This window comes from Cherax quadricarinatus, chromosome 8, assembly GCF_038502225.1.
Source record: "Cherax quadricarinatus isolate ZL_2023a chromosome 8, ASM3850222v1, whole genome shotgun sequence".
NCBI classification, from domain to species: Eukaryota; Metazoa; Arthropoda; class Malacostraca; order Decapoda; family Parastacidae; genus Cherax; species Cherax quadricarinatus.
The window spans coordinates 6,359,527-6,485,089 of record NC_091299.1 but is presented as its reverse complement, the minus strand read 5'-3'; the positions used below and the strand labels follow the sequence as shown (position 1 = coordinate 6,485,089).

Genomic DNA, 125,563 nt, shown 5'->3' with positions numbered 1-125,563 from the left:
GACTTGATAAAGCCCACTGTGTGGGCGAAATGTTGTTAATAAAGGATCACATTATACTGCTTATGAGTTTATTTTTCCACTGTGTCGGCATTTTATACCATTTATTCACAAATTATTTTGAAAAGCAGCCCTGAACTATTTCAGGGAAGTCGCTAGGCTCTGTTTATCCTGTCAAATTATTTCGATCAGTTTGAGACTTAAATTTTCTCCCATTAAGCCTACTTCTTGTTTCTAGATGCTTTAGCAATTTCGTCCCAAAGAAGTTCACGATGGTCACTCTCCAGGTCAGGGGGAGGGGGGGGTCAGATTACCTTGTCATGCTCTTCGAGTAACTTCAGCTAAAACAATTGGGTGTTTGTTCCACCTTCATAACATTCCTGGTACAGCAGTTCAATTTTTCCCTAAGCTAGCTTTTGTTCCCAATGTGTAACACATACAATAGGTGAGCAGTACATTGCTGATGTATACAATTTCGTAAAATAAATCATAATAATAAAATCCACACTGCCCCCTTTCTCACCTCACGCGTCAACACCCATGTCATCAACGCCCACACCCACGTTGTCAATGCACACACCCATATTATCAACGCCCACACCTCCATAACTTTACTACCATCACAGTTCTCACTACTTACAATTCATCGGGTTGCTCACGTTCTTTGCAAGTTGCGCCTCCTGCTGTGTCTGCTGTGTGGGAGTCCAGCAGAGGTCCGCGTCTGCTGGTTGCTATGCAACAGACGCCACGCAGACGCACTCCATGCAGTAACCACGCTTACAGATTTACATTAACACAATTGGATACATCAGCAGTGTGCTGCTACCTGTTCTAAATGAGTTACACAGTGGGAAGGAAACAAAAATAATGTTTGGATGATATATTCCGTCACGCGGGACGAGGCTTATACAAGGTGTGGAAAATCTATCAACCTGAGACGTCTATAAGGTGATGAGGTTATTGTCAAGTATCCCATTATAGGTTCATCAGCTATGAAGGTTATACACCCTTATAATAATAGCAATAATAATAATAATAATAATAATAATAATAATAATAATAATAATAATAATAATAAATATAATAATAATTTTTCTTTACAAATTTATAAGTATTATTCAGAGAGTATTATAAATTTGTGCAGTTCTTCTGAAAGGTACATACGTTTCTGAGGAAGAGTTATGGTACATTAACAGAGATAGGGAGCCAAGGCCGGGGCATCACTATTGGAAAAGACCCGGGCCAGGAGAATACCGGCGAATAAAAAAACAAAAAAAAACACGAAAACCCAACAAAGCCAGTGTGACTTATTGTCAGTCTTTAAAAACTGTGCTCTACATGACCTGCAAAAAAAAAAAAGAGAGAAGTTCCCCGTTAAAAATACATGTTAATTAGTATATTACAAAACTTTTTGAATGAGCTGGCCATTGAAGTTTTGATAAATGTATATACTACGAATCATCCTAGTGAGCTAATGTTTTGACGTTTCTTCAATATGAGGCTTATTTAAATACACAATGTTCTTTAAACAATAATGAACGTTAATTTTGGCCTCGTAATGTGAACATCTTCCTTGTAGAGTTATCACTGAGGTAGAAATCAAAATAATGGTTTACGGTCAGAAATTCTATGCTTTTAAGGTTGTTTACCTTAGTGACACCGTGAATAACTTTACCTGGAAGAAGAGAAATATGCTGTGTTGCTTGGTTAAAGAGATATGAAGCCTATCAACTACACGAGAGCTATTAAGAAAGTATGTTCTGGGCGTTAAGAATACTATTGTGAAAATTATTATTATTATTATCATGTGAGCAAATCACCTGCAGGAGGTTTACAGGGTATTACCTGAATTATTACCTGCAAGTAATTTGGATGAGGTAAGTAGGATTTAAGTCACAGCAGGTCACTGAACTGTAACTCCCTCGATGCCCACTCTCTACCACTCTCACAAAAAGCTAGACCTGACATTAAATTAATAATTATAATATTAACACCAGCGAATCTGGTAAATTAAAGTTGTGAACTATATACAATTAAGTTTGCTGGGTACACAAAATATAATTTGTATTAACAGTTACCATTTAATTACTGTAGGTGGATCACACCACAACACCTGCCTAACAAATAGATCCTACACTGGCCAATTAGAGATCTAAATGCAATGACTAATGGCTCGCTTCCATGTGAGTGATGGTAGCATCCCATATCTTCCGCCATCCACACATATTCTTGAGGTCTAGCAAATTTCTTGCTCCAATTATTCAATAGGGCGAAAAAACCCAAGTGACCTTCGAGAACGCCCGATCATATTGCACAACTCGGTTCAGTGTTCACACATTAAATTCAATATGGCGTCTCTCCCCCCCCCATCACTCCTCAGCTCTTCTACACCCCCCTCACTCGAAATTTCTTGAAAGGGTCAAATCACCATTATATTTTATTACTCAATTATTATCTTATTCATTTATATGTTCTACATTTAGGAAATTATGTAAAAAAATCCACAACATTATTTCTTATAATAATGATTAGAATATATTCTTGGTGTATATACAATGAGAGACATACATCTCTCTCTGTGTCTATACATTTTTGAGGACTCACGAAATCGTGATAAAACGATTGCAAACCAACTTTGGGTTCTAATACCATCCAGCCCGTGGTTTTTATAATGAGGATTTTTGTACGCGAATATAATCTCATTTTTGTTGAGTAGCTGCATGTGTGTCTTACCAGGACGGTGAGATAACTTGTGAAGATGCTGAGGTTCACAACCACAGCTGAGGGACGTGCAGTGTGTGGAAGACTGGAGAAAGCGAGTGATGGTGGTGACTTTTTTGATGGTGATCGTTTTGGTGGTGGTGGTGGTGGTGGTGGTGGTGGTGGTGGTGGCGGTGGTGGTGGTGGTGGTGGCGGTGGTGGTGGTGGTGGTGGTGGTGGTGGTGGTGGTGGTGGTGGTGGTGGTGGTGGTGGTGGTGGTTGTTGTAGTTTTGGTAGTGGTGGTGGTGGTGGTGGTGGTAGTGGTGGTGGTGGTGGTTCTGGTAGTGGTGGTGGTGGTGGTGGTGGTGGTGGTGGTGGTGGTGGTGGTGGTGGTGGTAGTGGTGGTGGTGGTGGTGGTGGTGGTGGTGGTAGTGGTGGTGGTGGTGGTGGTGGTAGTGGTGGTGGTGGTGGTGGTGGTGGTGGTGGTGGTGGTGGTGGTGGTGGTGGTGGTAGTGGTGGTGGTGGTGGTAGTGGTGGTGGTGGTGGTAGTGGTGGTGGTGGTGGTAGTGGTGGTGGTGGTGGTGGTGGTGGTGGTGGTAGTGGTGGTGGTGGTGGTGGTGGTGGTGGTGGTGGTGGTGGTAGTGGTGGTGAGGGTGGTGGTGATAGTTGTGATGATGGTGATAGTGATGATAGTGGTGGTGATGGTGGTAGTTGTGGAAAATAATTTCCCAAAATTATGCTGTATATTTTTTATAATGTAAATATACCTGATTAATACATTACTATTGCTCTAAAGTGTATTTTAAAGAAGAGAACCGACAAGGAAGCTCTGCGCCTGCGCTGACGAGCAGGGGAGGGGACGCCGTTGTTTTTGAATGTGATACAGGCACGTTAGTGTAATGTGCATAAATTTTCGTCGCTCTAGGGGTTATATTGGGCTTAAAACCTCTCAAATGGGAGCCAAAATTGTTGGATTTGCAGTCCTGCATAACGTGAGCATTAAGCAGATGGACAGGACAGCTCCAAGAACCCCAGCTAAGTCATGTCTATTTATGTTGGAATTCTGGCCAGTATTTTCTTCATAAATTTAGGCAAGGGGGTTGGTAAGATACACAGTAATCTCCAGACAAATTGGTGAGTGTTATGATTATAAATTCTCCTTCTGTTATATAAATGTGTATATGTAATCATTTATTAATTTTAACATACAGTCCACATATTTATATTAATGTTTACCATAATTCCTGGTAATGTATATTTCATTTGAAATTAATATAGGTCCAGAGTGACTTGTGGAGAGATATATTATGGTAGGTATCGAAGGGGGACATTTTTTGCGACCTAGGTGCCCTAAAATTCCTACTTGTCTCTGTAACTTTGACAAAAAATAATTATCTTTGTTACCATTTACTGGTATGTATCTTATAAGTTACATCCAAGTAAATTTAATTTTCCACAGTAGTGATGGTCGTGGTGATAGTGGTGACGATGGTGATGGTGGTGATGATGGTGGTGGTGCTAGTGGTGGTGCTGGTGGTGGTGCTAGTGGTGGTGCTGGTGGTGGTGCTAGTGGTGGTGATGGTGGTAATGATGGTGGTGTTGCTGGTGGGTGTACAAAACAGTGGATACAACAAGGTCATCCATAACAATGCTGGTCTCACAGCAACATAAACATCTTAATTGCTCGACCCTCGATAACTATATAATCTTATCTTAACGAAGCACCTCAGACACTACCTCGCTAAGACACTGTGCAAGGTGCGCCTCTCAGGCCGCTTGTGTTTAGTGAAAGTTATTTGCATGTTCCATCATCACTGTAGTCAACACCACAGTGTGCCCGATACTCAGTGTCTAGCAGCGGGTTAGCAAGTGTATCCTTAACAGAGACGATGCTTAGAAATATGTAACGTTGTGCTTTGCAAGAATTGGGCCGCATATGGCTGGGAGGAAAAGACGAGACCTGACATTAATGTATCCTCTCCCGAGCCTCCCTTACCTCAACATTAATTCCGATGCAGTTTGTATCATCTAGTGGTGTGGCTGCTGTGGCTGGTGTGGCTGCTGCTGCTGCCTCCAACCCCTCACGATCTGAACTTTTAAATGAAGACATTTTTTGGCCAGAAATTGACCGTATTAACTGTTCATTTCCGTGGTTCTTGTGTTGCTGTTGCAAATAACGATCCTCTACCGTGATCCTGCCTCACCTGGCCTCACCTGACCTGGTTTGGCCTGGCCTGACCTGGCTCTACCTTGACACACCAAACTCGGCTGTTGGTTCTTCTAACTTGGGTAAGTACACACAATACCTAAAATCCCTGTTCTCTTTTTCCACTTTTAAACATCACTTTTCATTTAGCTGAAAACAACATGAGGATACTATTTCCATATTCCAATATATATATATTTATATATATATATATATATATATATATATATATATATATATATATATATATATATATATATATATATATATATATATATATATATATATATATATATATATATATATATATATATATTGGAATCCCTTTCTTCTTTTTCCATTGCGGGTATATGGGGGGAAAATCACATTTTCTGTCATCTCTAAAGGAGTAATATGTAACATGTCAACTCAAATATGTTGTTGCAATGTTCGTGTAAAACGTAGTCACGAGCCTAAAATACAACCAGAAGGGTCATAAACTGCCTGAAACCTCCCCGCCCCCCAAGTCTGTATTCCCCGAAGCAGGCGAGAAATTTTTATCATAATTTACACCTGGAAAATACAGGAAAAAAAAAATTCCAAATCTGCATTTTGAAATCATCAGTTAATGTGTCCGTTTATGTACGTGTTGCGTCCATGTGTGAATGTACTGCATCCATTTACTTATATGTTCTGTCCGTCTACGTACGTCTTTCACATTCCATTCATTCCTATAAATCACAAAACGGGTGGGGATCAAACACAAGGCAGGTGAGTCCTGAAAATGCAGGCCAGTGTGCATAACCACTACTAATTTTACGACTCACCTGCCCCACCCAGTTCTGTGATTTATTTGCGTTTGTGTTATTACGATTTCGTGAGTCATTCCTTCCTCTTCCTGACTACTGAGCGTTTGTAACAAGCACTTCCCATCACTCCTGTATCTCACTCGCGTCCAGCTTCCATCTGTGTCCCCTTGCATCTTGTCATCTTCAAAAACTGGGTACAAAAAAAAAAACTCAATTTTCCAATCACATTTTTTAAAAATGATAAAATTAGTATCCCCAGGTTGATATTATATTGGCCAGAACAAAATCCCGGCACAAAACGGACTTAATATTCGTCAGGAGACAGGTCAAGAGTCTCCTGACCCGCAGAATATATTTAATAGATTTGCTCGAGATAAGGTTTGTTTGATGCGGATCTTAGTCGTATGATAACCCGCAGCAGAAGCTTTTGGTCATCTGACCGAGACTTTTAGCTGGCTTACCGGCTCACCCCTTTAATTAAAAATAGTCATTGTAAGTTTGCTAGACTTTGATGTATTTAATATAAATGTAATCAGTGCACATTCAAAATTAATTTGTGAAAAAGAGAGAGACAGAAACTGGGACAGAACAAGAGAGAGAGAGAGACAGACAGACAGACAGAAAAAGAGAAAGAGTAGCAGATGGTATTTATTATTTTTTATCTCATTTCTAACATTGAGAAAAATTTACAGTTTCATGACTAACGTAAAGTGGCAACATTCTTTAGGCTTTTAACAAAAGCCCCTAAACCAAGTGAAACTAAACCCAGGTAGCTAAATCATAGGTAAATTTGATGGGCTGTGATTAACCCTCAGCCTCAAAATCAAAATAATTCATTATTTTTGCAAGACAAAAATAATATATAACGGAACCATTGTGAAATATCTTAACGTTTATTTACAAATTTTGGCTACAAATTTGACCGCTGGAGTGCTAAGTAGGTACTGATACCTTTTGTTGGGTGCTAGGTAGGTAATGATACCATATGCTGGAGTGCTAGGTAGGTACTTATGCCATATGGTGGTATACTAGTTAGGTAGTGACGCCATGTTCTGGTATGTATGATAGGTAGGTACTGACGCCATGTGCTGGTATGATAGGTAGGTACTGATGTTTTTTTGCTGGGTGTTAGGTCGGTACTACTGTTTGCTAAATTCTAGGCAGGTACTCGTATCGCTTGCTTGGGGTTAGTTAGGTGCCGGTATCATTTGGGTCGTTAAATGAATGTACCCAATAGTATGTACTCATGTATATGTAGTTGCAGGTGTCGAGGCTTAGCTCCTGGCCTCGCTTCTTAGCTTGCCGCTTGCCGGATTTTCTCCTATTCTCCAGGGCCCTATCGTACCTACCTAGGAGTGTTCAGGGTCAATGCCCCCGCGGTCCGGTCCTCGACCAGGCCTCCCGGTGGATCAGGGCCTGATCAACCAGGCTTCCCGGTGGATCAGGGCCTGATCAACCAGGCCTCCCAGTGGATAAGGGCCTAATCAACCAGGCTGTTACTGCTGGCCGTACGCAATCCAACGTACAAACCACTTCCGGCTGATCGGGCACTGACTTTAGGTGTCTGTATAATTACCGTTCGAAGGCAGCCAGGAGTCCATTGGTAATTCCCTTTATGTATGATGGGAGGCTGCTGAATAATCTTGGACCCCGGACACTTGTGTTTTCTTTTAGAGTACTCAAAGCACTCCTGCCATTCATTGAAGATATATTGCACCGCCTACCGAATCTTTTGCTTTCGTAGAGAGTAGTTTCTGTGTGTAGATTTGGGACTAGTCCCTCTGAGGTTTTCCATGTGTAAATTATGGTATATATTTATCGTCCCCATTCCAAGGAATACAAGTCGAGGGACTTCAAATGTTCTCAGTAATTAAGTTGCTGGACTGAACTAATATGTGTAGTAAAGGTTCTCTGTATATTCTTTAGATCTGCAATTTCGCCAGTATTGAAAGATGCTGTTCGTTTGCAGTATCTTGCAATACAGTATTCCAGTCTATAGAGAGAACAAGTGACTTCTGTTCTTAAAACTCTGACTTTATCTTCCCTCTACCACTGACACATCAAGGTTATTCCACTTCCTGACCTTGAGACTGAAGAAATTCATTCTAACATCCCTGTGGCTCATCATTGTCTTTAACTTTCACCTGTGCCGCCAAGTACCTGTTTCACTCCTTGAACAGCTTATCCCTGTCTATCAATTCATTTAGGTATTTTGTATGCTGTTATCATGTCACTCCTAGCTCTTGTCCTAATCATTGCTCATATCTCGTAACTCTAGAACATGTTCCGTTGCATACCTCTACACTTTCTCCAGTTTTTTAAAAAAAAATTCTGGTGTAGGTTTCATACTGGTGCTACATACTCCAAGATGGTCCTGACACATGTTGCAAGAAGGACCCGGAATGACTCTTTGGAATGATAGACAAATAAAGTTAGGAATCCATAATACTAGGGATTCCCACAGCTAGCGAGATCTTCGACTCACGACCGAAGGACCAAGCTCGATCCTGAGGCAGGTGGAGACCTTAGGCATGTTTCCTTTATACCTGCTACCCCTCCCCCCCTTTGCTCACTGCTATCCTTGATTATATTGCACCAGTTAACGGAGAACTGAACCCTGGATAACTGCTGAGATATTAGATAATGTCAAATTCAGGGATCAGTTAGGGAAAACAGAGAGGATATTGCAGCGCTAAATGAATTTCAATGAGTAAGGAACAGCGTGCAGGGGCTTATAAAAGGAGCAAAGGCAAGGCAATATTGCTAAAAAATTGAAGAATACAAGAATAATACCAGAAAGCTCTGGCAACATCTAAAACACTTGGGTATAGCCATAAACCAGTAGATAGATCTAACATAGTGCTAAATATCGACAACGAGGTATGCCATAAAACAACTAAAGTGGCAAATTGTTTTAATTCCTACTACACATCTGTCGCATCAACACTAGTAAGTAAACTACTGGTTGCATCTAATGCCTTCAACACATCTTCAATAAGTTTAAAACATACTACGTTAATAAAGGAGTCACCCCCCAAACAGCCACCAACTAGTAGGCGTATCTTATGATTTCGTGCGAACACAACTAAGCAAGTTAAACCCAGCTAAAAGCACTAGTCCAGATAACATCCCGGCTAAGTTCCTAAAAGATGGTGCTTTTGAATTGCCAGTCCCCACTGTGCACATAAATTTGTCCATCACCACTAATACCGTTCCTGAGGGGTTCAAGGAGGCCAGAGTTACTCCTATCTTCAAGAAAAGTAATAGGTCTGATGTTAGCAACTATAGGCCTGTTAGTTTACTTAGTGTGATGTCCAAAATTGTAGAGAGGGCGGTGTACTGTCAAGTAGTTAAAAGCATTCTTCACATTTACCAATCAGGTTCAGGAGATCTTACTCGACCGACACATCCCCAGTTAATCTAATGGACTACCTGAGAACTCAAATATCGCTAGGGACTCTCATAGGTATGGTGACCTTAGACTTGCAAAAGGTCTTCGATACGGTCAACCATAATATATTATGAAACCATAATATATTATAGGTCAACCATAATATATTATAGGTTCTGTCCAGCTGTCTCGTGCAACACCTGCCTAGGAGAGGGGTACAACACCTGCCCAGCTGCCAAGACCCGTTGCTTCCTACACAAGACCTTGTCTGTCTCTCTGTCTCTCTGTCTGTCTGTCTGTCTCTCTCTCTCTCTCTCTCTCTCTCTCTCTCTCTCTCTCTCTCTCTCTCTCTCTCTCTCTCTCTCTCTCTCTCTCTCTCTTTCTCTCTCTCTCCCTCGCCTTCCCTGAAGACTAGTTAAAGTCCTACCTGAACAACAGGAAACAAATTGACAAGATTAACAACAGAGACTCAGAACCCCTGCCGATAGCATGTGGGGTTCCTCAAGGTAGTATTCTGGGTCCCTTATTGTTCCTATATTACGTGAATGACATGCCCATCAGTGTGAAGTGTAAGTAAACTTCTGTTGTATGCAGATGACAGTGCTTTGTTAGTGCCAGAAAAAGACTCATATGATATAGCTAATGTGCTGTCTCTAGTTCTAGTGACAGTACATTAATTAATAGACATATAGTTAGTAGACATCAAATTATCATTACACTTCGGGAAAACGGAAGCCATACTCTTTGGCACGAAAAATAAACTGAAAAGCGTAAATAATTTTAATATCCAGTGTAATACCGAACCCATCACCTCAGCATGTCAGGAGACCCAAGCATGTCAGGAGAATTGACAGGGAACAGTTTAGTAAAGAAAGCAAATGCTAGACTGAAGTTCCTCTACAGACAAGCACAGTGTCTACCTACTGAGGCTCGCAGGAGCCTATGTCTAGCCTTTGTACAGTGCTCTTCATGGTATTCTGCCTTAAAAAAAAAAAAACTGAAAGATGGACTACAAATCACCCAGAACAAAATGGTGAGATTCATCCTGGACCTGGGTCCAGGAGAGCATGTAGACCAGGATGAATTACAACAACTGGAGTTTACCTGGAGTTTACCTGGAGAGAGTTCCGGGGGTCAAGGCCCCCGCGGCCCGGTCTGTGACCAGGCCTCCTGGTGGATCAGAGCCTGATCAACCAGGCTGTTACTGCTGGCTGCACGCAAACCAACGTACGAGCCACAGCCCGGCTGATCAGGAACCGACTTTAGGTGCTTGTCGGTAAGGTGAATGTAGAAGAAAGAGTAAAATAACTGAAGTTTAATCACGTTTACAAATTGCTCACAAGCAGAGCCCAGAACATCTTGCTGCCAAGTTTGTCAGGGCTGGGAACCAAAACAAATATAGTACTAGGGAAAGGGAACGCAACTCTGTAATACTCACTGTACGTGGGCAGGCTTCAGGCACCTCTCATTGTGCAGCAATAAATGAGTGGAATGGATTGCCTGCACATGTCAAAGCCTGTCATATCATGAGCCACTTCAGGAAGAGAGATAAAAGATCCCTAGTAAATGAAGCTACAGAATGGGAGGAAAATGATTTATTGTATAGCTAACATACCTGTACCTATTACTGTGATTTGATCCTCTCTTTAGTGTCAATGTAAGTAACTCAGTTTAACTTATATATTCTTTCACTGTAACTGAGTTACTTAGCTATTATAACTTTTAAGGTTAAAATAATAAGATATTACAAGGACCCCCATGGAAATAAGTTAGTTGGTCTGACTTGGTCTACACATATGCTGCTACGTATGATCTATGTAACTGTACTTATGTGTACCTGTACCTGACTATACTTATTTACTGTTCATTTAGCAGCAATTAGGCATCTAGGTGTCAGTGGACTGTAGTGAGTCGCATATCAGGAGGATGGTAGTATACCATAGGTAGGACTGGACTTTGGTATAAGCTGAAAGAAGCTCAAAGAAGTTTGGTCCAGGGTATGTTTCCTCACACCTGCTGTTCCTGTTCACCTAGCAATTAGTAGATATCTGGGTGTTAGTCGATTGTTGTGGGTGGCATCCTGGTGAACAAGATTACAGGACCCAAATAGAAATAAGACAAATAGTCCTCGATGACGAACTGACAATATCTCTTCTCACTTCAAAAAAATTACACCGTGAGGTACATATTACTGAAGTTTGTCCTTTTATAGTCTCAACGTTGATCGTTTTCTCTTAAAACATCATCAAAGAAACTTCAGTATATTTATTTATTTATTTATTTATTTATTTATTTATTTATTTATTTATTTATTTATTTATTTATTTATTTTATAATTTGAACATGCATACAGAGGTACAAAAAAATACAGGTAAGAGCAGCATGCCAAAGCCACTTATATGCATAGCATTACGGGCTGGCTTAAAATTAACTTAAGATTAACTAAGCAATGATGAAATCAGTGATAAAACATTGTTGTAAACTGATAACAATAAAGCACAGATGAGTATTACAAAGACAGGTCATATGGTTGCATGCATTGTTGTACATTCAGTAGAATGGAGTATTCTGTTAGGTAGTGTATTTAAAGGATAACAAAGTTAGATTGAGTCTTAGGTTTAACATTTATGTGATATAATTGTGAGAAACATTTAAGATATACAATTTATAAGGTTCAGTTATTCAGTATTTATTTGGTTTTGGGTGAGTAAGTGATCTTTGAGAAGAGACTTGAATTTATAAACAGGTAGTGTTTCTTTTATATTTACAGGTAATGAATTCCAGATTTTAGGGCCTTTTATGTGCATTGAGTTTTTGCATAGTGTGAGATGGACACGAGGAACATCAAAGAGTGATCTGTGCCTTGTGTTATGGTCATGTGTTCTGTTGAGGTTGGCAAGGAGATGTTTGAGGGGAGGGTTAATGTCAGTGTTAAGTGTTCTATGTATGTAGTAGGTACAATAATAAGTATGGATGTTTTGTATGGTGAGTAGCCTTAGAGTTTTGAATATTGGTGGAGTGTGCTGTCTGTAGTGGGAATTTGTTATCATTCTAACTGCAGCCTCTTGTTGGGTAATTAGTGGTCTGAGATGGTTAATTGTTGTTGAGCCCCATGCACAAATTCCGTAGGTGAGATAGGGGTAAATAAGAGAGTGATATAGGGCCAGGAGGGCTGACTGTGGAACATAATACCGTATCTTCGATAGTATGCCTACGGTCTTGGAAATTTTCTTAGAAATTTGTTGTATATGTGTATGAAATTTGAGTCTTTTATCAAGGTGGATTGCTATTCAATTCAATTCAAAGTTTATTCTCTATAAGGATTACAATGTTGAATTTACAGAATTTGGTTATTGTGTGGTTTACATGTAGTTAAATAATGATTACAGAGTGTACCACTAGAACGCCTAGCATGGCTAGGCATTTCGGGCAGACTTAGTTTAATTCTTTATTTTAAAATATTACAAATTATGAGGTAAGTTGGTATTATGGCAAAGTGACTAAATACTAGTTTGTGAGTTTAGCAATGTGAATGCTTTTGTTTTGGCACAGTACATAGTTTCAGTATTGGAGTATCACAGGATTTATTATTTTAAGATTGAGATTAATATTTCTGTTTATGGTCAAATGGGTGAGTGAGTGTAAGTGTGAACCACCAGGTGGTATTCGTGTAGTTAGTTGACGGGGTGTATCAGGGAGATAAGATGTTTTCTAATGGTAGTTTTGAAGGTGATGAATGTGTCTGCAGTTCTAGAGTTCTCAGGTAGGGTGGTCCAGATTTTAGGGCCTTTGACATACATTGAGTTTTTGTAAAGGTTTAGTCGGACACGGGGAATGTCGTAGAGATGTTTGTGTCTGGTGTTATGCCTGTGGGTTCTGTCACAACTATCAAGAAAGCATTTTAGGTCAAGGTTGATATTAGAGTTTAAGGTCCTGTAGATGTAAATTGCACAGTAGTAAGTGTGGATGTACTGAACAGGGAGTAAGCTTAGATCTTTGAAGAGTGGGGGGGGGGTGTTGCCAGGGATGGGATTTAGTGATTATTCTTACTGCAGCTTTTTGTTGGGTTATTATTGGCTTTAGGTGTGCTGCTGCAGTTGATCCCCAAGCACAAATAGCATAGGTGAGGTATGGATAAATAAGTGAGTGGTATAGTGTGAGAAGGGCATTTTGCGGCACGTAGTATCGTATCTTGGAGAGGATCCCAACCGTTTTGGATACTTTTTTGGTTATGTGTTGGATATGGGTGCTGAAATTCAGGTTGTTGTCAAGGTATAGGCCTAGGAATTTGCCCTCATTATGTCTGGTAATTAGAGTGTTGTCGATCTTAATGTTAATTTGTGCATCTCCTGCTCTGCTACCAAACATAATATAGTAGGTTTTGTCAGTGTTAAACGTAAGTTTATTGGCTGTCATCCAAGTCGATATTTTGATCAGCTCCTCGTTAACAATGGTGTTGAGGGTGGCAAGATTAGGGTGAGAGATGACATAAGTCGTGTCATCAGCAAAGAGAATGGGTTTCAGGTGTTGGGATACGTATGGAAGATCATTGATGTATATGAGGAAGAGCAGGGGACCAAGGACACTCCCTGCGGAACTCCAGTATCAAGTGGCCGTGTTGTTGATGCTGTGTCTTTAATGGTGACATACTGATACCTATTAGTAAGGTAAGATTTGAAATAAGCAAGCGCATGGCCTCTTATACCGTAATGGTCAAGTTTGTGGAGTAGGATGTCGTGGTCTACTGTGTCAAAAGCTTTTCTTAGGTCAATAAAAATTCCTAGTGGATATTCCTTATTTTCCAATGCTGTGTAAAGCAGATCTAGCATTTTTATGATTGCATCATTAGTGCTTTTATTTTTCCTGAATCCAAATTTTCCCTCTGTTAGCTTTGTGATAAGTGATCCGTTTATCATTATGTTAAGAGGGACATTTGTAGCTCTGTTACCACACTGAATGAAGTAGGTTTTGTCAATGTTTAGAGTAAGTTTGTTAGTACTCATCAAGGTAGATATTTTCTGTAATTCGGTATTTACAGTATTGGCGAGCATGACTGGGCTCGGGTGAGAGAAGACGTATGTAGTGTCATCTGCAAATAGTGTGGGTTTGAGTAATTGCGAAGCATTTGGTAGTTATTTATGTATAGGAGAAAGAGAAGAGGGCCAAGGACACTTCCCTGTGGGACACCAAGTGTAATTGGTTGTGTGGAAGAGTTTGCCCCATTTGTGTACACATATTGGCTTCTGTTGCTGAGGTATGACTTGAGGTAGTTGAGGGAGTGCCCTCTTATACCATAGTGTGACAATTTTATATGGAGCAAGTCATGGTCAACTGTATCAAAAGCTTTACGTAAGTCAATGAAGATCCCCAGTGGGACTTCTTTTTTCTCTATTGCAGTGTATATGTGTTCTAGCATGTGTACAATAGCATCATTAGTATTTTTATTAGGCCTGAATCCAAATTGGCAGGGGTTGAGTATGTTTTGGGAGATGAGGTAGGAGTAGATTCGTTTGTGAATTAATTTTTCGAATATTTTTGAGAGAGGGTGTAAGTTGGATATTGGCCTATAGTTATTCAACTCTGTTTGGTCTCCTCCTTTATGGATCGGGGTGACCCTTGCTATTTTGAGAACTGTAGGGAAGGTAGAGGATTCAATGGATTTGTTAAAGAGTGTTGCAATGATTGGTGATAGCACTTGTGACACTTTTTTGTATATAAAGGGTGGTAAGGTATTTAAATCTCCTGTCTTGTTTTTTAGTGTGTTGATAATAAGGGAGACTTCGTATGGGTTAGTCGGAGCTAGGAACAGTGTGTTCGGGTAGTTGCCAGTGAGGTAGTCATTTTGTGGGGTATCTGAGCTTGGGATTTTATTGGCAAGGTTTTGTCCTATAGTGGAGAAGAAATCATTGAGTCTGTTTGCTGTTTCTGTTGGTAGGAGTTGAGATTCATCTGATTTTGCTAATTTTATTTCGCTATTTCGTGATATCTTTTTTGTTCCTAGAATTTCTGGCAGGGTTTTCCAGGTCTTTTTTATATCACCTCGTAAGTTGGATATGTTCTCTTAATACAATTTTTTTGCCGTTTTTATCAGGCTGGTTAGGATTGACGAGTAACGTTTTGTTTGGTCTCTGGTTATGTGACCCATTCTGTACTGTTTTTCATATCGGTGTTTTGTATTTATGGATTTGAGAATGCTGGGTGTTAGCCAGGGACTGTTCAGTCTCTTAGCTGTCATCTGTTTAGTTTTTTTTAGGGCAGTGCTTGTTATAAAGGTATTGGGTCATTTTTAGAAAATTATTAAAACATTCGTCAATATCTGTATAGGTTTCTAGCTCAGTGTGCCAATCAATGTTTGCTATTGCTGTTGTGAAGTTATTAATGGCTGCCTCATTGTGAAGTCTGAAGGTGACTTTAGTAGTGTCTTGGGGTATTTTACCAAGAGTTGTTATGAGGAAAGTATGGTAGTGGTCTGTGGTATTATCTGTAATTATGCCTGATTTTAAAGGGGATATGGTGTTGGTCCAGATGTGGTCAAGTAGGGAAACACTAGTCTCTGTAACTCTTGTAGGTTTTGTTACTGTTGGTAGCAACATGCAGTTACTCATTGTGTTTGTGAATTCAGTAACGTGTGGGTCCTGGTCTTGCAGGAGATTTATATTGAAGTCACCTGAGAGTAGTAAGTGATCTTTGTTCATGCGTGCATCAGTTATCATACTTCCTAGGTTTTGACTAAATTGGCTAATGTTTGATTGTGGAACTCTGTAGATGTTTATCACTGTGAGAGGTTTTTGTAGGCATTTGGATTTGAATTTAGCTATTATATATTCCCCATGTTCATCCCTTGTGCAAGTATTAGTGATACATTCTAGTTGGTCTGAGTAGTATATAGCAGTGCCACCCCCTTGTTGGTCTGGCCTACAGTTGTGTATGGCTGTGTAACCAGGAATGGCATAGACATCTGTAGTATCAGGCTTTAGCCAGGTTTCAGTTAGTGTAATGATGGACATACTGGCATGCAAGGAATTTAGTAATGCTATGAGGTCATTGTACTTAAAGACAGTTATGTTGTTGTTGGCACTGAGAAGTGCCTTTGATTGTTCTGCTGTGTAGTAATTACAGTAAATGTTTGATTCATTTAAGTCATTAAATAAGAGGTTGGTATCAGGATCAATGCTTGTAATCATAAAATTTGTATTGAATCTATAGTTAGAATTAAGTATAAAACAAAGTAAATAGTCTAAAGCTAAAAAATATCACCTGAGTTATTTAACAAATGTAAAAATAATGAGCTAAGGTAGTTTTTCTATTTTTTTAAAGCAAAAATAAAGGAGACAATATAAAAGGGACTAAAATAATTTATGGTGAACAAATAAAGTGATGATCAAATAATGGAGCTTGGGAATATGATAGTAGGTAGGACTTTAAAGGTAATTCTTTAAAGTTAGAATTAGGGAAAACAATATAAAAGGGACTAATATAAGTTGTGGTGAACAATAAAGTGGTAATCAAATAAATGAGTTTTGGAATATAATGGCAAAATTGTGAACTTATTACACTTTAGCACCTGAGAATAGCACCTTGATTATTTTAACAATTGTGAATATATGAACTAGGGTAGTTATATAAAGCTAAAATAAAGGAAAAAATATATAAGGGACTAAATTTAAGTAATGGTAAACAAAGTTAAATGGACAGGTGGTCACTATGAAATAATATTGGTTTAGGAGTAAGATCTGATTTGTAATATTAAATAAGTTGAGCAGTTTATTGCACAATAAAAAGTAAAAAAAAAATATGAGGTAGTTGGTGCTAGCTAGCAAAAGATAGTTTTGGTACTTGCAAAAAAGTAATTGGAATATACACTAATTGCACACACAATAAAAAGTGACTAAAGAACAAGTAGTGATAAACAAAATTAAATGGACAGGTAAGAACAATGAATAATATTAATTTGGAGTAAGATTTGACTTGTAACATAAAATTATGAGCAATTAATAGCAGTAAGAAAGAAGTATAAAGTATTGGAGGTAGTTAGCATTAGCTAGTGATGAAAAATAAAAAAAAATAATAATGCACAATATAATAGTAACGTACACTATATGCACCACACGTATATATGTATTAAGGACACTTATCTAATCTGTTACAGAAATGTCAGCTTTTCTAAGGAAGGTAGAGAAATCGTGTTCATTTGAGATGGTATATTGTTGTCCTGTTGATGTTTTCCTTACTAGTATTTTCCCATCTCGCGTGAAACACTGATGTATTTTGTTTTCCTGTTTGAGTTTTCTCAGCCTGAACAGAAGGTTTTGACGTTTTTTTGTTAGACACTCATTTATGTACACTCCATTTTTCATTGTAATTGCTGATTTAATTAGGTCCTTTCTTTTATCGTATGAATGAAGTCGGATCATTATACTGTGTTTACTTCCTGGTTTTCCTAGCAAACATTAAATATTTTTGTTCTTGCTAATTTTATTATCTGTAGAAAAGTTTATTCTAATTCTGAACCTCGTAAGATTATCATAAGCAGGTAGTGTTCTTCATTACTGCTGCAGCCTTACAGTATCTCCCTGGTAATATATTCACGCAACTAAGTATTAAGTTATCTTTAACTTTTTTGAGTTATCATGGGATAATTTATTCTAATTTATATTACTGTGTACGACAATTGTAAAAATCTAAACTTTAATAAAGAAGCTTAATAAAAACTTAATAACCACTTACCAACCCTCAGTTGCACAGGATATATACAAGTCTCTCAGTGTATATATGCTGGTTGTCAGCTGCCTGTTGTGAGTCGCATCCTGGGGAAAAGGATCATAGAAACATAATGGACATCACCCACAGTTTTTTCTTGCTGACTCCCCGGGTTGATAATCTCAATGAAGTCTTCTTATCTTTGAACAAAACCCTTTGTGTAATATGTAATATTCTGGGTTAAGTTAGGTCTATGATATAGTATTAGTCTCTTGTACAGTATCTGGGGAATTTTTTGATAATTTTCCTGTGGAATATAAGTGTTAATTTAATGTAGTATTGTCCTGACTTTTAGAAAAATGTCAGATGACCAAAGAACCAACACACCAGGAGGTGTATGGTGGTGTATGGTGGTGTATGGTGGTGTATGGTGGTGTATGGTGGTGTATGGTGGTGTATGGTGGTGTATGGTGGTGTATGGTGGTGGTGTATGGTGGTGTATGGTGGTGTATGGTGGTGGTGTATGGTGGTGTATGGTGGTGTATGGTGGTGTATGGTGGTGTATGGTGGTGGTGTATGGTGGTGTATGGTGGTGGTGTATGGTGGTGTATGGTGGTGTATGGTGGTGGTGTATAGTGGTGTATGGTGGTGTATGGTGGTGGTGGATGGTGGTGGTGTATGGTGGTGTATGGTGGTGGTGTATGGTGGTGTATGGTGGTGTATGGTGGTGTATGGTGGTGTATGGTGGTGGTGGATGGTGGTGGTGTATGGTGGTGTATGGTGGTGGTGTATGGTGGTGTATGGTGGTGTATGGTGGTGTATGGTGGTGGTGTATGGTGGTGGTGTATGGTGGTGGTGTATGGTGGTGGTGTATGGTGGTGTATGGTGGTGTATGGTGGTGGTGGATGGTGGTGTATGGTGGTGTATGGTGGTGTATGGTGGTGTATGGTGGTGGTGTATGGTGGTGGTGTATGGTGGTGGTGTATGGTGGTGGTGTATGGTGGTGGTGTATGGTGGTGGTGTATGGTGGTGTATGGTGGTGGTGGATGGTGGTGTATGGTGGTGTATGGTGGTGTATGGTGGTGTATGGTGGTGTATGGTGGTGGTGTATGGTGGTGGTGTATGGTGGTGGTGTATGGTGGTGGTGTATGGTGGTGGTGTATGGTGGTGGTGTATGGTGGTGTATGGTGGTGGTGGATGGTGGTGTATGGTGGTGTATGGTGGTGTATGGTGGTGGTGTATGGTGGTGGTGTATGGTGGTGTATGGTGGTGTATGGTGGTGTATGGTGGTGGTGTATGGTGGTGGTGTATGGTGGTGTATGGTGGTGTATGGTGGTGGTGTATGGTGGTGGTGTATGGTGGTGTATGGTGGTGTATGGTGGTGGTGTATGGTGGTGTATGGTGGTGGTGTATGGTGGTGGTGTATGGTGGTGTATGGTGGTGTATGGTGGTGGTGTATGGTGGTGTATGGTGGTGGTGTATGGTGGTGTATGGTGGTGTATGGTGGTGGTGTATGGTGGTGGTGTATGGTGGTGTATGGTGGTGTATGGTGGTGTATGGTGGTGTATGGTGGTGTATGGTGGTGGTGTATGGTGGTGCATGGTAGTGGTGTATGGTGGTGTATGGTGGTGGTGTATGGTGGTGGTGTATGGTGGTGTATGGTGGTGGTGTATGGTGGTGTATGGTGGTGTATGGTGGTGGTGTATGGTGGTGGTGTATGGTGGTGCATGGTGGTGTATGGTGGTGGTGTATGGTGGTGGTGTATGGTGGTGGTGTATGGTGGTGTATGGTGGTGGTGTATGGTGGTGGTGTATGGTGGTGTATGGTGGTGGTGTATGGTGGTCGTGTATGGTGGTGTATGGTGGTGGTGTATGTTGGAGGTGTATGGTGGTGGTGTATGGTGGTGGTGTATGGTGGTGTATGGTGGTGGTGTATGGTGGTGTATGGTGGTGTATGGTGGTGTATGGTGGTGGTGGATGGTGGTGTATGGTGGTGTATGGTGGTGGTGTATGGTGGTGTATGGTGGTGGTGGATGGTGGTGTATGGTGGTGGTGTATGGTGGTGTATGGTGGTGTATGGTGGTGGTGGATGGTGGTGTATGGTGGTGTATGGTGGTGGTGTATGGTGGTGTATGGTGGTGGTGTATGGTGGTGTATGGTGGTGTATGGTGGTGGTGGATGGTGGTGTATGGTGGTGTATGGTGGTGGTGTATGGTGGTGTATGGTGGTGTATGGTGGTGGTGGATGGTGGTGTATGGTGGTGTATGGTGGTGGTGTATGGTGGTGTATGGTGGTGTATGGTGGTGGTGGATGGTGGTGTATGGTGGTGTATGGTGGTGGTGTATGGTGGTGTATGGTGGTGGTGGACGGTGGTGTATGGTGGTGTATGGTGGTGGTGTATGGTGGTGTATGGTGGTGTATGGTGGTGTATGGTGGTGGTGTATGGTGGTGGTGTATGGTGGTGTATGGTGGTGTATGGTGGTGGTGTATGGTGGTGGTGTATGGTGGTGTATGGTGGTGGTGTATGGTGGTGGTGTATGGTGGTGTATGGTGGTGGTGTATGGTGGTCGTGTATGGTGGTGTATGGTGGTGGTGTATGTTGGAGGTGTATGGTGGTGGTGTATGGTGGTGGTGTATGATGGTGGTGTATGGTGGTGGTGTATGGTGGTGTATGGTGGTGTATGGTGGTAGTTTACCTGGAGTTTACCTGGAGAGAGTTCCGGGGGTCAATGCCCCCGCGGCCCGGTCTGTGACCAGGCCTCCTGGTGGATCAGAGCCTGATCAACCAGGCTGTTGCTGCTGGCTGCACGCAAACCAACGTACGAGCCACAGCCCGGCTGATCAGGAACTGACTTTAGGTGCTTGTCCAGTGCCAGCTTGAAGACTGCCAGGGGTCTGTTGGTAATCCCCCTTATGTGTGCTGGGAGGCAGTTGAACAGTCTCGGGCCCCTGACACTTATTGTATGGTCTCTTAACATGCTAGTGACACCCCTGATTTTCATTGGGGGGATGGTGCATCGTCTGCCAAGTCTTTTGCTTTCGTAGTGAGTGATTTTCGTGTGCAAGTTCGGTACTAGTCCCTCTAGGATTTTCCAGGTGTATATAATCATGTATCTCTCCCTCCTGCGTTCCAGGGAATACAGGTTTAGGAACCTCAAGCACTCCCAGTAACTGAGGTGTTTTATCTCCGTTATGCGCGCCGTGAAAGTTATCTGTACATTTTCTAGGTCGGTAATTTCACCTGCCTTGAAAGGTGCTGTTAGTGTGCAGCAATATTCCAGCCTAGATAGAACAAGTGACCTGAAGAGTGTCATCATGGGCTTGGCCTCCCTAGTTTTGAAGGTTCTCATTATCCATCCTGTCATTTTTCTAGCAGATGCGATTGATACAATGTTATGGTCCTTGAAGGTGAGATCCTCCGACATAATCACTCCCAGGTCTTTGACGTTGGTGTTTCGCTCTATTTTGTGGCCAGAATTTGTTTTGTACTCTGATGAAGATTTAATTTCCTCATGTTTACCATATCTGAGTAATTAAAATTTCTCATGGTTGAACTTCATATTGTTTTCTGCAGCCCACTGAAAGATTTGGTTGATGTCTGCCTGGAGCCTTGCAGTGTCTGCAATGGAAGACACTGTCATGCAGATTCGGGTGTCATCTGCAAAGGAAGGCACGGTGCTGTGGCTGACATCCTTGTCTATGTCGGATATGAGGATGAGGAACAAGATGGGAGCGAGTACTGTGCCTTGTGGAACAGAGCTTTTCACCGTAGCTGCCTCGGACTTTACTCTGTTGACGACTACTCTCTGTGTTCTGTTAGTGAGGAAATTATAGATCCATCGACCGACTTTTCCTGTTATTCCTTTAGCACGCATTTTGTGCGCTATTACGCCATGGTCACACTTGCCGAAGGCTTTTGCAAAGTCTGTATATATTACATCTGCATTCTTTTTGTCTTCTAGTGCATTTAGGACCTTGTCCTAGTGATTCAATAGTTGAGAAAGACAGGAGCGACCTGTTCTAAACCCATGTTGCCCTGGGTTGTGTAACTGATGGGTTTCTAGATGGGTGGTGATCTTGCTTCTTAGGACCCTTTCAAAGCTTTTTATGATATAGGATGTTAGTGCTATTGGTCTGTAGTTCTTTGCTGTTGCTTTACTGCCCAATTTGTGGTGGTGTATGGTGGTGGTGTATGGTGATGGTGTATGGTGGTGTATGGTGGTGTATGGTGGTGTATGGTGGTGCATGGTGGTGGTGGATGGTGGTGTATGGTGGTGGTGTATGGTGGTGGTGTATGGTGGTGTATGGTGGTGGTGTATGGTGATGTATGGTGGTGTATGATGGTGGTGTATGGTGGTGGTGTATGGTGGTGTATGGTGGTGGTGTATGGTGGTGTATGGTGGTGGTGTATGGTGGTGTATGGTAGTGGTGTATGTTGGAGGTGTATGGTGGTGGTGTATGGTGGTGGTGCATGGTGGTGTATGGTGGTGTATGGTGGTGGTGTATGGTGGTGGTGTATGGTGGTGGTGTATGGTTGTGGTGTATGTTGGAGGTGTATGGTGGTGGTGTATGGTGGTGGTGTATGGTGGTGTATGGTGGTGGTGTATGATCGTGGTGTATGGTGGTGGTGTATGGTGGTGGTGCTTGGTGGTGTATGGTGGTGGTGTACGATGGTGGTGTATGGTGGTGGTGTATGGTGGTGGTGTATGATGGTGGTGTATGGTGGTGTATGGTGGTGGTGTATGGTGGTGGTGTATGTTGCAGGTGTATGGTGGTGTATGGTGGTGGTGTATGGTGGTGGTGTATGATGGTGTATGGTGGTGGTGTATGGTGGTGGTGTATGATGGTGATGTATGGTGGTTTATGGTGGTGGTGTATGGTGGTGGTGTATGGTGGTGGTGTATGGTGGTGTATGGTGGTGGTGTATGGTTGTGTATGGTGGTGGTGTATGAAGGTGGTGTATGGTGGTGGTGTATGGTGGTTGTGTATGGAGGTGGTGTATGGTGGTGTATGGTGGTGGTGTATGGTGGTGGTGTATGATGGTGGTGTATGGTGGTTTATGGTGGTGGTGTATGGTGGTGGTGTATGTTGCAGGTGTATGGTGGTGGTGTATGGTGGTGGTGTATGGTGGTGTATGGTGGTGGTGTATGATGGTGGTGTATGGTGGTTTATGGTGGTGGTGTATGGTGGTGGTGTATGGTGGTGGTGTATGGTGGTGGTGCATGTTGCAGGTGTATGGTGGTGGTGTATGGTGGTGTATGGTGGTGTATGGTGGTGGTGTATGGTGGTGGTGTATGGTTGTGTATGGTGGTGGTGTATGAAGGTGGTGTATGGTGGTGGTGTATGGTGGTTGTGTATGGAGGTGGTGTATGGTGGTGTATGGTGGTGGTGTATGATGGTGGTGTATGGTGGTGGTGTATGGTGGTGTATGGTGGTGGTGTATGGTGGTGTATGGCGGTAGTGTATGGTGGTGGTGTATGGTGGTGTATGGTGGTGTATTGTGGTGGTGTATGGTGGTGTATGGTGGTGGTGTATGGTGGTGGTGTATGATGGTGATGTATGGTGGTGGTGTATGATGGTGGTGTATGGTGGTGGTGTATGGTGGTGGTGTATGGTGGTGGTGTATGTTGCAGGTGTATGGTGGTGTATGGTGGTGGTGTATGGTGGTGTATGGTGGTGGTGTATGGTGGTGGTGTATGGTGGTGTATGGTGGTGGTGTATGGTGGTGGTGTATGGTGGTGGTGTATGCTGGTGTATGGTGGTGGTGTATGGTGGTGGTGTATGGTGGTGGTGTATGGTGGAGATGTATGGGGGTGGTGGTTCTATTCAAGATTGATGGACTGACCACATCGACTCAAGGTTGAGGGACTGATTACCTCATTCTCCTCCAGTTCTTCAAGATTCTCCTCTGTATGGACTGATGAAGCCACTGTGTGGCGAAACGTTTCCTCAAGAAAGATACCCACGAGTTGCACATGTGTCTAATTTATCAACGTGTCGGTTCTGTGAACCATTAATCTACAATCCTGTCAGACACTGCAACTTCTTGGGATCTTAATACTTGGGAATTCTTCACTTGTCTAACCCTTGGACACGACCTACTTCCACATTGAACAAATGTGACACCACCTACGACTGCTGCACCTCTCCTGCCTACGGTTCATAAGCTGCTTCTCCGCACATATGCTGTATTCTATTCAAGATTGATGGACTGACCACATCGACTCAAGGTTGAGGGACTGATTACCTCATTCTCCTCCTGTTCTTCAAGATTCTCCTCTGTATGGACTGATGAAGCCACTGTGTGGCGAAACGTTTCCTAAATAAAGATACCGAAAAGTTGCACATGTGTCTAATTTATCATGGTGGAGGTGTATGGTGGTGGTGTATGGTCGTGGTGTATGGTGATGGTGTATGGTGGTGGTTTATGGTGGTGGTGTATGGTGGAGGTGTATGGTGGTGGTGTATGGTGGTGGTGTATGGTGGTGGTGTATAGTGGAAGTGTATGGTGGTGGTGTATGGTGGTGGTGTATGGTGGTGGTGTATGGTGATGGTGTATGGTGGTGGTTTATGGTGGAGGTGTATGGTGGTGGTGTATGGTGGTGGTGTATGGTGGTGGTGTATGGTGGTGGTTTATGGTGGAAGCGTATGGTGGAGATGAATGGTAGAGATGTATGGTGGGGGTGTATGGTGGTGGTGTATGGTTTTGGTGTATGGTGGTGGTGTATGGTGGTGGTGTATGGTGGAGGTGTATGGTGGAGATGTATGGTGGTAGTGTATGGTGGTGGTGTATGGCGGAGGTGTATGGTGGTGGTGTTTCGAGGTGTATGGTGGTGGTGCATGGTGGTGGTGTATGGTGGTGGTGTATGGTGGTGGTGTATGGTGGTAGTGTATGGTGGTGATGTATGGTGGAGGTGTATGATGGTGGTGTATGGTGGTGGTGTATGGTGGTGGTGTATGGTGGTGTATGGTGGTGTATGGTGGTGGTGTATGGTGGTGTATGGTGGTGGTGTATGGTGGTGGTGTTTAATGGTGGTGTATGGTGGTGGTGTATGATGGTGGTGCATGGTGGTGGTGTATGGTGGTGGTGTATGGTGGTGGTGTATGTTGCAGGTGTATGGTGGTCTATGGTGGTGGTGTATGGTGGTGGTGTATCGTGGTGGTGTATGCTGGTGTATGCTGGTGTATGGTGGTGGTGTATGGTGGTGGTGTATGGTGTATGGTGGTGGTGTACGGTGGTGGTGTATGGTGGTGGTGTATGGTGGTGTATGGGGGTTGTGGTTCTATTCAAGATTGATGGACTGACCACATCGACTCAAGGTTGAGGGACTGATTACCTCATTCTCCTCCAGTTCTTCAAGATTCTCCTCTGTATGGACTGATGAAGCCACTGTGTGGCGAAACGTTTCCTCAAGAAAGATACCCACGAGTTGCACATGTGTCTAATTTATCAACGTGTCGGTTCTGTGAACCATTAATCTACAATCCTGTCAGACACTGCAACTTCTTGGGATCTTAATACTTGGGAATTCTTCACTTGTCTAACCCTTGGGCACGACCTACTTCCACATTGAACAAATGTGACACCACCTACGACTGCTGCACCTCTCCTGCCTACGGTTCATAAGCTGCTTCTCCGCACATATGCTGTATTCTATTCAAGATTGATGGACTGACCACATCGACTCAAGGTTGAGGGACTGATTACCTCATTCTCCTCCTGTTCTTCAAGATTCTTCTCTGTATGGACTGATGAAGCCACTGTGTGGCGAAACGTTTCCTAAATAAAGATACCCAAGAGTTGCACATGTGTCTAATTTATCATGGTGGAGGTGTATGGTGGTGGTGTATGGTGGTGGTGTATGGTGATGGTGTATGGTGGTGGTTTATGGTGGTGGTGTATGGTGGAGGTGTATGGTGGAGGTGTATGGTGGTAGTGTATGGTGGTGGTGTATGGTGGTGGTGTATGGTGGTGGTGTATGGTGGTGGTGTATGGTGGTGGTGTATGGTGGTGTGTAGACAGCCTGTACTGTCAGAACACACAGCCTAGCCGTCTGCTCTGACTAGTTCATATTTCGCGGCATTTTAGGTGCTGCCCTCTGTAGGCTCACCCACGTCAGTGGGAGGCTGAGCCCATCGGCCCTCACTCCAAGGCCGACCGACTTGATAGACACAAGTGCTCCTCCTCCACGGACTGGCTTGCGGTCACTCCCTCACACTGCCAGTTGTGTACTCACTCCTACCCAATTAATGCCAAACTAGTCCACGGCCGTATCATTGCTACCTACGCTACCTTCATCGGCACTAAACCGCTGTTCAGCAGTAAGAACAGCAATAACACGTGGTGTATGGTGGTGTATGGTGGTGGTGTATGGTGGTGGTGTATGGTGGTGGTGTATGGTGGCGGTATATGGTGGTGGTGTATGGTGGTGGTGTATGGTGGTGGTGTATGGTGGTGTATGGTGGTGGTGTATGGTGGTGGTGTATGGTGGTGGTGCATGGTGGTGGTGTATGGTGGTGATGTATGGTGGTGATGTATGGTGGTGGTGTATGGTGGTGGTGTATTGTGGTGGTTTATGGTGGTGGTGTATGGTGGTGGTGTATGGTGGTGTATGGTGGTGGTGTATGGTGGAGGTGTATGGTGGTGGTGTATGGTGGTGGTGTATGGTAGTGGTGTATGGTGGTGGTGTATGGTGGTGTATGGTGGTGGTGTATGGTGGAGGTGTATGGGGTGATGTATGGTGGTGGTGTATGGTGGAGGTGTATGGTGGTAGTGTATGGTGGTGGTGTATGGTGGTGTATGGTGGTGGTGTATGGTGGTAGTGTATGGTGATGGTGTATGGTGGAAGTGTATGGTGGAGATGTATGGTAGAGAAGTATGTTGGAGGTGTATGGTGGAGATGTATGGTGGAGGTGTATGGTGGAGGTGTATGGTGGTGGTGTATGGTGATGGTGTATGGTGGTGGTGTATGGTGGTGGTGTATGGTGGTTGTGTATGGTGATGGTGTATGATGGTGGTGTACGGTGGAGGTGTATGGGGGTGGTGTATGGTGGTGGTGTATGGTGGAGGTGTATGGTGGTGGTGTATGGTGGTGGTGTATGGTGGTGGTGTATGGTAGTGGTGTATGGTGGTGGTGTATATTGGTGGTGTATGGTGGAGGTGTATGGTGGAGGTGTATGGTGGTGGTGTATGGTGGTGTATGGTGGTGGTGTATGGTGGAGGTGTATGGGGTGATGTATGGTGGTGGTGTATGGTGGAGGTGTATGGTGGTAGTGTATGGTGGTGGTGTATGGTGGAAGTGTATGGTGGAGATGTATGGTAGAGAAGTATGTTGGAGGTGTATGGTGGAGGTGTATGGTGGAGGTGTATGGTGGAGGTGTATGGTGGTGGTGTATGGTGATGGTGTATGGTGGTGGTGTATGGTGGTGGTGTATGGTGGTTGTGTATGGTGATGGTGTATGGTGGTCGTGTATGGTGGTGTATGGGGGTGGTGTATGGTGGTGGTGTATGGTGGATGTGTATGGTGGATGTGTATGGTGGAGGTGTATGGTGGTGGTTTATGGTGGTGGTGTATGGTGGAGACGTATGGTGGTCGTGTATGGTGGTGGTGTATGGTGGTGGTTTATGGTGGTGGTGTATGGTGGTGGTGTATGGTGGAGGTGTATGGTGGTGGTGTATGGTGGATGTGCATGATGGTGGTATATGGCGGTTGTGTATATTGGTGGTGTATGGTGGAGGTGTATGGTGGAGGTGTATGGTGGTGGTGTATGGTGGTGTATGGTGGTGGTGTATTGTGGTGGTGTATGGTGGTGTATGGTGGTGGTGTATGGTGGATGTGTATGATGGTGGTATATGGTGGTTGTGTATGGTGGTGGTGTATGGTGGAGGTTTATGGTGGTGTATGGTGGTGGTGTATGGTGGTGGTGTATGGTGGAGGTGTATGGTGGTGGTGTATGGTTGTTACGTAAGACACATATGCAACAGTTAGGTATCTTTATTTCGAAACGTTTCGCCTACACAGTAGGCTTCTTCAGTCGAGTACAGAAAAGTTGATAGAAGCAGAAGAGACTTGAAGACGATGTAATCAGTCCATCACCCTTAAAGTTTTGAGGTGGTCAGTCCCTCAGTCTGGAGAAGAGCATTGTTCCATAGTATGAAACAATATGGAGATGAAGTGACAGGATGGAGCCTTATATAGCGCTAAGAGGTGAGACGTAGGTCACTAGAAGAGGTAAGAACTCAGATGTTGGGAGGTCAGGTCCCTCTCAAATCCAGCCGTTCTCACTAGTGGAAGTTGTCGAAGTTGATTGTAGGTCTGTACCAAGATACCCTTGTGTTGCAGTGTCTGACAGATTGAACATTAAAATGGTTTAAAATACCGACAGGTTGTTAGGTAAGACACATATGCAACACTTAGGTATCTTTATTTCGAAACGTTTCGCCTACACAGTAGGCTTCTTCAGTCGAATATTGTTTCATACTATGGAACAATGCTCTTCTCCAGACTGAGGGACTGACCACCTCAAAACTTTAAGGGTGATGGACTGATTACATCGTCTTCAAGTCTCTTCTGCTTCTATCAACTTTTCTGTACTCGACTGAAGAAGCCTACTGTGTAGGCGAAACGTTTCGAAATAAAGATACCTAACTGTTGCATATGTGTCTTACCTAACAACCTGTCGGTATTTTATACCATTTTAAGGTGGTGTATGGTGGTGGTGTATGGTGGTGGTGTATGGTGGTGGTGTATGGTGGTGTATGGTAGTGGTGTATGATGGAGGTGTATGGTTGTGGTGTATGGTGGTGGTGTATGGTGGTGGTGTATGGTGGTGGTGTATGGTGGTGGTGTATGGTGGTGGAATATGATGGTGGTGTATAGTGGAGGTGTATGGTGCAGGTGTATAGTGGAGGTGTATGGTGGTGGTGTATGGGTTTGGTGTATGGTGGTGGTGTATGGTGGTGTATGGTGGTGGTGTATGGTGGAGGTGTATGGTGGTGGTGTATGGTGGTGTATGGTGGTGATGTATGGTGGAGGTATATGGTGGTGGTGTATGGTGGAGGTGTATGTTGGTGGTGTATGGTGGAGGTGTAAAGTGGTGGTGTATAGTATTGTTGTATGGTGGTGGTGTATGGTGGTGGTGTATGGTGGTGGTGTATGGTGGTGTATGGTGGTGGTATGTGGTGGAGGTGTATGGTGGTGGTGTATGGTGGTGTATGGTGGTGATGTATGGTGGAGGTATATGGTGGTGGTGTATGGTGGAGGTGTATGTTGGTGGTGTATGGTGGAGGTGTATGGTGGTGGTGTATAGTATTGTTGTATGGTGGTGGTGTATGGTGGTGGTGTATGGTGGTGGTGTATGGTGGTGGTGTATCGTGGAGGTGTATTGTGGTGGTGTTTGGAGGTGTATGGTGGTGGTGTATGGTGATGTATGGTGGTGGTGTATGGTGGTGGTGTATGGTGGTGGTGTATGGTGGTGGTGTATGGTTGTGGTGTATTGTGGTGGTGTATGGAGGTGGTGTAGGGTGGCGGTGTATGGTGGTGGTGTAGGGTGGCGGTGTATGGTGGTGGTGTATGGTGGTGGTGTATGGTGGTGGTGTATGATGGTGGTGTATGGTGGTGGTGTATGGTGGAGGTGTATGGTGGTGGTGTATGGTGGTGGTGTGTGGTGGTGGCGTATGGTGGTGGTGTATGGTGGTGGTGTACGGTGGTGGTGTATGGTGGTGGTGTATGGTGGTGGTGTATGGTGATGGTGTATGGTGGTGGTGTATGGTGGTGGTGTATGGTGGCGGTATATGGTGGTGGTGTATGGTGGTGGTGTATGGTGGTGGTGTATGGTGGCGGTATATGGTGGTGGTGTTTGGTGGTGGTGTATGGATGTGGTGTATGGTGGTGGTGTATGGTGGTGGTGTATGGTGGTGGTGCATGGTGGTGGTGTATGGTGGTGATGTATGGTGGTGATGTATGGTGGTGGTGTATGGTGGTGGTGTATTGTGGTGGTTTATGGTGGTGGTGTATGGTGGTGGTGTATGGTGGTGGTGTATGGTGGTGGTGTATGGTGGAGGTGTATGGTGGTGGTGTATGGTGGTGGTGTATGGTGGTGGTGTATGGTAGTGGTGTATGGTGGTGGTGTATATTGGTGGTGTATGGTGGAGGTGTATGGTGGAGGTGTATGGTGGTGGTGTATGGTGGTGTATGGTAGTGGTGTATGGTGGAGGTGTATGGGGTGATGTATGGTGGTGGTGTATGGTGGTAGTGTATGGTGATGGTGTATGGTGGAAGTGTATGGTGGAGATGTATGGTAGAGAAGTATGTTGGAGGTGTATGGTGGAGATGTATGGTGGAGGTGTATGGTGGAGGTGTATGGTGGTGGTGTATGGTGATGGTGTATGGTGGTGGTGTATGGTGGTGGTGTATGGTGGTTGTGTATGGTGATGGTGTATGGTGGTCGTGTATGGTGGAGGTGTATGGGGGTGGTGTATGGTGGTGGTGTATGGTGGTGGTGTATGGTGGAGGTGTATGGTGGTGGTGTATGGTGGTGGTGTATGGTGGTGGTGTATGGTAGTGGTGTATGGTGGTGGTGTATATTGGTGGTGTATGGTGGAGGTGTATGGTGGAGGTGTATGGTGGTGGTGTATGGTGGTGTATGGTGGTGGTGTATGGTGGAGGTGTATGGGGTGATGTATGGTGGTGGTGTATGGTGGAGGTGTATGGTGGTAGTGTATGGTGGTGGTGTATGGTGGAAGTGTATGGTGGAGATGTATGGTAGAGAAGTATGTTGGAGGTGTATGGTGGAGGTGTATGGTGGAGGTGTATGGTGGAGGTGTATGGTGGTGGTGTATGGTGATGGTGTATGGTGGTGGTGTATGGTGGTGGTGTATGGTGGTTGTGTATGGTGATGGTGTATGGTGGTCGTGTATGGTGGTGTATGGGGGTGGTGTATGGTGGTGGTGTATGGTGGATGTGTATTGTGGATGTGTATGGTGGAGGTGTATGGTGGTGGTTTATGGTGGTGGTGTATGGTGGAGACGTATGGTGGTCGTGTATGGTGGTGGTGTATGGTGGTGGTTTATGGTGGTGGTGTATGGTGGTGGTGTATGGTGGAGGTGTATGGTGGTGGTGTATGATGGATGTGCATGATGGTGGTATATGGCGGTTGTGTATATTGGTGGTGTATGGTGGAGGTGTATGGTGGAGGTGTATGGTGGTGGTGTATGGTGGTGTATGGTGGTGGTGTATTGTGGTGGTGTATGGTGGTGTATGGTGGTGGTGTATGGTGGATGTGTATGATGGTGGTATATGGTGGTTGTGTATGGTGGTGGTGTATGGTGGAGGTTTATGGTGGTGTATGGTGGTGGTGTATGGTGGTGGTGTATGGTGGAGGTGTATGGTGGTGGTGTATGGTTGTTACGTAAGACACATATGCAACAGTTAGGTATCTTTATTTCGAAACGTTTCGCCTACACAGTAGGCTTCTTCAGTCGAGTACAGAAAAGTTGATAGAAGCAGAAGAGACTTGAAGACGATGTAATCAGTCCATCACCCTTAAAGTTTTGAGGTGGTCAGTCCCTCAGTCTGGAGAAGAGCATTGTTCCATAGTATGAAACAATATGGAGATGAAGTGACAGGATGGAGCCTTATATAGCGCTAAGAGGTGAGACGTAGGTCACTAGAAGAGGTAAGAACTCAGATGTTGGGAGGTCAGGTCCCTCTCAAATCCAGCCGTTCTCACTAGTGGAAGTTGTCGAAGTTGATTGTAGGTCTGTACCAAGATACCCTTGTGTTGCAGTGTCTGACAGATTGAACATTAAAATGGTATAAAATACCGACAGGTTGTTAGGTAAGACACATATGCAACACTTAGGTATCTTTATTTCGAAACGTTTCGCCTACACAGTAGGCTTCTTCAGTCGAATATTGTTTCATACTATGGAACAATGCTCTTCTCCAGACTGAGGGACTGACCACCTCAAAACTTTAAGGGTGATGGACTGATTACATCGTCTTCAAGTCTCTTCTGCTTCTATCAACTTTTCTGTACTCGACTGAAGAAGCCTACTGTGTAGGCGAAACGTTTCGAAATAAAGATACCTAACTGTTGCATATGTGTCTTACCTAACAACCTGTCGGTATTTTATACCATTTTAAGGTGGTGTATGGTGGTGGTGTATGGTGGTGGTGTATGGTGGTGTATGGTAGTGGTGTATGATGGAGGTGTATGGTTGTGGTGTATGGTGGTGGTGTATGGTGGTGGTGTATGGTGGTGGTGTATGGTGGTGGTGTATGGTGGTGGAATATGATGGTGGTGTATAGTGGAGGTGTATGGTGCAGGTGTATAGTGGAGGTGTATGGTGGTGGTGTATGGGTTTGGTGTATGGTGGTGGTGTATGGTGGTGTATGGTGGTGGTGTATGGTGGAGGTGTATGGTGGTGGTGTATGGTGGTGTATGGTGGTGATGTATGGTGGAGGTATATGGTGGTGGTGTATGGTGGAGGTGTATGTTGGTGGTGTATGGTGGAGGTGTATGGTGGTGGTGTATAGTATTGTTGTATGGTGGTGGTGTATGGTGGTGGTGTATGGTGGTGGTGTATGGTGGTGTATGGTGGTGGTATGTGGTGGAGGTGTATGGTGGTGGTGTATGGTGGTGTATGGTGGTGATGTATGGTGGAGGTATATGGTGGTGGTGTATGGTGGAGGTGTATGTTGGTGGTGTATGGTGGAGGTGTATGGTGGTGGTGTATAGTATTGTTGTATGGTGGTGGTGTATGGTGGTGGTGTATGGTGGTGGTGTATGGTGGTGGTGTATCGTGGAGGTGTATTGTGGTGGTGTTTGGAGGTGTATGGTGGTGGTGTATGGTGGAGGTGTATGGTGGTGGTGTATGGTGGTGGTGTATGGTGGTGGTGTATGGTGGTGGTGTATGGTTGTGGTGTATTGTGGTGGTGTATGGAGGTGGTGTAGGGTGGCGGTGTATGGTGGTGGTGTAGGGTGGCGGTGTATGGTGGTGGTGTATGGTGGTGGTGTATGGTGGTGGTGTATGATGGTGGTGTATGGTGGTGGTGTATGGTGGAGGTGTGTGGTGGTGGTGTATGGTGGTGGTGTGTGGTGGTGGCGTATGGTGGTGGTGTATGGTGGTGGTGTACGGTGGTGGTGTATGGTGGTGGTGTATGGTGGTGGTGTATGGTGATGGTGTATGGTGGTGGTGTATGGTGGTGGCGTATGATGGTGGTGTATGGTGGTGGTGTATTATGGTGGTGTATGGTGGAGGTGTATGGTGGTTGTTTATGGTGGTGGTGTATGATGGTTGTGTATGGTGGTGGTGTATGGTGGTGGTGTATTGTGGTGTATGGTGGTGGTGTATGGTGGCGGTGTATATTGGCGGTGTATGGTGGTGTATGGTGGTGGTGTATAGTGGTGGTTTATAGTGGTGGTGTATGGTGGTGGTGTATGGTGGTGGCGTATGGTGGTAGTGTATGGTGGTGGTGTATGGTGGTGGTGTATGGTGGTGGTGTATGGTGGTGGTGTATGGTGGTGGTGTATGGTTGTGGTGTATGGTGGTAGTGTATGGTGGTGGTGTATGGTGGTAGTGTATGGTGGTGGTGTATGGTGGTAGTGTATGGTGGTGGTGTATGGTGGTGGTGTATGGTGGTAGTGTATGGTGGTGGTGTATGGTGGTGGTGTATGGTGGTAGTGTATGGTGGTGGTGTATGGTGGTGGTGTATGGTGGTGGTGTATGGTGGTGGTGTATGGTGGTGGTGTATGGTGGTAGTGTATGGTGGTGGTGTATGGTGGTGGTGTATGGTGGTGGTGTATTGTGGTGGTGTATGGTGGTGGTGTATGGTGGTAGTGTATGGTGGTGGTGTATGGTGGTGGTGCATGGTGGTAGTGTATGGTGGTGGTGTATGGTGGTGGGGTATGGTGGTGGTGTATGGTGGTGGTGTATGGTGGTGGTGTATGGTGGTGGTGTATGGTGGTAGTGTATGGTGGTGGTGTATGGTGGTGGTGTATGGTGGTGGTGTATGGTGGTGGTGTATGGTGGTGGTGTATGGTGGCGGTGTATGGTAGTGGTGTATGGTGGTAGTGTATGGTGGTGGTGTTACACCCTTTTGTTCATTTTAAGTACTATCACAATGGTATACTTTTACCTGTTATTTTTGCTATTTCATTTAATATTATATTCAGGAGTAATTCCATTAGTAGCTAAAATGGATTTACTCGACTTTATAATATTATCTGGTCGTATTACTTAGCTTTGTATTTAGGTAGGTCGTTTAGTGTCAACTGCTGGTGACCTGGCCAAGCACCAGTAGGTGTTTCGAGCTGCTCAACCCCTGTTCCGACCGAGACAAAGTGGGCTGGTAAAGCCTCACAGAGTTCAGTTCATACCTTCCTTTGGACCAGGAAGGGTCGAGGGAATTATCCACCTCTAAACCACCATTTGCCTCCCTAGAAAATCCCAGGAATTTTCGGGAGCTTACTGCTAAGACTTATCTCGTTTGGAGAAGGCGGTTGAGAAGCTCTTAGAGAAAGTGAAGCCAAGTGAGCAAGCCTCTGTAGTGTATGAGGACTTATTGTAAAGTGAACCCTATCATAAGAAATCTATTAATGTGTTAGAGTTTTTACGCAACGCCTGTGCATGTGCCTATACTAATATTTCGTGACTCACTCAGAACCATTTGTAAATACTAAACCCAGTACTGTGTTGTTTTAATGAGGAATGGTAAAAGTATTCTACTCATAGTGCAAAATATGAGAAGGTGAATATAAGTGATTATTATGATTATTAATAAATTAAATAGAAACTAAGAAAATTCCTTTTCCTCTGAAGTGAGTACCTAGACGTACTAAGTTTTTGTTACGAAAAGCACTATAACTCAGGGACCAACTGACTATGTTCGTAACAGGTGGTGTATGGTGGTGGTGTATGGTGGTGGTGTATGGTGGTAGTGTATGGTGGCGCATCGTCATCGTAGAATTTACACAAAATGTATTTTCTCCCATCATCATCAATAACTTACTGATCCATCATCATCAATAACTTACTGATCCATCATCATCAATAACTTACTGATCCATCATCATCAATAACTTACTGATCCATCATCATCAATAACTTACTGATCCATCATCATCAATAACTTACTGATCCATCATCATCAATAACTTACTGATCCATCATCATCAATAACTTACTGATCCATCATCATCAATAACTTACTGATCCATCATCATCAATAACTTACTGATCCATCATCATCAATAACTTACTGATCCATCATCATCAATAACTTACTGATCCATCATCATCAATAACTTACTGATCCATCATCATCAATAACTTACTGATCCATCATCATCAATAACTTACTGATCCATCATCATCAATAACTTACTGATCCATCATCATCAATAACTTACTGATCCATCATCATCAATAACTTACTGATCCATCATCATCAATAACTTACTGATCTTTCAAACATCATATTGCGACACCTGTCTGACACAATGACATTATTTTTGCACACGTCATCTGGTTAACACTAACATTGTTTAAGAACGAGTCAACGAAATATTTATAATTTACTTTACTGTTTTTATATTATTGATTTTTTCCCCCAAAATTCTTAAAAAAAGACAGACTTCTACAATTTTTATAATGCAGTCACAATACTCATACAGCTGGAAAGTTTGCTGCAATGTTCCTATTTTGACTTTTATCATTCATCTGATGTCAACTAGAACACTGTACCTCTTACCATTTTTTATGATTTTTGCATTATACCCTATTCAATAGTGCTTTATTTTTTTCTCTCTGTCTTATGAGGCACAAGTCACTACACACACGGTGTCCATGTCTCAAATTACACTAAAAATTTCATTGAAATATGATAATTAGAAAAAAAATGTATTTTAGTCCTTCCCCCCTAAAGTGCCACCTGTCTCCGAGGTGCACATAGTATCCATAAGGGTAATAACTGTTTTAGATGTGCTGAGAGTTCTTCCCGATCATGTGGGTGTAATAATTCAGGAGTACCTGTGAACCTCACATACATTATTACTCACAGTATTGGTCTGTTTACAGTACTGGTCTCTGGTATAGTACTGATTTCTGATATAATGTTGGTCTGTGGTATATTATTGGTCTAGTACAGATATTGGTCTGTGGTTTAATAAGAAAGTGAGTGATACTGACAACATGTTTTTTTTTTTTTTTTTTTTTTTTTTTTTTTTGCACGGTAGTTTATAACAAATTTTCTCTTGCACGGACCTTAAATTTAAAGTTGGCCCACCTATTGGGAACTTAAGCTTAAAGCTGGCCCATCTTGATGAACAAATATGTGCTATGTCCATGATACATGCTTACACGTATCCACCCCTCATTTAATATTGTGCGGGGTGTTGTGTGTTGTGGTGTGTCAGATATGAGTCAGGGAGGAGAGGGTTAAGGAAGTATAGAGAGAGGACTAGGTACTGAAGGAAGACAGGAGTAAGAGTCATTATGGAAAAGGTTAGCGAAGAATGGTGGTAGAGGCAGGTACAGCCAGAAGGGAACACGGTACACAGAATGGTGATCGTAGACAAAGAGTTGCTCATAAGTGATGAATACATATCGAGAGTGATTGTTGCATTACGATAGCCGAGGCTGTTCAACATACTTCCGCCTGACATGACCCTACATACATACCAGCAATTTCCGCTAATTAGTCTATCTCAGAAATACATACCATCCACAACCTATTCCTCACTACTCACATTTGTGGAATAAGATACTTGTGATACTCTGGCAGGATTTCACATGTAAAGGTCTGCTTTATTTATGGCAGTATGGGGGATAGTGAAACAAGGTAACACACACAACATTCATTGGGAGAAAATAGTTAAACTGCAACAAATAGTATGAATATTTCATTACACAGGTTAATATGGGGTACAATACACGTCTTCGAAATACTTAGTTCTCTCTGGTTGTCTCTGCCTGCACCGAAGCCAGAGATTTGAGCTCTAAAACTTTCAGCTTTCTTGTCTGTCCTTGCTGTCATCCCTCCCGTTTCCTCTCTGTCTTATGACCACACGAGATATCTCAAGCCACGACCAGACAAACAAAACAAGCCAGAATTTGCAGTTCTGAGAAAGCCCCAGTAGGATGAATCACATCCCTTGACAGCGGTTAAATATGTAAGCCTCTCTTCTTACTTTAATTTTATATTTTACAGGACTCCACGTTGAGTTATTATCGGAGTCTTATAGGTCACATCACCAGTACCTTGGTGAGACATGCTAGTCACACCACAGGTACATAACCTGGTGGTGCTGAGGGGTGTTGTGTGGTGCTGAGGGGTGTTGTGTGGTGCTGAGGGGTGTTGTGTGGTGCTGAGGGGTGTTGTGTGGTGCTGAGGGGTGTTGTGTGGTGCTGAGGGGTGTTGTGTGGTGCTGAGGGGTGTTGTGTAGTGCTGAGGGGTGTTGTGTGGTGCTGACGGGGTGCTGTGTTTCTCTTGTGGTGACTTGCGTTATTGCGCGTGCAGCGGTGACCTTCACCACTAGCCAAGGGTACCAGGAATCTTGTCCATGATTTCTTGTTACACAGCTTAGTTCGTCGTCTCGACTGGGAAAGAGTTGACACACAATCAAATTCTTTATATCTTATATATTTTTCTTCAGCTCATTTACAAGCTAAGATTTCTTATTTTACCTCATCATTTACAAAGCTCAACCTTACTTAAGATATATAAAGCAAATACCTATGGTATATATATAGAATATATCTAAGGTGTATACAGTATATACCTAAGGTGTATAAAGTGTATACCTAAGTTTACACAACCCAGGACAACATGGGTTTAGAGTAGGCCGCTCCTCCCTATCCCGACTACTGGACCACTATCACGAGGTCTTAGATGCAGTGGAGGACAAACAAAATGTACGTAGAGTATACACAGATTTTGCGAAAGCCTTCGACAAATACGACCAAGGTGATAAAGGAATAACCGGAAAAGTTAGTAGATGGATCTATAACTTCCTAACAAACAGAACACAAACGGTAATAGTAAACAGGGTAAAGTCTGAGCAGCCATAGTGAAATATTCTGTTCCACAAGGCAGAGTACTCTCCCTCATCCTGTTCCTTATCCTCATATCTGACACAGACAGAGATGTAAGCCACAGCACCGTGTCTTCCATTGCGGATGACACCCGAATTTGCATGACGGTATCATCCATCGAAGACACTGCAAGACTCCAAACTGACATCAACTAAAGTTTTAAATGTGCCGCGGAAAACAATGTGAAGTTCACTGAAGAGAAATTTCAGTTACTCCGATTTGGAAAACTCGAGGAAATTAGAAGTGCATCGGAATATAAATCAAATTTCAATCACACAATAGAGCGAAAACTAATTTGAAGGACCAAGGAGTTATAATGTCAGAGGATCTCACTATCAAAAATCACAACAATGTATTTACCACAACTGCTAGGAAAATGATAGGATGGATAATGAGAACCTTCAAAACCAGGGATGCCAAGCCCATGATGATTCTCTTCAAATCGCTTGTTCTCTCTAAGCCGGAATATTGCTGCACACTAACGGCCCCTTTCAAAGCAGGCGAAATTGCAGACCTGGAGAATGTACAGAGAACTTTCACTGCACCTATAAGTACGACAGAGCACCTAAATTACTGGGAACGGTTGAAGTTCCTTGATTTGTACTCCCTGGAACGCAGGCGAGAAAGATACATGATAATATACACTTGGAAAATCCTAGAGGTACTAGTCCCAAATTTGCACAGGAAAATCACTCCCTACGAAAGCAAAAGACTGGGCAGGAGATGCAACATTCTCTCAATGAAAAGCAGGGGTGTTGCGTGTACACTAAGAGACGACACAGTAAGTGTCAGGGGCCCAAGACTGTTCAACTGCCTCACAGCATGCGTAAGGGGGATTACCAATAGACCCCTGGCTGTCTTCAAGAAGGCGCTGGACAGTCACCTAAAGTCAGTATCTGACCAACCGGGCTGTGATTCGTACGTCGGTTTAGGCGCGGCCAACAGTAACAGTAGCTTCCCTTCCTCCAGGATGTCAACCACGCCAGTAGACCTGGGTATCTATTTACTGCTTGGTAAACAGAAGTGGGAGGAGGTGTAAGAACAATTTTTCTTAGGTCTTGCCCCGTCCAGGACTTAAACTTGTTTACTTTTTATTTTGAGCCAAGATCTGTTACAATGTGTTACCAGTCAGTTCTAACAGTCCCCTCCAAGATTATTATTATTATTATTATTGGATGAACAATACACATGTGCAACACTTGAGTCTACCTGGAGGGTATTCCTGGGGTCCACGACCAGGCCTCCCAGGGTGTTACTGCTGCCCCCACATAGTCCAACATATGAACCACAGCCCGGCTGATCCGGCCTCTTGAAGACAACCAGGGGTTCATTGGTAATTCCCCTTATGCATGGTGGGAGGCTGTTGAACAGTCTTGGACCCCGGACAGTTACTGTGTTTTAGTGTACCAATGGCGCATCTATATTATGGAGATGTTTCGCTAGCCAGTGGCTATATCACTCCAATACTTGCTACAGACTAATGAAGGCATGAAGAAGTAATTTGAGGCGATCAGTCCCTCAGCCTATAGAGATGTTCCATCTAACAGTGTTTGTTCATCAAGACCGTTAAATGCTTCCTAACTTAAGAATGCTGAACTTAGACCCGAACTTTATCTTCACTTTTTTTTTTTTTTTTTTTTTTTTTGCACAGACCAGTGTTAGAGTTGTTATCTTATCTCAGCGCTTTTTAAAGACTAGCCCTGTCTAAGGTATACTGTCAAAAATTCTGGTGTAATTTTCCCATAATTATATTGTATAATTTTTATAATGTAAACAGGAAATTAATGTGTTGCTGTTGGTCTAAAATATATTTAAAAGTGGAAGAGGCCTGGTCACAGACCGGGCCGCGGGGGCGTTGACCCCCGGAACTCTCTCCAGGTAAACTCCAGGTAAGAACCATAGAGAAGCCCTGCGCATGCGCTGGGGTCCGAGAGGGGAGGCCTGGGCATGCCTGGGCAGTCTCGTGGAACATAATAATATCTTTATTTACTACAAGTACATGTTATACAGTCCTAGCTGACAACAATGACATACTACTACATAGAAAGTCCCTTGTTATGCTCCGCATGTCGGGCAAATTAGGTCAGTGTCCCAGGATGCGACCCACACCAGTCGATTAACACCCAGGTACCCATTTTACTGATGGGGAACATAGACAACAGGTGGAAAGAAACGCGCCCAATGTTTCTACTCTGGCTGGGAATAGAACCCAGGCCCTCGCCGTGTGAAGCGAGAGCGTTAACCACCAGGCCACCAGAGCCCCTTGACACGGAATTCCCGTTAACATGGAACCTGGAAATTGGTGGTTCCGACGGCCGAAACGTGATTAGCGGTCTCACTTCATAATAGGAAGTGTTGTAACTGTTCCCAGCGCATATTCTGGGACAGTAAGTTGTCAAAATCGCCATAATAGGATGGAAACAACAGAAAATAGTGAACGACGCGACGACGCCATGACGAACGAGTTCACTGGGGAGAATACCCAACTATTCGATCGACACTCATTGGCCTCAGATCTTAACGTGTGTAAATTAATGACACATCAAGTCATCTTGTGAATTGTAGTGAAATCAGTGATAATAACACTAAGTTAAGGGAATGTGTGAAGTGATACTAGTCACCATTCCCCGAATGACCACATGTTAACCTCGTGTTTCCTGTCCCGAGGATCGTGGAGGTTTTACGGAGTCACGGCTCCTAAATCAGGACAAACCAACTGATACCATCGTCCTGCTGGAAGAAGAACCGTATCGGGTTAGCAGGACATTGGGATTGGAGTAGAAAATAAGATAGACAAGGAATGCGACCCCCTCACCCACAGTTAAGTAACCTTTCTAGTTATAGCAGACTGATACTGGCTAGTTAGGCGTGTTATAATGGGACAGGTGTTGTGGGTGCTACAACGACCTCCAGTGACCACCAATGAAATTGGGTAAGTGGTGGTCTCGTTAACACGTGTAACCCCTTCCTCCCTTTTCTAATCGGTCCAATTTATACATACAGTCCACAACTAATTTGTAACGCCATGCCTATTGGTGTTATCGAAACCTTAATCTATAATACTGGTCTAGGACAAATGTGTGAGGTCTAAGGGGTGGCTTGCAGCGACCAGGAGTCACTTAAGTTTTCTCACACGTCTACGCGGAATAACTACTCTAAACAATATATGGTTGTCACCTCCCAATGAGATAATTTGTATGAATGTAAGGACGAAGTTCATTCTGGTAACCCCTCAAAATTTCCCACACTAACACTCCCAGGATGTAACTCACAACAGATGATTATTATCCATGTACTTGCTGCTAGGGGAGCAGGGATAGCAGGTGAAAGAAAACGTGCTCTGCTCCACATTTCCACCCATGTCGGGGATCTAACCACAGATCCTTAGTATGTGAACTGAGTGCGCTACCAACCGAGCTACGAGCGGTATTCTTGTTTCTCCCCTAAATGACCGTTCTTATTGAATATTAAGCAACATTAATTAACTGATATAATGTAACAGTTTTATCGTTCACACTGGTTCACCATTCTGAAGGTACAGTGTATCCACTGGTGTTATAACTCTCGTCAGGAGACAAGTGTCTCCTGACGCGGCTCTTAATCCTATAGATGACTCGGTTAAGATTCGTATTACTGAATCCAATAGAGACATCATCCTGTCTCCCGGGACTGGGAACCAAGTTACAGAGGTCCTCAGTTGTTTACCTGGAGTATATCTGGAGAGGGTTTCGGGGGTGCCTCAACGCCCCTGCGGCCCGGTCTGTGACCAGGCCTCATGGTGGATCAGGGTCTGATCAACCAGGCTGTTACTGATGGCCGCACACAACCCGAAGTACGAGCATTAACTTGTTAAAACATAAATGGTCATAACCGTGATTTTTAAAGGGGTGGACCGGTAAGCCAGTGGAAGGCCTCGGTCAGATGACCAAAAGCTCCATCTATGGGTCATCATATGACTAAGACGCGCGTCAGGAAACACTTGTCCTGTTTCCTGACAAACCTAACACCTACCTGAACTTGTTAAAAGTTTTCTGTATAACAAATCTGAATATTCCAGAAAGTACAAAGAGTTGCCTTGATAATAATTACATTAATGTACTCTTAAGACGAATCAATAATTAGATGAAATTGTGGCACTAACTCAAGCGAGCTCCTCTGTGAGTTAAGGTAGATGACATTCACTAACCTGCAAATTCAATTTTGTAAAAAAAAAAAAAAAGTAACTAAAACGGTTTTCTCAACAGTGTTTCCGGTTTTAAATAACCTTAAAAAAATGTTGCAATTCCCTGTTATGAAATTCTGAACGTAACTTTGTAAGCTATACAAACAATACCACGGGGGGGGGGATAGAACCCGCGATCAGAGAGTCTCAAAACTCCAGACCGTCGCGTTAGCGATCGCGGGTTCTAACCCCGCCCGTGGTATGGTTTGTTTGCAATCGTGTCATTACGATTTCGTGAGTTAAGCTATACAAGCGCGAGGGTAATCTGACCTCTGCTCTTCCTGGGTAATTTGTGCTGACTCTGAACTACTGTGTCAGTCAACACCTCCACTAAACAGACTGACAAAAAAAGTGCTTATGGTCAGATGCTCCAGAATTTGACCAGAGATGCAAATTTTTTTCCAAGGCTGTGATGCTCTCCACGTGGGTGAAGGTAACAACATGACCAGACTTCCACTGCACTGATTGATCCAACACTGTCAAGTAATTGATCCACCACTATCAAGTATTTGATCCACAACTGTCAAGCAATTGATCCACCACTGGCAAGTAATTGATCCTCTACCGTCAAGCAATTGATCCACCACTGTCAATTAGCTAATCCACAACCGTCAACTTCTTAAAGTTCTGTCAGTTGTATCCATGGTTGTTGCAACATTCACGAAGGACTAACAACTTAATCATTATTAAGTTGAGACTCCCTCTTAGTCTTGAGTACTAGAAGTCTTGCTTGGCGCTTGTCTACTTAATTCATCAATATTAATGGTATCAATTCTCTATTCTTGTACTTTGCTGTATTTCATTAGTAGTAGTAGTAGTAGTAATAATAATAATAATAATAATAATAATAATAATAATAATAATAATAATAATAACAGTAATTTATCTAGAAAGTAAATTTTGTATAAATGTTTTAAAGAGAAGTTTTTCTCCTCTCCATATACATTATATATATTCGTCCTGAAACATAACGTCATCATCACAGAGGGACTGTTCTGTTGACGTCGTCCCTGGCAGGACACACACACGCTCTGACACCCAACTTTGTAGTCTTCCTACCATCACCGTTATGGATGGTAGTCTCCAAGTGACTACTCTTCCACGATGTCTAATCGTCTGAAGCTCTGTGGTGAACGATGCCTCGAAAACTGCACTTGCGGCTGCCTTACAAAGCTGCTTACAGGTCAAGTTCTCGGGCGTCGCATCGTTGACCTAATTATAACTGCGCCACTTTCATTGTTCTGTTTCAGTTTTCCAACTATAAATACACACTACATCTATATCTAACACATTGTAATAATGTACAAAAATAATATACCTGTGCTGATTCTATCCCCACCCCCATTTTTACATACATTTTCCTTGAAATTAACCTCAGTATTTCACCAAATATTTAGTTTTTATTTCATCCCATGATTGTTTTTTTTCTGCCATTTCGTCAGCTCTCACATTCCCAGCAATTTTGATGTAATATGGCGCTATAATATTCGTATTACAATTTTTATGTCTTCTAAGATACCGTTTGTGATGTCTGGAATATAAAGTGAATAAGACTCATGTTGAATCTGACAAAACTAAGCTCATTAAAATATACCGCATTGCCTCAGCACGTAACTTAGTGGCATCTAACTTAGTTTGGTATGATGATAAATTCTGAAACTTTGCTAGCTTTAAGATGCTTGATGACTCTATTGTTACTAACTACTGTCAGCGCTAAAGCAAATTTCTTTCAGGATCTAATAGTCCATCAATGAATGACTGATTCAGACGTCCACCAGCCACAGCGCTGACAAGTCTCAAACTTTCTCATTCCAGTAAGTTATATTTCTACCCTATACGGAGAGTAGTCACTTTTATCTTTATTTCTGCAGCCTCCGCAAAAATTCCTCCTCAAGCCCATCATAACTGTTATCAAGAGGCTAGATAACAACACTCTCGATTATCATTTGAATGCAGTGATTGTCTCGTGATTACCGGCTGGAGAAGCGGGACTTTAGCCTAACTTGAACGCCATGATTTACCTCCTTCCCTCGTAAGCCTCCTCAGATTGGCTTCAGATATTTCACGTTAATGCATCTAACCCGAAGAAAGGTTCGCATTGCTTTTGGTCTTTTTAGGTATCATTTTTTGTTACTTTTTTATTAAAATCTAAACGTGTTTCGGTCGCTGCCCGATCCGAGATAGGTATATAATAATCCCAGCCCCCTTCTATCCCTAGTAGGCCTAGTAGCGGCACTACACAGTCCTCATGAGACAGCAGATGCGTCTCAACTTACTCAATAGATCCCGGAGCTACAGCTCAACTATCGGAACTGGAAATCAATACTGCAGCTCCAAGAGCTGGATGTCAACCCCCTAAGAGGTCCATATGGATATCAATAATTTCGAAAGGACCAGGAGCTGGATATCAAACCCAAAGACTTACTTAAGAAGTCCACGAGGTAGATATCAATCCCCAAGGGGCCCAAGAGCTGGGGATCAACCCCCTTTAAAAGGCCCAGAACTGATGATAATACTGTGTAGTGAAGCCCTTCAGACGAAACTAAGGCTCGACAAACAGATCGCCATAATTTTATGTCAAGAATTCCCAACGTATTGGTTTTCGTGGCTGATATTTATGAGAGTCGCGTTGCTGTTGTTTCTCCGCAAGTTGCAACTCGCGGTACTTGGTTACTTACGCAAGTTGTAACTCGCGGTACTTGGTTACCTACGCAAGTTTTAACTCGCGGTACTTGGTTACTTACGCAAGTTGTAACTTGCGGTACTTGGTTACTTACGCAAGTTGTAACACGCGGTACTAGGTTACTTACGCAAGTTGTAACTCGCGGTACTTGGTTACCTACGCAAGTTTTAACTCGCGGTACTTGGTCACTTACGCAAGTTGTAACTCGCGGTACTTGGTTACTTACGCAAGTTGTAACTCGCGGTACTTGGTTACTTACGCAAGTTGTAACTCGCCGTACTTGGTTACTTACGCAAGTTGTAACTCGCCGTACTTGGTTACTTACGCAAGTTGTAACTCGCGGTACTTGGCTACCTACGCAAGTTGTAACTCTCGGTACTTGGCTACCTACGCAAGTTGTAACTCGCGGTACTGGGTAACCTACGCAAGTTGTAACTCGCGGTACTTGGCTACCTATGCAAGTTGTAACTCTCGGTACTTGACTACCTACGCAAGTTGTAACTCGCGGTACTTGGTCACCTACGCAAGTTGTAACTCGCGGTACTTGGCTACCTACGCAAGTTGTAACTCGCGGTACTTGGTCACTTACGCAAGTTGTAACTCGCGGTACTTGGTCACTTACGCAAGTTGTAACTCGCGGTACTTGGTTACTTACGCAAGTTGTAACTCGCCGTACTTGGCTACCTACGCAAGTTGTAACTAGCGATACTTGGTTACCTACGCAAGTTGTAACTAGCGGTACTTGGCTACCTACGCAAGTTGTAACTCGCAGTACTTGGTTACCTACGCAAGTTTTAACTCGCGGTACTTGGCTACCTACGCAAGTTGTAACTCGCAGTACTTGGTTACCTACGCAAGTTGTAACTCGCGGTACTTGGCTACCTACGCAAGTTGTAACTAGCGATACTTGGTTACCTACGCAAGTTGTAACTCTCGGTACTTGGCTACCTACGCAAGTTGTAACTCGCAGTACTTGGTTACCTACGCAAGTTTTAACTCGCGGTACTTGGCTACCTACGCAAGTTGCAACTCTCGGTACTTGGCTACCTACGCAAGTTGTAACTCGCGGTACTTTGTCACCTACGCAAGTTGTAACTCGCGGTACTTGGCTACCTACGCAAGTTGTAACTCGCGGTACTTGGTCACCTACGCAAGTTGTAACTCGCGGTACTTGGCTACCTACGCAAGTTGTAACTAGCGATACTTGGTTACCTACGCAAGTTGTAACTAGCGGTACTTGGTTATTTACGCAAGTTGTAACTCTCGGTACTTGGTTACCTACGCAAGTTGTAATTAGCGGTACTTGGTTACCTACGCAAGTTGTAACTCGCGGTACTTGGTTACCTACGCAAGTTGTAACTCGCGGTACTTGGTTACCTACGCAAGTTGTAACTCGCGGTACTTGGTCACCTACGCAAGTTGTAACTCGCGGTACTTGGTTACCTACGCAAGTTGTAACTCTCGGTACTTGGTTACCTACGCAAGTTGTAACTCGCGGTACTTGGTTACCTACGCAAGTTGTAACTCTCGGTACTTGGTTACCTACGCAAGTTGTAACTCGCGGTACTTGGTTACCTACGCAAGTTGTAACTCTCGGTACTTGGTTACCTACGCAAGTTGTAACTCGCGGTACTTGGTTACCTACGCAAGTTGTAACTCGCGGTACTTGGTCACCTACGCAAGTTGTAACTCGCGGTACTTGGTCACCTACGCAAGTTGTAACTCGCGGTACTTGGTTACCTACGCAAGTTGTAACTCGCGGTACTTGGTTACCTACGCAAGTTGTAACTCTCGGTACTTGGTTACCTACGCAAGTTGTAACTCGCGGTACTTGGTTACCTACGCAAGTTGTAACTCGCGGTACTTGGTCACCTACGCAAGTTGTAACTCGCGGTACTTGGTCACCTACGCAAGTTGTAACTCGCGGTACTTGGTCACCTACGCAAGTTGTAACTCGCGGTACTTGGTTACCTACGCAAGTTGTAACTCGCGGTACTTGGTCACCTACGCAAGTTGTAACTCGCGGTACTTGGTCACCTACGCAAGTCGTAACTCGCGGTACTTGGTCACCTACGCAAGTTGTAACTCGCGGTACTTGGTTACCTACGCAAGTTGTAACTCGCGGTACTTGGTTACCTACGCAAGTCGTAACTCGCGGTACTTGGTCACCTACGCAAGTTGTAACACGCGGTACTTGGTTACCTACGCAAGTCGTAACTCGCGGTACTTGGTCACCTACGCAAGTTGTAACTCGCGGTACTTGGTTACCTACGCAAGTCGTAACTCGCGGTACTTGGTCACCTACGCAAGTTGTAACTCGCGGTACTTGGTCACCTACGCAAGTTGTAACTCGCGGTACTTGGTCACCTACGCAAGTTGTAACTCGCGGTACTTGGTCACCTACGCAAGTTGTAACTCGCGGTACTTGGTCACCTACGCAAGTTGTAACTCGCGGTACTTGGTCACCTACGCAAGTTGTAACTCGCGGTACTTGGTCACCTACGCAAGTTGTAACTCGCGGTACTTGGTTACCTACGCAAGTTGTAACTCGCGGTACTTGGTCACCTACGCAAGTTGTAACTCGCGGTACTTGGTTACCTACGCAAGTTGTAACTCGCGGTACTTGGTCACCTACGCAAGTTGTAACTCGCGGTACTTGGTCACCTACGCAAGTCGTAACTCGCGGTACTTGGTCACCTACGCAAGTTGTAACTCGCGGTACTTGGTCACCTACGCAAGTCGTAACTCGCGGTACTTGGTCACCTACGCAAGTTGTAACTCGCGGTACTTGGTCACCTACGCAAGTTGTAACTCGCGGTACTTGGTTACCTACGCAAGTTGTAACTCGCGGTACTTGGTCACCTACGCAAGTCGTAACTCGCGGTACTTGGTCACCTACGCAAATCGTAACTCGCGGTACTTGGTTACCTACGCAAGTTGTAACTCGCGGTACTTGGTTACCTACGCAAGTTGTAACTCGCGGTACTTGGTTACCTACGCAAGTTGTAACTCGCGGTACTTGGTTACCTACGCAATCAAGAGAGCAACTACCCAGGTAGTTGTTCTCTCGTGCAAGAAAGACGTAAATACACTGAGAGAGTGTTTCTCAGTGTATATAAACAGAGACGTACCTCTCGTTGTATATACATTGAAAGATGCCCACCTCTCGGTGTATGTACACTGAAAGATGCCCACCTCTCGGTGTATATACACTGAAAGATGCCCACCTCTCGGTGTATATACACTGAAAGATGCCCACCTCTCGGTGTATATACACTGAAAGATGCCCACCTCTCGGTGTATATACACTGAAAGATGCACACCTCTCAGTGTATGTACACTGAAAGATGCCCACCTCTCGGTGTATGTACACTGAAAGATGCCCACCTCTCGGTGTATATACACTGAAAGATGCCCACCTCTCGGTGTATATACACTGAAAGATGCCCACCTCTCGGTGTATATACACTGAAAGATGCCCACCTCTCGGTGTATATACACTGAAAGAGGCCCACCTCTCGGTGTATATACACTGAAAGATGCCCACCTCTCGGTGTATATACACTGAAAGATGCCCACCTCTCGGTGTATATACACTGAAAGATGCCCACCTCTCGGTGTATATACACTGAAAGATGCCCACCTCTCGGTGTATATACACTGAAAGATGCCCACCTCTCGGTGTATATACACTGAAAGATGCCCACCTCTCGGTGTATATACACCGAAAGATGCCCATCTCTCGGTGTATATACACCGAAAGATGCCCACCTCTCGGTGTATATACACCGAAAGATGCCCACCTCTCGGTGTATATACACCGAAAGATGCCCACCTCTCGGTGTATATACACTGAAAGATGCCCACCTCTCGGTGTATATACACCGAAAGATGCCCACCTCTCGGTGTATATACACTGAAAGATGCCCACCTCTCGGTGTATATACACTGAAAGATGCCCACCTCTCGGTGTATATACACTGAAAGATGCCCACCTCTCGGTGTATATACACCGAAAGATGCCCACCTCTCGGTGTATATACACTGAAAGAGGCCCACCTCTCGGTGTATATACTCGAAGAGAAACATTTTTGATGCACATATCACCGGACAACTAAAAGCCAACCCCTCCCCTCCCCCCCCCACACACACACACTATCTTAATCTCTAAAAATCCATCTTTCAATCACACAAGCAGGAAATACCACGCCACTTCATTTGCCAAGATTATAAATCGGAAATCTTACGTTTGTATTCATATTTCGCTAAATAAACTAACATTTGATAACATCGTAATCAAAGAAATTATTGAACTCCGTAATACCTAGTGTACAAAAATAGCAAGTACCTGAATGGTTAAAACTATGACTATGATTTTTAAAGGGGTGGACCAGGAAACACTTCTTCTGTTTCCTAACAAACCTTACTTAACCTGGTCCCTTCCTGATGGTGGTGGTTGCTCTGGTGTTGGTGAAGGGCTCTTGATCTCAGGAACCTGACCAATTTTCATCCACTTCCTCGTATCGAATTTGATTGCCCACCATTATTCGGACGTTGTATGGCATTTGCGGGTTCAGTGCTTTTCCATGAATATTTCCTTTTGTCACTAAAGATTCTAGATTATTACGCAGCCCATATCCGTCCTGTGGAGAGTAGCGCGAGGAAATGTGGGTACACACAAGGCCTAGGAACTAGGCCCCAAGAGGGTTAACAGGAGCACACACAAGGCCTAGGAACTAGACCCCAAGAGGGTTAACAGGAGCACACACAAGGCCTAGGAACTAGGCCCCAAGAGGGTTAACAGGAGCACACACAAGACCTAGGAACTAGACCCCAAGAGGGTTAACAGGAGCACACACAAGACCTAGGAACTATGTCCCAAGAGGGTTAACAGGAGCACACACAAGACCTAGGAACTATGTCCCAAGAGGGTTAACAGGAGCACACACAAGACCTAGGAACTATGTCCCAAGAGGGTTAACAGGAGCACACACAAGACCTAAGAACTATGTCCCAAGAGGGTTAACAGGAGCACACACAAGACCTAGGAACTATGTCCCAAGAGGGTTAACAGGAGCACACACAAGACCTAGGAACTATGTCCCAAGAGGGTTAACAGGAGCACACACAAGACCTAGGAACTATGTCCCAAGAGGGTTAACAGGAGCACACACAAGACCTAAGAACTATGTCCCAAGAGGGTTAACAGGAGCACACACAAGACCTAGGAACTATGTCCCAAGAGGGTTAACAGGAGCACACACAAGACCTAGGAACTATGTCCCAAGAGGGTTAACAGGAGCACACACAAGACCTAGGAACTATGTCCCAAGAGGGTTAACAGGAGCACACACAAGACCTAGGAACTATGTCCCAAGAGGGTTAACAGGAGCACACACAAGACCTAGGAACTATGTCCCAAGAGGGTTAACAGGAGCACACACAAGACCTAGGAACTATGTCCCAAGAGGGTTAACAGGAGCACACACAAGACCTAGGAACTATGTCCCAAGAGGGTTAACAGGAGCACACACAAGACCTAGGAACTATGTCCCAAGAGGGTTAACAGGAGCACACACAAGACCTAGGAACTATGTCCCAAGAGGGTTAACAGGAGCACACACAAGACCTAGGAACTATGTCCCAAGAGGGTTAACAGGAGCACACACAAGACCTAGGAACTATGTCCCAAGAGGGTTAACAGGAGCACACACAAGACCTAGGAACTATGTCCCAAGAGGGTTAACAGGAGCACACACAAGACCTAGGAACTATGTCCCAAGAGGGTTAACAGGAACACACACAAGACCTAGGAACTATGTCCCAAGAGGGTTAACAGGAGCACACACAAGACCTAGGAACTATGTCCCAAGAGGGTTAACAGGAGCACACACAAGACCTAGGAACTATGTCCCAAGAGGGTTAACAGGAGCACACACAAGACCTAGGAACTATGTCCCAAGAGGGTTAACAGGAGCACACACAAGACCTAGGAACTATGTCCCAAGAGGGTTAACAGGAGCACACACAAGACCTAGGAACTATGTCCCAAGAGGGTTAACAGGAGCACACACAAGACCTAGGAACTATGTCCCAAGAGGGTTAACAGGAGCACACACAAGACCTAGGAACTATGTCCCAAGAGGGTTAACAGGAGCACACACAAGACCTAGGAACTATGTCCCAAGAGGGTTAACAGGAGCACACACAAGACCTAGGAACTATGTCCCAAGAGGGTTAACAGGAGCACACACAAGACCTAGGAACTATGTCCGAAGAGGGTTAACAGGAGCACACACAAGACCTAGGAACTATGTCCCAAGAGGGTTAACAGGAGCACACACAAGACCTAGGAACTATGTCCCAAGAGGGTTAACAGGAGCACATCTGGATTAATATCTACAATTGACTTATCTGTTGCAAGCAAATCTAGTATATTTGCTTAAAATGTTTTACTCTCATTAATAAGATACTTTGACGTATCACACAGGTTATTATACTGTCTCTCGCAGTATTCCTCAATACTTGGTCAATCAAGCACAAAGTGTTCAAGAACATGACTATGTAAGACTGACCATGTACTTATTAGTATAATTATGGGGAGCGCTAAACCCGTAGGATTATACAGCGCCTGTGGGGGGGGGATGGAAGGTATTGAAGCTTAATTCAGGAAACTGGAGCACAGATCTAATCCCCCAGATCAAGAGCCCCTCACCAGCGTCAAGGAACCTCCTTTGAGGGTTGACCATGTACTGCACATTTAGTTTGATCATGTGTGTTTCTGCCAGACTGCCAGAAGTACTTAAGGTACAAGTCAGTCTTCTCACACTGCAAGTTGTTAGTCTACGTTCTAACTCTATTCCAGTGACTCGGATGTACTATTTACTTCTTTCCTAATATTATTTATAGTGTTTGGTGTAGATATACCAAAGATATATTCATCTTTCTCTATCAGAGTAGGTTTTTTGACTGATTTATTGACTTGATCACGAAGGAGCAATCCAGTGTGTGATGGAATACCTGGAGTATACCTGGACGAGGTTCCGGGGGTCGACGCCCCCGCGGCCTGGTCTGTGACCAGGCCTCGTGGTAGATCAGGGCCTGATCAACCAGGCTGTTACTGCTGGCCGCACGTAAACCGACGTACGAACCACAGCCCCGCTGATCCATAAGAATTGTAAATCAATTAATTCCCTTTCCTCTGATTTTCGAACTTGTGTTCACGACTTTACATGTTGCCAGTCATTATATGAATCATGTGCCTTCCCAGTGAATATAATAATAATAATAATAATAATAATAATAATAATAATAATAATAATAATAAGAAGAAGAAGAAGAAGAAGAAGAAGAAGAAAAAAAGAAAAAAAAGAAGAAGAAATGAAGAGAGAAGGAAGGAAATTGACGTTTGGGTTTTGCAAGAAGAATTTTGAAATCAGAAGCTGTGATCTATTTATTATCTTAGTTGATTACAAAGCCCAGCTGGGATAAACAGGACACAATCGTAACAGCAACGTTGCCTTCAACATTCTGTTCAGCATCACTCTTGGTATTTGTGTACCATCTTCAACATTCATGTTAAGTATGAACAGCTGTGTTATATTTCAACATTAATCGTCATAGTCATGTGTTAGTCACACATGTTCCTGGCAGAATGTGAGCCAGAGGGAGCACAGAGCCTTGTGATTTTCTGCTGTCACTCATTTACCAAGACAGAACCTGTTTTAGCATCACTGAGCGTAGTTTAGTGGTGCAAGCAACAGCCAGTGTTCTAACAGGACCGCCTGAAGCACCAGTGAGCGTAGTTTAGTGGTGCAAGCAACAGCCAGTGTTCTAACAGAACCCTCTGAAACACCAGTGAGCGTAGTTTAGTGGTGCAAGCAACAGCCAGTGTTCTAACAGAACCGTCTGAAGCATCAGTGAGCGTAGTTTAGTGGTGCAAGCAACAACAAGTGTTCTAACAGAACCCTCTGAAACACCAGTGAGCGTAGTTTAGTGGTGCAAGCAACAGCCAGTGTTCTAACAGAACCGTCTGAAGCACCAGTGAGCGTAATTTAGTGGTGCAAGCAACAACCAGTGTTCTAACAGAACCGCCTGAAGCACCAGTGAGCGTAGTTTAGTGGTGCAAGCAACAACCAGTGTTCTAACAGGACCGCCTGAAGCACCAGTGAGCGTAGTTTAGTGGTGCAAGCAACAACCAGTGTTCTAACAGAACCGTCTGAAGCAATAGTGAGCGTAGTTTAGTGGTGCAAGCAACAACCAGTGTTCTAACAGGACCGCCTGAAGCACCAGTGAGCGTAGTTTAGTGGTGCAAGCAACAACCAGTGTTCTAACAGGACCGCCTGAAGCACCAGTGAGCGTAGTTTAGTGGTGCAAGCAACAACCAGTGTTCTAACAGAACCGCCTGAAGCACCAGTGAGCGTAGTTTAGTGGTGCAAGCAACAACCAGTGTTCTAACAGGACCGCCTGAAGCACCAGTGAGCGTAGTTTAGTGGTGCAAGCAACAACCAGTGTTCTAACAGAACCGTCTGAAGCAATAGTGAGCGTAGTTTAGTGGTGCAAGCAACAACCAGTGTTCTAACAGGACCTCCTGAAGCACCAGTGAGCGTAGTTTAGTGGTGCAAGCAACAACCAGTGTTCTAACAGGACCGCCTGAAGCACCAGTGAGCGTAGTTTAGTGGTGCAAGCAACAACCAGTGTTCTAACAGAACCGTCTAAAGCACCAGTGAGCGTAATTTAGTGGTGCAAGCAACAACCAGTGTTCTAACAGAACCGTCTGAAGCACCAGTGAGCGTAATTTAGTGGTGCAAATAACAACCAGTGTTCTAACAGAACCGTCTGAAGCACAAGTGAGCGTAATTTAGTGGTGTAAGCAACAACCAGTGTTCTAACAGAACCGTCTGAAGCACCAGTGAGCGTAGTTTAGTGGTGCAAGCAACAACCAGTGTTCTAACAGAACCGTCTGAAGCACCAGTGAGCGTAGTTTAGTGGTGCAAGCAACAACAAGTGTTCTAACAGAACCGTCTGAAGCATCAGTGAGCGTAGTTTAGTGGTGCAAGCAACAACCAGTGTTCTAACAGAACCGTCTGAAGCACCAGTGAGCGTAGTTTAGTGGTGCAAGCAACAACAAGTGTTCTAACAGAACCCTCTGAAACACCAGTGAGCGTAGTTTAGTGGTGCAAGCAACAACAAGTGTTCCAACAGAACCCTCTGAAACACCAGTGAGCGTAGTTTAGTGGTGCAAGCAACAACCAGTGTTCTAACAGAACCGTCTGAAGCACCAGTGAGCGTAGTTTAGTGGTGCAAGCAACAACCAGTGTTCTAACAGAACCGTCTGAAGCACCAGTGAGCGTAGTTTAGTGATGCAAGCAACTTGAACCTTCTGAAGCACCAGCCGAATCATGCGAGTATATATAACACGAAATGTAATGTAACAAAGGCAACAATTTGCCAATTACTGTGGTAGTGGATGATTGTTAGAGGGGGGGAAGGGAGGTGGATTGAGTTAGGGGGAGGGGGACTAACATGGGTGGGCAGGGCTGGACGAGTCTTGTACGTGTACCACCTTCTCCGTATTGATCCTGGGCTGGGCGACGCTCAGTCTGTTCTTAATAAGAAGTAAAATTAACACAATCTTTTCTTCTCCTTTCCCTTGCGTGATGCTGATATATATATATATATATATATATATATATATATATATATATATATATATATATATATATATATATATATATATATATATATATATATATATATATCTAACTATAGATTCACTATAAATCTTATGATAACAAGCATTGATCCTGATACCAACCTCTTATTGAATGAGTTAAATGAATCAAACAGTTACTGTAATTACTACACAGCAGAACAATCAAAGGCACTTCTCTGAGCCAACAAAAACATAACTGTTTTTAACTACAATATCAGATCTTTAAGTAAACATTACAATGATCTCATAGCATTACTAAATTTCCTGCATGCCAGTATATCCATCATTACTCCCACCGAAACCTGGCTAAAGCCTGATACTACAGATGTCTATGCCATTCCTGGTTACACAGCCATACACAACTGTAGGCCAGACCAGCAAGGGGGTGGCACAGCTATATACTACTCAGACCAACTAGAATGTATCACTAATACTTGCACAAGGGATGAACATGGGGAATTTATAATAGCTAAATTCAAATCCAAATACCTACAAAAACCTCTCACAGTGATAAACATCTACAGAGTTCCACAGTTAAACATTAGCCAATTTAGTCAAAACCTAGGAAGTATGATAACTGATGCACGCATGAACAAAGATCACTTACTACTCTCAGGTGACTTCAATATAAATCTCCTGCAAGACCAGGATCCACACGTTACTGAATTCACAAACACTATGAGTAACTGCATGTTGCTACCAACAGTAACAAAACCTACAAGAGTTACAGAGACTAGTGTTTCCCTACTTGACCACATCTGGACCAACACCATATCCCCTTTAAAATAAGGCATAATCACAGATAGTACCACAGATCACTACCCTACCTTCCTCACCACAAATCTTGGCAAATTACCCCAAGACACTACTAAAGTCACTTTCAGACTTCACAATGAGACAGCCATTAATAACTTCACAGCAGCAGTGACAAACATTGACTGGCACACTGAGCTAGAAATCTATTCAGATATTGACGAATGTATTAATAATTTTCTAAAAAAGACCCAATACCTCTATAACAAGCACTACCCCCAAAAAACTAAACAGATGACAGCTAAGAGACTGAACAGTCCCTGGCTAACACCCGGCATCCTCAAATCCATAAATGCAAAGCACCTATACGAAAAACAATACAGAATGGGTCACATAACCAGAAACCAAACAAAACGTTACTCGTCAGTCCTAACCAGCCTGATAAGAAGGGCTAAAAAACTGTATTATGAGAACAGATCATCCAACTTACGAGGTGATACAAAAAAGACCTGGAAAACTCTATCAGAAATACTAGGAACAAAAAAGATATCACGAAATAGCGAAATTGAATTAACAAAACCAGATGAACCCAAGCTCCCACCAACTGAAACAGCAGACTCAATAATTTCTTCTCCATTATAGGAAAAAACCTTGCCAATAAAATCCCAAGCTCAGATACCCCACCCAAACAACTACCCGAACACACTGTTCCTAGCTCCGACTAACCCTACTGAAGTCTCCCTTATTATCAACACACTAAAAAACAAGACAGGAGATTTAAATACCTTACCACCCTTTATATACAAAAAAAGCGTCACAAGTACTATCATCAATCATTGCAACACTCTTTAACAAATCCATAGAATCCTCTTCCTTCCCTACAGTTCTCAAAATAGCAAGGGTCACCCCGATCCATAAAGGAGGAGACCAAACAGAGTTGAATAACTATAGGCCAATATCCAACTTACATCCTCTCTCTAAAATCTTCGAAAAATTAATTCATAAGCGAATCTATTCCTACCTCATCTCCTACAACATACTCAACCCCTGTCAATTTGGGTTCAGACCTAATAAAAATACTAATGATGCTATTATACACATGCTAGAACACATATACACTGCAATAGAGAAAAAAGAAATCCCACTGGGGATCATCATTGACTTACGTAAAGCTTTTGATACAGTTGACCATGACTTGCTCCATATAAAATTGTCGCACTATGGTATAAGAGGGCACTCCCTCAACTACCTCAAGTCTTACCTCAGCAACAGAAGCCAATATGTGTACACAACCGGGGCAAACTCTTCAGCACAGTCAATTACAGTTGGTGTCCCACAGGGAAGTGTCCTAGGCCCTCTTCTCTTTCTCATATACATAAACACCCTACCAAATGCATCGCAACTACTCAAACCCACACTATTTGCAGCTGACACTACATACGTTTTCTCTCACCTGAGCCCAGTCACACTAGCAAATACTGCAAATACCGAATTACAGAAAATATCTACCTGGATGAGTACTAACAAACTTACTCTAAACATTGACAAAACCTACTTCATTCAGTTTGGTAACAGAGCTACAGACGTCCCTCTTAACATAATGATAAACGGATCACCTATCACAAAATTCACAGAGGGAAAATTTTTAGGAATCCACCTTGATAATAGACTCAAATTTAGAACACATATACAACAAATTTCCCAAAAAATTTCCGAGACCGTAGGCATACTATCGAAGATACGGTACTATGTTCCACAGTCAGCCCTCCTGGCCCTATAGCATTCACTTATTTACCCCTATCTCACCTATGGAATTTGTGCATGGGGCTCAACAACAATAGATCATCTCAGACCATTAATTACCCAACAAAAGACTGCAGTCAGAATGATAACAAATTCCCACTGCAGGCAGCACACTCCACCAATATTCAAAACTCTAAACCTACTCACCATACAAAATATCCATACTTATTACTGCACCTACTACATTCATAGAACACTTAACTCTGATATAAACCCTCCCCTCAAACGTCTCCTTACAAACCTCAACAGAACATATGATCATAATGCAAGGCACAGATCACTCTTTGATGTTCCTCGTGTCCATCTCATGCTATGCAAAAACTCAATGCACATAAAAGGCCCTAAAATCTGGAATTCATTACCTGTGAATATAAAAGAAACACTGTTTATAAATTCCAGTCTCTTCTCAAAAATCACTTACTCACCCACAAGTAAATAAATTCTGAATAACTGTATCTCATAAATTGTATCTCATAAATGTTTCTCATTATTGTATCTCATAAATGTCTAACCTGTGACCCAATCAAACTTTATTTTTTAATTACATTACCTAACAGAATACTCCATTATACTGAATGTTCAGCAACACAGTAATGACCATATGACCTGTCTTTGTAATACTCATTTGTGCTAAATTGTTATCTGTTTACAATAATGTTTTTACCACTGAATATATCATTGATTAGTTAATCTTAAGTTAATTTTAAGCCTGCCCGTAATGCTCTGCATACAAGGGGCTTTGGATGTTGCGCTGTAGTAACTGTATTCCTTTGTACTTCACTGTATCATGTTCAAATTAATTAATAAATAAATAAATAAATAAATAAATAAATAAATGGAATTTGTGCATGGGGCTCAACAACAATAAACCATTTCAGACCATTAATTACCCAGCAAAAGGCTGCAGTCAGAATGATAACAAATTCCCACTACAGACAGCACACTCCACCAATATTCAAAACTCTAAACCTACTCACCATACAAAACATCCATACTTATTATTGTACCTACTACATACATAGAACACTTAACTCGGATATAAACCCTCCCCTCAAACGAACACATGACCATAACACAAGGCACAGATCACTCTTTGATGTTCCTCGTGTCCATCTTACACTATGCAAAGACTCAATGCACATAAAAGGCCCAAAAATCTGGAATTCATTACCTGTGAATATAAAAGAAACACTGATTATAAATTCAAGTCTCTTCTTAAAAATCACTTACTCACCCTCAACTAAATAAATACTGAATAATTGTATCTCATAAATGTTTAACCTGTGACCCTATCAAACTTTGTTATTTTTAATTACATTACCTAACAGAATACTCCATTCTACTGAATACACAGCAACATAGTAGATGACCATATGACCTGTCTTTGAAATACTCATTTGTGCTTAATTGTTATTTGTTTACAATAATGTTTACCACTGAATATATCATTAATTAGTTAATCTTAAGTTAATTTTAAGCCTGCCCATAATACTCTGCATACAAGGGGCTTTGGCATGTTACACTTAACCACTGTATTTCTTTGTACTTCTATGTATCATGTTCAAATAAATAAATAAATAAATAAATAAATAAATAAATAAATATATAGTTAGTTATTTATATATTCAAATGTGTGTGTGTGTGTGTGTGTGTGTGTGTGTGTGTGTGTGCACTCGTTGAGATATTTGGGTTGTATGATACTTCCTGAGGCGCGATAGACCCGTGTGGGTGTTTGAGGAAAACGCTATTGCAGGCTTGATCCCCGTTCTCTAACCAGGCAGGCTGTTAGTGATACAATCCATATCATCAGCCATATAAAAAACCTATAGAATACAAAGATTTGAAGTGAAACTAGTCCCGAAAGGAGCTAAAAATTAAACTGACGACTATTAAATGACCATGGAAGACATGATAAGGATTTCCAAAATACTTATAGAACCTGAGAGACACTGGAAAGAATGTCTAGAAACGGGAAACGGGTGCATGGGGACACTGTTGGAAATTAATACCCTCAACTGCACTACATGGATGTCAAGAAATATTTCTTCAGCCGAAAGATGGTCGGAACTTACAGTAACCCAGTGCGCAAGAGGAGGCAGCAAACATCATACACAGCTTTAAGAATAAGTATGATAGGGTCCACGAGACTAAGGCTGGACGAACCCGGTTATTTGTAAATAAAATACGGGACGAACAGGACAAGTGTTTCCTGACGCAGGTCTTAGTGAGATGATGATCCACCGTTGGAGCTTTTGGTTATCTGACCGAGGCCTTCCACTGGCATACCCCTCCATTCCTTTAAAAATTATGGTCAGTTATAACCATTTAATTCTGATTACCCCATAACTAGGAGAGTACAACCTGAGCGTTTTCATGTGCTTACTGCTTTTATATAATTGCAGTCACGCATTTTGTGATTTCTTTTACACACACACACACACACACACACACACACACACACACACACACACACACACACACACACACATGGAGCTGTTGACTTGCAGCAGTGTTCCAGCCTGGAGAGAGCAAGTGATTTGAAGGAGGTCGTCAATGGCTTGCCATTCCTTATTTTGAAGGATCTCACTGTCCATCCTATCATTTTCCTCGCAGATGTGATGGTGACACTGTCGTGATCCTTGAAGGCTGGATCCTCTGACACTAACAATCCCAAGTCCTTCACACTACTTTTCTGCTCTATTGTATGATTAGAGTTTGTAGTATACTCATTTCTAGCTGCTGTTTACTCCAGTTTTCCGTAACAGAGTGGTTGAAGTTTGTCCTCATTAAATATAATATTGTTTTCCTTTGCCCATTGGAAAACTCGGTTTATATCTGGAGAATGACCGTGTCCTCGGTGGATGACAGTCTCATGCATATTCTTGTATCGTCTACAAAGGATGACACTGATTGTGCAAATTAACCTATACTTCACCGTCAAAAACGAAACAAATGGGCGAATTGTGAGTGGATGTACTGAATATAATCACTAAAGAGCTAAAGAACCTTGGTATCCTCCTCTCTCTCTCTCTCTCTCTCTCTCTCTCTCTCTCTCTCTCTCTCTCTCTCTCTCTCTATCTATCTATCTATCTATCTATCTATCTATCTATCTCTCACACACACAATCCATACTTCTAAACATCGTTATTGAGCTGAAACTCATTTTCTGTGAACGTCCATGTACGTATTAAATTGCATAATGTGTGTTATAGTGCCGTAGTTTTAAGGTTAGATATAACTATGTCTCCAAAGGTTACCAACAAATTACAATTTGGTATCAACATATCACAGTTAGGCACCATGATAACCCAGTCGTGTATTAACCCAGTCGTGTATCTTCATATCCCAGTCAGGTACTATCCCATTTTCTTGCACTATATTATCAGCAAGAGTACGAGTGGAAACTTTGGGACTTGTTTCCTTAAGTTGTTCATGTTTACCTAACAGTAAATAGGTACCTGAGCGTTAGTTGACCGGTATGGGCTGCATCATGGGGACAAAAGTAACCTAATTTGCCCGAAATGCTCTACATAATAAGGGGCTTTCTATATATATTATGTCATTTATATCAGGTCTGTATAAGTTGTATCATGTACATATAGAAATAAAGATTATTATTATTATTATTATTATTATTATTATTATTATTATTACTACTACTACTACTACTACTACTACTACTAGTAAGAGGTAAACTCAACACCCAAGAGAACCAGGAGCTGCAGATCCTAGCCAGGTACCATTATATCCCAGTCTTTGTAGGTTAGGTTAGGTAAGGTTCGTCAGGAAACAGGACAAATGTTTCCTGACGCGGGTCTTAGTCAGATGATGACCCGCCTTTGGAGCTTTTGGTCATCTGACCGAGGCCTTCCGCTGGCTTACCGGTCCACCCCTTTAAAATTATGGTCATTTATAACCAGTCTGTCTATATACCTTAATAATAATCCCAGTCTTTGTAAACTGCCACATTTAAGTCACGCACAGGGAAGTGCTGATACTTTCCTTCCTCTATTAAAAAAAATTTATTATGCTGCTATGTATGATAATCTATGTAACTGTATTTATGTATACCTGAATAAACTTACTTACTTACTGGGGCGCCTGCTGCTGCTTCTGCTGCCGTTTCGTGGAAAAAAAAAAAAACACATAGACACAGACCGGTTCAGAATGCTATGTCCCGCCCCTTAAAACGTATCGTGTCCCGTACGTGAACGTTCCGGCAGCGACCTGGGCTGGTCGCTTGTATATATATTCAAGGTGTCGAGCTCAAAGGAACAGCGCGACCACAAGTTGCTTAGACACAGCGTACAGAGTTCTCTTCTGCTTAATAACAGCCGCTCGTGGAAGCAAGTTCCTGTAAACATGGATACTGAAGCGGGTGCTAATGTAAGTGTGAAAACGTTGGCCATTTGTGTTCTTTTCATTGTAGATTTTTTTTTGTATGTGTGGTGGGGCTGTATTAGTGATGTGATTGTGATATTGGTAAATGCTTGTAACGATAGCAAGAATTTTGATGTTTCTGATTATCCATGCGCCCGCACACATGCGTGTAACTCCCACACATAAGTTTATTCAGGTATACACAAATACAGTTACATAGGTTATCATACATAGCAGCATATGTGTAGAGAATCTAGGATAACCCAAAAAAGTCAGAGTGACTTATTTCCAGTGATATAATTTATTGAATAATAGATGATAAAGGTAAGATATGCAGAATAAAAGATATAACCTGAGTTACTGTTGCAGTGAATAGTTAGTGTGGTTTTAGTGACGTATCGAGTCTTAATCGGGATTAATAATGTGTATGTAAATGAATCAACCAAATATTTATTGAGGAATTATAAAAATTTATTTTTTATTCCGGTTAACTAGTGTCCAAGCTCAGTGAAGATGCAACGGTATGCCTGTATATTTGGAAAAATCCTCAAATGTATGAGTGTTTCCAGTGGATGTTTGGTGGACGATTTTAAATTCGAAATTAAATTATCATAGAAAAGAGAACCCTTTTTTCACCTGCTATTTATGCTTGTTTTATATTCTGGTCAGAACTACGTTTCATTGTTTTGTTTTGAGATGTGTAGGTTAAATAATAAGTGCTGCTTATAGGTTGTGTCTGGCAGGCAGAGACATGTCACAAGCCAGTGATCTCCAGTCCGCATTATTTGTCATCTCGGAGGTTGAAGACAGCATGTTATTCCAGCTATAAAAGATAATTTATGCATTCTTTGTAAAAGCTGGTCAATGACGTCGCCCTTACGCGTGTAGTAGGGCGGGTCACCACCATTCCTCTCTTGTCAAGTGACATAATCGACCGGGCTGTCTATGGCAGAGAAAATTGTTATGATTTTAATATCAGACCTGACCAAACTCGAGCCTTTGATAATTTTAGATTTACAAAGATTTTAGATTTACAAAGATATAATAGTAACTGCTCAGTTTAAGAGAAAGAGCTCAGGGAGGGCGTCTCCCTCGCCCCTTAGTACAGGAATTGTTTACATCAGTACAGTATTGACATACCTCTCATACATTTTTTATATACTTTGTGTATATCCTGTAAGGGTCAGATAGATCCATTCAAGAAAAATGCAGAAAAAAGCGAACTGCAAAGAAAACATATACTACTCATTTAACATGATTATGAGTGAAGTGTTGCATCATCATGCGGCAAACCCAAAGATGTAGAGCTGTGTTTAATCTGGCGGAGTTATCCCAAAGTTGCGCCACGTTTTCTGTAGATTTCTAAAGTTTTCCGATGTCTACGTTTACCAACATAGTTTTTATTTATTAGTAATTTATTTATTTAGTAATTTATTTAGTAATAGTAAGTTTATTAAGGTATAGGTACCTTAATAAACATACATAAATTTAGGTGACTAAAGTTACCATACATAGTAACATGTGTAATGTACTTTGGATAATCCCAAAAAAGTCAGACGAATTGACTTACTTCCTTTCATGTTCCTTTTTTTATTATACAGCAGTAAGTTTATTTAGGTACAGGTACACATAAATACAGTTACATATATTATTATACATAGCAGCATATGTGTAGATTACCTACGATAACCCAGAAAAGTCAGTGACTTATTTCCATTGGGATCCTTGAACTTATTTCCACTGGTGTCCTGATTACAGTAATAAGAGTGGAACGGATTGCCTGCCAGGAGCCTGTTCTAGCATGAGCCAGTTTAGGAAGAGAGATAAAAGATACATAATGAATGAAGCTATAGAAAGGGAATGATTTCTTGTATACCTAACATTCGTGTACCTGCTACTGTAAGCTGATCCTCTCCATTTGAAATTCATGGCAGTAACTCAGTTCACTTTATTCCTATCGCACCTTCTTTTACTATACACACATTTTCACACTGTTACGCTACTTAGCTATTTTAATGTTTAAAGTTATAATCATGGCTGATTTCTACCGTAACTTACAGGCAGTCTTTAAATAACAAGATATTGCAAGAGGAGGGGGGGTTATCCTAGGTAATTTACACACATGTTACTATGTATGATAATTGTACTTTTGAGTATCTGTACCTAAATAAACTTATTTACACCCATAGTGTGGGCGGAGGTCAAAAGATTACCGAGGCACATAATGGGTCCAGGTTAGCAAACAGAATTGTAATGAAGTGTTGACATGTTCTCATCTGATTAGTCATAAAGAGGTGTTAATGTATACGTTATTTCAGGTACAGAAACTTCATGGTGATGGACATTACTTGTGACTGTTCCCTGTGCCATGATTTCCTTGTTTCGTGACATTGTTCCCTGTATCATGACTGTTCGCCATGATTGTTCCCTGCATCTTGGTTGACTTCTCGGCACCATGATTGGTTCTTGCAACATGACTGGTTCTTGCAACATGACTGGTTCTTGCATCATGATCCTTTCTTGTGCATTGACTCTTTTATGTACCATAACTGTTCCCTACACTATGATTGGCAGTTCCCTGCACTTCTGATTTTTTCCTATACCATGACTGTTCGCTGCACCACGGTTGACAGTTCCATGCACCGATATTGTTTCCTGTATCATGACTGTTCCCTGCACCTTGACTGGCAATTCACTGAACCTTGACTGACTGTTCCCTGCACCATGACTAACAGTTCCCTCCATCCTGATTATTATTATAATCAAAAAGAAGCGCTAAGCCACAAGGACTATACAGCCCCTCCATCCTGAATGTTTCCTATACCATGATTGTTCCCTGCACCATGACTGACAGCTCCCTGTACCTGCTCCCTCCACCATGACTCAGTTCCCTGTTTCTTGACCATTTCCTGCACCATTACTTTGAACCATGGCTGACTGTTCCCTGCACCATGGATGCCTGCTCCGTGCACCATGGCTGCCTGCTCCCTGCACCATGGCTGACTGCTCCCTGCACCATGGCTGACTGCTCCCTGCACCATGGCTGACTGCTCCCTGCACCATAGCTGACTGCTCCCTGCACCATAGCTGTTCCCTGCACCATGACTGACTGCTCCCTGCACCATGACTGATTATTCCCTGCACCGAAAATTTCCTTGCACCATGACTGCTGTTCCCTGCACCATGACTGCTGTTCCCTGCACCATGACTGTTCCCTGCACCATGACTGCTATTCCCTGCACCATGGCTGACTGCTCCCTGCACCATGGCTGCTGTTCCCAGCACCATGACTGCTGTTCCCTGCTCCTGGGTAACTATAAACTGCTGCAGTAACAGCTTGCATTGCCTCAGTTCACCTCGTCCCCAGCCACTCTACCTCACACTCGTGCAAGAACAAAAATAAAATCACATAGCTAATATATATATATATATAATATATATATATATATATATATATATATATATATATATATATATATATATATATATATTATATCGTACACATAGCTAATATATATATTATATCTTCGTGTGCTCGAAAATAATGATTAATAATGACGCTGACTAATATTCTCTGGATTTTTTTTTCTGAAAGCACACTAAAGATTCCAGATTTAGATAATGCCGAAATGTAATATTTTTAGAATACACATTGTGGAAAACAGATTTATGTAGGAAAATACTATTTGTTATATGTTAGCGAGTAAAATAATGAAAATTGCTAGACTAGAGGGAGACGGGAGCCTCGTCCCTGTGAAAATTCAGTTCACATTTCCTGTTCGGTGGTGTCGTGTCTCCGTATATTTTTCCTGCATTTTCGGCGGGGATTTCTGCGACATTTGGATCCGTTATCAGTTGAGAATGTGGCGAAGGTGATAACGATAACAAGGTAGTGTGTTAGCTGTCAGTGGTGCAGCTGAGAGATGTGTTGCCACGTCAGTGTTGTGTGTTTATTGTGAGGAGGGAGGAGGGGGGTCGAGGCCGCGGGAGTTACAAAAGTGAAGGTTGCAGTATGAAGAGGACGACTATGGCAGCTTATGGCGATGATGAGGTGAATACTGTTGCTCTTTGTTTTGATTCGATGTGCAGTTGGTGCTTTATTAGTGTTTTCTCAAATTACACGCATACAACGCACCGTCTGCCTTTCTCCTTCACTTGTTCTTCCATCTTTCTTTATCATATCCTACCATTGTTATGTCCTCCACCTTCCTTTGTCATTACCTCCACCTTCACCTCCATCCATTCTGTTCCACCACAAACTAAATCATCCTAGTCGTAAAAGCCACTTCAGTACCATACATGTTCACTTTCCTACAGTACCATACATGTTCATTTTCCTACAGTACCATACATGTTCACTTTCCTACATTACCATACATGTTCACTTTCCTACATTACCATACATGTTCACTTTCCTACATTATCATACATGTTCACTTTCCTGCAGTACCATACATGTTCACTTTCCTGCAGTACCATACATGTTCAGTTGACTTGCTCGAGCAACACATTCTGTCACCACCAGTAACAATGGAAGGAAAGTGAACTAAACAACACTTAAAGTTTCATTAAGTATAAAGAATATATTTATTTTGGGTCAGATTCAGAGAACTTAGCCACATGTTTTACCGTGTTCCTGATATATATATATATATATATATATATATATATATATATATATATATATATATATATATATATATATATATATATATATATATATATATATATATATATATATATATAAAAATTTATATATATATATATATATATATATATATATATATATATATTTATATATATATATATATATATAATATATATATATATATATATATATATATATATATATAAATATATATATAAATATATAGAAATATATAGAAATATATATAGAAATATATATATATATATATATATATATATATATATATATATATATATATATATATATATATTGTTATAATAAAGTTAGGTAAGTTTTCTAAGATTCTTTTGGCGCAAAATTAAAATTTTTTACATTAACATTAATGAAAAAACTATATCTTTAAACGTATAAGAGAAAATTTTAGAAAGGACTTAATAAATTTTAAATGAGTTCTTGCTAATTGACCGGTTTTACATATTCGGCACGACATATATATATATATATATATATATATATATATATATATATATATATATATATATATATATATATATATATATATATATATATATATATATATATATATATGTGTGTGTGTGTGTGTGTGTGTGTGTATGTATGTATATGTATATAATGGAACTAATGTCTTTAAATTGCACTTAATATTTCATACAAATACAGTTTTTACTTAATAATGCTTAATAATAATACTTAATACTTAATAATTAATGAGTTTATCTTCAAACATAAGAATTTGAAATGTTTTTCACCTTATTATTATTAAGGCTGACAGATTTCATTACATTTGCTGAAAATACATCCTGGCCTTAGGGATTCCATCAACCCCCTGAGGAGGTATACTCTTATAATGCAAGAGGGCAAAAAAAAAAAAAAAAAAAAAAAAAAAAAAACAGGGGTAGGTTCTGCTGTACACTTTCAATCCTAACTGACATTTGCAAGGGTTAATTAAGGCATTCATCGTGATGAGCTATGAACTAGCTCCAGTTCTAAACCTAATATATACAATATTTGATGACAAAAACACAAACGTATGTGAATTGCCAAAGCAGTCAATATATAAGAAAAAATTGCAAGTGAAGAAGTAATTCTGTGCTAGTAGTTAGCCTGATGACATTCTTAGGAGAGTTCACCCCTCGAATGAAGTTCCTTGTGCTGGTAAGGGGCTCTTGATCCGTGTAACTGAACCTGGCTTCCCTTTCCGTGGATCAAACCTTAATACCTCCCAACCCCCCCAGGCACTGTATGACCCTAAGGGTTTATCACTTCCCCATAAATGTAGTAATCTAGCCAAATAAGGACAGTGTAAAAGGCCTCACCATAAATTTTGTGAAATGTGTTACCTGCAAAATTAACAAGAGCATCAGGATGTATCAAATTTTTGACTGCTACCGTGAGTACAGTATAAAAAATGGTACTAGATGAGATCGTGCAACTCATATTTCTAAAGAGCATTTGAATTCTCTTTTGTCCATCTCAACAGGTTGTGCCAACTCCCACAAAAAACAAGACAGTTGATTAATATGTCATGTGATGAAATACTGACAACAATGGAACAGTCAAACAACCCTAGCAGTCTACTGCTTATTGTGAGATCATCTATAAAGATTTTCAGTGAATTAGTGTATTTATCCAAAAGTATGGCTTCAAGAACATACATGAAGAGAGCTAATAAATGGAGAGTTAGAGGTATTGGGAAGATGGAGAGAATATTTTGAGGAATTGTTAAATGATAATGAAGATAGGGAAGCTGTGATTTCGTGTATAGGGCAAGGAGGAATAGCATCTTTAGGAGTAAGCCGGTTGTGAGTGTGGGGGAAGTTCGTGAGGCAGTGGGAAGAATGAAAGAGAGTAAAGCAGCTGGGATTGATGGGATAAAGAAAGAAATGTTGAAAGCAGGTGGGGATATAGTTTTGGAGTGGTTGGTGCTATTATTTAATAAATGTATGTAAGAAGGCAAAGTACCTAGGGATTGACAGAGAGCATGCATAGTCCCTTTGTATAAAGGCAAAGGGGATAAAAGAGAGTGCAAAAATTATAGGGGAATAAGTCTGTTGAGTATATCTGGTAAAGTATGATAGAGTTGTTATTGAAAGAATTAAGAGTAAGACAGAGAGTAGGATAGCAGATGAACACGGAGACTTTAGAAAAGGTAGGGGGTGTGTAGACCAAGTGTTTACAGTGAAACATATAGGTGAACAGTATTTAGATAAGGCTAAAGAGGTTTTTGTGGCATTTATGGATTTGGAAAAGGCATATGACAGGGTGGATAGGGGGATCAATGTGGCAGATGCTTCAGGTGTATGGTGTAGGAGGTAGGCTACTGAAAGCAGTGAAGAGTTTTTAAGAGGATAGTAAGGCTCAAGTTAGAATATGTAGGAGAAAGGGAGATTATTTCCCAGTAAAAGTAGGCCTTAGACAAGGATGTGTAATGTCACCGTGGCTGTTCAATATATTTATAGATGGGGTTGTAAGAGAAGTGAATGCGAGGGTCTTGGCAAGAGGTGTGGAGTTAAAAGATAAAGAATCAAACATAAAGTGGAAGTTGTCACAGTTGCTCTTTGATGATGACACTGCTTTTCGGAGATTCTGAAGAGAAATTGTAGAGGTTGGTAAATGAATTTGGTAGGGTATGTAAAAGAAGAAAATTAAAAGTGAATATAGGAAAGAGTAAAGTGATGAGGATAACAAAAAGATTAGATTGTATATCAGATTGGAGGGAGAGAGTATGGAGGAACTGAATGTATTCAGATATTTAGGAGTGGTCTTGTCAGCAGATGGGTCTGTGAAAGATGAGGTGAATCATAGAATTGATGAGGGAAAAAGGGCGAGTGGTGCACTTAGGAGTCTGTGGAGACAAAAGAACTTTGTCCATGGAAGCAAAGAGGGGAATGTATGAGAGTATAGTTATACCATATACCAACACTCTTTTATGGGTGTGAAGCATGGGTGATGAATGTTGCAGGGAGGAGAAGGCTGGAGGCAGCGAAGATGTCGTGTCTGAGGGCAGTGTGTGGTGTGAATATAATGCAGAGAATTCGTAGTTTGGAAATTAGGAGAAGGTGCAGGATTACCAAAACTATTATCTAGAAGGCAGAGGAGGGGTTGTTGAGGTGGTTCGGACATGTAGAGGGAATGAAACAAAACAGAATGACTTCGAGAGTGTATAAATCTGTAGTGGAGGGACCCCTCATGGAAGGTTCCTTGATGTTGGTGAGGGGCTCTTGATTTAAGGAATTGGATCTGTGCTCCAGTTCCCCGAATTAAGCCTGAATGCCTTCCACATCCCCCCTCCCCTGGGCGCTGTATAATCCTACGGGTTTAGCGCTTCCCCCTTGATTATAATAATAATAATGTAGTGGAGGGAAGGCGGGGTAGGGGTCGGCCTAGGAAAGGTTGGAGTGAGGGGGTAAAGGAGGTTTTGTGTGCGAGGGGCTTGGACTTCCAGCAAGCATGTGTGAGCATATTTGATAGGAATGAATGGAGGCAAATGGTTTTTAATACTTGACGTGCTGTTGGAGTGTGAACAAAGTAATATTTATGAAGGGATTCAGGGAAACCGGCAGGCCGGACTTGAGCCCTGGAGATGGGAAGTACAGTGTCTGCACTCTGAAGGAGGGGTGTTAATGTTGCAGTTTCATAATTGTAGTGTAAAGCACCCCTCTGGCAAGACAGTGATGGAGTGAATGATGTAAGTTTTTCTTTTTCAGGCCACCCTGCCTTGGTGGGAATCGGCCGATGTGTTAATATAATAAAATGAAGAAGCTTATGTATTTAAGTTATCACTGATGTCTGTGTTGTTAGTGCTCTACGAAGCAGGTAGGGGAACAGTACCTTGTAAGAATGAATAACACTTGATCCAAAAAATTGGATCTAAATTCCCCTTCCTCTGAATTTGATTGCCCCCAGTGCCAGAAGGGCTTGTATAACTCCAACGGGTTTAGTGCTTTCTCATGAATTTATTCTAATACCTCATTGTACCACTCTGCAGACGTCGCCGCTGCTGGGCACCAGGGAAGCCATGTCCAAGGAAGGAGAGGAGGGGGGCAGGAGCAGCCCCCGTCACCCCTCAACCCATAAACCATCGCCCCTCAGGTCGTTCACTACATTCGTAAAGCAGGTATAGAACCCATACCCATGTGTGACCTTTCATTTGAGTGTGATCCCCTTGCTTATTAATTTTGACCCTTAATGATAAAAGTCAGTGCTGTAGCTGGAACAATTCACAGCTAACGTACAAATTCAAAATGAAAACCAGACAATGGTTTAGTTCTACCTGGACCATTCTCAAGTTGCAGGAGACTTGATAATGTCCAAAGTACTGTAGCCCAATTTTTTTTTTTGTTTACATCCCTTAATTTGGGGTTTAATTGTGAATGTGAATTTATTCATGTGTGACTTAAATTATATGAACCTTGACTCTAATTGTGACCCTTAACTAAGAATGCCTTCATTCAGGTTCTTGGGTTTCAGGTCTTCACGGCCAACAAAGAACTGAATATCGAATGTAATAGTGCAAGTATCCTTAAATACAATACAAATGCACAAAAGATACCGTCATACCTGGTTGGCTGTATACTAAAATGAGATTTTCATTCTTCAGTTATGACATTGTGTCATCAAGGTTAAAACGACCTTTCTTTCAGTAGTGAATGACCTATACAAGTTTAATGTTTTTTGTGAATATTCTACTACTACTACTAATAATAATGCTAATAATGTTAATGCTACTACTATTACTGCTATTACGACTGCTACTATTACTATTACAACTACTACTACTACCACCACCACCACCAGTACTACTACTACTATTACTACCACTACCTACTACTATTACCACTACCTACTACTATTACCACTACCTACTACTGTTACCACTACCTGCTACTATTACCACTACCTACTACTGTTGTTACCACTACCTACTACTGTTGTTACCACTACCTACTACTGTTGTTACCACTACCTACTACTGTTGCTACCACTACCTACTACTACCACTACCTACTACTACCACTACCTACTACTACCACTACCTACTACTACCACTACCTACTACTACCACTACCTACTACTACCACTACCTACTACTACTACTACCCACTACTACTACTACCACTACCTACTACTACTACTACTACTACTACCACTACCTACTACTACTACTGCTACTATACTACTGCTACTGCTACTATACTACTACTACTGAATATTAAAATGGTATAAAATGCCGACAGGTTGTTAGTTAAGACACCTATGCAACAGTTAGCTTTATTTCGAAACGTTTCGCCTACACAGTAGGCTTCTTCAGTCGAGTACAGAAAAGTTGATAGAAGCAGAAGAGACGTGAAGACGATGTAATCAGTCCATCACCCTTGAAGTTTTGAGGTGGTTAGTCCCTCGTTCCATAGTCTGACTATGGAACAATACTCTTCAGTACTCTTCTCCAGACTGAGGGACTAACCACCTCAAAACTTCAAGGGTGGTGGACTGATTACATCGTCTTCACGTCTCTTCTGCTGCTATCAACTTTTCTGTACTCGACTGAAGAAGCCTACTGTGTAGGCAAAACGTTTCGAAATAAAGCTACCTAACTGTTGCATTTGTGTCTTACCTAACAACACTACTACTACTCCCGACTACTACTACTACTACTACTACTACTACTACTACTACTACTACTACTACTACTACTACTACTACTACTACTACTACTGCTACTACTACTACTACTACTACTACTACTACTACTACTACTACTACTACTACTATACTACTATACTACTACTACTACTTTGTATTATTACAACTACCTACTACTACTATTACTATACTACCAGTGCTACCACCGGTACTACCACTTGGTAAAGAGACATCTCTTTTGCACCACTGAATGAGACATGTTTAGTTCTTTTGCATGTACAGTATATAATAATAATAATAATCACTCTTCTATAAAGCCCATTGAAAACAGCTAAAAATGTACTCTTGTTTATTAACATTCTTTAGTATGTAGATTGCTAAGTAATGACATCTTGCTCTACAATTATCTGATGAAGGTCAACTTATGGCATGGACAATGTTGTGAGGCTCTCCCTGCCCAGGCACTCTGATAACCACTGTCCTCAATCTCCGTTCCCACAGGTGATGAAGAATGTGACTTTGGAGCCTATGCTGTTCCTGAAGATGATGGCTGAGGGCAACTATAAGGTAGTGGCAGATACACTTGAGATCGACCGAGTGTGTCGTGTCAACCTCAACTTCACAAAGGAAGAATGTATTAACATGGACAGTGACAACTACAGTGATGTTCAGGTGGGTTCTCCACTTTCTTTGAGATAGTTTATTTAACTGAGTGACATCAGTTTACTAGACTGATTTTTATTTGCACTAGTCCCTCTAATTTGGTAACCTTTCACTGATTTCTTGAGACAAAGCCTAAATATGATATTGCAATTTAAGATATCTTTTATTAATTTAAAATGTTAATTAAACTAGTCGTGCATTCATGGGAGAAGTGCTAAACACATTGGGGTTATACAGCACCTGTGAGAATGGGAGGCAGTCAGGAAAGATAAGTTCAATTCCTTAACTCAAAAACTCCTCATCAACATTAAGGCACCTCACTTGAGGGGCAGTCTGGTTGTAGCTCCATGCAGATAAATACCTTAGATTATAGCAGGTAGTATTGAAATTTCTGCTTCTTGATTATTGCATAGACTTATAAAAATGCATACTGTAAAATGTTTAACATAAGTATATTAATATCCTCCAATTCTAAAATCATATTTTTTAGCATACCATTCAGCTATTTTAGGAGTGTTTCTTTCTTCAGATTGCTGTGCAGAAATATGAGAACACATTCAACTACTACCAGAGTTTGATGGATAGTCTGATCCCTTTAGCTGTGGTGTTATTTATGGGCTCCCTCAGTGACATCCATGGCCGTAAGCCACCAATGCTGGCTGTCTTGATGGGCTTTGTGGCTGTTGCTGCTATTTATCTTGTAACATCTTTAAATCCTTCATGGCCTGTTGAAGTGCTGTATGCAGGCCCCTTAGCAGTGGATATCACAGGCTCATGGGTTGTGTTTAATATGGCGGTCTACAGCTATGTAGCAGATATCACACCCCCTGAGAATCGTACAAAAAGACTGGGATTCTTGGATGCCTGTTGGTATCTTGGTGGACCATTGGGTCGCCTAATAGGAGGCTGGCTGTACCAATTTGCAGGCTACCCTGCAGTTTTCTTCTTGTCTGGAGTTTTATGGGGCTTTTGCTTTGTGTATGTATTACTATGGATACCTGAGAGTGTTAACAAATCCATCCAGAGGCGTAGTGAACAGGAGATGAAGGATGCTCGCTTGGGTCCTCTGCAACATGTAGTGGCCCTGCTGAGGACTGCATTCAAGGCCAGACCTGGACGTAACCGTATGTATCTTATGATATTACTGATCCTCAAACTCATGGTCTTCCTGGTCCAGGGCCATCAAGTGTACCTGTGGGCTAGGCGTGTGCTTGGATGGAAACCAGCAGTGTTTTCCACCTGGAGCAGCTTGGACTCGGTTGTGCACGAATTTGGTATGGTGGTCTGGGTGTGGGTGGCAGCAAGAATGAGTATGCACGACACTATGGTTGCTGTGGGTGGATTGGTCTCCCTCGGGATATGGTCAGCAGTACTGGCTTGCATTATTGGCCCTGAGACATGGTGGCTGGCGGTGGTTGCATCAGTGTTGGGCATGTTTGAACCTGCCATAGAACCAGCCATTCGAACTTTGCTCACAACAGTAGTTGGAGTGAGTGAGGTTGGCAGAGTCCTAGCTCTCTCTGGCCTCCTGGAGTCTGCATGGTTTACAGTTGATCAGACCATCTACACTGAACTCTATAATGCCTTCGTCAAAACATTCCCACAGGTAAGTTTTTTTTGTTTTGTTTTCTCACTTTCCCCTCCCTCTCTGCTCCATATACATACATACAAACTACAGACAGGCTATTTCTACCTTACATAACATGTCTGGTACCAGATGGAAATGCAAAGAAATAGATTAGCAAACATCTGATGGAAATTATTTTGTTTTACAAAATTCCAGATTAAGTTTGGAGTTGGCACTTCCTTCATTGTGAACCTAATCAGATTTTGTACGTGGTAATTAGAAAGGAATATAATGGTTATCAAGGCTTATGACATGATACCTTACAGAAGTTCAGTTAACGAAATGAAAAAAAATACGGGATGAAGGAAAAAAAATCTTAGACAAATACCAAAATATATGAAATGCAGAAGGCAAAATTGGCGAGTGAGGCCACAAGTTGAAGAATGTCGATAATATTTTTGTCCCATTCTCTGATGTAATGGAATAATCTAATAAAGAGATTCCTTTATTTCCATGTTCATATTACTTGGAATAAGTGCATGAATGATTCATTAGTTGTTGGATTTCAAACGTGAAAGCTTCAAAATATATTGAAGCTGGGAACTGGGAAGAAGCGGCTTGAGACATAGTGTTAATTATTAAAGATGTTAAAAGTTAAGGAAATGGACAAGGGGATAGACATCACATCAAGGCATGATGACATAATTCAAGATACCCAAGAGTATTGACAGGGCAGGCAAAGACTGAAAAAGGATGGGCCAAACAAGAGAGAGATTTAATACCAAAATGATTGGTTAAATGTAAAATACCTTCAGTGTAAAGGTAATGGCAGGCTTCTTTTTTTTTTTCAACAAGTCTACCGTCTGCCACCGAGGCAGGGTTACCTAAAAAGACAGAAAATCCCCAAAAAGAAAATACTTTCATCGTAAATCAACACCTTCACCTCACTCACACGTAATCACTGTTTTTTCAGAGGTGCCCAGAATACAACAGTTTAGAAGCATATATAAAGATATATAACATATCCCTCCAAACTGCCAATATCCCAAACCCCTCCTTAAAAGTGCAGTCATTGTACTTCCCATTTCCAGTACACAAGTCTGGCTATATAAAAATAACCGGTTGCCCTGAATCCCTTCACTAAATATTACCCTGCTCACACTTGTATGGATTTAATACTTTAGTGTATATGATAGAATCTAGGAGATTAATAATCATTTTTTTTTTCAACAAGTTGGTCGTCTCCCACCGAGGCAGGGTGACCCAAAAAAGAAAGAAAATCCCCAAAAAGAAAATACTTTCATCATCATTCAACACTTTCACCACACTCACACATTATCACTGCTTTTGCAGAGGTGCTCAGAATACAACAGTTTAGAAGCATATACGTATAAAGATACACAACATATCCCTCCAAACTGCCAATATCCCAAACCCCTCCTTTAAAGTGCAGGCATTGTACTTCCCATTTCCAGGACTCAAGTCCGACTATAAGAAAATAACTGGTTTCCCTGAATCCCTTCACTAAATATTACCCTGCTCACACTCCAACAGATCGTCAGGTCCCAAGTATCATTCGTCTCCATTCACTCCTATCTAACACGCTCATGCACGCTTGCTGGAAGTCCAAGCCCCTCGCCCACAAAACCTCCTTTACCCCCTCTTTCCAACCCTTTCGAGGACGACCCCTACCCCTCTTTCCTTCCCCTATAGATTTATATGCTTTCCATGTCATTCTACTTTGATCCATTCTCTCTAAATGACCAAACCACCTCAACAACCCCTCTTCTGCCCTCTGACTAATGCTTTTATTAACTCCACACCTTCTCCTAATTTCCACACTCCGAATTTTCTGCATAATATTTACACCACACATTGCCCTTAGACAGGACATCTCCACTGCCTCCAACCGTCTCCTCGCTGCTGCATTTACCACCCAAGCTTCACATCCATATAAGAGTGTTGGTACTACTATACTTTCATACATTCCCTTCTTTGCCTCCATAGATAACGTTTTTTGACTCCACATATACCTCAACGCACCACTCACCTTTTTTCCCTCATCAATTCTATGATTAACCTCATCCTTACCACCACCCCACCCCATCCTTCATAAATCCATCCGCCGACACGTCAACTCCCAAGTATCTGAAAACATTCACTTCTTCCATACTCCTCCTCCCCAATTTGATATCCAATTTTTCTTTATCTAAATCATTTGATACCCTCATCATCTTACTCTTTTCTATGTTCACTTTCAACTTTCTACCTTTACACACATTCTCAAACTCATCCACTAACCTTTGCAATTTTTCTTTAGAATCTCCCATAAGCACAGTATCATCAGCAAAAAGTAACTGTGTCAATTCCCATTTTGAATTTGATTCCCCATAATTTAATCCCACCCCTCTCCCGAACACCCTAGCATTTACTTCTTTTACAACCCCATCTATAAATATATTAAACAACCATGGTGACATTACACATCCCTGTCTAAGACCTACTTTTACCGGGAAGTATTCTCCCTCTCTTCTACACACCCTAACCTGAGCCTCACTATCCTCATAAAAGCTCTTTACAGCATTTAGTAACTTACCACCTATTCCATAAACTTGCAACATCTGCCACATTGCTCCTCTATCCACTCTATCATATGCCTTTTCTAAATCCATAAATGCAATAAAAACTTCCCTACCTTTATCTAAATACTGTTCACATATATGCTTCAATGTAAACACTTGATCTACACATCCCCTACCCACTCTGAAGCCTCCTTGCTCATCCGCAATTCTACATTCTGTCTTACCTCTAATTCTTTCAATTATAACTCTACCGTATACTTTTCCTGGTATACTCAGTAAACTTATTCCTCTATAATTTTTACAATCTCTTTTGTCCCCTTTCCCTTTATATAAAGGGACTATACATGCTCTCCGCCAATCCCTAGGTACCTTCCCCTCTTTCATACATTTATTAAACAAAAGTACCAACCACTCCAACACTATATCCCCCCCTGCTTTTAACATTTCTGTCATGATCCCATCAGTTCCAGCTGCTTTACCCCCTTTCATTCTACGTAATGCCTCACGTACCTCCACCACACTTACATTCTGCTCTTCTTCACTCCTAAACGATGGTAGACCTCCCTGGCCAGTGCCTGAAATTACCGCCTCCCTTTCTTCCTCAACATTTAAAAGTTCCTCAAAATATTCTCGCCATCTACCTAATACCTAATACCGAGGGATAAAAACACCAAGGGATAAAAACACAGTAATATATACCACAAAATATTTCAAAATTTCTATATACGTACGTATTTATTTATGGAAATCATGAGTGAATTTAATTCCTTGCTAACACTATCTTCTTGGTATTTTTCTCTAAACTTATTATTATAATTGACTATGTTTTATTGCCACAACAGTGGCAACTTTTATTGATAGTTGTACCTCATTTTCATTATTGTCTCATGAAATGTTTTAATATTGGAGAATTTAGCACTTTATTAGAGGAAATATATTAATCTATCAGTATGTAACGATATAGAGTCGTAACAAATTGTTTCTTATTTTTGTTGGCCAATTGTAGGTCTTCGTTATATAAATATGTACAGTTTGTGGTTTAATGAAAAGAATGTGCATTGTATGTTGTCTACAATGTATTCACAGATCAACTTTGTAGTGCAAAGCAGTTTGTGTGTCGTGCTGATTTTGGTACTGGTGTTCCTTCGTCTGGACATGGGTCGACAACCTGCAGCCACTCATACCCATGACCCAACACTCTCTACCCACACCACCTGTGACACCATCTACAGTGTGCAGGGTACTCAAGTAGACCAGGGCAACAAAGATGATGCTCACAGTCCTCCCAGTGACAGTGCCCATGCCCATCATACATAACTAGTATGTTGAACTCTGCTAGATGACCACATTTATAGCAATATTGTATATATTTATTTTTTTAATTACAGTTTTCCCATGTTTTGTGTGAAGGAAATATGTACTGTATGGAGAATGGGCAAGGGAAAGATAACCAAATGCATTTTCTTTCTTAGATTAGTACTAAATTTACACTATATACGTATTTGCACTGAAATGCGTATATGCTGTGTACACTGTGATATACAGTATATCTGCTGAACCTATTCTCTTTATACAGTATGTCTGTTAAATCAATTTTCTGTCATACATATTTATAATATATTCATAATATTCCTCCAATGAGTCTTATTTTTTCTTACATTTCATACAATTAGAGAATAATTTTCTTACAGATAGTTACATATTAAAGTACAATTTCGTGTTTTAATCTCTGGGAGAATAATGTGTACTGTATTGTACAGAGTTTGTAAATGTATACACCCAACCTGTTTGTGAAAACTATATAAATTTTTGTTTTTGTATTTGTGTGTCAAGACTTGAAGTTTAAAGATTCCTTCATTGAAGCTGGTGCCATGCTGATAAAAAGCTTGATCAAGGAATTGGAGGTAATTCTCCCTTGGGTTAGAACTGTGACCCTTATGGGTTTAGTGCCTACTAATAATAAGTCTGTTGACTTTACTATCTTTATTGCCATGAAAATGTGTCTTGGCGTGCTTTACGCTGCCAAATGTTGATAAAAAAAATTTCAGTTATGTGATGTATGAATTAAAATAAATTACTTGCACACTTTTTAGCAGTGGTATTTATTTTTATATCCTGTATAAGCCAATTATATAGGAATGATTTCAGACTGTATATAAATCTTAAGGAGTCAAAGTATTGTATTCCTGTAAAGTTAAAACCATCTTCATTAAGGTTTGCTGTTTTTTTAACACACTTGGGCAGTTTTTTATATATAAATTCATTGACCATTATTTAGTTGTAGCTACAGTTAGAGTAAGAGGTAGATGGGACAGGCGGAAGGTGGCAACAACAAGTAAGAGAGGTGAAAGTGTATAAACTAAGGGAGGAGGAAGTTCGGGCGAGATATAAGCGACTATTGGCAGAAAGGTGGGCTAGTGCAAAGATGAGTAGTGGGGGGGGGGGGTTGAAGAGGGTTGGAATAGTTTTAAAAATGCAGTATTAGAATGTGAGGCAGAAGTTTGTGGTTATAGGAGGGTGGAGGCAGGAAGAAAGTGGAGTGATTGGTGGAATGATGAAGTAAAGGGTGTGATAAAAGAGAAAAAGTTAGCTTATGAGAGGTTTTTACAAAGAAGTGTTATAAGAAGAGCAGAGTATATGGAGAGTAAAAGAAAGGTGAAGAGAGTGCAAAAGGAGAGCAGATGATAGAGTGGGAGAGGCACTGTCAAGAAATTTTAATGAAAATAAGAAAAATTTTTGGAGTGAGCTAAACAAGTTAAGAAAGCTTAGGGAACGTATGGATTTGTCACTTAAAAACAGAGTAGGGGAGTTAGTAGATGGGGAGATGGAGGTATTAGGTAGATGCCGAGAATATTTTGAGGAACTTTTAAATGTTGAGGAAGAAAGGGAGGCGGTAATTTCATGCATTGGCCAGGGAGGTATACCATCTTTTAGGAGTGAAGAAGAGCAGAATGTAAGTGTGGGGGAGGTACGTGAGGCATTACGTAGGTAAAGCAGCTAGAACTGATGGGATCATAACAGAAATGTTAAAAGCAGGGGGGGATATAGTGTTGGAGTGGTTGGTACTTTTGTTTAATAATTGTATGAAAGAGGGGAGGTACCTAGGGATTGGCGGAGAGCATGTATAGTCCCTTTATATAAAGGGAAGGGGGACAAAGATTGTAAAAATTACAGAGAAATAAGTTTACTGAATATACCAGGAAAAGTTTGTAGATGAATGGTTCAGAGAACCGACATGTTGATAAATTAGACACATGTGCAACTCTTGGGTATCTTTATTGAGAAAACGTTTCGCTACACAGTGGCTTCATCAGTCCATACGTAGGAGAAACTTGAACAGGAGGAGAATGAGGTAATCAGTCCCTCAACCTTGAGTCGATGTGTTCAGTCCATCAATCTTGAATATTCAAGATTGATGGACTGAACACATCGACTCAAGGTTGAGGGACTGATTACCTCATTCTCCTCCTGTTCTTCAAGTTTCTCCTACGTACGGACTGATGAAGCCACTGTGTGGCGAAACGTTTTCTCAATAAAGATACCCAAGAGTTGCACATGTGTCTAATTTATCACCAGGAAAAGTGTACGGTAGGGTTATAATTGAAAGAATTAGAGGTAAGACAGAATGTAGGATTGCGGATGAGCAGGGAGGTTTCAGAGTGGGTAGGGGATGTGTAGATCAAGTGTTTACATTGAAGCATATATGTGAACAGTATTTAGATAAGGGTAGGGAAGTTTTTATTGCATTTATGGATTTAGAAAAAGCATATGATAGAGTGGATAGGGGAGCAATGTGGCAGATGTTGCAAGTATATGGAATAGGTAGTAAGTTACTAAATGCTGTAAAGAGTTTTTATGAGGATAGTGAGGCTCAGGTTAGGGTGTGTAGAAGAGAGGGAGACTACTTCCCGGTAAAAGTAGGTCTTAGACAGGGATGTGTAATGTCACCATGGTTGTTTAATATATTTATAGATGGGGTTGTAAAAGAGGTAAATGCTAGGGTGTTCGGGAGAGGGGTGGGTTTAAATTATGGGGAACCAAATACAAAATGGGAATTGACACAGTTACTTTTTGCTGATGATGCTGTGCTTATGGGAAATTCTAAAGAAAAATTGCAAAGGTTAGTGGATGAGTTTGGGAGTGTGTGTAAGGTAGAAAGTTGAAAGTGAACATAGAAAAGAGTAAGGTGATGAGGGTATCAAATGATTTAGATAAAGAAAAATTGGATATCAAATTGGGAAGGAGGAGTACGGAAGAAGTGAATGTTTTCAGATACTTGGGAGTTGACGTGTCGGCGGATGGATTTATGAAGGATGAGGTTAATCATAGAATTGATGAGGGGAAAAAAGGTGAGTGGTGCGTTGAGGTATATGTGGAGTCAAAAAACCTTATCTATGGCGGCAAAGAAGGGAATGTATAAAAGTATAGTAGTACCAACACTCTTATATGGGTGTGAAGGTTGAGTTGTGAATGCAGCAGCGAGGAGACGGTTGGAGGCAGTGGAGATGTCCTGTCTAAGGACAATGTGTGGTGTAAATATTATGCAGAAAATTCGGAGTGTGGAAATTAGAAGGTTGAAGAGGGGTTGTTGAGGTGGTTTGGTCATTTAGAGAGAATGGATCAAAGTAGAATGACATGGAGAGCATTTAAATCGGTAGGAGAAGGAAGACGGGGTAGGGGTCGTCCTCGAAAAGGTTGGAAGGAAGGGGTAAGGGAGGTTTTATGGGCGAGGGGCTTGGACTTCCAGCAGGCGTGCATGAGCGTGTTCGATAGGAGTGAATGGGGACGAATGGTATTTGGGATCTGACGATCTGTTGGAGTGTGAGCAGGGTAATATTTAGTGAAGGGATTCAGGGAAACCGGCTATTTTTATATAGCCGGACTTGAGTCCTGGAAATGGGAAGTTCAATGCCTGCACTCTGAAGGAGGGGTTTCGGGATATTAGCAGTTTGGAGGGATATGCTGTGTATCTTTATAGGTATGTGCTTCTAAACTGTCGTGTTCTGAGCACCTCTGCAAAAACAGTGATTATGTGTGAGTGAGGTGAAAGTGTTGAATGATGAAAGTATTTTCTTTTTGGGGATTTTCTTTCTTTTTTGGGTCACCCTGCCTCGGTGGGAGACGGCCGACTTGTTAAAAAAAAAATTCATTGATACACTACAGATAAGCCTCCAATATCTGCTTATTTTACCTGTAATTTCAGTGAAAAAAAGTGTCTTGTTGGCATCAGGCCTGGTAGAATGAGGTACACTTGGAACTGTGAATATGTGGTTTGGTCTGGGGTGCTTAAAGATTTTTATTATTGTCAAATTAAATCAAATCAAGTTTATTCTCTATAAAGATTACAATGCTGAGTTTACAGAATTTGGATATTGTGTGGTTTACATGTTTTAAAATACTAATTACAGAGGGGGCCACTAGAACACCTAGCATGGCTAGGCATTTCGGGCAGACTTAGATTAATTCTTACCTTTAAAATATTACAAATTATGAGGCAAGTTGGTATTATGGCTAAGTGACTAAATACTAGCTTGTGAGTTTAGCAATGTGAATGCTTTTGTTCTCGCACAATACATAGTTTCAGTATTGGAGTATCACAGGCCAACTTCTGACTAGTTAGGATTCATTATTTTAAGATTAAGAATGATATTTGTGTTCATGGTCAAGTGGGTGAGTGATTGTAAGTGTGAACCACCAGGTGGTATTCATGTAATTAGTTGACGGGGTGTATCAGGTAGTTAAGATGTTTTCTAATGGTAGTTTTGAAGGTGATGAATGTGTCTGCAGTTCTAGAGTATTCAAGTAGGGTATTCCAGATTTTAGGGCCTTTGACATACATTGAATTTTCGTAAAGGTATAGTCGGACATGGGGAATGTCAGAGATGTTTGTGTCTGGTGTTATGCCTGTGGGTTCTGTCACAACTATCAAGAAAGCGTTTTAGGTCAAGGTTAATATTGGAATTTAAGGTCCTGTAGATGTAGATTGCACAGTAGTAAGTGTGGATGTACTGTACAGGGAGTAAGTTTAGATCTATGAGTCCACCCTGAATTTTAAAGCACTTGTTAGCAGCTAGTGATGCCCTAGTGGTATGTAAATACATACAATGTCATGTATACGTACATATGTATGCATGTATATGCTCATGTTTGCATATAAGCGCATGTAAAATTTATTCACCGATGTACACATGTGTGAAGGCTTACTCAGCCCTGTAATATCTTCAGACAGTATTACCAAGGCTGGCTCCTCCACAGGAAAATTAATGAATAGAAAAAGAAATAATAACAGACAAACATAAACACTTTATTATATAGAAAATATAAAACACTTAAATATGAAATATTAATCCTACATTAAAGAAAATGAAAAATGAAAAATATAAATGATAACTGAATTCAACGCTAATATATATAGGGGTGTCTGGTGTTGGTGGCACTGTGTTGTTGAAATCGTAGCCGTTGCTGATGATGTGGGGGGTTGCAGGTGTTGGTTACGACCCACTGGCTAGTTCTTCACAGTATAGCCTTGAGTATTATATCCCGATGACAGGAAAGCAGGTTCTTTACCGCTGCAATGATGAGGGGTTACGTCCTGCAATTTCATACAGGTGCACAGGTAATTAAATCCAAAAAGGGGAAGTCTCAGGACGTTAGTCCATCTCCACCAGTTCTTCTCATTGATTGACAGGTGACCCTCTCTGTCATCCAAGCTGAAAAGATAGACAGGTTACCCACTGCTTAAATAATCACTCTCCATGAAAAGTACAATACCTAAAAGATGTGGTGATTATTACAACAGTCAACATAGAGCAAGGCTGAAAAGACTTAAGTTTAATATTGGTCAAAAGTGAAGCTTTCAACCCATAAATCCACTAGAATACAAGGCAGGCATGTATTTACAGTAGTGCTGGGAGCTGTGAGTCTAGTGACTACTGTTTGGACCAGAGCCCCACACATCACCTTTCGGGGGGGGGGGAAGGAGGAGGGGAAGGGATAGTGGGAGCTAGACTGACCCTACCTTAACAAGCAGCCGGCAGTCAAACTATCACTTTCCGGGTGGGGGGAAAAAAAGCGGGAATAGCGGGAGCTTGACTTACCCTACCTTAACAAGTAGCCGGCAATGAAACTATTGTTACTATATACTCCCTCGCTACTCCTATCTATTGAACTTTTCCCTCACAACATGTAACTCAGAATTGACTCGCAATTACTTTCTCTATAATTTCAAAAGAAAAACCGAACAAGGAAAAATCGTTATGAGGCTAATGTGTTTATACATCCCTAAACTTATAATGACAATGCATTGTTATCTACTGATGTACAAATATATATAATTAGATATTTTTTTTTTTTTTATATTTTATTTAAAAGATGACATTACAAAATATAATATATAAAACTCATTTTAGGGTATAAATTAACACAATCCTACCTACAGCTAACATTACACACCACACTTACAACTCCGTGTGGGTACACCCCCCCCTTCCTGCTCCCTCATCCTATCACTTAACCCAAACCTGTTGGAGCTACCCAACAGAATTACATGATATGAACAGCACTTTTATATACACATCCCTTGAAATGGTACTGAATAATCGATTGCAGACCATGCAATTCATTGCACTGAACATATTATACAGACATATTACCCTCCCCCTAGTGGTTATCCAACCACCCCACTATTTACAACCTAACATGCTAACAATGAATGTTGCCTAATCTAATGTCACACAGCAATGATCAAAACAATATTTTATGTAATTGTCCTATTGGTTCAAGTACATAACAATATGTATTACACAACAATGATGATATAGAAAAGTCACAAACACATACAAAATGACTACAAAGCCATATGTATAAACTTAGTCTCAAAAATCCATCACATGTAAGCTTCTACACATTTAAACATGCAATTCCAATGTTAAAAACAATAACAGCTTCATCTATGACATTCAAGCTCTATACAGCTTATATGGACATAATAAATTGCTATTGACAACAGTACAATACAACATAAAATATAACCATGACATAAGTAACACATGAAGACTGTGCCTAGCACGCACCTAAACACAAAAAACCTTTAACACCACTGTTGCCCAACTTTATTTACACTATCTGACGTACATGAAACTCTTTACTCTCAAAACAAAACTGAAAATTGCAGCTCACCAGTGACGAACAATAATGCACAGACATTAAAACAAACATATCACAGCATATCTCTGGACACCGTGCATGATCACAGCGTCAACACTATGCAGTGCAAGGCACCTAGAAAACAAGTTGGAGCAAAGACATGCAATTATTATAGCAAAACTCCAAATTACAATGTCATTACCGTAAATCAATATTACCACACACAATATATATAATAAGTGTATAGTCCAGTCACACAAAAACTGGCCAGCTCCACAGGTCCTAGCACCCGTGGTCCACATATTATTCACTCACGCATCACTCATCCAACACTCACGCAAACATTTATTGTCATCCATTACCAGGGAGGCGACCCTGTTTTCATCCATGACTTCCCTACCCCAGCAACACTTTCCAATCATACCCTCCCCTCCCTCGTATATTACAAGTCCAATAAAACCTGTAACGTGAGTTGCCTACATTGTCTGCATCGCTATTGGGCCGTGCAGACCCCCTTGCCTGACGCTCCTCAGTAACCTGACAGCAGTGGTACGAGGAGGTGTCGTGCATTCGCTGCCTGGATGAGGTAGAGTGCAGACGTGCTTTGCACCCCTCTACTGTTTCCCAGACGAGCTAATCAGTCAACGACATGGCGCCAGGTGTTCGCAGGAGAGTGAATACTGTGGGCATTGAACTTATTAGTGGGGCTTTAACACCTACGTCAGTCGATGTGTTATTGCCCAAAATTATACGAGAGACATATGGCATCAGAGACGAGGATTTATATGGAGTGGCACTGAACGGTGTATATAGAATTTTCGTGAAAGTGCTAACTGCTCAAGTATACGAGGCTTTGGTTGATCGTTACCAAGATGTCAGCATTACTGTAACACCGGCAGTGAGGGTCAAGTTGATTGATGTATCACGACATTATTCGTGGGTTAAGCTCCGCAACGTGCCTTTTGAGGCTGATGAGGTAGATATTCGAAATGTTTTCGAACGTTATGGAACTGTACATCTGGCCCAACCTGGCAAATGGGTAAAAGGTGCTTACACAGGATTTCCTGAGGGTTCTTTTAATCTCAAGATGACGCTTAGGCATCCTATACCCTCGTATGTATATCTCGAAGAGTTTAGAACCCAGGTAATGGTAGCGTATGCGGGGCAGAGGCGTACGTGCCGACTGTGTGGCGAATTTGACCATATGGCGGCAGACTGTGGCAAGCGGAGTATGGCTCCTGGGCCGGCAAGGGGCGGAGCACCTGCGCATGAGCACCCGATGCCTAAGGAAGAACGGGGGCAAGGAGGAGGGCGTGGTCGCATGTGGAGTGAAGAGGTAGTGGCTCCTCCAGTGGAATCGGAAGAAGTGGTGATCCATGAATCACCTGGCCCATCAACAGTGGCTCCTGGGCCGGCAAGGGGCGGAGCACCTGCGCATGAGCACCCAATGCCTAAAGAAGAACGGGTGCAAGGAGGAGGGCGTGGTCGCATGTGGAGTGAAGTGGTGGTGGCTCCTCCTGGGGAATCGGAAGAAGTGGTGATCCATGAATCACCTGGCCCATCAACAGTACAGTTGTCAAGTGAGGAGGTACAGGAGGGCGCAGCAGTGAAGGCTATTGAGGAGGAGTTGGAGACGGTGATACAGGCTATGTTACAGTCTACGGAGGTGGAGAGTTACAGCGAACAAGACCCTGGGATCAGGGTAGAAGGTGTGTGTGGGGAAGGGGAGGATCAGGTGGCACCTGTGGTGGACAGTGCGAGTGCCATGGAGGGGCATGGAGGCGGATTAAGGGTGGTAGAGGTGGAAGTCCATTGTGCTGGCTCCCAGGACTCAGATATGGAAACTGAGGGAGCTACAAGGAAAAGGGCAGCAGCGTCAGATTCGGACGATGTTCTGACACCGGCGCAAAGGCCGGGGAAAAAGACATGGGGTTCTGGTACCCAGAGTGACTCTGCGAGAGGGCCACAACAGAAGGGGGGGGGATGGTTGGGAAGGAGGGGGGAAACTGTGGCAAAGGCACAGTCCAGGGGAACAGTCTGAAAGGGAAGAATCTTGACATGAGGCGGGGAAGGAAACCTTAAGCTGGCCTCAGGTGTGTAACAATAAATATTAATGGTCTGTGTGATGGTGTTAAACGGGAGTGCTTCAGGATGTTTTTGAATAGGTATAAGGTTGACGTAGCTTTTGTGCAGGAGCACAATTTTAAGCTTGGTCGTGAATTAGTGGTCCCTGGGTATCAGGCTTATGTGTTGCCGTCTGAGCGTTTAAAAGGAGGAGTGGGTGTGTTGATCAGGGAGGCGGGCCCGTTTGTATTGCATAGGAAAGAGGGGGGGGGAGGGGGGAGAGTATTACGTGTGGAAGGATGGTGGATGGGAGAGAGAGTGGCGTTTGTGTGTGTGTATGCCCCAGCAGAAAGTGACGTGAAAGTGAAGATGGATTTTGTGCGGGAGGAGCTCGTGTATTACCTACGCACGTTACCGTCTGTCGCGATTGTGGGGGGGGATTGGAATTGTGTAATTAAGAAGACAGACGTGGAACCCAGAGGAGCGGGATATTTTTCCTCAGTCTTGGGGGGCCTGCTTAGAGATCTTCAGTTACGTGATGCTTTCGGGGGAGGTCTGTGGGAGGTGGAACATACGTTTATAAGAAGGGGATATGCGGCTCGTTTGGACAGGTTATATTTATCTCGGAGGGTTTTGGTAGAGTCTTTTAAAACTATAGAGATGGTGTCTTCCGATCATAGGGCGGTATTAGTGGAGGTGGGATGGGATGCTTTGGCTCGTAGGCAGGGAAGTTATTGGAAACTGAACACGATGGTTTTGGGGGATAGGGAGGGAGTGGAAGCGTTTGCAATATTTTGGGAACAGCTCTGTGCCGACAGAAGAACTGAGGAAGACGTGGTAGGATGGTGGGATAGTGTGGCTAAGTTACGAATACGTCAATTTTTATGTGAGGGAGGGCAAACGCATTAATCAATTGCGGTATGGTTTGTCAAATTACTTAGAATCTAGATTACGGAATTGTTACGAGGGGGGGGGGCGGTGGCCGGGGTGTACCCGGTGGAGGATATACACATGTTGAAGGACAGAATACGGGATTTGCAAGAAGAACGTTTTGCAGCTGTACGGGTACAGGCGGGGTTAGACGAAGTACTCTGGGGCGACAAGCCATCAGCTTGTGTGCTGCGAGGACAGAAGGTACGACAGCGAACGACTACAATACCAGGTTTGCAAGTCATATCTTCTGTGGGGGGTTTTAGAGAGGGTCAGGTATTAAGGGACACCAAGGGGATGAGTGCATATGCAGATAGATGGTTTGAGGAATACGGGAAAAGTAGTGGGGTGGATGGTGAGGTTCTTGGGAAGGTATGTGAGTATGTGCCGTGCAAACTGGGGAGGAGTGATCGGGAGGCACTGGGTGGGGTCATTGAGGAGGGGGAAATATGGAGAGCCCTTATGGACATGAGGAAGGGTAAGGCACCCGGGATCGATGGTTTACCTAGCGAATTTTATGTACAGCACTGGGGTCTGCTTAGGGGTTTCCTAGTAAGGTTAATGAATGCCATGAAAGACGGAGGTAAGATGGGAGAATCTCAGGCAACGGCGGTGGTGGTGTTGGTCCCAAAGGGTAAACAGCAGAGTACCCTTCGGGATTATCGAGCCATTTCATTGCTTTGTGCTGATTATAAATTATTTGCGAAAATTCTTGGGAATCGGCTTAAATGTGTTGTGGGGAGGGTCGTGTTTGAGTCTCAGTTTGGTTTACCTGGTAGGTCAATGAGCGTGGGCCACGGGATTATCAAGGGGTTCCTGGAGGACATGGAAAGGGAAAGAGGAGCGTTGGTGGCGTTGGATTGGCAAGGGGCTTATGATAGGGTGGAAAGAAAGGCTTTGAGGGATATTCTCCTACGACAGGGGTTTGGCGAAGAAATAGTGGGGTGGGTGGATACGCTGTACTCAAATGCGAAGGTAAGGGTGCAAATCAATGGGTGTGTGGGGGGGGTGTCAACATGGAGAGGGGTCTTCGGCAGGGATGTCCTTTATCACAAATATTGTTTGCATGTGTTCAGGATCCCTTTTATAGGATGGTGGAGGATCGTCTAAGGCCGGGGGGGAGGGATGGTGAGCTGAAGCTGTGGCCTGGTTTGGTGGGCTATGTTGATGATACCACTATTTTGGCAAGTGAGGAGACACGGTTAGGACTTTTGGGGGAAGTTGTACACACTTTTGGGAGAGCTACTGGGATGAAGGTAAATCTGGAAAAGTCAATGATCATGGGGCTGGGAGAGTGGACAGAGAGATTAGAGTGGGGATGTGATGTTGTGCAGCGGAGGACCGGGAGTCTGAAAATCTGCGGTGTCATGTATGAGGCTGACCTGAGTGCTGCAAGGGTTAGCAATTCGAATAGGATGGTGGAACAGGTGCAGCGACGGTTGGGAATGCTGCGACCTCACCATTTAACCCTTAGGCAGCGTGTAATTGTCATCAATGTATTACTATATAGTAAAGTCTGGTTTGTTTCGGCTGTGATGCCGTTAACAGGAACGGCGATCACGAGTATTCTTAGAATGGTGTTCAAATTTTTGTGGGGTTCAGGGTGCAACTGGTTGCGAAGGGAGGTAGTGACATTGCCGGTATGTAGGGGAGGGTTGGGTTTGTTGGACTTGAGAAAGCGCGTGAAATGTGTGTTTATTAAGAGGGAAGTGATGAGTGCAGGTGGATGGAGGGAGGGTCAGCTAGATAAGGTACATGCTCACCTGAGGAAATGGTATGGAGGGGCGGAAATGAAGGAATGCGAGACAGTGTTACGCGCCTTAATGTTAGCCAGGGAACCAGGAAAAGTAAAGGTGGGAACTTTGTGTAAATTGTTAGAGAGACATGTAGTGGCGCCGGTTGAAGGGATCTACCCCATGTATGCATGGGATGTAATATGGCGAAGGTTTAGTAAATTAAGGATACGACCTAGGGCGCGTGAGGTTATGTACCGTTTCCTGCATGGGATTTTGCCAACGGGAGCGATGCTCCGAGACAGGAGGGTTATTGAGGGTGGGGGGTGTGGCAGATGCAGTGGGGAAGAGACTGCGTATCATGTCGTCTATTTTTGTGAAGGTTTGGAGTGCATCAGGGTATGGATGCGTAAGGTAGTGGTGAGGGTGGGGGGCCAAGGTGTGGCGGTATTGCGAGCGTTGAGTCTTGATATGAGTGGTGTGGAGGAGAGTGTGGTAAGAGGTTTAGCATATGTCATCGTGGACTACATATATGTTTTATGGGGTATGAGGGGGAAGGTGGGTGGGGATGTGCTGAGAAGGACTTTGGCGGCGACGTTTTATCGAACTTTGTGTCGCAACAGAGACATTTATGGGAAAAGGTGGGAAGAGTATTTTTCTGAAGGTTATAGAGGACTAACAATAGGGATTTTATTGGCGTTATAAGGGGCTTTAACTGCCGGGGTGAGTGGGTTGGTAAAAGGGGGGGGGGGGTTCAGGGGATTTCAACGGGCTCACCTCCTTGGGAATGCAGTGATGTGATTGGGTGTGATTGGAGGTACTAGTGTGTGACCAGATGAGAGGTTGTGCAAGATAAGTTTTGCTTAGTTCCCTTGATGGGGAAGGTGTAAGGAGCAGATTAAATATATAACATGTATTAATGTATAACCTATAAATTATATAACATGTATATTTCTTTGGTAGCGTATTATGTTCCACTTACACTGGTATTGCAATTGAATTTGAATTTTCTTGAGAGGGTTTTCCTTTCACTATTTCCTTGAAGCACTGAGTTATTTTTGTTTTATTGTAACGTGGTCCAGCATCAGTTTTGGTAGTAATTACCTATTATTATTGTTCTTATTTAAGGTATTGTAATTTTGGTAGTCCTGTACCATTCATGGTTGTAAATAATGCTTCCTCAAGTGACATGTGTCATAATAATCCTAAATTGAGGATAATTAATGTCATGATTATTCAGGTTGGTGATAGGGTTAGTTTTCAATGTGTGTGTGTGAGTGGGGGGGGGGGGATGATGGGTCACCTGTGTTGCAGCACAGGTTTCTTAATAAGGCATATTGTAGGTCTGGTGTATTTGTTGAGAGTGGTATTATGGGTGATTGTCATTAAGCTTGGAGCATTATTGTGTTGAGGTTGTAATTTTAGGAGTTTTATTAATAGCCATTTTGTGGCCTTTGTTATTATAACTTTATTCCTTCTTAAATTGTGATATGTTATAAAAACTTGTATATAGTAGACTGTCAGATGTTGCCTGGATTGTTTTGTGTTTATATATTGTTTTACTGATGTTGTCCTTGATCATTTTTTTATATATGTACCTATTAATATCTGTACATGAAGTTTTTAAATAAAATATAAAAAAAAAAAAAAAAAGCTCTGATTACACTTTCCTCCCAACCCCCCACGTCGAGACTTAATGCTCTCAATACAGAAATTCCTTTACCTCCTATCCTATTTATCACCCTATTTAACCACCCCTTGACACTCCTCATTCCATCACAAAAATATACTACATGAAAAGCCGACTCCTCCCCACCACATATCCCACACTCCCCCCCGTCAACGACTCGTCTATCCCGTAGAACCACACCCGACGGTAAAATGCCGTGCAGGAAACGATACATTACATCCCGAACACGAGGTTGCAACCGCATCCTACGCAACCTATTCCATATACTTCCCCATGCATACATGGGGAAAATTCCCTCTACAGGCGCTACAACCCTCCCGGCTAACAATCTACACAACCTACATATTTTAACCTTTGCTGGCTCTCGATCCCACGCCATAGCCCTCAAAACAGTTTCACACTCATGCAACTCAACTCCTGTATACATCCCGTTGCAATCTGTTATGGATCCTGGCCAAACCCCCCCACCCACATTTTCCCTCATCACCTCCCTTTTAATGAAGACACATTTGACCCTCCGCTTTAAGTCCAACAATCCCAGCCCCCCCTTACTTACAGGTAACATTACCACATCCCTTTTAATCCAATCACAACTCGAACCCCACAAGAATTTAAAAACCTTCCTAAGTATGTTCGTTATTGCTGGCCCAGTTAATGGGAACACGGCTGCCACGTGCCATACTTTGCTATACAGTAAGATATTAATAACAATGGCACGCTGCACAAGGGTCAAATGATATGGTCGCAATGCACCCAAGCGTCCCTGAATCCTTTCTACCATCCTAATCGAGTTTTCCATGCGTGCCACAGTTAGATCGTCTGCATAAATCAGACCGCAAATTTTTAACGAATTCACCTGCCTCCTCACAACTGCACTACCCCAATCAACCCTACCGGCCCAAGCCCCTAACCCCATAACCATGGATTTATCTGAATTTACCCTCATACCAGTTGCCCCTGCGAACATTTTTACTACCCCGTCTAATGTGTCCATTGACATCCCCTCCCTGATCAGAACAGTTGTATCATCCACATACCCAATTAAAACTGGCCAAACCCTCGCAACCTCACACCCTGGTCCCTCTACGTGACACATACGCTGCTCCACCAATCTATAAAAGGGGTCCTGTATGCACGCAAACAATAATTGTGACATAGGACACCCCTGCCTAATTCCCCTACCCATTACAATCTTCTCACCCAATCGACCATTAATCTGTACCCTCGCCATTGCACCTCCATACAACGCCTCAACCCAACCCACTATTTCTTCCCCAAACCCCTGACCCCTGAGGATGGCTTTCAATGCTTTCCGATCCACTCTATCGTATGCCCCTTGCCAATCGAGCGCCACCAAACCTCCCTCCTTCCCCCCTCCTTTTGCCTCCACGAAATCCCTAAGTAACCCATGCCCCTCCACCATGGACCTCCCTGGCAAACCAAACTGAGGTTTTGATACTACCCGCCCCACCACACACTTTACCCGATTTCCCAAAATCTTCGCAAACAATTTATAATCTGTGCATAACAACGAGATCGCCCGGTAATCCCGAAGCGTATGCTGCCCCTTACCTTTCGGTACCAATACAACGACAGCCGTTGCCTGCTTCTCACCCAGCTCACCTCTCTCCTTCATGCAATTTAATAACATAACCAAAAAACGCCTCATTAATTCCCAATGCTGCTGATAAAACTCTGCCGGGAGTCCATCAATTCCAGGTGCTTTGCCCTTTCGCATTCCACTTAAAGACCTCCATATTTCTCCCTCAGTTATTTCCCCACCCAGTGCTTCCCTATCACTGTTACACAACTGACATACCACACTCCCACACACCTGTTCTAAAACCCCATCCTCTACCCTTTCTCGTTGCCAGTACTTCTCATACCACTTGTCAGCAAACGCCCCCATTCCTTCCGTAGCTTGTATGACCTGCCCCTCCCTGTACCCTCCTATCGACTCATGAACCTCCAACCATGGAATAGTCATTGCCTGCTGTCTTTGTTTCTGCCTACGCAATACGCACGATGAAGGTCTATCGCCCCATAACACCTCTTCCACCCCCGCCTGTACCTGCACCGCTTGGAACCTCTCATCCTGTACCTCACGCAGTCTCCCTTTAATTGCCATAATATCATCCATGGGATAATTGCCCGCCACCGCCCCCCTCGCATAGCAACCCCGTAATCTATCCTCCAAATAGTTAGCAAGCCCATATTTTAAAGAATTGATACGTTTCCCTTCCTTTACGTAATATTGCTTAATTTGTTCTTTAGCTACACCATCCCACCACATCACCACATCCTCTACCCCATTTATCTCTGCACATAACCCCTCCCACAGCGTTGCAAATCCCTCTATCCCCTCCTCATCACCTAACACACTTGTATTTAATTTCCAATAACCCCTAGATATACCTGCTAGTGACTCCCACGCCACCACTGCTACTACCGCCCGATGATCCGAATAAGCTACTTCTATTGTACAGAAAAATTTCAACCCAACCCCTTGAGATATATACAGCCTATCCAACCTAGCAGCGTAACCCCGTCTTACAAAAGTGTGTTCTACCTCCCACGCCCCTCCTCCAACCGCATCCCACAACTGAATATCCCTCAAAAGATCTTGCAAGGCCGCCGACACGTGCCCTGCCCCTTTTGGTTCCACGTCAGCCCTCCTAATAACGCAGTTCCAGTCCCCACCAACGACGGCCACTGTAGGTAACCCACGTAAGAAGAAAACTAGTTCTTCACATACAAAATCCCTTTTTACCCTCACATCATTTTCTGCTGGTGCATACACACTTACAAAAGATACCCTCTGCCCCATCCACCACCCATCCACGCGCAATATTCTTCCCCCCCCTCCCCCCTCACTTCTTAGCAACACAAACGGGCTCGCCTCCCTGATCAATATCCCCACACCACCTTTCAGACGTGCAGATGGCAGAGTCATAACCTGAAACCCCTCCACCTCGAGCACTCTTCCCTCCTTGAAATTGTGTTCTTGCAGGAACACTACATCCACCCTATATTTATACAGAAACATTCGAAACCATTCCTTCTTCACACTATTACACAATCCATTTACGTTCACAGTCATACACCTAAGGCCTTTTTATAGTTTCCAACCCTTCCTCCTCTCTTCATTCATCCCAGGGCCTCCTGCCCCAGAGCCAGCACAAGGCTTCACACCATCAACCCCCCCCTTTTTTGCGATGCCTCTTATCATGACTACTTCGACAGTGCTCTTCCTTCCTCCCAGACCTCTGCGCCGGCGTCAGGACATCATCTGAGTCTGACGCCGCCGCTCTCTTCCTCGTGATGCCCTCTACATCCATGTTATCTTCTGAGGTACCCTCACGATGTACCTCAACCTCCACCACGCCTCGTTCCACAGCACACGGCGACAACTCACTCTTACTAGTTGGCCCGTCAACCCTGCTATGGTTTTTATTATTACATCCCTCTACAGGCAACGCCGTGCCTCCCACCAGCTCAGGAACAACATCCTCTGCAGGTGGCGTCAATGTCTTTAACACTTCCTGAAGCTCTTCCTCTAGAGCCTGCACCTCCTCCTGCACTTGCACTTCTGTACTTTTCCCTTGTCTAGTAACAGATCCTTTTACATCACAGCTTACCTCACACATGCCAGTCTCCTCTTTGGCATCCTCCACCTCTTCACTCCACAAGCGCCCAAGCCCTTGCTTTCGCGTGGGGCTCTCAACAGCTATCACGCTGGTAACTGGTGCTTCACCAGTTTGTGCTGGCGCCCTCCTCAGCTTCACGCACTCTGCCGCCATATGGTCGTACGCCCCACATATTCTGCACGTACGTCTCTGTCCGGCATATGATACCATAACTTGCGTCCTGAAGTCCTCCAACACGACGTAAGACGGTATGGGATGTCTCAGAGTCATCTTCAGGGAAAAGGTACCCTCCGGACGGCCCATGTAAGCACCTGCCGTCCACTTGCCCTTTTGTGCCAGATGTACGGTTCCATATGCCTCGAAAACACTCCTGATGTCAGCCTCATCTGCCTCAAATGGAACATTACGTATCTTAACCCACGTAAAGTGGCGAGATACGTCAATCAAACGCACCTTCACAGCTGGAGTAGCATCAAGACTCACGTCTTGGAATCTCGTCACCAAAGACTCGTACACGGACGTGGAATTCAGTTTGACGAAGATTCTGTAAGCCCCATTCAGGGCTACACCATACACCTTATCGTCCTGGATTCCATAGGTCTCCCTAATGATTGTTGGGAGTAATACCTGCGCTGAAGAGTGGGAAATCGCCCCACGAAGCAGTGTTATGATATCCATATTCCTCTTTCCTCTGCCTTCTATGTATAATTTCCGCCCAAGGGAGGTTCCTTGACGCTGGTGAGGGGCTCCTGATTTAGGGAATTGGAGCTGTGCTCCAGTTCCCAGAATTAAGCCTGAATAACTTCCATACCTCCCCAAAGGCGCTGTATAACCCTGTATGTATAATTTCGCTTGGCCTTACTCAAGGATGATGGAAATAGATTATCTTCAAAACTCTATTTCTCTTGTGTATTGGACTGGCTATCCTGAGAGATGGAATAAAGCCTTTGACGCTCTCGTAGCTAATGAACCTTTGCTGGAATACTTAACGATAGCCTCACTGCCCAACTGAAGTCTAGCTCAAGTTGACAGATTTCACGTTGTATGGAATCTGACATTGAAACAACTTTGTTACAAATGAATAAATTATGTAGGATAAGGCGAGTTCAGTTTCTAAGTAAAAAACAAGATATGCGAGAAAAAATAATATATATTTCATAGTATTGTTCATTAATAACTTTTATTAAAGTGTACTCAGATTGATTGATTGATATTGGTTTGCCGGTACTCTCAAACCTTCGGTGTCGCTATGGGCTCTCCTCTCTCTCCTGTCCTTGCTAATCTTTACATGGAATACTTCTTCCTACCCTCGATGTGCAACCTTCACTCTGGCTCCGCTATGTGGATGACATCTTTGTTCTGTGGCCTCATGACTCCAGTCTCTTCCAACATTTTCTTGAAGCTCTTAATAATCTTGCCCCTTCCATTAAGTTTAAAGCTGAATGGGAATCTAATTCCTTGCTTCCTTTCCTTGATGTCCATGTCCACCGCTCAGACACAGGTTTTTCCTTTTCCGTTTACCGAAAACCTATGCACAGTGGCATGTACATTCACTACTTTTCCTATCATGCTTCCCCTGTCAAGAAAAGTGTTCTTATCTCCCTCTTTCTCCGTGCCCTCCGCATCTGTGATCCTCAGTTCCTTCCAGCAGAAATTTCCACTCTTCATAATTCGTTTTCCCGTCTTGGCTACCCTTCCCATTTCAGACTCTGCCCTCTCACGTGCTAAACGTAATTTCTTCTCTCCCAAACTCTCTACTCCTGGGAACTCTTCTATCCTCTGCCTTCCCTACATTTCCGGTCTTTCTAATCTCAACAATTCTCTTCGTCCCTTAGACATCAAGCTTACCTTCCGCTAGACTAACACTCTTCGCACTAATCTCGTTCATACCTCTCCTCCCTCTACAGATGTTCCTGGTGTCTGCTCTATTTCTTGCTCCTCCTGTCCTCTTCAATACTTCGGAGAAACTGGCCGATCTCTTTCTGACAGACTTAGGGAGCACAAAAATAGTGTTAGGCTTGCCGACACTAACAATGCTCTTTTCTGTCACGTCAGAGATCATAGACATCCTATTGACTGGTCTTCTGCTAAAACTGTCTTCCCTACTTCCAACTCGAACAGTCGCCGTCTAGTTGAATCCTCTGTAATACACAACTTGCCTTGTATGAATCTTAGCTCTGGCTTCGTCTCTGTAGATGCCTTCCTCTCCCACTACATTGTAAAATGCTCCAAACTTCAGAACACCCGTGACTTAACCTGACTCCTCATTTTTTCTTTTTCTTTTTCTTCTTCTCCCTCTTCCCCTTTCCTCTTTCCTTTTTCTCCTCTAGGTTGTCTTTCTCTCTTCTGTCTCGTGTTTCTGTTTCTTCTTCATTTATTTCACCACTTCCCCTTTTACATACATCTGTGTACTTGCTCTCCCTGTGGGCACCTAGCTCCCTTGCAGTGCTCCCCTTCCTTTGTATTTGACTGGCTCGTCCTCCTTTTTCCCCACTTCTACCACTACCACTACTACTACCTCTTCTACTACTACTACTACTGATGAAATTAAGACACAAGTGCGGCATCTGGGTGTCTTTGTTGTGGACGTTTCGCCATCCAGTGGCTGGCTGGATGGCGAAACGTCTACGATGGGGATGCCCGGGTGTTGTGCATGTGTCTTAATTTCATCTTGACAGTATTATATACCTTTCTTGTACTACTACTACTACTACCACCACCTTTTCCTGCCTATATATAGCCGTCCTGCTCCACTCCTGGTTAGTGTGACTTTGTAAATGGCCCAAGTCGGACCGAAACGTCGTCATAAGTTTCTCTCTTTTATGTGCTGGTTATTTGTGTATGTTTCTTAAGTATATCTCGTCTGGTTGGGCACTTGGCAGCAAGAGTATGGTGATCATTCTTGTAGTTCAAGCATTTAGGTGGAGACCTTCTTGGCCACAGGTGGAGCAGAACTTCTTATTCTTGGCAGGGCAGTCTTTATAATAATAATAATAATAATAATAATAATAATAATAATAATAATAATAATAATAATAATAATAATATATTTATTTACTACAAGTACATGTACAAGCAGGGCCGGATTACCGCATAGGCAAACTAGGCATTTGTTAGGCAAGACACATATGCAACAGTTAGGTATCTTTATTTCGAAACGTTTCGCCTACACAGTAGGCTTCTTCAGTCGAGTACAGAAAAGTTGATAGAAGCAGAAGAGACTTGAAGACGATGTAATCAGTCCATCACCCTTAAAGTTTTAGGTGGTCAGTCCCTCAGTTTAGTAATACTATGCTATCTTGAGTTTATTCTCTTTAAAATGCATGATTTAACAAGATAGTTATATTGTTTCAAACTTTGGAACAATGCTGTTCTCCAGACTGAGGGACTGACCACCTCAAAACTTTAAGGGTGATGGACTGATTACATCGTCTTCAAGTCTCTTCTGCTTCTATCAACTTTTCTGTACTCGACTGAAGAAGCTTACTGTGTAGGCGAAACGTTTCGAAATAAAGATACCTAACTGTTGCATATGTGTCTTACCTAACAATCTGTCGGTATTTTATACCATTTTAATGTTCAAACTAGGCATTTGCCTAGGGTCCCACGCATTTGGGGGCCCCGCGATCCAAAGGGTTCAGGGGCTCATCCAAGACTGCGCACATGGTGAAAGTGCAAAGGGGTCCCTACCTAAAAAGTTCAAGTGTTTGGAGAGTAAAATTTATTTTTAAAAATTAATCAATCAAAACAAAAATAAATAATGAAATAAAATAAAATAAAAATAAATAAACCTAACCATAGATGGCAACACTCAACACGCCTTTGTTTACATCAGAACAGCTGTGTTTTCCCGCTAATGGGTGAGTATGGGAGATTCCTCTCCAATTTTCTGTAGTTTATATGATTTGATAGTCTTATGCATGATGCAATGATAACAATAATGCTCAGTGATTTATAAAGGGAATAATAGTGCTGTAGTGGTTATGCTGAATATAATAGGTACATGATGTCACTACTTTAATAGCCTAATCTAGTAATACTATGCTGTCTTGAGTTTATTCTCTTTAAAATGCATGATTTAACAAGATAGTTATAATGGCTGTTGGTAAATGGTTTTGGTTGTCTTGATGTACTTTCCCTATTAAATTTAATCTAAATAGCCAGAATGTATTTAATTAGACCTTAAACAGGCTCACACCGACCCCCCCCCCCCACCCCAAGCTGGAAGGGGTCGCTTCGCTTACCCGTAACTCAAAGGGGCCCCGCCAATCTGAATAGCCTAGGGCCCGGAGACTTCTTAATCCGGCCCTGTGTACAAGTATACAGTCCTAGCTGACAACAATGACATACTACTATATAGAAAGTCCCTTGTTATGCTCCGCATGTCGGGCAAATTAGGTCAGTGTCCCAGGATGCGACCCACACCAGTCGACTAACACCCAGGTACCCATTTTACTGATGGAGAACATAGACAATAGGTGGAAAGAAACACGTCCAATGTTTCTACTCTGGCTGGGAATCGAACCCAGGCCCTCGCCGTGTGAAGCGAGAGCGTTAACCACCAGGTATGTAGGTATGAGTAACAGTTAATAACACTGTGGGATTTGCTGGAATTTTTCTGCTTCGATGAAGGCTGGATTGATGTGGAAATAGTGAATAGCCAGTCCCTCAGCGAGAGCTCTGGATGCCATGTTGACGTCACTGAAGGTGACCTTCAGCATGGAGGAGGCATTAGATATTTTGGTAATAAATTCCACCTTGGCCCAAGGGTTCTGGACTAATGGACGACTTGATTTCTTGGGTAGCCTGGGCAGTGATGAGCTTGTCGAGTCTCTTGAGGAACACAGTTCTCCTGGCCCTCAGAGCTGGGGAAGTCAAGACAATAAATCCCTGGTTTCGTAGAGTGGTTGTAGCAGTGGTGGTGAGAGAAGCCGCCCAGCCGCCGTGGAGAGAAGACGTCGTCGTTCCTGCTCTTCAGTTATCCTGAGTAATTCTCGAGCAGAACAACTCTGAACACTGTTACTCGAGATTTTTCTTGGGTTATCCTGAGTAGTTCTTCACCAGAGCTGAGAGGAAACTTGCTTGCAGTCACTTCGAGCCCCATCCCATCAAGAGGGTAAGGCGGTGACTTGCTTGCTTGTTCACCCCTCTCATCCCCATCCCCCCATCCTTCCCCTTCCTCCCCTCACCCAAACAACTACACTGGCCCACACACTAACACACTACATACATTGCTATCCTTCTGACTTTCTTATCTTCTTCTTTTTCGACAACTTCGCTTTGGCGAGTAAACACAAGGCATTTTGACCATCCGGTAGCCCGTGTGGTTTTTTAAAATCCGGCCGATCTTTGCCTTGGGCCCTTTCCCCCTCACCACTCGAGGGTAGGCTATCTTAGGGGCTGACTTTCATAAGTCAGCTGAAATAGGATGTTAGACTAACACTAAGGAAAGACCCTTTTTGTTAAAGTAACTAATGTGCCAGATGTACCTTCCTGGACTTCATGGCGCGGATAAGAGTAAGATTACGGGTTGATGACAACCAAAAGACGAGGAAAGAAATTCTAGCATGCATTTGCTCAAATTCAACTGTTGCTCCAGTGGATGTTTTTACAACTCTCGCTGGGGTAGTACTTCTCTCTTCTGAAGAAGAGTTACTTCAACTACTTAAGCAGGACGTCCTGGACAAATTGAAGACTTTGGGTATCCATCCAATTGCACCTGAAAGCTATCAAGCACAACGAACGGTGTTTGTTGCCAGAATTAACAGCATCATAAGAGATAGCACAGTGAATGAACTTCTTCCTGACTTTAATGCAGAGAATTCAGAATTTCATGCTGTCCAAGCACATAAATTTTCTAAACCTGGCAACAAACAGGAAACATTAAAATTAATACTTGAGAACCTGAAGAAGCCAAACTATTGTGCCAAAATGGCTTCAAATGTTTTAGCACAAGATGTACACCTGACCAAATCTCTCTTGAGCGGTTTGTCAGTGTGACACAATGTTACAAATGTTACGCATTTGGGCATACCATCAACAAATGCAGTACCCAAGCACTGATTAGCAGCATATGCTCTGGGCAACATTCTTTCAAAACTTGTGACAACAAAACTAAACCCAAGTGTGTACTCTGCAATGGTAAACATCATGCTGTTTAAGAACACTCCTGAGGCACCTCTAACAATGTCCCAAACTTCCTTCCCAGCTTTACCTGGATCTAGTGGGACTCCTCAGGTCTCTTCCACTGGTTCCAATGTTTGGAATTCTGCCCCTCTTGGTGTGCCCCAATCTCTCACCTACAACATACACAAACGCAACAACAAGGTTCAGTCTCATCTCCTATGTCTCAGGTATCCACAGCCGGGGACATGACGAGAGCGCAGCTAATGTATATGATGGCCAAAGACATAGCAGGTGGTGACATTCAACTCTGCTCTAAGGTTTTAAATGATTTGTTAATGGCTAATGGGATCACTCCCATCACTATCCCAGATAATGTGAAGGTTATTATGGCCCAGCCTTCTCATAACAAGAAGTATGTACCCTACTCTACTTCTACAAACAAGCCCAAGTCATCCCTGGTCCAGGGATCACCCACCTCGCATACCCAGGTTGTCAACTCCCCTCAACCCGATGAGTCAATACCTGACCATAACGATGCCCCAGAGGTTGGTGCTTACTCTCCCGCTATTGAAGCTGATCCTGTTGAACAGGAACTTTCCCAGGGTAATTCACCTTGCCTACCAAATTTTCCCTTGGAGCCTCCACAGTCTCCCATTAACTCTCACGAGCCTCTGCTTCCTGTAACTGGAAATATCATACCTCAGCTTTCTGATGATGACTCTAATGACTCTAATGATTCTGTTAATATTACCAATTCTAGTGAAGATGATGACACTTTTAATACACAAGCAACTACGCAGAACTTCCCTCCTCCCCTTGACGAGTCCAGCAGGGATAGTGGGTATACCAAACATGACATTACTTGCAGACGTTCAGACCGCAGTACACGTGCGAAGTGCAAGAAATAATGGGGATTACAATTTTCCAACTTAATGTTCAACATTTCTTTAATAACCGTTACCTCCTTGAAGTTGAACTACATAATTACAATCCCGATGTTATAGTCTTGAATGAGACAGCTGCAAGAGTTGATCAACATATTAAATTACGTGGTTACTCTACTGTGGAGAAATCGAGAGGACCCTGTGAGTTTGTGTATGAGTGTGTGTGTGTGTACTCACCTATTTGTACTCACCTATTTGTGGTTGCAGGGGTCGAGTCACAGCTCCTGGCCCCGCCTCTTCGCTGATTGCTACTAGGTCCTCTCTCTCCCTGCCCCATGAGCTCTATCATACCTCGCCTTAAAACTATGTATGGTTCCTGCCTCCACCACATCACTTTCTAGGCTATTCCATGGCCTGACTACTCTATGACTGAAGAAATACTTCCTAACATCCCTTTGATTCATCTGAGTCTTCAACTTCCAATTGTGACCTCTTGTGTCTGTGTCCCATCTCTGGAACATCCCGTCTTTGTCCACCTCGTCTATTCCGCGCAGTATTTTATATGTCGTTATCATGTCTCCCCTGACCCTCCTGGCCTCCAGTGTCGTCAGGCCGATTTCCCTCAACCTTTCTTCATAGGACAATCCCCGTAGCTCTGGGACTAGTCTTGTTGCAAACCTTTGCACTTTCTCTAATTTCTTGACGTGCTTGACTAGGTGTGGATTCCAAACTGGTGCTGCATACTCCAGTATGGGCCTGACGTAGATGGTGTACAGAGTCTTAAACGAATCCTTACTGAGGTATCGGAACGCTATCCGTAGGTTTGCCAGGCGCCCGTATGCTGCAGCAGTTATCTGATTGATGTGCGCTTCAGGAGATATGCTCGGTGTTATACTCACCCCCAGATCTTTTTCCTTTAGTGAGGTTTGCAGTCTTTGGCCATCTAAACTATATTGTGTCTGCGGTCTTCTTTGCCCTTCCCCAATCTTCATGACTTTGCATTTGGCAGGGTTAAATTCTAGGAGCCAGTTGCTGGACCAGGCTTGTAGCCTGTCCAGATCTCTTTGTAGTCCTGCCTGATCCTCGTCCGATTCGATTCTTCTCATTAACTTCACATCGTCTGCAAACAAGGACACTTCTGAGTCTATCCCTTCCGTTATGTCATTCACGTATACCAAGAACAGCACAGGTCCTAGGACTGACCCCTGTGGAACCCCGCTTGTCACAGGCGCCCACTCTGACACCTCGTCGCGTACCATGACTCGTTGTTGTGTGTGTGTGTGTGTGTGTGTGTGTGTGTGTGTGTGTGTGTGTATGTATGTATGTATGTGTGTGTGTGTGTGTGTGAGTACGAGTTTGTGTATGTGTGTGTGTGTGTTTGTGTGTGTGTTTGTGTGTGTGTGTGTGTGTGTGTGTGTGTGTGTGTGTGTTTGTGTGTATGTTTGTGTGTGTGTGTTTGTGTGTGTGTATGAGTGTGTGTGTGTGTATGAGTGTGTGTGTGTGTGTATGAGTGTGTATGAGTGTGTGTGTGTGTGTGTGCGTGTGTGTGTATGTACTCACCTAATTGTACTCACCTAATTGTGGTTGCAGGGGTCGAGACTCAGCTCCTGGCCCCGCCTCTTCACTGATCGCTACTGGATCCTCTCTCTCTCTGCTTCCTGAGCTTTGTCATACCTCTTCTTAAAACTATGTATGGTTCCTGCCTCCACTACTTCACTTGCTAGGCTATTCCACTTGCTGACAACTCTATGACTGAAGAAATACTTCCTAACGTCCCTGTGACTCGTCTGAGTCTTCAGCTTCCAGTTGTGACCCCTTGTCCCTGTGTCCCCTCTCTGGAACATCCTATCTCTGTCCACCTTGTCTATTCCCCGCAGTATCTTGTATGTCGTTATCATGTCTCCCCTGACCCTTCTGTCCTCCAATGTCGTCAGTCCGATTTCCCTTAACCTTTCCTCGTACGACATTCCCTTGAGCTCTGGGACTAGCCTTGTTGCAAACCTTTGTACTTTCTCTAACTTCTTGACGTGCTTGACCAGGTGTGGGTTCCAGACTGGTGCTGCATACTCCAGTATGGGCCTAACATACACAGTGTACAGTGTCTTGAACGATTCCTTATTAAGGTATCGGAACGTGTGTGTGTGACTCAACAATCAACATTTGCACCAATAACACATTACAGTTGTGACCGGGTGTGGAAGTGTGAATTGCTCATTACTCTGGAATTTGTTCGTGATTGTAGAACGTAACCGTTCTTACAGGATTTATTATCTTTGTAACTTGTGTGTGGAGAAATTTTCTCCAGGAGGGGGGTATCAGCCCCCTTCAGCCCTTTCAGCCCTGAGGGGCCAAGCCTCTCAGCCCTGAGGGGCCACTCAGAAGGGGCGAGCGTCTTGTTTACTGCTAGAGTGAGTAATTGATCACAGATGCTATGCCACGTAATCAAGTGACCTCTGCTCCTTGCAGCGGTGTTGCAACGTGTATTTTTATAAGAGACAGTACATCTCTTACTTAGCAGGACAATTAAGGAAAATCCTGCTCCCACTTTATTACCATAGTAAAGATAGTGTACATTGTTGTCTATGATTAAGACAGCAAGAAACAAACATTTTGCTTTGCTTCCTCGAGGAGGTGACAGGGATGCAAGGTACTAGGTCAGCATTTTTTTTTTTGTGCTGGGGGCAGTGACAGCATGGAGCGCTGTGGCGTCTGGCAGACTATCTTTGACTCTAGTGAGAGTGACACTGACGCCAGGATAACTGTGCGTTAGTGTGGACAAAGTGTCTCACAAAACACGATAAACATAGGAGAAGTGTGATCAGCTTCTCTTGTGATACATTGTGAACAATAAAGACAAATCTTGTGGAACATAGTGTACCAGTGTGCGTTTCCTAGACAATGGAAGACTTGGACATCCAAGGACACTTCAGCTTCTATCAAGTCACCGATATCTGTCGAAGGTGTTGAGAACACCATAGCTCACGTTACAAAGAGCAAGGTATGTTACGAATTTCTTGTAGATCGGGGGATTGCGCAATTCTTGAGTCACAAGGAGTTGTAATCAACCTATAATCGGCAGTAAGGTGTGGACTTTTGAGTCCAAACAAGTAGGTATTTCGTCAGCCATCATCGAATGAAATATGCTGACATAACACCCCCTAGGGGTAATTTATACTTACAAATTGTATCTCTTGACAGCCCACTGTTGTGATGGTTTCGACAGCTTCTAGACCTCGTCTGCAGGGGCGGCTGTGTAGACGAATTGCTGTCATTTATCAGCTAAGTGTTTATTATATATAGTTATAATAAACACAGCAGGTAAGGCCAAATTTCTCAACAGAGTTTTGGTCGTGCTCGAACCGGATAAAGACCACACTGTGGTCCAAATATGTTGTACTACAGTGTACAAATAACCTATGAGCCAAGGTCCTTCGAAAAAAGCTGTAAAACTAGTGTTTTACAATATAAATCAGTATAAATGAGTCCCTCCAGACTCAATCACAGAGAATGGGCAGCCAAAAGAAAACGGGCGGTCACCCAGCGTTCACTCAACGAAAACGGGAGCTGGGTGACTCACCCAACAAGAAGACGGGGGATGGTATCCTGCACCCTCCATCAACTGCTCCAATCTGGAGAAATCGCTGATTAATACAACAGCAACCCAAGTGATGTTGTTTGTCTGAGTGTATATATACACATAGTGTTTATAATGTTTATAGACAGAAATTAAGAGACAAGATTGTGTTAGTTTGTTTCTTATAGATCTACCTGTTATATTAAAGGAACTTATATATAAAGTGTAAGCTTTCAAATACATATTAACAGTGAAATTTATATATGTGTAAGTAATATTCACGTGTGATTACAGTTATACAGTGACATTTATAGTGTATAGTGAATGAAGTGTATAACATCGTTATTTACGATTAATCATCGTGGTCATGCTGACACAGCAAACAAGCCATAAACACCAGACACATGTACCCTGTACCCTTCATGGTCATTGACCCTGAGGTTAAGCAGTGGGTCAGTAGTGTCTGACTCGATTATTGCTGACTTAAGCATAACAAAAACTCAGCTGTTTATAGCAGTACAGTGTTTTTTAAACACTCTAAGTGTGGTGCTAGAATTTTCAGTATACCATTAAAATGGCTTGTTTGAAAACTCAGTTTCAGTCTTTACAGACTAAGATTACACAATTAGAAAATCTAATTTCAGTCTGTATAGGATTAACTCAAGATACAAACATAGATTTTGATGATCTTGAGGTCAAGTTTGGATTATTTACACAACGTATGAAAATAATTAATTCAGACTATACACATTATGAAAATAAATTTCTTGAATCAGATCCATCTGAGGATGAAATTAAAAATGTTTTGGATACTTTTAGTGATCAACAATTAAGGTGGACAGGAGTACAGGCTATCTGCCGTAAAACTCTGTCACAGAGACCTACTATAGCTAGTGGGCAACCACCTGTTACACCTGTAACAACAACAAGTGTCCCATTACCAAGCTTACCTACATTGTCATTACCTATTTTCCAAGGTCATAATTATGAAGAATTCATTAGTGGTTTTCAATCCATAGTAAATTCACGAACTGACATAGATGAGATTGCTAAGTTCAATTACCTTAAATGTCTTGTGAAGGGAGAACCCTATGAACTGATTAAGTCATTTCCGGTGGTTAAAGGTAATTATCAAATAGCCTTACGTGTCTTAGCAGACAATTACTTTGATGCTGACAAGGCTAGAGTTAGACATGCAGTCTTAATATCAAGCTTGAAGCCACCCAAACATTGTTTTTCAGACTTACAGGCATTTAGAATCACATTAGACAATAGTCTCAGATCTCTAGATGCTAAATATGACCTAAGACAATGTGATTGGTTTATCAGTGGTATTGTACAAGATAAGTTGTCACCACAAACTATTGAACGATTAAATATTATGTTCAATAAACGCTATTTCACTTGTGAGGAAATTAGCAATGGTTTACAAACAATAGTTTCATGCATGCAAGCAACGAGACAAGATGAAAAATCCACAAATCCAGTGGATAATAAACCTTCAACTCAGTATAAAAAGAGTATACCTACTCCCACTAAACCACATAATGGGAAATCCCATATAGGCATTTATCAAGCTGTGAATACAATAGACAGTAAACAGACTGTCATACATAAACGTACTCCAAAATGTGTACTTTGTGATGGAACACATTGGGCACAGTATTGTAGACAATACACATCAATGGAGGCACGTAAACAACGTGTTCATCAGCTGAAAAGATGCATCAAGTGTTTAGGTGAACACAAGGGAGGAAAATGCTCACTGAAGAAGTGTTTTAAATGCAGGGGTATACATCATACAGCATTATGCCCAAATACTTTTGCTGAACAGCAGCAGACTTCCACAGAATCAGGAAGTCAACAAGCAACAGCATTAAATGTGAGAGATAAGTTTAAAGCAACTGCTCTCCCGATAGCTCGAGTTGAGTTATCTAATAAATTACACAAAACCAATGTGCTAACACTATTTGATCAAGGCTCACAAAGGTCCTTCATAAGAAGATCAGTGTTGCAGAAACTGAATAAGCAACCCTATGCCAAAATACAGTTAGATATAGCTGGTTTTCTCCATAATTCTGGTAAACAGACATATGACCTAGCCAAAATCACTGTTGGTCTAGGAAACAGGAAAAAGACAGTAGAAGCTGTGGTAGTAGATGATTTGCCTAAGTCTGTGCAGATCCAGGGATTAAAAGAAACAGTTGCAGCACTGAAAGCAGCTAAGGTCAAGTTAGCCTGTCCTGACATACAGACGGACACAATTAGTCCAATTGATTTAATCATTGGAAGTGATTATTATCACTGTTTTGTGCAAAATATAGTAAGTAAACATGATGTTCACTTGCTGAAAACAGCAGGAGGCCACATGATATGTGGTCCCATTCCCTCTCAAAGTGGGAAAGAAACTGATATTGATTCAGTGGAAAATGTACTAGTTACGAGAATAACCGCTGATCATGTACCACAGCAAAAATTATCATTACTGGAAGAAATGAATGAACCAATTGATAAGTTGTGGGATTTAGATGCGATAGGTATTGATGTAAATAAACCAAGCCCACAAGAGTCTCAGACTTATAACCAATATTTGGACACTGTCAAATATAAAGATGGACAGTATTGGGTTAGGTTACCATGGAAATTAAATCCACCACATCTACCTAGCAATTATCACATGGCTTTCGGACAGATGAAAGCACAAATACATGAGCTCAGGAAGAATCCAGAGCTACTGACTGTCTATGATAATATCATACAAGAACAGTTGGACAATAAATTCATTGAGGAAATAGTCGAAGATAAGTTGAAGACAAACGCTCATTATCTCCCGCACCATGGAGTCAGAAAAGATTCTGAAACCACTCCACTACGTGTTGTATATAATTGCAGCGCACGTGCAAATAAAGATGTAGCAAGTCTTAATGACTGTCTGATGACCGGACCCTCACTAACTGAGAAGCTTGGAGACGTGCTTATGAAATTTCGCACAAACCCATATGCCTACACGGCTGATATTTCCAAGGCTTTCTTAAGAGTAGGACTACAAGAAATAGATAGAGATTATACTCGATTCTTGTGGCCTGAAAATCCACATGATCCTCAAAGTCCTGTGAAAACTTATCGTTTCAAATCAGTATTATTTGGTGCAACATCCTCTCCATTCTTACTAGAAGCTACTCTAAATACACATTTGAAGAAATCTGAAAGTCCCTTCAAAGAAATCTTAAAGAAAAGTTTCTATGTGGACAATCTTCAAGGTACTGTGAATAAAGAGGAGGATTTGAAATCCTTATACAGAGAAGCTAACAAGGAGATGAAAGAAGCAAATATGCCTCTAAGGATGTGGAATACAAATTCAAAGCAATTAAGGGAACTTATCAAAGAAGATTTCCCTGAAACTGAAATTCCTGATTGCAACAATATGCTGGGACTTAATTGGAACACACAGGAAGATACTTTGAGTCTCAAAAGGATAAACAATAAATCATGCAGTACACTCACTAAACGTAGTTTACTGTCAGAGGTATCACAATGTTTTGATCCTCTAGGACTCGTCTCACCAATTACCATAAAGGGTAAAATGCTTATGCAAGATGCATGGAAACTCAAAATTGGATGGGATGAGAACTTGCCTCTAGAAATGAGTCAAGCATGGGATGAAATATCCAAGGAGTTTAAGCAACTTCATCAAATTACATTTCCCAGACAAATAGGTCAAGAGGGAAACAAGTACACATTACATGTGTTCTGTGATGCGTCAACCAGAGGTTATGGCGCTGTAGCTTACATGAGTAATGCTGAAGGAAGTACACTAATTACTTCAAAGGCCAGGGTAGCACCCTTGAAGGTCAGAACAGTACCACAATTGGAACTGACAGCACTCTATGTAGGTACAAAATTAGCTGTCTATCTCAACAAAGTACTTGATCATCTCACTATTGAAAAAACCGTGATCTGGAGTGATAATGAAGCAGTTCTCCAGTGGTTAAGAAATAATAAGAGTAAGCTGGTCTATGTACAGAACAGAGTAGCAGAAATAAAAGAGATGCAGAGAGATTATCTCTTTCTTCACGTCTCTACCCAAGAGAATCCAGCTGACATGTTGTCACGTGGTGTCCCACTCAAGAAATTTGTGAATAATAAATTATGGCTCCACGGACCGAACTGGCTCTCTAATGAAAATAACTGGCCTCAGCAAAAAGCTCACATTATGCCAGAAGAAACAGTCTGCTTGAACACAGCAGAAATAAGTTGTGTAAATACTGCAGCAGCCACAACAGAAATAGTCATTGATGGATCTAAATACTCATCTTTGGGTAAACTCTTAAGAGTTACAGCTCTTGTCTTTAAATTCATTAAAGGAATGAAACCTGATTATGAATGTCTTGAACCCATTAAATACTGGGTGAAACTAATACAGAAAGACGTTTTCTCTACAGAATATAAATTTCTAGAAACACAAGATAAATCCCCAAAGAAACCTGTCATGATTAATTCTTTAGGACTTTATCTCGACTCAGAAAAGATTATAAGATGTCGAGGAAGAATTCATAATTCTTCACTACCTAAAGAAGCCATACATCCAATATTGATCCCCAAGAATCATTGGCTAACAAAACTGATTGTGCAAAACGCCCACAGTAACGTGTTACATGGTGGGGTAGCTGACACACTTTGTCATATACGACAATCCTACTGGATACCTCAAGGTCGACAAAGTGTGAAAAAACAAATAAAGGACTGTATTACTTGTCGTCACTACGATATGCGAGTATGTCAGTATCCAGGTCCACCTCCATATCCCTCTGAAAGAGTTTGTCATATCACTCCATTTGAGGTGACAGGTGTAGATTATACTGGACCAATAATTTTAACCAAAACAGTTGACAAAGTTCCTATCAAGGTGTACATCTGTTTGTTCACTTGTGCTACAACTAGAGCAGTACATCTAGAAGTAGCCACTGACATGTCTGCTGAAACCTTTATCAAATTATTCAGAAGATTTGCAGCCAGAAGGGGATGTCCCAGACTGATGATTTCAGATAATGCAACGAACTTTGTTGCTGGTGCTGCTTATATAAGCAAGATCTTTGATCAGCCAGAAGTACAACAGATGCTGAATCAACGCAGATGTCGTTGGAGATACATTCCTCCTAAATCTCCATGGCACGGCGGATTTTATGAAAGAATGATCGGCATTGTAAAACGTTGTTTAAGGAAGACTCTTCATCGTCAGAGAATAGACTTAGAAGAATTCCGTACAGTTGTGACTGAAATAGAAAATAGAGTCAACAACAGACCTCTAACTTATGTTACCGATGATCTGGACAATTTAGAAGTGTTAAGTCCATCTCATTTACTCCATGGCAGAAGGCTCGAACCTGTTCCTCCCATGAATGATAAAGAAATCATAGAGGATCCTACTTATTTCGAACCTGAGCAACTCAGACGTAAATTCAAACACCTTAATAAAGTGATTGAATGTTGGGAGAAAATTTGGCGAGAAGACTATCTCACCTCATTGAGAGAACACTTCTATGGAGCTGGTGTTCCTGAAAATCATAAGTCCTTAAGACCTGGTGACATAGTGATTATCGACAATGATGGTACGAGGTCCCAATGGCCACTTGGAAAAATTGTGACCATATATCCTGATGCAAATGGAATCATCAGGACAGTTGATGTTTTGAGCAAAGGTGTAGTGAATAAGCGGACAATAAATAAACTAGTGCCGTTAGAATTACACAGTGTTGAAAACAAAATTAGTGATTCTCCAGAAACCGCACAGACTAAAGCTGTTCAGAAAAGACAAGCAGCAGTGGTGGCGAGTGAGAAAATCAAATTAATGTTAAGTGATGATGTAGTGATACTGGTCCTGTGGGGAGCAGCAGCAGGATAATACTGCACCACCTCTAGGGGCCCTTAACAACAACAACAGTTTGGTGTGTGTCATGGGCACCAACACATGGTGTGTGATTCTCTCCTACTTTATCCATTTATCAGCGATGCAGATTACATGGTGAGTTTAAATATGTGGCCTGTAGTTATAACTTTTCTCTTGACATATGCAAGACATCACCATCCCTGTAGAAGTCATTATTAGATGTACTAGTCATTATATTTTGTTGTTGCAGAAGTACTATGAAGATTCTATGTTCAATAAAGCCTAGAGATAAGGCCTGTGTTTCTATCACAACAATTTATTGAACATAGAATCCTGGGCTACCTGGTGGTGATCCTGCGCTAGACTACATCACAACATGGAGCGTTTACTGAAACCTGAGAGGCTAGACTGTGACCCCAGCTTATCAACGGCTGCGCAGGAATGGAAGCACTGGTTTAAGACTTTCGAAAACTTCTTGGGAGCCCTTCCTAAAGAAGATCTAGATAAACTAAGTCTGCTCATTAATTTTGTGTCACCTAAGATATATGAGGCTATTTCTGAGTGTAATACCTACGAAGATGCTATCAAAACCCTCAAGTCTCAGTATATTAAACCTACAAATGAAATCTTTGCACGCTATCGCCTTGCAACTCGCCGCCAGCAGATTGATGAGTCCTTAGAGGAATACTTTCAAGCACTGAAAATTTTAGGTAAGGACTGTCACTTCCAAGCAGTGACAGCTGCTCAGTATTGTGAAGAGTCCATCAGGGATGCTTTTATCAGTGGCCTGCAATCACCAATAATAAGGCAGCGTTTATTGGAGAATAAAACTCTCGACTTAGCCGCTGCCTTTGACCAGGCAAGAGCTCTAGATTCAGCCCAGAAGAATTCTGAAGTATACAGTACCACTCAGCCTTCTCGAGTGGTAAGTGCTGCAATTCCTGACCAAGACTCTTGCAATGAAGTTACTGTGGAACCTGCCTCAGTGACAGCAGCAGCAGGTACGGTGTGTTTCTTTTGTGGTTTTTCAAGACATCCACGTCCAAAGTGTCCTGCTCGTGAAGCAATGTGCCATAAATGCCACAAGAAAGGTCACTTTGCTAAAGTATGTCGTGCTAATGCATCAACAAGAGCTAGTGCCTCCACACATTCCAGTGATCATGCGACTCTAGCAACAGTGACTTCTGCGGCTACTCCAAATTCACTGTCAAAGGCAGTTGTGAAAGTATTCATCAAAGGAACAGAAGTAGATGGTCTTATTGATAGTGGCAGCTCAGAGAGTTTCATCAACCTTGACTTAGTTAAACGGCTCTCCTTGACTCTACATCACTCATCAGGTACCGTTTCCATGGCATCAACATCTCTCTCTATTCAGACCTTAGGGTTTTGTAAGGTAAATCTCAGAGTTAATGGAAAGGATTATCAAGATGTACATTTAGCTATTCTGCCACAACTGTGCTCTGATGTTATCCTTGGTCAGGACTTTCAGAAGCTGCATGGTAGTGTCACCTTAACATATGGAGGTGAACTGCCTCCTCTTGTTGTCTGTGGACTTAGCACTTTAAGGGTAGACCCACCAAAGCTGTTTGCAAATCTTACCGCGGATTGCCATCCTATATCAGCTAAGTCACGCCGCTATTCTTATGAGGATCGGATGTTCATTGAGAAAGAAACTCAGAGGCTGCTGAAGGAGGGTATTATAGAACCGAGTGATTCCCCTTGGCGTGCACAGGTTGTTGTTGTTAAAGATGGTTATAGGAAACGGAGACTGGCTATCGATTACTCTGAGACAATCAACAAATTTACACTTCTTGATGGGTACCCTCTACCTCGAATTGACGATACAGTGAACAAAATTGCTCAGTACTACGTGTTTAGCACAATTGATCTGCAGAGTGCCTATCATCAAGTCCCTATAAGGAATGAAGATAAACCATACACAGCGTTTCAGGCTAGTGATGGCCTGTATCAGTTTACCAGAGTCCCTTTTGGAGTCACCAATGGGGTAGCCTGCTTCCAACGAATTATGGATTCACTCATTCAGGAAGAGCAACTCATGGGAACCTACGCGTATTTAGATAATGTTACCATTTGTGGCAAGACCCAGGAGGAACATGATGCAAACCTTGATAAGTTTTTGGAAGCCGCCAAGAAGAAAAATATCAGTTACAATGAGGAAAAGTGCACTTTTTCAACTAAAAGGCTTAGCATCCTTGGTTATGTAGTGGAAGGAGGTTCAATATTCCCAGACCCTGAACGACTACGACCTCTACGGGAACTTCCAATGCCTCAAGACAAAAAGTCACTCCGAAGAACTCTTGGTCTCTTTGCTTATTACTCACAATGGATCTACAACTATTCAAGTAAAGTCCGCCCATTGAGTGCTACCACATTTCCTGTGACAAAGGAAGCAGAAGCCGCTTTCCATACTCTCAAACAGGACATTGAAAACTCAGTAGTTCAAGCCATTGATGAGTCCCTACCATTCGAAGTGGAAACGGATGCATCTGACATTGCCATTGCTGCAGTCTTATCTCAGGCAGGACGACCAGTAGCCTTCTTTTCGAGAACTTTTCAAGGATCAGAGAAATGTTATGCTGCTGTAGAAAAGGAAGCCCAGGCCATCATAGAAGCAGTTCGCCACTGGAGGCATTATTTAACTGGTAGACATTTCACCATAAGGACTGACCAACGGTCCGTGATGTATATGTTCGACAAGAGGCACAAAAGTAGGATAAAGAATGACAAGATATTACGCTGGAGGATGGAACTATCGTGTTATGACTTTGATATTCTGTACCGACCGGGTCAAGAGAACATCTCACCTGATGCATTCTCTAGGTCCCACTGTGGAGCAGCATGTCATGATTTGCAATCACTCTCAGCTCTCCACAAGGCTTTGTGTCACCCAGGAGTTACACGCCTGTACCATTTTGTCAAATCAAAGAACATGCCCTACTCAGTGGAAGATGTGCGACAAGTGATCAGAGCATGCAGAGTATGTGCAGAGTGCAAGCCAAACTTTCATCAGCCAGAGAAGACTCATCTCATAAAATCCACCCAGCCTTTCGAAAGATTGAATATAGATTTCAAAGGACCTCTACCAAGCACAAATCAGAATAGGTATTTCCTTAACATAGTAGATGAATATTCAAGGTTTCCCTTTGTATTCCCCTGTGCAAATATGGCTGCTTCAACTGTTATTAGTTGTCTTTCACAGTTGTTCTCTATTTTTGGTATGCCAGCTTATATCCATTCAGACAGGGGATCCTCGTTCATGAGTAACGAACTTCAGGAGTTTTTGGCTAGCAAAGGTATTGCCTGCAGCAGAACAACAAGCTACAACCCTCAAGGCAATGGTCAAGTGGAGCGGTTCAATGGTACTATATGGAAGGCAGTTACAATGACATTAAAGTCGCGCAATCTACCTGTTCAACACTGGCAAACTGTCCTACCTGATGCTCTTCACTCTATTAGATCACTGCTGTGCACAGCTACTAATGCAACTCCTCATGAAAGACTCCTCAACTATTCACGTCGTTCCTCTACGGGAGCCTCCGTGCCCACTTGGTTATGTCATCCTGGACCCGTTCTCCTGAAGAGTCACCGTAGGATGAACAAGACGGATCCTTTAGTGGAAGAGGTAGAGCTCCTGCAAGCTAATCCACATTACGCCCACATTCGCTACCAAAATGGTGAAGAGACTACAGTATCTACAAGACATTTAGCCCCAGTTGAAATCCCTATTAGTGTGGAATCTCAAGATACACCAATAGATGTGAAAGATGCTTCGTTTTCTCCTGGAAAGCCCCTTGAGACTACCCCTATGGAAATAGAGGATTCTGCTCCAGCAGTTAATCAAACCCCGCTGGAAAATATCGAACCTGGTGAAGAGGCTCAAGGGCTACGAAGGTCGGGACGTGTACGTCGCCCACCTAACAGTTTGGGAGATTACTGTCTCTGATATTTTAGAAGGGGGAGATTGTAGTGATACTGGTCCTGTGGGGAGCAGCAGCAGGATAATACTGCACCACCTCTAGGGGCCCTTAACAACAACAACAGTTTGGTGTGTGTCATGGGCACCAACACATGGTGTGTGATTCTCTCCTACTTTATCCATTTATCAGCGATGCAGATTACATGGTGAGTTTAAATATGTGGCCTGTAGTTATAACTTTTCTCTTGACATATGCAAGACATCACCATCCCTGTAGAAGTCATTATTAGATGTACTAGTCATTATATTTTGTTGTTGCAGAAGTACTATGAAGATTCTATGTTCAATAAAGCCTAGAGATAAGGCCTGTGTTTCTATCACAACAGATGAATAGTTCACCTGCAGCGAACCTCCACCGCCCCCCAGTGTGGAGAAATTTTCTCCAGGAGGGGGGTATCAGCCCCCTTCAGCCCTTTCAGCCCTGAGGGGCCAAGCCTCTCAGCCCTGAGGGGCCACTCAGAAGGGGCGAGCATCTTGTTTACTGCTAGAGTGAGTAATTGATCACAGATGCTATGCCACGTAATCAAGTGACCTCTGCTCCTTGCAGCGGTGTTGCAACGTGTATTTTTATAAGAGACAGTACATCTCTTACTTAGCAGGACAATTAAGGAAAATCCTGCTCCCACTTTATTACCATAGTAAAGATAGTGTACATTGTTGTCTATGATTAAGACAGCAAGAAACAAACATTTTGCTTTGCTTCATCGAGGAGGTGACAGGGATGCAAGGTACTAGGTCAGCGTTTTTTTTTTTGTGCTGGGGGCAGTGACAGCATGGAGCGCTGTGGCGTCTGGCAGACTATCTTTGACTCTAGTGAGAGTGACACTGACGCCAAGATAACTAGCAAAGAACACTGATCTGTGCGTTAGTGTGGACAAAGTGTCTCACAAAACACGATAAACATAGGAGAAGTGTGATCAGCTTCTCTTGTGATACATTGTGAACAATAAAGACAAATCTTGTGGAACATAGTGTACCAGTGTGCGTTTCCTAGACAATGGAAGACTTGGACATCCAAGGACACTTCAGCTTCTATCAAGTCACCGATATCTGTCGAAGGTGTTGAGAACACCATAGCTCACGTTACAAAGAGCAAGGTATGTTACGAATTTCTTGTAGATCGGGGGATTGCGCAATTCTTGAGTCACAAGGAGTTGTAATCAACCTATAATCGGCAGTAAGGTGTGGACTTTTGAGTCCAAACAAGTAGGTATTTCGTCAGCCATCATCGAATGAAATATGCTGACATAACACCCCCTAGGGGTAATTTATACTTACAAATTGTATCTCTTGACAGCCCACTGTTGTGATGGTTTCGACAGCTTCTAGACCTCGTCTGCAGGGGCGGCTGTGTAGACGAATTGCTGTCATTTATCAGCTAAGTGTTTATTATATATAGTTATAATAAACACAGCAGGTAAGGCCAAATTTCTCAACATTGTGAGTTCATTATCTTTGTACCTAGTTCAGCTATCAAAACTTTGAGGCCCAGTCCCTGGACCCATTATGTACCTCTGTAATCTGTAAATACCTTTGTAACTTGTCATAATTGTGACTAGACCTACCTGGAGTTCATTACCTTTGTAAATTGTGAGTTCATTACCTTTGTAAATTGTGAGTTCATTACCTCTGTAACTTGCTCAGCTATCAAAACTTTGGAGTCCAGTCCCTGGACCAATTATGTACCTCTGTAATCTTTTGACTACCGCCCACAGGATGGGTATGGGGTGCATAATAAACATATTAAACTAACCCTATAGTGGGGTAGCCATCTTAGTTAAATTAGGCTATGTTTTTAAAAATATTCATGTTGATGAAGATAACATTATTGCAATAGAAATGACGACGTCTCATGGCCAACTAGTGATAGGAGCTGGATATTTTCCCCCGAGACAACAAGTTAAGAAAGCCTAGAGAACAAATGGATTTGTCAGTTAAAAATAGGAGAGAGTTATTAAATGGAGAGTTAGAGGTATTGGGAAGATGGAGGGAATATTTTGAGGAATTGTTAAATGTTGATGAAGATAGGGAAGCTGTGATTTCGTGTATAGGGCAAGGAGGAACAACATCTTGTAGGAGTGAGGAAGAGCCAGTTGTGAGTGTGGGGGAAGTTCGTGAGGCAGTAGGTAAAATGAAAGGGGGTAAGGCAGCTGGGATTGATGGGATAAAGATAGAAATGTTAAAAGCAGGTGGGGATATAGTTTTGGAGTGGTTGGTGCAATTATTTAATAAATGTATGGAAGAGGGTAAGGTACCTAGGGATTGGCAGAGAGCATGCATAGTTCCTTTGTATAAAGGCAAAGGGGATAAAAGAGAGTGCAAAAATTATAGGGGGATAAGTCTGTTGAGTATACCTGGCAAAGTGTATGGTAGAGTTATTATTGAAAGAATTAAGAGTAAGACGGAGAATAGGATAGCAGATGAACAATGAGGCTTTAGGAAAGGTAGGGGGTGTGTGGACCAGGTGTTTACAGTGAAACATATAAGTGAACAGTATTTAGATAAGGCTAAAGAGGTCTTTGTGGCATTTATGGATTTGGAAAAGGCGTATGACAGGGTGGATAGGGGGGCAATGTGGCAGATGTTGCAGGTGTATGGTGTAGGAGGTAGGTTACTGAAAGCAGTGAAGAGTTTTTACGAGGATAGTGAGGCTCAAGTTAGAGTATGTAGGAAAGAGGGAAATTATTTCCCAGTAAAAGTAGGCCTTAGACAAGGATGTGTGATGTCACCGTGGTTGTTTAATATATTTATAGATGGGGTAAATGCGAGGGTCTTGGCAAGAGGCGTGGAGTTAAAAGATAAAGAATCACACATAAAGTGGGAGTTGTCACAGTTGCTCCTTGCTGATGACACTGTGCTCTTGGGAGATTCTGAAGAGAAGTTACAGAGATTGGTGGATGAATTTGGTAGGGTGTGCAAAAGAAGAAAATTGAAAGTGAATACAAGAAAGAGTAAGGTTATGAGGATAACAAAAAGATTAGGTGATGAAAGATTAGATATCAGATTGGAGGGAGAGAGTATGGAGGAGGTGAATGTATTCAGATATTTGGGAGTGGACGTGTCAGCGGATGGGTCTATGAAAGATGAGGTGAATCATAGAATTGATGAGGGGAAAAGGGTGAGTGGTGCGCTTAGGAGTCTGTGGAGACAAAGAACTTTGTCCTTGGAGGCAAAGAGGGGAATGTATGAGAGTATAGTTTTACCAACGCTCTTATATGGGTGTGAAGCATGGGTGATGAATGTTGCAGCGAGGAGAAGGCTGGAGGCAGTGGGATGTCATGTCTGAGAGCAATGTGTGGTGTGAATATAATGCAGAGAATTCGTAGTTTGGAAGTTAGGAGGAGGTGCGGGATTACCAAAACTGTTGTCCAGAGGGCTGAGGAAGGGTTGTTGAGGTGGTTCGGACATGTGGAGAGAATGGAGCGAAACAGAATAACTTCAAGAGTGTATCAGTCTGTAGTGGAAGGAAGGCGGGGTAGGGGTCGGCCTAGGAAAGGTTTTAGGGAGGGGGTAAAGGAGGTTTTGTGTGCGAGGGGCTTGGACTTCCAGCAGGCATGCGTGAGCGTGTTTGATAGGAGTGAATGGAGACAAATGGTTTTTAATACTTGACGTGCTGTTGGAGTGTGAGCAAAGTAACATTTATGAAGGGGTTCAGGGAAACCGGCAGGCCGGACTTGAGTCCTGGAGATGGGAAGTACAGTGCCTGCACTCTGAAGGAGGGGTGTTAATGTTGCAGTTTAAAAACTGTAGTGTAAAGCACCCTTCTGGCAAGACAGTGATGGAGTGAATGATGGTGAAAGTTTTTCTTTTTCGGGCCACCCTGCCTTGGTGGGAATCGGCCAGTGTGATAATAAAATAAATAACAACAATATATAGAGTCAATTCCTCTACATAGGATATTAAGCAGGAATATTCCAACAATTCTAGCAGGAGATTTTAATGCTCGTCACCCTGCCCTCTGGTAATCCACTGGGTGACTTGAAAGGAAAACAACTATTTAATATCATGACAGCCAGAAACTTGTCATTTCAAGGCCCATTCTTTAAATCGTATATTGGACCTCATCCAGGGACACCAGATATAGTCCTGACAAACAGAGACTGTTACCTCTTCCATTGTCGTATCTCTCCTGGTGGAAACGTAGGATCTGATCATATCAGTTTTAATACAACTACAAACTTTTCCATTTAGAATACCTGTACCTCCTAAACCCAATCTCAACACCCTAGGATTTGACCCCTTAAGGGCATTTCTGGGTGACGATGAAATTGTGTCATTGGAAAATCTACCTTCCACTGCAATTGACGACGCGATCAGGTCCCTTCACAATCAAATAATTGATGCTACTAATGCAACCTGTCAGTTAGCCTCCACAAAGATCTACCAACAATATAAACCTACGAGGGAAATTAGAGACGTATGAGAAATTATCAAACAGAATGTCGAAGGCATCTTCAAACGCGACAACCACCAGTAGCTACATTGCACAGATTGAGGCAAGAATTAATTAACATGATTAGTCATCACAAACGTGACTTATGGAAACTGCTAGTTCTCCAAGCTAATCAGTACAAACGTGAGCCTGCAAAATTATGGAGTAAGATCCGACAACTTTTAGGGGCAAAGCACGAGGCTCCTAACTACCTAATTCATACCTTTACTGATGAGGATGATGAAGATGTTGAGATTAAACTTGATGATCCACAGGATCAGACTAATTTGATGGGTGATATATGGGAGAAAATTCTCTCCCACAATAACAGTCGTCGATTTAACAATAATCACTATCAGTTGGTAAATGAATGGAGAGATGAGAACTTAGATGATCTACAACCACTACCTTCCATCGATACATCAACTCTTGAAGACGCCCACCTGCTTACTAGACGTATTACATTACTCGAGATGAGTCAGGTTATTGGAAGAATGCGAAATAGAGCCCCTGGTCTCTCTGGAATAACAATGAAACAAATAAAGTTCCTACCCAGAAATCGTAAACAGTCTTTGGTTAATATCTTTAATGCCATCTTGGCCTCAGGACATTTTCCAGTGGTTTTTAAGACTGCTAGGATGATCTTTCTTGCTAAGCTCAATAAAGACATCCACCAACCAGGGAAGTATAGACCTATATCTTTACTTGAAGTCACTGGAAAAGTTCTTAAGAAGATCATTTCCAACAGAATGAACTACTGTATGGAGTTTAATCACCTTTTTACTGAAAAACAATTTGGCTTTAGAACACATAGAGGTACCCATCATGCAATAAATATTATTTTCGATACTGTAGTAAGTCTAAAACATCAGGGCAATCTTGCCCTAATTACCACCAGAGATGTTCATAAAGCTTTTGATAGCTTATGGCATGATGGCCTTATATACAAACTCATTGACCTACCAGACTATAATTGGACTTTTCTCAGAGTAATTTATAATTTCTTAACTCAAAGAAAAATCATTCCCACCTTTCATGGCAAGTCGACAGAACCTTTTATACCAACAGCTGGTGTCCAATTCTATTCAACATTTATGTGAATGACCTTCCTCAACCAGAGTTTAATGATACAATTATAACGCAATTTGCAGATGATGTTATCCATGTCGTCTCATCAACTCCGGTAACAGGAAAATACAAGTATGAGAGAGTTATAGAAAAAAATGAATATTGAACTTCGTCGAACATCTAATTGGGAAAAGAAATGGAGAATTACGACTAACCCTGACAAAGTCCTTGTTAGCACGATAGGATGTTTTGCATCAATCATCGAAGATAAGGGAGGTATCTCCATCAGAGGTACACCGGTAGCCATTAGAAACCCTAGCAAGATCTTGGGATATGAAATAGACAGGCTGCTCCACTCAACATCTCATGGAAATAAAAAGATCAACATAGCCAAAGCCGGTCTTAACAGTTTCTTTAGATTTAATCAAGCCCCTCCACATGTCAAAAAACATCTGTATAAAATGATAATAAGACCTATACTTGAATACCCATGTGTCCCAATGTCATTAACAACAAAGACCAACATGCTACGGTTACAACGGGTCCAGAATAGAGCTCTCCGCTTCATTACGGGTATCAGGAGGAGAGACAGAGTTAAAATGACAGATTTACACGTACAGCAAGATATTACTGCCTTAAATGTACGCCTTGACACCCTGAAGAAGAAACAACTCTATGCAATGCAAGAACTCTACATGCCAGATAGAGAACATCCTCTGCAAGTTGAAAATAACACGGATTATATCATCAATACTCCTCCTCACAGGACTCAAAGAATGACTCTCCCACAGAGGGTCCGTCGTTTTATCCATAAAGATGATTACCATCGACCAATGATATTGAGCAACCTCCTTGCAGATGAAGATGATTGGGTAACACCAGAACCCTTCTATGTTTACTGAGAAAATCATCGCCCCCAATTAGGGAGACATCTTATATAACATTCTACTGATAAAATTATGCTACATTTACTATGGCGGGACACCACCTGTAAGAAGCCATTGTGTCAAGTAATTCTTTATAAACTGGCCAGGAAATTATTGCCTTCATTGTCGTTTAAATATCCGTTGTGCAATCGCAAAAAAAAAAAAAAAAAAAAAAAAATTGCAACTTGTATATTTACTAATAATTCAAAGTCATGTACTTATATATCTGTTATATCTATGTGACTCTGATGGGTTAGTATTATACCCCTTCAAGAATATCTTATTGTTCCACATACACCTTTTAAATTACACCGAAGTGGTTAGGCCACTTAACTTTTATATCCTACCTCTCTCCCCACCTCCCACCCTTTTCCAATATTTCTATCCTTACCCATCCTTCTTCCTTACCCATCTTACCAAAGCTCTGGTCATAAGAAGAAGAAGTGCATAGCGAGGCTCAGGTTACGGTGTGTAGGAGAGTGAGAGATTGCTTACCAGTAAAAGTAGACCTTAGACAGGGAAGAGTGATGTAACCATTGTTGTTTAACATTTATCAATGGGGCTGTAAAAGAAATAATTGCTAAGGAGTTGGGGCGGTGTGAGGAGGTGACTAAATTATACGGAATCAAATACATAAGTTTACCTGGAGTTTACCTGGAGTTTACCTGGAGTTTACCTGGAGTTTACTTACTTTTTGCTGAGATTGTGCTTTTCTGAGATTCTGAAGATAAGTTGCAAAGGTTAGTGAACTAGTTTGGGAGGTGTGTAAAGGAAGGAAATTGTAAGTGAAAATAGGCAGGAGTAAGGTTATAAGGGTATCAAACGAATTAGGTAAGGAAAAATCGGATATCAGATTGAAAGGAGGGAGTTTGGAAGATGTGAATATGTTCAGATATTTGGGAAGGGACGTGTTGACGGATGAGCATATGAAAGACCTGGGGGAACTAACCCCCACAATCAGTGTGATATACCACAGGTGTGTTATCGGTTAAGGTTCATAACGATGACGTGGCAACTAGGACGTGCCGTGTGCCCCTGTAGGGTGGGTGACGGCACCAGTACGCGTTCAGGTGTTGTGATGATAGGGTGAGCAGTGGTGCCAGAACGTTCTAAAAGCGCTGTACCAAAAGATCATCGTTACATACTTGTCTGGTGTAAGTTCATTTAATGTCTTGAAAGAAGTATTGTAAATTACACTCAGAGGTATATACACTGAGAGATTTTTATTTAAGATTTTACTTATTCCCAAAAATGTGTATCTCGGCGTACATATATGTTTATTCTTTTAGCTCACAGGGGTACCCCTCAAGGGAGGGGTACCCCCTGGTTGAGGGGATCTTGATCCAGGAAACTGGATCTGTGCTCCAGTTCCCTGAAACGAGCCTGAATACCTTCCATCCCCCACCACATGCGCTGTATAGTCCTACGGGTTTGGCACTCCCCCATGATTATAATAATAATAATAATAATAATAATAATAATAATAATAAATCCCACAAGGGTAGTGTGACCAGAAAAAAGTGAAAAACACTTTATAAAACTTTTCTTCTTTTTTTTTGTTTTCAACACACCGGCAGTGTCCCACCGAGGCAGAGTGACCTAAAAAGGAAAACGAAAGGTTCTAGTTTTAAATTTAGTACTGTATACAGAAGGGGCTACTAGCCCCTTGCTCCCGGCATTTTAGTCACCTCTTACGATACAGACAGCTTACGGAGGAAGCATTCTTTTCCACTTGCCCATGGAGATAAATAAAGAAGAACAAAAACTACTAAGAAAATATAAAGCCTAGATGGGTGTGTATATGTATGTGTGCATATACCTGTGTATTGTGACCTAAGTGAAAGTACATATGGAAAATTACATTTACTTGGATGTAACATAAGGTACATACCAGTAAATGGTAACTAAGATAATTATTATTTATCAAAGTTACATAGACAAGTAGGAATTTGGGACACTTAGGTCACAAAAATGTCCTCCTTCGATACCTACAACTGTCATATCCACAAGTTGCTCTAGACCTATATTAATTACAAATGAAATGTACATTACCAGGAATTCTGGTAAATTCAATAGAAATTTGTGGACTGTATATTAAAATTAATAAATGATTACATATACACATTTATATAACAGAAGGAGAATTTATAATCATAACACTCACCAATTAGTTTGGAGATTACTGTGTACAATACTCAAAAACCTCCCTCTAACTAAATTTATGATGATAATACTGGCCAGAATTACAAACATAATTTAGATAGCTTATCTGAGGTTCCTGGAGCTGTCCTGTACATCGATTTAATGCTCAAATTATGCAGAAATGCACATCCAACAATTTCGGCTCCTATTTGAGAGGTGTAAGCCCAATATAACCTCTAGACTCTAGTGGTATTCATTGCGCGGCTCGTGAGCCGCCAGTGGCTTGCGAGACACTATTAATAACAAGATATGCAGGCTAATATTACCATGTCTAATTTTTCTCATTTACTATATTGCACTAGCAGCTCAGTACTACTTAATTTAGTTGAGTTACGCTAACTTGCAGTAGATGCAGCTCTCTCAATCAATGTGTTTAACCGAAGTGGCTCTCTTGCAAAAATTAGTGAATAACACTGCTCTAGAGCGACGAAAATTCTTCTTATTTTCACTATATATATATATATATAATATATATATATAATATATATATATAATATATATATATATAATATATATATATATATATATATATATATATATATATATATATATATATATATATATATATATATATATATATATATATATATATATATATATATATATATATATATATATATATATATATATATATATATATATATATATATATATATATATATATATATATATATATATATATATATATATATATATATATATATATATATATATAATATATATATATAATATATATATATATATAATATATATATATATATATATATAATATATATATATATAATATATATATATAATATATATATAATATATATATATAATATATATATATATATATATATATATATATATAATATATAATATATATAATATATAATTATATATATATATATATATATATATAATAAAAAAATCATTGTCTGCATATAAAGAGCAGTGTCTGCTGTTACAGCAATAATTGTATCCGAGGTAGAAGAGGTACGATGGGTCGTGTTGCTGTGGTGGCGACCTGTGTGCTCAGCCAGTGGGCCATGGACCTGCAGGGTAACATGGAACGAATACTGGCGTCGGTTAATCAAGCTAAGGCTGCCGGGGCCAGGTACAGGTGCGGCCCAGAGCTGGAAATCACGTAAGTACTCTATTTTCTTCACAAATAAGTTGCACATAAGAGACAAGCTGATGACTACGTTTCGTTCCGACTTGGATCAGTGTCCAAGCTGGATCGAAACGTCGTTAGTAGTCTCAGTCTCCCATGTGTAGGTTATTTGTGTATTATTCCAGCCACAGTATTGATATCTTCTTTTATTCACCTGCTCGGCTGCATGGTCCTCCATGTCGTCTTGTTCAACAGTTCATGCAACAATACTCGGCTTAGTTATAATCTGCCTTGTGTTTTAGCATTATCTTGAATGTTGTATATAATTATAATCATTATTCCTGTATGGAATTTGTTGCAACGTAGCTGCATGTAATGTAATAGTGGTTATATGTGTATATTGACAGTGGGATCCAGAGGTGAAATTCATACGATAATTATCGTGCATATACAATAATTTTGCCGTTAATACGATATACGATACCTGTAGCTGTTATCATACAGTTTATATGATAATTTCGGGTTTCAGATGCTGAAAATATTATATGTATATAAATATGAGGGCTGAAGAGGGGTTGTTGAGGTGGTTTGGTCATTTAGAGA

At 42.1% G+C, this 125,563-nt stretch overlaps 3 protein-coding genes across 8 annotated transcripts in view; 2 read left to right on the top strand and 1 right to left on the bottom strand.

Annotated features, from left to right (window-relative positions):
* Positions 1-739, bottom strand: part of iav (transient receptor potential cation channel subfamily V iav) — a 106,591-nt gene extending 105,852 nt beyond the window's left edge. Inside the window, exon 1 of the mRNA XM_070082816.1 lies at positions 638-739. The gene's annotated coding sequence lies outside the window, so the exon portion shown is untranslated. The remainder of the gene's footprint in view (positions 1-637) is intronic.
* Positions 740-4,435: 3,696 nt separating this feature from the next.
* On the top strand, positions 4,436-78,651 carry LOC128685223 (probable peptidoglycan muropeptide transporter SLC46). Of its 4 annotated transcripts, none has more exons than XM_070082814.1 (5): positions 4,436-4,986; positions 70,093-70,221; positions 72,249-72,419; positions 72,940-74,016; positions 77,646-78,651. In XM_070082814.1, the coding sequence occupies exons 2-5, from the start codon at positions 70,123-70,125 to the stop codon at positions 77,874-77,876; spliced, it is 1,578 nt and encodes a 525-aa protein (XP_069938915.1). In that variant the 5' UTR covers positions 4,436-4,986; positions 70,093-70,122; the 3' UTR covers positions 77,877-78,651. The 4 variants fall into 4 exon arrangements, with proteins under 4 accessions (XP_069938915.1, XP_069938916.1, XP_069938914.1 ...); XM_070082815.1 differs by lacking the exon at positions 4,436-4,986 and adding an exon at positions 61,269-61,441; XM_070082813.1 differs by lacking the exon at positions 4,436-4,986 and adding an exon at positions 65,198-65,486.
* A 44,029-nt stretch (positions 78,652-122,680) lies between these two features.
* Positions 122,681-125,563, top strand: part of LOC128685345 (glutamine-dependent NAD(+) synthetase) — a 95,416-nt gene continuing 92,533 nt past the window's right edge. For 2 of the 3 annotated variants that reach the window (XM_070082811.1, XM_070082809.1), the window contains exons 1-2: positions 122,681-122,816; positions 124,817-124,993. In XM_070082811.1, the coding sequence (XP_069938912.1) occupies positions 124,848-124,993 (146 nt within the window). In that variant the 5' untranslated portion in view covers positions 122,681-122,816; positions 124,817-124,847. Of the gene's footprint in view, positions 122,817-124,796; positions 124,994-125,563 lie in introns of all 3 variants that reach the window. The other variant, XM_070082810.1, reaches the window with a different exon arrangement.

What these genes read in the sequence shown, in the direction of transcription:
- LOC128685223 (XM_070082813.1), top strand. Translation starts at nt 65,448, where the DNA reads ATGAAGAGGACGACTATGGCAGCTTATGGCGATGATGAG. An exon ending in CAGCTTATGGCGATGATGAG is followed by an intron (nt 65,487 to 70,092) that starts GTGAATACTGTT and finishes ACCACTCTGCAG; the next exon opens with ACGTCGCCGCTGCTGGGCAC. An exon ending in TCACTACATTCGTAAAGCAG is followed by an intron (nt 70,222 to 72,248) that starts GTATAGAACCCA and finishes CCGTTCCCACAG; the next exon opens with GTGATGAAGAATGTGACTTT.